The sequence below is a fragment of the Stegodyphus dumicola genome, chromosome 11 (genome assembly GCF_044657685.1).
Source record: "Stegodyphus dumicola isolate Sdum_Otavi_A_Nest chromosome 11, ASM4465768v1".
In the NCBI taxonomy this organism is placed as follows: Eukaryota; Metazoa; Arthropoda; class Arachnida; order Araneae; family Eresidae; genus Stegodyphus; species Stegodyphus dumicola.
In genome coordinates this window covers 87,618,209-87,762,387 of record NC_140778.1, presented here as the reverse complement: position 1 = coordinate 87,762,387, position 144,179 = coordinate 87,618,209, and the positions used below count along the sequence as shown (strand labels likewise).

Here is a 144,179-nt window from a genome sequence, read left to right as displayed (position 1 = left end):
TTGATATCTTCAAAATTTCCTCTGAGATTTTTTTTTTCCTGAAATGAACGACTGTTGATTTTTCAGTATTGATTTTTATTTTCCATTTTGTAAACCAGCTTTTGACTTCTTGAACAATAGAACCTTTCAAACGGAAATTAATGATCATCTTTCTACCATCAGAAACATCAGTGCTGGCACACCGCAGGGAGCAATTCTTTCACCTTCGCTTTTTAATTACTTTATCAACAATCTACCAATTATGGACTGTGCACTCACTGCATATTATGCAGACAACACAGCCGTTCTATGCAAATCTATGAATTCCCACATGGCCTTAATTAAATTACAAGAATCCACCGACAAATTAATAAGCTGGTTTACAAAATGGAAAATAAAAATCAATACTGAAAAATCAACAGTCGTTCTTTTCAGCAAAAAAAAAAAAAAAAAAACTCTCAGAGGAAATTTCAAGGATATCAAAATCAGTAACAACATCATTAGAAGAGAACCTCATGTTAAATATCTAGGAGTTTTCCTCGATAAGAAATTAACCTTCCGTCAACATACAGACTACGTGAAAGAAAAAGCTCAAAAAGCATTTATGGTGCTTTATCCACTATTAGGGAGAAAATCGCAACTCCAATATGCTACCAAAAGAATCATTTTTTTTGCAATCCATTCGTCTATATGCAGTTCAGGCTTGGGTGGCTACCACCAATACCCACAGATCCAAATTACAAAGCCAACAAAATATTCACTTACGAATTATGTCAGACTCTCAATGGTTCGTCAGGATCACCGTCATAAGAAAAAGTTTCTATCAACGAAGAAATTCTCAAATTATCTAAAACTTTTCACTCCAAATGTGATAATCGCCAGCACAATGTCATTAGATATCTAGTAAATTACGATTACCGCATCATCCAGCTCTTCTGTTTTGAAGCTCTCGCTACAGCTCCTGATCCAGTGGCTATGGACTGTGCTGATAATTCCTAGAAAGCTGATAAAAGATCTTATGTTCGTTTCTAACGCTAAGACTGAGCATAAAAGTGAACGACTTCCTCCGATTTTCTGCCCAAGACCGGATGTGAAGTGGAGCGAATTGAGAGGACAGTTTAACAAATTTGGTGTCAAGGATTACGTTGGTGTTTTGACTAACGCTAAAATCACTCTGATTTTTAATACAGCCGATCAAAGAGCACTAGCTGTACTAATGAAGGATGGAGTGCAGTTTAGCCCTAAGAAAGATACACCGCTTAAAGTGGTTATTCGTGGATTGCCTGACGACTCGTCTGTGGAGGAAATCAAGGCTGAGTTGGTTAAAGATGGATTCCCTGTATTAAACGTAACGTAGTTTACCAAGAAAATTGATAGAAAAGAAATAAAGTTACCAGATTTCTTTGCATCATTTAAGAGGAATGATGCGAGTAGAAACATCTACAGAAAGAAAACTCTGCTGGATCTTAGAGTCAAGTTTAGAAGATACAGATGCAATCTAAGCAACATGATTTGCTTCAGATGTCAACGATATGGACGCGGTCAGATGTTTTGTAACAATTCACCAAGATGTCTCAAGTGTGGGCAGGGACACCTGACCTTCACATGCAAATTAGCCAAAGAACTGAAACCTACTTGCGCGAGCTGTAAAAACGATCATATTGCTACTTCGAAGTTATGCGAATTTAAGCCAAAAATTCGTGTTGTCTCTGACAGGATGAAAAGGATTTCAGCGCGGAAGTCGCAGTCTATGAATTTGTCTCCTTTGACTGAAAAACCATTGCAGAAAAAAAATAGTATGCCATCAGACTCCCACTCAGATGCTAGTACTCCAGCTAAAGTGGATTTCGCGATGGATAAAAACCTTCAGAAGATTGCAGTCAAAATCCTAGAATTTGCTGAAAAATATAATAAAATTGATTCGCCGCAGGACAAAGTATTACTTGCCCTGGGAATGGTTGAACAGATGATAGAAATGGACTTGTAATTTTTCTCCTATTTTTATTGCATGATGAATTTGAGGTTAACTATGCTTAATTTCTAGTGTACTCGGGCTTCAAAGGATAGCACCGCCCTCCGGACTCTGCGTTCCTGCTCTGGTTAGTAGACACGCCTACTTCTCATGACTGACACCCCCCTCTATGCCTGCCATGCTTTGGGCTTTCTTTTTTCATCACCTCAATGCCTCAGCTTCAACTTCAGAATTTTTTAAAATTCATGTGCTTATATGCAAATCTTCATGAGCTGAAAACAGCGCGCAGTAGAAGCGCAGAATAGGCTGCATCAACAAAGTTCACTAGGACGAGCTGCGTGACGTCATTAAATGGGTGGGACTAAGCTTATGACGTCACATTGTAGTCTCGCATTTACACAAGGTGTACTTTCTATTTTCTCTTAAAAATAAGAATAATAAATTGTTTATTATCGTAAATTAATATAAAATTCTTTACTTTTAATTTACATTTATAACATTTAAGCTTAGGCGTTACTGATAATAAGTATAATAAATTGTTTATATTTAAAATTACCATGATACAGTGAGCGAATTCTACCAATTATTTAAACGATAAACAACGTCGCAGTCTCTAACAGTTGTAGAGCTTCAATGTTTTCAAAGATTTTTATTAAATTATTATTTTTTTTTATTAATTTTTTTTATTTATACAAATAAACTATTTTTTAAAATTTAAATTCATATTGTGGAACATTTCAATTTTATCATTTTTACAAATTACCTTCTTGCTACGTAACGACATAATTCCTTACATACCAATAATTAGACAATTTTCATTATTTCTAAAAATTTTAAACTTTACATTAATAAAAAAAAGAATATTTTTTATTGCATATGAACATCATTACACAGCTTTCATATCAGTTTCTAAAATTCCTAAATCACGCCATATTCTGTGTAGGCATGCTAGAATTCTACGCATTAATAAATAAAAAAATCTAATTTCTCAGAATGAAAGAAAATAATATAATAAAATAAATACTACAAACTTGGAACACTAAGCAATGCTTCACATACGCACACACACACATATTATCAATGAACTCATATTATCAAGTGCAATTACGATACCAAACACTACGTATTAAAATATGAGGTAAACGTTACTTCAAAGGTTAAAGTTTACAGTTTTGCTACTGTTGAGTCGATAGTCGGACTATCCATATATATCGTAAGTCGGAAAGCGTTATAAACATATCAAAAAACAAAAAATTAAAAATACAATTTAAATGAAAAATTATGTCTTCAATATAATTCACAAATAAAACAACAATACAAATTTAAAATACACAAACAATATGTTAAACATTGCACATAAATAAAGTTATATTACTCCTCGACATCACGCACAACCTCGTTTTCCCTTTTACACAACAATCAGTATTCGCTCGAAAAACATCAAAGAATTCCACAAACTCGGTGTCCATGTTCTCATTTATCTATTTTCACTTAAAGAAAAATCAGAGAATTGCTCAAACTCGGCATTGCGCACCACATTGGCTTTGCCCATATGCATATCGACCTATTTTCACTTAAAAAAACATCCCAGAATTGCACAAACTCGGCATTGCGCACCACATTGGCTTTGCCTATGTGCACATCGATCTATTTTCACATAAAAAAAATTCCTGAATTGCACAAACTCGGCATTGCGCACCACATTGGCTTTGCCCATGTGCACATCGACCTATTTTCATTTAAAAAAACATGCCTGAGTTGCACAAACTCGGCATTGCGCACCACATTGGCTTTGCCCATTTGCACATCGACCTATTTTCACTTAAAAAAACATCCCAAAATAGCACAAACTCGGCATTGCGCACCACACTAGCTTTGCCCATGTGCACATCGATCTATTTTCACTTAAAAAAAATCCCAGATTTGCACAAACTCGGCATTGCGCACCACACTGGCTTTGCCCATGTGCACATCGATCTATTTTCACTTAAAAACATCCCAGAATTGCATAAACTCGGCATTGCGCACCACATTTGGTTTGCCCATGTGCACATCGATCTATTTTCACGTAAAAAAAATCCCAGAATTGCACAAACTCGACATCGCGCACAAACTCGGCACTGCGCACCACACTGGCTTTGCCCATGTGCACATCGATCTATTTTCACTTAAAAAAACATCCCAGAATTGCACAAACTCGGCATCGCGCACAACCTCGGCACTGCGCACGACATTGGCTTTGCCCATGTGAACATCGATCTATTTTACTTAAAAAAATCAGACATTAAATAAATTCTCCATTGCTTATATACTCGAAATTTGCTCAGAAATTTGCTTTCACTTAAAGAAATCAGAGAATTGCAGAAACTCGCGCGGAACCAACTCCATTGATTCGAGTTGCAAAAAATGTGTCCAGAAAAATTATACAAGACAAAAATAAAGCTGCCAGAATAAAGCAACTACCAAACATCCAAACTGCCGTATTAGAAAAGCACCCAATATTTTACTTAAGTCAATGATAATAAATGAAACTTACCTTCAGTCCTCTCCTTTTGCAGAATATATGGCTGTGATCTCACTGAGAAATGTACGCATCAGTTGGCTGGCGTCGGATTTCTTGTGTTTCCTTCTCCAAATATATTCCGCAAGATAAGAATCAAACTGTCCTTTTGCCTTACTAGAGTCACGGAAACTTCTTTTGATTGCCGCTCAAGTTCCTTCAATACGCACCTGTTTATATGCGCACTTGTTTCTGGATCTTTAAAACTCAAGCTATGATTGACTTTCAAGTGCGCATACCCTTCGAACTCGAGACAGTCGTACGCTTTCCAACAATCGGATATAATAATCGGTCCTGGTAGAACATTCTCTTTAATGATTTCTAGCAATGTTTCGGCACCTCTGTTTTCAACAACTCTAAAGACGCATTTATCTGTTCCTCTCTCAACCAAATCAAAACCCCATTTTCCTTCGACTCTTTTCCCTCTATGATACTTTTGCTTGCCAAACTTGCTTTCGTCGATTTCGACAATGACACCTTCCCCACCCAACTTAACATTCTCCTTCAGACATAACTCCATGCATACTTCTCTACAAAAACTTTTCCAATCTGTCACCGTATTTTTAGCAATACGTAATTCCGTTCGTATAAAATCATTCCCGCACTTGCCCAACCACATCTAGGAAACTCACAAAACATCATACATGCTCCATTTACTCTTCGCAAACCAGTAGTTCTTTCGAACTGACCTTGAAATTCGATGCCTACATTCGCCTCCAGTAACTCTGCACATCCACTCAAAACCGTCTATCCGTTTTTTTCGCTCTACTAGTTTCATATTTGTTCCACAAATCCGGCACTTACACGATATTGCAATCAAACCTTTCTCCATACACCACTCGCCCACCAGCGGCCGAGCGGTAATGTCGCTGAACACTGGTAGTTCGGTCCGAGGTTCGAATCCCGCGAACTGGCTGGCTGCATGGGTGTTTTCGTGTTTTTCCACATGTGTAACGTGTATACGAGCCAGTTTCCCTTAGAAAGTCCTCCACAAAAGGCATCCCTCCCCTTAGGCAGATAGCCCTAGTGTGCTTTGCCATAATTAAATACACCAACACCATACACCACTCAATAACGCATTTTTTATCTCTTCGCTCCAACTGATAAAAGAAATCCAGATTCAGATACTCATCCATTCTGCAGTAAGCACTGAAGTAGACTCACTCATGAATAATCAAAACATTCTTTAAGCAAAAGAATTCTTTTCTGTATTTTCAGAATTTACGGTTATAATTTTTAATTCATGTAGTCAATATTTTCAATCGTTTGCTAATGATCGTTTTCAATCGTTTGGTATCTTAATAATACATTTGTGAGAGATAATTCGTTGCGTTAAATGCTAACAATACCACACAACACACAAAAGTAGATTTATAATTTAAAAAATCTCGCACAGAACATTATAAACCTACCATTTCGACTCAGTTAAAATATAATTTAAGTTTTCTTTAAATAGGAAGCTATAGCATACTTATAACTTGTTTTGAAGAAGAGGTGTAACCAATATTACGTCATAAAAAGGCGTATCCAAGCATAAGAGAAGTAAACACAGCATCGACTGATGCAGCCTATTCTGCGATTTAGCCCAGCGCGCTTCGCGCACTATCCCAGCAATAATTTTTCTGATTGATTGATTGATTCCAGCCCTTCAAACGTCCTAGGCAAGGAGATTGGCTTCACTCCTTGCCTAGGACATTTGGCTTCACTTGAACTGCGTTGAGAAAAGGGGGAAAGCATGCCTTTAGTAGTCGTGTCTTAGAAAGATTGACGTTCTCTAACCACACCCAATTTTCTTCCTGCTAGTCGCAGATTCTTCATGTCCTTTTTCCTTTACTTTTCTCGCCATTTCATTTTATTTTTACATTATGTAATTGCTATAAATTCTACTTTATGTAATTGCATTCTGTAATTAATGAATGCTAGCATTAAAAGTATTTTCAACACAGAACAGTAACTATGTACTCAAACTATAATTTGATTATAATTTACTTATTCTAAGTATATATAATTCTCAAATTTTTCCTGTTATAAATATTACTTATGTTTAAAAAAAAACTTAATTTGAATAAACAATGATTGAAATATGTAAATTTTTAGTTGTCATTTTAAAACTCGCACAACAAATGTGACTAAAAATCAAATCCAATTTTTATATATTTACTTGAGCACTAAATAAAAAGTAAGACCTGTAATGTAATTATGATCAGACATTAAAGTAAACTGTTTTTCTTTTCCATGGAGTGCTAGCCACTCCCCCTCCCCTTGTTTACTTATCATTTTGCCATCACATATAAGTTAATTACGAAAATCACTTTTATTATTATTATGAAAAGGTAAATATGAGAAATGTATATGAATACTCAAACTCTTTCTTGAAGGCCATTGAAACACACATTTCGATTATTCTACTTGTTTAGGCACGTTCTAAAACATTCTCTTACATGGACATGAAGCCGGAAATGTAGACATTATTTCGCTGTAACAATTCAGTGCCGTTTAGGCCTTTCACATCTACGCATACAAAATCAGAAAACACACTGAGAACTTGAAACCGGCTAGCATTTTACCTCACTTCACTTAGTAAGGTAATCGTTTTCTTGCCCTCATGTGGCGTGGCTTATTTCCTTCCCCTGGCTTCACGTTCTTTACTGCAATAGCAGAGACGCCATCTCCATGTATTCTAACCTCCTTGGTCCTAGGATAATTTTCTATAATAATAATTGGAAGTAGTCAAACATCTATGTACGCATATGTATATATTTACTCAAGAAATTTCGTTATTTATACTCTTATCTACCCCCAGAAGATCAAGTTTAATTAGAACTCGTAACGTGTTGTAAATAATCTTTGCTAAATCTTTTTAGCTCAAATTGCTAATATTTATCCCAAAAGTTCAAGTTTTATTGAAATCGTATCGTATTGTAAATAATTTGCTGTAAATAATCTTTGCTCAAGTTACTCAGAATGTGTTTTCGCCAGATGACTATTGGACATCATAGCATTGATCAAGGCTAAGTCCCGCCCACAAATTTATTTATTAGTCCAAAGGGATTTGAGTCCCGAAGGACTATTAGTTTCGTTTTGGCATTTTGCGTCGGACTCATAAATGTCGGTTCACTTTTCAAACTGTTGCCATAAAATGTTAGAGTCCTGCATTATATTTGAAGAAATTAAATAATGAAAAATCTGCATAAATGTATGTGTATTTCTCGTATTGTGATAAAACAACGGTACATAGAGTCATCGAATTTTGAATAACGTAATCCTCCAACGAATATGAGCATGTGGAAGACCAAATTTGAAATTTGAAATTTGTTTTATGATCGATTTCCTATTTTTTAAAACTTTGACGAATTTTTGATTAACAAACTCAAGGATTTCAAAGCGAGCAATGGCAACGTTGTGCAGAAAAAACATTTTTATCTCCAGCGCGTGAGTCTCTGTATCGGAAATTCTAAAGATATGCTCGTTTTAAAACTATTTTGCGATATTGCTGTTGCACTGGATCTTATGGTTTAAGTGCGAGGAACATGATATTTAATAAAGAAAGGTAACACACAAAATGTTAAAAAACGCCCCTTTGGACGTAATTTAAAATCTGAAACATTTCAGATTTTTTTATTTATTTATTTTTCCCTCCTATCTTTTTTAAAATTTTAGTATTTTTCCATGAACTTTGAACATTTAGCTTACGAAAAACACAAAAACTTTATTACTCGGACAACTTTTAATGATATTGGAAGGTCATTATTCTTCACTCGACTACTCTGCATGTTCAATCAAACAGAATGCACTACGTGTTGTATTTAATCTCGTTAAGTCTTGCCGTCATCTATTGCTTCGCCAAGGAAAACGTACAACTTGTACTGTTTAAGAATTTCACTAAGACTGCCCAGTAGGGATACTAATTTTTCGAGTAAAGGCCGATAGGCCGAATACTTCAGACTACCGTAATTCACTCTAATTCACGTTAGAAATTGTTTACAATTGAGACGTTACTGCTTTCAGTTAGCGTTAAAATCCCATCCATTACAGTTAAAAATCGGAAATCATAGGACACACTGAACGCAATCTGAATTTTCAAATAGTAGGAGGGCGTTTCACTCCGCCCATTTGATCTCCCTATAATTTTACTTAGGATCAAGGAAGTGCAATTTACGGAGTTCATAGGCAATTACGCCTTTACCTCCACATCTTCAAAGGAAATTTAATCGTCCGAAAGAGGGTATTGTCAAATAAGGTAAAAATTTTGATAAGCCGAATGACTTGGAGTAAGTGCCTTCACACTGAGTCAAAAAAGGCAAAAAACTCAGAAGGTCTTAATTTTGCGCCGAAAAAGGGCCAGAATAATTTAGATAGGGGCAGCCAGAAAATTTTGACTAGAAAAAAAAAAGGTGAAGTTTCCTTGAACCTTGATAATCATTTTCTTTGCATACGTCAGATGAAGGACACGCAGGGGAATTCCGATGCGCGCTCTTCGAGGTAGGGGGGAGGGGGGAACCTGTTTACAGGTCGAAAAAGTGGTTCTGTCAGTGATCAGCTGGGAGAGAGAAGTTTCATTTTTTGACCGCTATTCATTGCGGTTTTTAAGAGCCAAAAAGGACGCTGTTTAGCGCCTAAGAAAGTTCCTTCTTAAAGGAAGAGAGAAGTTAAAGTTAAAAGAATCTTTTTCAGTTTTTAAGAGATCTTTTCCAGTTTTATTGTAGTTGAAAGATTAGAGTGTGTTAAATCAGTCCTATTTGACTGTGATGTTTCTTGTTAAAGAAACGTTAAGGAGGTTCCTCGAGTTAATGCCGTGTGCATTAAAGAACTTTAGAGGCCGGGGGGGTTAAGGAATGAGAGGTAGTTATTCACGTGGTTATCAGTGTGCTCATATCTAGCCCGTTTAAATGGCAGAGCCGAATATTCCCTATTAAGTACCGCTCTGGGTCTTTTTCGGGAAGATGCAACTGCAGGATCGTATACGGGTAGCATATGAAGCACAGGATTAGCGACACGTTGAATATTTTTGAAAAATTTTTCTGAAAGTCGCTGTATATAGCGATTAATGGGCATAATTTTGAGGTCGTTATGAATCTCTTCGTTCCGTACAAACCACGGAGCTTTTAGAATTTGCCGAAGCATTTTAGATTGAAAAAGTTGGACATGTTTTCTGTTAGTCAGTGCGCATGGGCCCCATACGGGACACGCATACGTAAGAACCGGCCTAATCATTGATTTGTAGAGCAAGATTTTGTTATCAGTTGACAGGTCGCTATGACTAGCTAAGAGTGGGCGTAGGGCGGTTTTGACAGCTGTCGCACCCGCTATGATTTTGCGGATGTGAGGCTGCCAAGTTAATTTTGAGTCTAGTAAAACACCTAGATATTTGTAAGAAGAGACCCAGGGAATGGGTTCACCGAAGAGCATTAAGTTGGGTAAATTTGGGATATTTCTTCGGATGAACATGGTGGCAGCACATTTTGCGACATTAATTTTGATTTTATACAGACCGAGCCAGAGTTCTAAGGTCAAAAGGTAACTCTGCAATTGTGAGATTACCTGGAGGCTGTTGGAGTGTTGAGAAATGATGGCTGTATCGTCTGCGTATAATGCAAGATTGATATTTGGGGCCTTAGGAATATCATTTACATAAAGGTTAAAGATTGCGGGGGCGAGGAGACTTCCTTGAGCCACCCCAGCATAGATTGGGCGGGGAGAGGAGAATTCGTGGTTAACTCGCACGCGGAAACTGCGTCCGGTCAAGTACGAGTTAATAATTTTAATGAGATGAGCCGAAAAACCAAGCCGCATGAGCTTGTAAATAATCCCGTCATGCCAAGTCCTGTCAAAGGCTTTGGCAACGTCTAGATAGACAATTCCAGTTCTCTCTCGCTTACGAAAGCCTTCATGAATGAATTCCACTACACGGAGTAACTGGTGTACCGTGGAGTGTTTAGGTCGGAAGCCGAAATGTTCCGGGATTAGTAAATTTTGATCCCGACAGAATTCATTCAGGCGATTAAGTAAGACAAATTCATAGATCTTAGAGAGAGAAGATAACAGACTGATGGGTCTGTAATTGACGGGCAGGTTTAAATTTTGTCCCGGTTTTGTAATGGGGACGACTGCTGCAATTTTCCAGCAGTCGGGGAAATAGCTTCTCCTGAGCATTAAATTTATGAGTGCCGTGATCCATACGATAAACATAGGGGGGAAGTTTTTGATCATGCGATTCGAAATAGAATCTATGCCAGGTGCCTTGTCAGGTTTCAGTTTGTCAATAAAAACCATGACTTCAGAAGTGTCCGTCGGCCTGAGTTCAGATGTGATAGGTTGTGTTAAAAAATCTTTAACCCGTGCTTGTATGCGCCCCTGTGTAACCGGGCGGTTACAATAGGAGTCGTGGTTTGTTGTGAATTGGGTTGCAAGGCTGTCAGCTATGACATTTGCCTTTTCTGAGTCAGTGTAGGCCATCTGCGCGCCATCGGCCGTTTGAAGGGGCGGAATGTTTGTTTTATGTTTGCGTAATCGGGCGGCTGCGCGCCAAATCGATTTGTCTTCAGTCGTTAGGGACTCAATGAATGTTTTCCACTCCGCTTGTTTTAATAAGCGGGTTTCGGTCCTTATCTCGTTCTGTATCTTGCGAAATTGGGCACGGATATTGGGATCTCGTGACCTTTGCCAAATTCTTCGCAAGTAATTTCGCTGCTTAATTTTGAATTTAGTCTCAGGTGGGAGCCTAGCACCTGGATGTTTACGTGGTTTTGAAGCCGCAGCTCTCGCTTCTTTCAGTAAAGACTCCAAGCTTTTGATATGCCTGTCAAAGTCCGAATTGCTGGAAATTTTGATGGGAGGGAGTGAAGTTTTTTCCAAAATAAATCTAAAGTCGTCCCAATTCGTTGAGACTTGCTCCTCTAATTTTGAGTATCGATTTTGAATATCTAGGGATATCAAAACGGGGTAGTGATCAGAGTCCAATTCCTGGATCACTTTTATCTCATGCCGAAAGAATATGTTATAAAAGGCAGCCAGATCAAGAACTGCAGGGGACCCTCTATGAGGGTAAAAAGTCGGGAGGGTAGGAGCTATGATCTGTGCATGGTTACTCTGGCACCATGAATTTAGACTAATACCATACCTGTTCCTGTTAGAACAAAACCATGCGGTATGGCGTGAATTTAGATCTCCAGCAATTATTAGGTGATTTGAAATATTCAAAATTTTATCAAAATCACTGACAGGAAAAGCTGGCCTTCCACGTGCTGTAGACAGTGGAGGTAAATAAGCTGAGACTATTGTCAGCGGGGAGGAATTTTGAAGGAAAATTTTGATAACTGTCGCTTCCAGAAAATTTAAATCAGGGGGCGGTATCATGTGGTGCTTTAACGAACGCTTCACATAGATACAAGTGCCGCTACAGGGATTTCTGCCCTGTGACACCCTGTCAGTACAATAAATGTCATAATTCCCAATTTTGGGAGTATTTCCTGGGGTAAGGTGAGTCTCTTGGACTAAAAACACGTCAATATCGTGCTGTACTACAAAATCACGAACTTCGTGAATTTTTGGAGTTAAACCATTGGCGTTCCATGTGCAAATGGTCAGTTCTCTGATAGTATTTGAACTGTTATTTATACAATTGAATTTTATGCCGTTATTAAAGGTTCGTCACTGAAAAACAGAAGACATGGGTCTAAAAAAGCCGAATTAGGTTGAAAGCTCAACATAGCTTTCATAAATATAAAATGCCCTCATTAAAGCATCTGCTTGCCTGAGTTTAGGCATTGCTTTTTTGAAGGCAAGGAGCAGAATATGCTTGTCTACTGCTGGGTCGCGGGAGATTTCAATTAAGCATTTTAGTGTAGATGAGAAGACATCGTCTGAATCATTGCTACACTCTGCTGTGGCTGACACTGCTGGGGCTGCAGGGGCTTCTGCAACCGGCAGTCTTGGATTCGTGGATTTGAATCCGTGCTCAGTGGTGTTCTTCACCATCTGTGCATAAGATGGTGAGCTGACGTTGCTCGGGGGAGCAGGCATGGGACGTCTTGTCTCAGCATTTGCTGGGGGCTTAGAAGAACCCTGCGGGGGGGGCTGTTTGAGCAGCTGCCCTAGTCCTAGGCGCGGAATTTTTACCACGAGCCCGTTTGTTGCCTGGGTATCGGGGACAAGATTTGTACGAAGCTGGGTGATCTCCACCGCAGTTGCAGCAAGTGGCTGGTACATCTAATCCTTTGGTACACTCACGTGCCCAATGGGGTCCAGAGCATCTGACACAACGGATTGGAAGGGTGCAGAGTTCCGAAGAATGGAAAAAGCCCTGGCACCGAAAGCACTGAGTAGGGCCCTTGCGGCCGCGGAAACGCTCAATGCTGATCTCTGTGCCCCACATGTCAGTGACGGCAAACAGATGATCGAGGAAGGGGTGAGGGATAACTTGTAAATATACAAGTGGCATTGGATGTCTGGACGCAGGCTGAGTAAGCCGAACGATGCGATGCACTTTAAATCCCATCGCCTCAACTTCCTCTTTGATATCCCCGATTTCAGTTTCAACAGGGAGGCCTCTGATAACAATTTTGACTGGCCGGTCCTGTTTTAAGTCGAAAGTTTTGAACTGGATGCCGGCTTGCTTCATCCAGCGGGTAACCTCCCTGAACTCCAGCTCTGTCTGAACAAAAATTTTGAGATAAGGTCCAGTCAGGATGCTCCGTAAGTTTGGGGCAATTTCTCTCATGAAAGACACTTGCGTCTTCCAGTTTTTGCTGCTTTTGAGATGTATTGCCGGAATCTCAGACTGCGGTGGGGGGGGGTACGTTCCGTGCCTGCTCGGAATTAACTCCCTCACTTTTACTTGCAGTAACAATTTCTGCTTCATTTGATTGCTCATTGATTAATGAGTTTTTGATTTTCTCATACTTGTTAGTATTCCTCTCCTTTTTAGGAGTAGCATTTTTTTCAGTGGCTGTCAATTTAGAATTTGGAATAGCACTATTTGTATCTTTAGCGTTCAAAGCCAAATCATCTATTGTGAGATCCACAATAGGCGTCTTCCCTTGCTTTCGAGCCGCGGGGGTGATAAACCCGTCTAAGTCAATTGTCTGTGTCTTTCGCTTCCGCGATGACGTCGACTGGACTGGTTTCCCCCGCACCTCGTGCGTGGGAATAGATGCCTCGTGCTTACAAGGATCTTCTGCGGATTGAGCGGCGGCCATCTTGGCTAAGCGCTCGCTCTCCAATATATTTAAAAATTCCTCTCTGGTTGAGGGAAGATGAAAAATTGGTACATCTAGAGCGTTAGCAATGTCATTAATCTTGTGAAAAAGTGACTTACCCGCCCGGTCGAGCTGGTCGTATCCATTTTGATCCAGTGGCGTTGGTGTCTTCTTCATGAAATTCTTCTGACGCTGTATGGCCTCAAATTGCTGTTTCAGGTCATAAAACTTGATAACCAGGTCCATGCGTTCGTCATCTGGCGACGCTGATTGCACAGAGGGAGCTTGATCCCTGATTTCACTCATATCTTGGTCAATAATATCATTATTATTGCAAAAATTCGGAGAATTGCCCTGCGTTGGCGGGAGCTCGTTATACGAGCGACCGTCACCCTCGCCGTCCATCCTCGGAATCCCCTAATTTTACTTAATTCTGTTATTCTCCACTAGCCAATAGAAAGTCTCTCTAATCATACATTGATGGGATAACTGTTCGTTAGCTATTTCACTAATGTTTTTCACCTCCACCAGCGCCGTTTGAGACTCATTATGGAATTGGTAAGAGCAGGCTAAGCAATCCCCTACTGTGGAGCAGTATGACACAAAAGTGCAAGTATCAAACTTTATCTTTGTACTGAATGGCTGCAACCATAATTAATATGGGTACTTACGTATTATCGCAACCAGGTTGGCGCGATTTGTAAGTTTGAGTAAAAAAGTATGAATAGAAAGAAAATGTACATTTATTAATTACAGATAATTTTTAATACAGTTTTTTATATTATTTTGTTTTAAAATATAAAATAGCAATTAAACCCTTCCGGTTTCGAATTTGAATAAGTTGCAGAATTATTTTTTCGGCGGAAATCTTTTGGCTATTGCTTTTAGCACTGATTGAAAACCGTATTCGCCATAACCATGTACACGTCGACTTATTTTTACTTAAAAAACATCCCAGAATTGCACAAGAATGGCATTGCGCACACTCTTGACTTTATCCATCTACACTGCTATTTTCTCATAAATTACAAAAATTTGCACGAAAATGCAGGAAAATTTTGTGAATCTCCACATGCTCTTTTTACAAAACTACGTATAACACGTAGGGTTGCCGTAAGTAGGGTCGCCAAATTTGGCAATTTATGCGAATTTTGGCCTGGTTGCGTTAATACGTAAGTACCTTAATATATTATGAGTACTAATGAATACTGTGATGTATCAGAATATATTGTTCAAATAGAAACAAAATGAAAAAAAATCTCAAAGCTTTCAGATTTTTATATTACGCCCAAAGGGGCGTTCTTTTTAACGCTACCTTTATTTATTAAATATCTTATTCTTCGCACTTAAATCATAAAATTCAAGGCTCTAGTGTAGAATTGGGTGCCCCTTTGATTAGCGACAATTTTTTTTAAAAATTTTGGCGATGAAACTTCACTTCTGGATACCATGAAAGTTTTAACTTTGTTTTAGCTTCCTGATTTTATTTAAATGAAAATAGATTGATGTGTACATGGACAAATTTAAGGCAGTGCGCAATGTCTAGTTTGTGCAAGTCTAGGATGTGTTTTTTTAAAGTGAAAGCAGATCGATGTGTACATAGACACAGAGTTTGTGCAATTCTTTGACTTCTTATTTTGGTTTTGTGTAGCGGCCATCTTCAAATTGTGCCACTTTGGCGCCAATCTTGGCGTCAAAAAAGAATCGCCAAGGACAAGGGGCACCCAATCGTAAACTTTAAATTCAACAACACTATCACAAAATAATTTTAAAATAGCATTTCCGATTAAATTTTCCGATACCAAGTCTCGCGGGCTGGAGATAATTTTTTTTTCGCACAATTTTAATATTGCTCGCTTTGGAATCGTTAATCAAATGTTCGTTAAAATTTCACAAAATATGAAATAGATAATAAAATTACTCAAAATTTGATGGCTATAGGTACCATTCTTTTAAACACAATAGGAGAACTCACACATACATTTATACATATTCTTCATTATTTAATTTCTTTAAATACAATGCAGGTCAATAATATTTGATGGCAAAAATTTGAAAAGCGATTTAGATTTTAAGTTTTCGGCGCAAAATGCCAAAAGGAAAGTAATAATCAATCTGCAATAACGCCTTTTGAGCTAAAAATGTACATAGTAGTTCAATGTAACCACCGTTTTTTTCTGTAAAATAAACTTTACCATATTATAATTTAAACTTTCTCTAATCGTGCCTTAAACTAATGAGTAAGGAAAATAACGTGCCTTGGTGACGCTTGGCACTACCAAGCATCTCTTGGTATTAATTTTTGGCGGGGTACAGGTCGTCCCTGTGTGGCTTGCCTACTTTCGCTGGCTACTGGGTTGTTGTGATCTGCCCCTAATTTGTGAAGAGAAGGTTTATACAGAGTTCTTACACATGTACTCCTTACCTATGATAGCACAAGGCCAATACGAGTGTGTATATAAAGTATTTTAGTGGGGCTCGAATTCTGCTACACTTTTGCTATACGTTCTCTCTAGTTGTAACGTTGTTCGTTATTAACAAAAAGTGTATTTTATTAAAATGTGTCGCTGAAACTAATAGTAACACAGGATGGTATATTGTTGAGTTCTCTACTGCAAAGTTATCTTTCTTTAAAAAAATTTTACGATTCTATTCGCAACATATAACTGTTGCAGGGATAGCATTTCCATCAGTTTAATGTAATACAGATTTAATCCAAATACATAATACAAAATTTCTTAAACAAAAGCCACCATCACATAAAATTTTAAACCTTTAAAATTCTTTTGCTATGTTTCTTTCGCTCAGCTTTTGTATATAAATAAGCTTCTTAATATGTGCGTTCAGCTTCATGTCATAATTTGAATGCTTATGTGTTTTATACAGGCATTCTACTGCAATATACAGTACTTTCCTGTTCTATCAATTTTGTCCACAATGGGCCTTGTGATGAAAATTCCTTAGCAAAGCGCTCGAAACGCGAACGTGTATCAGAGAAATTTGAGACACTTTGTCTCAGTAAGATTTTGAGCCCACCAGCGGCCGAGCGGTAAATTCGCTGAACACCGGTAGTTCGGTCCGAGGTTCGAATCCCACAAACGGGCTGGCTGTATGGGCGTTTTCGTAGTTTTCCCCATGTATAACGTGTATACGAGCCAGTTTCCCTTAGAAAGTCCTCCACGAAGGCTTCTTATTTTTCTCCACGAAGGCATCCCTCCCCTTAAGTAGCCCTAGTATGCTTTGCCATAATTAAATAAACTAAACTAAAAGAGTTCAATGTTCAGAGAAATCATAAAGTGCCGCTTGCCCACACCGGTGAAGCATAGGTAAGGAAGGATAGGTCTTACTATATAGATTCTGTTCTTTCTTGCCAGATCTAGACCTGAGTAATCCGAGACAAGAAAGTAAAGATTTCGTATAAGTCCATATGTTTTGCCCCGGGTGATTCTGATATGAGTGCTCCAGGTAAATGACCTATTGAATGTTACCCCGAGATGACGATCGGTACTTGCTCTTCGAAAAGGGTTACTGAGCTGGTGATAGAGTCTTTAAGTTTGTACTTTCTGATCAGCAGAATCTGCGGTTTAATAGGATTAATGCTGGTTTTCCATCTAGCACACCACTTTTCGATGTCTGGGATTTTACTTTGAAGTTTCTGTAGGGTGTGGTTAGGTCTCCGGGATCCTTCAATGAGCGTCGTATCATTAGCGTAACATGTAAGTATAAAGTTATCCTGTGAGAAATTTCGAAAATCATGAACATACGAGGGCCATCCAGGAAGTAGATTACGTTTCCGTCTGTGTCCGCTAGGGGCGGGGCTAGCGCGGCCATCTTGGGGTCAGAGCGTTGCGCAGCTCAGTCTGCATCTAGCCGTGCTAGTGAGAGGTTCGTGCTGTGCTCCGTTCAGATACTGTGACGGTTTGAAATGTCTGCGTTAATTGAAAATCCCGCGAGCTGCGAGGTTTCTGACTGCAAAAAACTGTAAACCGATAGAAATCTATCGGCAGCTTCGTGAAGTGTATGGGGACAACATTATCACTGAAGGTGGAGTGCGTCAGTGGGTCATAAGATTTCAAAATGGCCTAACCAATGTTCACGACGAAGATCGAAGTGGGAAGTGGGAGACCCAGCATAGTGACCGCCGAACTTCTCGAAAAAGTCGATGCTAAAGTCCGTGAAAATCGAAATTTCACAATAACGGAACTTTCTTTGAGTTTTCCACAAATTTCGCGAAGTTTGTTGCACGAAATCATCAGCGAAAAGCTTGGTTACCACAAGTTTTGTGCAAGATGGAAGGCAAGAAGAGGTAACGAAGTGGTTGAAGGCGCAGGCGGCCGAATTTTTCGACGAAGGAATTTCCAAGCTCGTACATCGCTACGATAAATGCCTTAATTTGTATGGTGACTATGTAGAAAAGTAGTATTTGAGTGTGGCTTTCATCTGTATATAATAAAATTTGTTTCCTATACTTTGTTTATTTTTTTATTCCAAAACGTAATCTACTTTCTGGATAGCCCTCGTATATATGAAGTACAAAATTGGGCCTAAGATAAGAGTCCTGAGCTACACCACCTTGGATAGAACACGGGGAGGAGCAGTAGTAGCCCTGCTTCACTGAGAAAGTGCGCTTTTCAGGAAAGGACTTTAGGATCAGAATTAACTCTCTGGGCAGGCTAAGTTGAATCAATTTGTAAAGAAGTCCTGTATGCCAGGCGCGGTCAAATGATTTAGCCAAGTCTAGCATAATCATTTTCTTATCTTCATGAAATACAAATAACATATTTTTTTTTAAATCATACTGGAGACAATGTCTGTTTTCTGTATAAATGATATTTTAATGTATCATATATATACATATGAATTTAATGCAATTAAAATTTAAGAATGCATCCACGTATATATTTTATAAGAAATGCTAATTGCGTTAGCTTTTTTTTACGAAATTTATTACTTTTTAGGATTTATCTTTGATCCAGAAACATTTGAATACTGTCTGTACTAGCTTTAAAAATTTTAAAGCACATATCTAATTTTAATTAGTGTGATGTATCAATATGTTGTGCATGAATTTGTGTCTACCTGGTTGAGTGTTTTGTGGTTGCACTTGAAGTAATAGAGATTCATGTCGAATCCATATAGTATATATATATATGTAATTAACAGAGGTATTACTTTTTGTTTTAGGGAATATGACTTTATTTTTTAAAATATGCTGTCAATGATATTGAAATACTTGGTATTCAACACTAGCAGTCTCAAAAATTTTATATCCTCTCCGACTCAAACTAGTTTCTGCACTTAGGTCGAAAGTTTTGTCGCAAATTAGTTGCTACACTTCAAGTAGGTGGGGTCATAAGTGACTTTCGACGCAGTTTCGTAGATCGACGTCAGTAAAATTATACAGTGTGCTACAGGGAATGTAACGCTGCATACTAGATTTTCTTCTCAGATTTTACTTTAGACAAATGTAGCACTTATTTTGGGACAATTTATCAACGCAAATTTAGAGGGTTCGCCCCATTTTGTAAGGAATATCCCCCCCCATATATTTCAGAAAGATGGTGTTTATGTGATTAAGGCAAAACCTCGAGGTCTGTCTGCCTAAGGTGAGGGAGGCCTTCGTGGAAGAATTTCTAAGGAAACTGGCTCGTATAGACAAGACAGATAACTGAATTTACATTTAATTAGCTTAAAGATTTTAAGCGATTACTGATGGAAGAGTCCTTATAAAATGGGGCGTGGCTTAAGAGTGAGCGAAAGCCGGATTTTTGAAACTAATTTAGTACTGACTTAAGAGGGGGGAAGTTAAGTAAAGTTGTTGTCGATTCATAACGCTCCCTGAAATTTCTGGAAAATGTGCAAAAAAAATCATAAAAATCTTCAGTATCAATAATCAGTACTCAAATGTAGCAACTAATTTGGGTCAGAGGGAGTATATTGACAAATGTGATAATACATTGTGATTAATGTCATACATGTTATTATTATATGCTTAGATGGTATTGAAATACTTGGTATTATTTTGAATATGTGTAGTATTGCGTTTACTCTTCAGGTCTCTAAATCTGTATTATTTAAAATTATATTTTAATATTTCCTAAAAAAGTATTTTATATTAATTAAAAAAGAGAAAAAATCTTCAGTACCTAAAAAAAATCTCTTTTAGAAATACTTTTTCCCTTATGTATTAACAAATTTTAGATCATCATTTATTAATTTCATAATTACATGCTTAGGAGTGGTTCCAAATTATTTTGTTGCACAGGACAACTGATATTAATACTATGAAAATTTTGCGCTGAAACAGTTTATGTTCTGAAGCTACTTGCTAACTTCGTACTATATAAATAATTTAAAAGTAAAACATGTGCTCTAACTTACCCTTAAATTACAGTAAGTAACTCAAATAAGTACAATTAAAAATAGTGCAAGCAGGAATTAGGATACTTGGATCATCATTTATTAATTTCATAATTTATCAGAATCAAGTAGCTGAGGTTATAAACGAAAAAAAAAAAAAAAAACGGGGGGGGGCTGGCGCAACTTGAAATTTCATACTTTCTTTCTAAATAAAAATATTTTTATTAAAAAGAAATGTATAATTTCTGACTACTACAGATTAATCGTTTCTAAATTTTGCATATAACAAGACAAATATTTGTCTGGGGTACCATTTTGCTCATTGTTAACGTCGCAAAGCGTAGCGGAATGGTAGCGCCCTCTTGCGGTCAGTAGAAATTTCATGAAGGCCACTGAAAACACAAAAGAATATTTTCACACTGGTAGGCTCACACTTGCGTATAAGTTGGCCTTGCTACCACTAACATTACAAACAGCAGTGTAATGCGTAATGATATTTTTGTAATTTGTTATAGCAATTGGTGAAAAAAAAGAACAAGTGTACCGTAGTCGAGCGGTAAAACCCACTACCACTGCGCTTCTCATAGCATCATCGGTTCGACCCTCAGGGGAACCAAAAATCGCAAAGGACCTGTAAAAATTTTTTAAAATCAATTATTTAGTCAATTTTTTAGCAAATAATCAAGAAAGCCTGCTACATATATCTAGAATCAAACACAATTATGTACATAGAATTATTGAAATTACTAGTAACATGAATATAGAGAAGAAAAATGTATATTATACTCAGGAAAATGCATTCAAGAATCATATAAAGGACAAAAAATGTTTAATATGTACTCTTTCAACGTACCGTGTCGTAAAAAATATATTACTAAGTACCGCAAAAATGTTTTGTATAGGAATTAAATGTACAGTATTTACCCAAGAAATAGAAAAATAAGAATTACTCATGAAAAGAAAATTAAATATTCTATCTCAAACATGTATTTCACACCAAAAATTTCCTTCCAAACAGCTTCTTAGTACAGTCATAACAAAAATTTCTCCAGAAAGCCCCTGATTATTCAGGTTCACTATTCCAGATGATCTTTCCGAAAAGGAAACAATAATAGATTGGTAAAGGCCCTCACGGGTCGTACACCTCTTATAAACGTGACGGTCTATGGTCTATAATATTAGCTTGATTTTCTCTTCAGAAGAGCTTGATTTTCTCAAGTTCGCTACCGCAAACTTGAAGTACTGCAGTGGTGTATGATAAAAAAATCTGATGTGTACGCCACATGACTTTCGTGCACGGAATGTTGAATCATGCGCGTTTTTTCTGGCATATCATTTAAACTTATTAGTTTGAATTAAATCTACTTGGTCAATAGCGCATAAACCCCAATCGAATAAATACACTCTCTAAAATGCAATATATTTGTTTAGCATAGCGACACTCTGGCGTTAGGTTCACTTAACAGCGTTATATTTCGTTCATATTATAACTTAGAATGCATATAAATTTATATCATTTGAAGAATTATCTAATCCACACGTTCTATTCAAATATTATAATAAATCTAAAACGATGTATAAAAGAAATTAAACAAAAAAGAAACAGTTTTTCACCGACGATTCAGTATTTCTCATTCAATTAATTCAGTTTTCACTTCCCGACAAGGCAAAAATACGTAAAAATACTCAAAATATCTATATTAAAAAGCTAGGAAGTAAATCTTAATCATTTCCTCGAATCAATTCCAGAATGGATTAAACATGATTTAATTCGCAATAATAAAAGAAGACATTATCTTTGTTGTTGCGAAGTTTAGTTTCTCTAGATTGGCAACAAATCCGCTATTTTGCCAAATTTAAAATACACACATGTCCGCCATCGCAAACTCACTTAGGCTTAGCTGCACTTAAACAACTTTTAAATTGTTGATAACTCCACAAATATTGCATGCAGATTTACCAAAAGCATAAAAACCTTAACCGGAAGATAAGAACAAGATAATTCAATAATTTTCAAAGCGGAAAATGCACAATTTACAAACAAATAAGAAAGAAACCGAGATTAAAGAGCCGATTCAACATAGTGGATATATGTATACATATATTTGTATACTTTTGGTGTGGCCGATTGCCCCCAAAATACGAGGTGCACATCTACATGTTATAGCAATCCTATATATAAAATTTTAACGTTCTGAGGGTACTCGTTTTTGAGTTATGCGAGATACGTACGCACGTACCTACAGACGCCATGAAAAATTCTCTTTAGAATTCAATTTAAAACAGCTTAAATTTTTTGGGGGGCAAAAGAGTCTTTTATTCTATCCTTACGTGCAGATGTCACGCAAAAACATCATTAAATTGCATTCGATAGCAGTAAAAATGGATATTTTCGTTGAAATATGATGCCTGAAAATTTTTGCGATTACAATACTTCCTTTTTACTTCGTACAAGAGCTTGGTACAAGAAGGGCCAACTTATACTCAAGGCCTACCAGTGTGAAAATATTCTTTTGTGTTTTCGGTGGCCTTCATGAAATTTCTACTGACCACAAGAGGGCGCTACTATTCCGCTACGCTTTGCGACGTTAACAATGAGCAAAATGGTACCACAGACAAATAATTGTCTTGTTATATGCAAAATTTAGAAACGATGAATCTGTAGTAGTCAGAAATTTAACATTTCTTTCTAATAAAAATATTTTATTTAGAAAGAAAGCATGAAGTTTCAATTTACCCCCCCCCCCCCCGTTTTTTTCGTTTATAACCTCAGCTACTTGATTCTGATAAGTATCCAAGTATCCTAATTCCTGCTTGCATCTAGATATACACTATTTTTAATTGTACTTATCTGAGTTACTTATTCTAATTTAAGGGTAAGTTAGAGCACATGTTTTACTTTTAAATTATTTATATAGTACGAAGCTAGCAAGTAGCTTCAGAACATAAACTGTTTCAGCGCAAAATTTTCATAGTATTAATATCAGTTGTCCTGTGCAACAAAATAATTTGGAACCACTCCTAAGCATGTAATTATGAAATTAATAAATGATGATCTAAAATTTGTTAATACATAAGGGAAAAAGTATTTCTAAAAGAGATTTTTTTTAGGTGCTGAAGATTTTTTCTCTTTTTTAATTAATATAAAATACTTTTTTAGGAAATATTGAAAAAGTAAAATTTTAAATAATGCAGATTTAGAGCTGTGAAGAGTAAACACAGCACTACAGATATTCAAAATAATGCCAAGTATTTAAATATGAGCAAGTGTTTCAATATCACCTACAGCATACAATAATGACATACATGACATTAATTACAATGAATATTATATAAAATTTTAAGCCTGTTATTGATGAATACCAAGTATTTCAATATTACCTACAGCATATAATAATAGCATGTATGACAGTAATCACAATGAACGATATACTCCCTCCGTCCCAAATTACATTTGAGTACTGATTATTGATACTGAAGATTTTATGATTCTGTTTGTACATTTTCCTGAATTTTCAGGGTGCTACGCGGTGGCGTAGCAAGTATAACTGGCGCCCGGGGCAAAATACAATTTTGGCGCTCCCCCACAAAAAAACTTTTAGTAATATAATTTATAGAATATATTCGTAAAAAGAAAATAATGCAAATAATAATAAAATGTTGAATCTGCCGTAAAATACTCAAAAATACATTAAGAATAGTCACTACCTAACTGCACTAGCCTTGGATTCAGTAATGCATCTGTGTCGGCGGAAAAATCAGACATACGATGATGTAGAATTAGTTAAAACGGTGTTATTTGTTTTACATATAAGTGTTTGTTAAAAGTACAGTTTTTAAACAATTAAAAGTTTAACATACATTATAGATAAATAGATATGTGGCAACTTGCCTACTACAACTCAACTCTGCCAGTCTGGTAACCCATAGCAACCAAAAACAAAAAACGATCTGTCTCAAAGAACTGCAGTACCATAATTGGTGACTCGTATTTATTACGAATAGCAACCTTCAATGTTGCACGAATATGGAGTTTATGTGTCAAAATTCTGAGCAGCAGTAAGTTATCCAGTGTGATGAGATGCAAGTAAGATATTTCACCTGTCATTTCAAGCGTTGTGACACATTCCGGTGAGTCAACATATTTCTGTCATAATTTCAACTGGTACATGTATCATCTGCTGCATTTGAGCCGCCAATTTTTCTGATTTCAAGCGCCAAGAAACTGTGTCACTATATAAATATTGATTATTTTTCTATACAAATTGTTATTGTGCATATTTGATTGATCTAAAGTGGTTGACAACGATGCTGCTTCACAATTGGCGCGAGTGGCAGTCAAGCCACCGCCTTTTTGTCGCCGAGACCCATCGTTATGGTTCATTCAATTGGATGCGCAGTTGTGGCCCATTACTCCAACTCCAACTTGCTTTATTTGCCGCGATTAACCTGCGAAATCGCAGGTTGTGTTCCGGCTATCGAACTTTGGTGCTTCTAGGAGCGCTGCAGGTAAGGAAATGCCGAACGTAGTTCTCGTGGAGACAGGATAGCAGATGCAGGGGGTGTGACCAATGTCACGTGATGAGCGATAAGACATCTGGTTGGCGATGAGGTATCCAGGCATCGTAGCGCTGTAAATCTGAAGTTTTACAATAGTTATACATAAAATAGTACTAAATCAGTTCATAAAAGGTGTGTGTTGCAATCATAAATGCAGAAATCCCATTACTGCCAACGAAACTCAATTTTATACAGCGATCGTCGCGTTAAGAGGTTATCACATATGGATACAGTTCCTGCCAGACGGGACTTTTCTGAGAAACAAGATTCTGGTAGCACTGGTTTACATGGAATAAAGAGCTCCGCCGGAAGCGAAGTCCCGCCTAGCTTCGGATAAATGTTGCAGCTACGCGGGATTTTTTTTAAAACCTCACCGAAAATGTCTCGGGCCCCGGTTAGAGACAGCCAATCAGACGAAAGTTCTGCTTCTGAAGGATCACGTGATCCTAATTTGAGCGATAATCGATTACAGTTTGGCGTTCAAGTCTTTGTAGTAAGTGAGAATAGTAATCTAGCTACGTGTATTTCCTGGAATTGTGCGGGTTCTGAGAATTGTCCCTTTCGACGTCAAGTCCAGCGTAGCCGAAACATAATGTGATTGGGACCTTAGAATCAGAGGTACTGCAATCAGCTCGTGAAATAATTTTGAATCCACCGGAGACGGACAAATACAAATCTTTCGAAAAAATTAATTTATGTTTATTAAGAATCCGAGACAGTTAAAATCAAGCAACTGTTGCACGATTTACGGTTGGGTGATGTGAGACCTTCTCAATTGCTGTTTAAAATGTCAGACTTACCCGTCGGTAACCTAACGGATAATATTCTTAAAACATTATGGGTGAATAGACTCCCATCTGACATGCAAGCCATTTTAGCGGCCAGTAGGAGCCACTTAAAAATCTACTCAAAATTGCTGATAAAATTCACGAGCTGGCCATTCCAGCGCAAATACACGCAGTGCAGACTCCTGGTCCAGGTATTGTGGCGTTACAGGCTCAAATTGATGATTTGTCCAAATAGGTTGCTCAGTTTGTAGCCATCCAAGCTGAACCTTTTCAGCGCAACTGCTCCACATCACGTGGTCGAAATACACGTCGTAGCCCACAAAGGAAACGTTATGAAAGCCCTCCTCCAGGTATTTGTTTTTACTACCACAAATTTGGAAACAAGGCGAACAAATGCCGCCCACCGCATCGTTATAACGACCAGGGAAACGAGAAGGGATGTTGCTCGAAGTTGTGAACGACAGCGGCCGGAATTTTGCACGCCTTTTCGTAATCGAAAAAAATTCGGGCTTAAGGTTTCATGTATACACCGGGGCTGATGTTTCTGCCGTTCCACCACGTTTTCACGAACAAAAGCGTCTTACCAAGTTACAACTTTATGGAGCAAATGGAACTCCTAATTCAAACTTTTCGTGAACATCTGATATCTGTTGATTTAAGATTGCGCCGCAACTTCCAATTGCTACTGTTCCAAGTCCTATTATTGGCGCTGACTTTTTTCAAAAATTTTCTTTCCCTGTCGATCTTAAGAATCGCCGTTTGAAGAATCGCCACAACCAGCTTAACTTATCCGGGAGTAAATCGCAATAATCAAGATTTGAGCATTAAACTGATTTCGGTTAACATGGCATAAACTTCTCAGAAAATTCCCTACAAACACGCGCCCAGTTATGGGTATTTCCGAAACCAAGCACGATGTACTACATTATACTGAAACTACCGGACCTCCAATTTGCGCTAAACCAAGACGCTTATCTCCAGACAAGCTTAAAGCCGCCAAAGAGGAATTTCGATATAGTATAATGGAACAGAGAATTTGCCGTCCTTCAAAAAGTTCATGGGCGGTAGTTCGGAAACGGAATGGTAAGTGGCGATTATCGCTGGTTAAATGCAGCTACAATTCCTGATCGTTACCCAGTCTCGCACATTCAACACTGTAAGCAAGTTTTAGAGGGAAAAGCTACTCGTATTTTTACAACCCTTGATCTTGAACGGGCGTATCACCAAGTGCCCGTTAACCCAGCTGATATTCCAAAAACTGCGGTTATTACGCCTTTCGGACTATTTGAGATTCCGGTCATGACTTTCGCCTAATGCAATGTTGCTCAAACGTTCCAACGCTTCATGAATCAGGTGTTAAACAGCCTCGACTTTTGTGTACCTTACTTTGATGATGTCTTAATTGCCTCCTCTTCAGAGCACGAACACCTATCACATTTGAGAACAGTTTTTGAACGTTTTCAAAGGTACGGTGTCAGTATTAATCCTTCCAAATACGTTTTTGGCCAACCAAGAGTATCCTTTCTTGGTCATGAAATTTCCGCTGATGGAGTTCGATCCCTTCCAGATAGAGTAACCGCTATTCACGATATGCCCGAACCATCTACAGTCGAGGACTTGAGAAGATTTCTTGCTATGCTCAATTTTTGTCAACGTTTCTTACGTCATGCAGCAATCATACAAGCACCTCTAAATTCTTTTTTGGTTGGAAGCAAGAAAAACGATAAACGTGGACCACAGAATCCCGCGAAGTGTTCCAAAAATGCAAAAATGATTTAATTTCGGGAACAAAGTTACAGTATTCTTCCGCATCGAAACCATTATCCATGCTACGTTTATAAGGTATTTCTCCCGCTTTCCTAGCGTGCTTTCGTGGTGTAGTGGTTCTGCATGCTGCGCCGGTACTCCAGAGATGCGCGGTTCGATTCCCGGCGAAGGCGTTGCATATTTTTTCATCTCTTCTGCTTCCAAAAAATTAACCTAATGTCTCTACACGTTGACGCATCAACAACAGGTATAGGAGCAGTTTTACAAGAGAAAGATCAAGAATTATGGAGACGACTTTCATATTTTTCTAAAAAAAAACTCTCACCAGCGCAAACCAGATACAGCACTTAGGATCGCGAATTATTAAGAATTTATGAAGCTGTCAAATATTTTCGACATATGCTAGAGGGACGCGTTTTCATGATCTTCACAGATCACAAACCCTTAACCTATGCTTTTCAAAAGCGTTCAGATAAAGCTTCTCCTCGTCAAATGAGACACCTAGACTTCATAGGGCAATTTTCAACAGCTATCCGTTATATTGAAGGTTCGCAGAATATACTTGCAGACACCTTAAATCTCGTATTGAAGAACTAGCCGTTCCTTCGCGAATAAAGTTGGCTGCCCTTGCGGATGAACAACACCAGGATTTAGAACTACAAATCTTCTTGAAAAGCAAATCTTCCACCAATCTCAACTTGGAGCCTATGCAGCTGTCACCTGGAAAATCATTTTATTGTGATGTTCAGGATTCAAGATTTCGACCTTATGTTTCCTCCGGGATGCGCCGTGTCATTTTTAGTCAGTTACATCGTCTGTCACATCCTGGCATCAAGGCTGCGAGGAAAGTGGTACGGCAACGTTTCGTATGGCCTAGCATGCAAAAGGACATAGCCAACTGGACACGTTCGTGCTTGGAGTGCCAAAGATCTAAAATTGTCAGACACACTACCAGCCAACTTAAAAATTTTAATTTGCCCTCATCTCGCTTCAATCACATGCACCTCGACTTGGTCGAGCACTTATATTTATTAATAATAATATAATACATGAATACAATTAATTACTATGTATACATTTTTCTTACCTTGGATGAAGCAAATTTATCATTTACCTCATCAAAGTCGATCCTTTCAAATTTTTCTCTTTCCACACTTAACAATGCTTGATGACTTATGGCATCTTGTCCCATCGATGATTGTAAGTATGTGAAAATTTATTTTAATTTGTTGAACGAACGTTCATAGTTAGCATTTGATAATGAAATAGTAAGTAGTATTTGAAGTGCGACTCTTATGTTTGGAAAAACATTTTCTCTATAGATATGTAGTGGAGTTTTAGGTTCCGTTTCTTTTCTACTGCGGAGTAACGTCATGCAGTCACATTCACTGCTCAAAACAATTAGGGGATATTGTGGGTTCGGTATGAAATAACCATATAATCGATAACCTTTTTGAACAAAAGGAAATAGAAGAGATTATAAAAGAAAATTAAAACTTTTTCAAAGTTGGGAATATGCAAATTTAGTCTGTGACGTCGAAAACTATGTGTTTTAGATACGGAGTAAGGAACGACTTGCAATATTCCGTTTGCAATAGGAGATTAAAAACAATTGACATGCGTTGAATGCTTCGTAGAAGTGAATATACGATGTCTCAGCAAGATGACTTAGTTGAATCGGTAGCCCGGATAGCCATCAGTCGCTTACAAGAGAGAAAAATGTGAAAAATTTGAGACACTTTGTCCCAATAAGAATTCATTGTCCAGAGAAATCATGAAGTAAACCGCAGGTGTGGCGCCATCTACCGGGCAGGGTTTCTTGCAGTATTTTCAGAAAGAAATCACTTCGAGGCGGAGCCAGAAGCGAGCGGGAGCCAATAGGGAGTAGGAGGGCGGAGTTAGAATAATTTGCTATATTAAATCTCTTTTATATTATTATTATTAAGGTAGCTGATTATAAATATTCAATAAGTGGGCCACGTACGGCCTTCTAAAATAATCATCTTCTATTTTCTCATAATTCAGGAAATCCGCGAAGTCTGCAGTTAAGTTTTGCTCGGCTCTTCTGTAAAAGATTTCATTTAACTTATTGAGATGATCTTGAATGTATTCTATTTTCAGATCATTGTGGAAGTTCTTATTTCTGAGAAAGTAAAGTGCTCCAGTTATTATCCTTAGAAATTTATTTTGTAAGACTTGGAGTTTCTTGACATCGTTCTTGGTAGCGTTTGCCCACACGGGTGAAGCATAGGTAAGGACAGGTCTTATAATCGCAATATAGATTCTTTTCTTTCTTGCCAGATCTACGCCTGAGTAGTCCGAGAGAAGAAAGTAAAGGTTTCGTATAAGTCCATATGTTTTGCCTCTGGTGATTCTGATATGAGTGCTCCAGGTAAATGACCTATTGAATGTTACGCTGAGATACTTTGCTGAGTTGACGATCAGTACTTGCTCTCCGAAAAGGGTTACTGAGGTGGTGATGGGGGTCTTTAAGCTCGTATTTTCTAATGAGAAGAATCTGCGATTTAGTGGGATTAATGCTGGTTTTCCATGTAGCACACCACTTTTCGATGTCTGGAATTTTATTTTGCAGTTTCTATAGGGTGCGGTTAGGTCTATGGGATCTTTCAATGAGCGCCGTATCATCAGCGTAACATGCAAGCATAAAGTTATGATCCTGTGAGAAATTTGGAAAATCATTAACATATATCAAGTACAAAATTGGGCCTAAGCCCTGAGCTAGACCACCTTGGAGAGAACACGGGGAGGAGCAGTAGTTTCTGAAAATTCTGAAATGCCACAAAAATGCGAATATAATGAGATTCTTTTTAATGCGACCAAAAAGGGTTTCAAGCAATTTGGGCCATTTATATGGATGGTTGCTTTCAAGAGGCAATGTATAAGCCTGTTCATTTATGCTGTAGGAAACACTTTCAGAGTTCTTTCTCATGAGATTCTCTGTACTTGATATGTAAAACAGTTTCACATATTATGTCTAACTAAAACGATCACACATATTTAGGGTTCTACAATCATATCAAACATTTTAAAACGGAAAAAAAAAAAAAAAAATCTTAAAAAAAAAAAAGTTGCTGAAATGGTTAATTTAAAGCAGTTAGCACAGTTTATGATAAACTAAAATAGTCAAAGCATCACAGGACTCAGAATGAAAGCAAATTAGCATGATCGTCAAATCAGGTTATTTAGCTTATGACAAAGTACCCTAAGCTTATCCCCGTAAGGGGATATGTATGCCTTCATGGAGGACTGTTTACAATGTGGATTTGATACAAAAATTATTTCCCACGTCTAATAGAAACTGACCTCGTAATCATGTTATACATGGAGTGATCTAAATGTTTGGATGACAAGTCATGTTTCCTTTATCTATATTTTTTCGTTTATTCCATTGAATTTAAATAAATTTTTTATCTCTACCTGAGCTTTAAATAAAAAAGTATCTTTATTTTTATGCACATTTTCTGCAGTGATTAAGGTGAAAAATTACAATTTGGGGATATTTCAAAGAAATTAACTGTATTTTGTTTATAAATAATTTAATAAACTTTGTTGGAATGCTTGTCTTCGAAGCACACGGGTATTCCATTGTTATCGCAACCAGATTCAGAATTGTAATGTGTTTATGTAGGTATGTGTGTATATGTGTGGGTGTATATTCACACATGTAAACGTACATACAGATATACGCCGCATAAATGAACACATACTTCATACATACATTTCTGAAACGGTCTTCAAAACAGAAGAGTACTCGCTTGTATTCAGAAATGTATTTATGAAATTATGTAACGAGTAAAACAAAGCGAAAACATTTTAAATTGTTAACATCAATTAAACAAAGTCTGTTTAGTCATCAGATAGATTTATAATAATAAAAATAGGTATTTATCATATGAGGTCTGCTAATCTAAATTACGGCATAAGGAACCGCCAAAAAGAAGTGGCAGCACAAATTTTGGAAAATCCGGATAAATTCTCAAAAATCGCAGCTCGTACTTATTAGAAGAATAAACCGACATGTCAAAAAAGAAAAATTTATATCTTTTAATAAGTCTGTACGAGCGGGATATCTAGGTCCCTAGGATATCCCAAGCGGGATATCTAGGTGTTATACAGTCAAAAGTCGTTAATCCGGACTCGTCGGGACTTCGGCGATTCCGGATTATCGATTTTTCCGGATTATAGATCATCAGTTTAAATCTCGTAAGATGGCATGCAGAAATTCTAAAATTAAAAATATGAAACCGTAATTTATGAAATGAAGAACAATTATGATCTAAAGGGTATCAAAATTTACAAAATAAAAAAGCTTAATGTTTATTTGGTTACTTTATTAAACATTTCTTTCAATGTAAGTTGTTTAAGTTGCTTCGTTTTATGTGATAATACTTTCTCTTTAATTCTATAAACAGACATAATTTCTTGTTCAGTTACAAAGTTCCGCTGTTCAAGTCCCGTAATTGCTGTGCCGAGAATACCGACTAACTTGTCAATCGAAATTTTTTCGTTTTCACTAACCTCTCTGTCACATTCTTCATGTCTTTATCCATTTTTTGCAGCAATTCCACTTTTTGTTTGTTGAACATCGGAACATACTTTCGTTTTGTAGATTCTTTGGAAGTTCCAGCATCGGAAATTTTATTTGACATAATCGAAAGTTCAAGTTTACTTTTATAAAATTGCTCTTACAGTCTGCAAAAAATAATAAGCGGGATCCAATTCGAAGATTAAGGAATAACGCAATCATGAACATTAACTGAAATAGATAATTAGATAATTTTAGCTTACACCGTCCGTTATACATTAAACGCGCAGGCGAAAACGTATTCTGCACTTGCGCACACGCATATGCGCAGCAGTCAAGATCTTACACGCACGCGTAAAACGCTTGTGCGCATGTCCCAACGCGGCGCATGCGCAGAAAGTTTTCAGCTTTGAGGTCCGGATTATAGATTATTCCGGATTATGGGTGTCCGAATTAACGACTTTTGACTGTATTAAATGTCAGACTTACTTGGAGGCATCACATCGAACACCTCAGAAATAAGCCTGTAGAGCCATTAGGATTGTTTGGGAGCAGGCAAGATGAAAAATGAGCAATCGCCTTCTCCAGGAATCGAACCACGGACATCTGAAATACCGGCTCAGCGTGCAGACCACCACACAACGAAGGCTTGCCAAGAAGGTGGGAGAAATACCTTATAAGCCTATGAAATGCCTTTTATCTATCTCGGTAATTTTTCTAAACTAAACGTAAAAAAGAAGAGACTCATCTCCATCATTCGCCCAATCATGATGTATGCTTCTCCTGCCTGGGCTGCAGCTACTGCAAAGGATATCGACAATTAAGTGGTGCAAAATCGCTTTTGCAGAATCATCACGAATTTTTGAAGAACAGTCTGCTTCATAGAGATTCATCATCATAGATATTGATCCAACCAATCGATCAGTGCTGGTATTGCCGGGATGTCGGTAATTTTGTGCTATGTTTCCGGCTCGATGACAAACTTTTCATCGCATGTCCGGATGACATATCTTAGAACAATGGATGGAACATGGTGATGCTTTGACACTTTAGTTGCGTATTCTGGTGTTCAGCAGAAATTTATCTGCTCTTACCAGAGCTTATCGCGGAATCCCACTAGGGGCCTCACACATAACGGCTCTTCATAATTGTTTCACCATAAAGATGTGAACACTTGAGATTAATAAAATAAGACACCTTGTCTCTGCAGACTCACTGGCGAGAGAAAGTGTGATGAGCTGAAGTCCAATCAAGAGCAAGAAAATAGTCATGTGACTCCTACTACGCAATCGTTAGAAGTCAAGTCCTGAGTATGCTTTTCAATACAGTTAATTTGAGTGAAATACTCCTAGTATGCGGGCTGGGCGGAACGCTGTCTGCTCCTTATGTCTTGGCTCTGCATTTTCTGACTTTCTTGAAAAATGCAGCGTAGGGCCTGATATTCCTGTCCACGTCGAGTATTTCATAAACAAAAATGTTCGAAAGGCAGGCTGACGTATTTCTGCTGGCCTTGTCATAAAATTTTGAGTTTAGTCCTTGCAGAAACTCAGAGATGAGCTCAACTTTGAGGTCATCGTGATGATTTTTATTTCGTACATAGTACGGGGCTCCTGAGAAAGTGATAATCCTGAGAATTTTATTCTGAATTATCTGCAGAGACTGGATATCCTTTTCGTTGGCATTTGTCCATGTTGAAGAGGCATATGTAAGTATGAGCAGTATAATGGAAAGGTAGATATGCCGTCTAGCGTCAGAAGTTGATCTTTAAGGAAGGAGTATAGTCTCATGGCAATTCCCCAGGCCTTGTTACGAGTTCATGTGATGTGCTTTGACTGGGTGAATGAGCGGTTTAATATAACAGGGCTCCGAAAGACAGAATTAGGGAGAGGGAGGACATCTTTCGAGGAAGGACAGAACTTAGAAGGAGGTTAATACAATGAAGATGCCCTCAGCCCAATCCAAGTGAAGCCAAAAAGAGGGTAAAGCATGCCCTTGAAAGATTGACGCACTCTTCAGCCAGTGAGGCAGAATTTAGACACACCCAGTTTCGTTCCTGTCAGATGTAAATTAACAAGCTTGGAAGATAAAAATCAACATGGATAAATCGGAGGCAATACCATTCACAAGAAAGAGAAACATAGACTACAGCATCCATGTTAATTATGTATAACGCCCTCATACCATGGACCAAGAAGCCCGTCACATTGGCGTTACTCTTGATCAATGTCTCACATAGTCCCCACACATCACACAGCTTCCTAGCCAAGTTCCAAGTGCGTAAACGTACACTCGCCCTCCTTAATTGCTCGGAACAGCGTTCTCACTATCGACAATAAATTACTCATTTACAAAGCCATGTTACGTTCCATCCTCACATACGCCTGTTCTGCCAGGGGATATGTTTGTAAAACTTCTATAAACAAACTGCAAATTTTGCAAAATATTATACTTAGGCAAGCGGTAAACTGTTCTTGGCTTATAAGAAATTCGGCAATCAATCGTGAATTCAATATTCCTGTCTTACAAAGTTATATGGCTACTTTGCCATAGGTTCTTTAACAAGACCCCACAAGTTCAGAATCCTACCACCCCCGTATTAATTTATAACTATAATGTAAGGGCATATAGAAAAAGGCTGCTTGTGGTCCTAAGACATCTCAATTAAGTATCTGTTTATGTATATGTACAACTAAATAATTAACTCTAAAAAATAATACCTTTGATATATATATCCTAGCCCTGCACATTTGTATACAGTACCTTACGTTATGATTCATGTATATATTCTACACCAATTTGTGCACCTTTTCATTTGTCATTCATTATAGTGGTTAATTATTTTTGCTGGGTATTTGTCTTTTTTTTTCTGTAATTATGTAATATTATTGTAACATTCTAAGTTAGTCTCTCTTGCATATTGGTATTTCTTTTTAATTCCACACTGCCTCGTGTTTTGTATTTGTACTTTTTCTTCATCGGACTTGGCAGATCGGCTACAATCGTAGCAAACTAATGCCTTTTAGACTCAACACTCATTCGCCCGTGGACTTACCTTTCGATATGCATATAATTGCTTATAAATGTTTATCCTTCTGCTACGTCTATACCATTTGCTCAAGAATTCAGAACTCTACAAATTCGAAAAATCGGCATTATGATATCCCAAGGTAGCGCCAAAAGCGCGGGTACCTACTTGCGAACACAAAGTTTACCTGAGCCGACTTAAATTAAAGACCGCCGATTCTTCGCGCCGTTTTTTTCCTTTAATTTTTGCACCATTCCATTTTATTTCTAAGTTATGCAATCGCAATAATTTCTACATTATGCAATTGCATGCTATTATTAAAAGTAGTGCGAACAGGGAAAAAAAAAAAAACAGTAACTAATTACTTAAATCGTAAATTGATTATAACTTAGTTGTTTTAAATATATATAATTCCCTAAATTGTGCATTGTTATTTTTAAAACTCGCACAACAACTTTGACTAAGAATTAAATCCTGTTATTAAATATTTAGTTGATCAGAAAATAAAATAAATACATAAAATATAATAAAATAAATACATCAGACACAATATGATCACACATTAAAGTAAACTGTTTTCTTTTGTATGGAGAGCTAGCTAATAGCTAACCCCTGAAATAAAATGAAATCATTAAATATATACAGCTAGTTTTCGGGTTATAAGTGAATAGCCTTAATTTAAATTTTATTTATGATTAATAATACGGAAAGGAATTTACACTTTAATAATTTTTTACATATTTCGCAGGAAGGTCGTTCATTGGTCTATGTGAATACTATTCACGCGTATATTATTTCACTTATATTTGCGTCTATAATAATTTTATGCTGCGCGAAAATAAAAAGCGAACTGTAGATTTTATTTTGCTGCAAGAATTTTCAACTCTTAGACCTGTTGCATCTACCTTAAAATTGCAGAAAGAACTGTAAATTGGAAGAGTACATTTGTGTTAGCCCCATTTGATTTCTAAAGGCAACGCCTTCTTGCCGTCACTTGCAAGGGCTTATTCGCTTCCACCGGGCTTCACTTTCCTTGTAAAGCGATAGCCCATCCTGCCCCCTTGCTAATTGCATTTGGAAAGGCCATAATTACAAATTTTATAAGCAAATTGAAGTGGGGTGTGAGCAGCTTCGTTACAAAACGAAAGCTGCTCACTTTTTAGCATTAATAGTTTCAAAATAGATGAAATGCAGATTAACCAAATGATTTGATTTCAATAGTACAATATCTGTTTCATTAACCCCAACATTTTAGCAAAAATTCCTACACCCCCATTTTTATAAACACTTCAAAAGTATACTTATGTTAGATACGACAGTAAATGTATACCATTTTGTCCATTCATCAACTTATTGCTACCTAAATAATCTCTCAAAAATTTAAACACAAACAGGTTTATTCTACCAAAATAATGTTTTTACAGCTGTTGCCACTCAGAGCAAAACTAAAAGGAAATTAATATTACACTGGTTGAATGTAGATGAACAATACTTTACAGTCAAAAGTCTTTAATCCAGAACGATCCGGACCTCAAAGCTACAAACTTTCTGCACATGCGCCAACGCATAATACTTTCACGCATGCGCATAATACGCTTACGCATGCGCGTTTAATGTATGCGTGACAGTATAAGCTAAGCTAAAATTATCTAATTCAGTTAATGTTGCAGATTGCGTTGTTCCTTAATCTTCTAATTGGATCTGGCATATTATTTTTTGCAGACTGTTAGAGCAATTTTATAAAAGTAAGCTTGAACTTTCGATTATGTCAAAAAGAATTTCCGATTCTGGAGCTACCAAAGGATCTACAAAGCAAAAGCATGTGTCGATGTCCATCAAACAAAAAGTGGAATTGCTGCAAAAAATGGATAAAGGCATATCCTTTGATTCTCTAATCATTCCGAAATATGTTTATCAATTTCACGCTGCTCTTCGGGGGGGGGGACGACAGGGCGCACAATGAACTGGAAGTTGATTTGTCAGCACTATCCTTATCTTCAGGGCAGATGCTATATTTGTAGCAAGTGAAGTCATGTACTTCACTTGTTACAAATATAGCACAACTTGCTGCAAATGTGGCATAAAATATAAATAAAAATTTACCGTAATTTCCGGAAGAAACGCCGCAGCGTTTACGTGTTTAAAACTTAAATTTTCAGCGAGTGCGGCGTTTCTACCCATGCGGCGTTTAGGTGCACTAAAAATAAAATATTTCCTATGATGGTCATTGTACATAGTTTGGATGGCCTTGTCATTGTGCATAGATTGGTGCTGTTCCCACACAAAAGACCACTCAGTTGCTTTTTTGCGAACGTTATTTTGTTTACGTTCTTTCCCTTGAACGGACCTACATGCCTTATTCACCCTAAACGAGATCTCAGAACAATAACATTCTTCCCCCTTTCAAATCAACATTCTCATCAGTTTGAATAGTCTCTCTCCTCTGCCATTCGATGAATCTTCCAGGACCCATCCTCTCCCCACCCCTGCCTTTTCTGCAATTTTTTTCAAAGGCGGACACGACTCCACCTGCCTCACAATAACGAACTCTGACGTATTTCCCCTTCAGCATGAATGGATTTTTCTTGGCATTCTGCCAAATACAGATCCCATCAGTTAGAGTATAAGTACTTGTTGGATAGTTTTTAATTAGGGAGCGGAAAATTTTTGAAAATGTCTCTAAACGGCACAGAAGCTATACATTTCTTACCTTTATTTTTTTTTGAGTTATGGTTTCATTTCATGCATTTTTCTTAACTGGTATGTCATATATCAGGACTTAAGTTGAGTTTTTGCATCTATACGGCCCACGACGATGTCACGCGCAATTTAATCTATTGCGGCGTTTACGCTGATGCGGCGTTTCTGTGTAATTTTAATTTTTTTCCCGCCATTTTTCTCGAGTGCGGCGTTTACGCTGATGCGGCCTTTCTTCCGGAAATTACGGTAATAATAATAATAATACACAATAAAATACTATTTTTAGCCATTCAGTCTTTTTTATCCACATCATGAGAATGGAGTTTTAAGAATTAAAAACATGTGAATTACATCTCTTTAACAAGAAAACATTTTAAAAATATTATTTAAAAATCATGTAATTAATATTTAAAAAAAACACTAAAATAAATTACAATATTTTCATTCAAAATTTTATTAAAAAAACTAATAATACCTCTGGCCCCTTTTAAAAAAACATTAAAACAGATTTTTTGATACATCAATATAAAATACTAGAAATTCCTTTTTAATATTTATGCAAAATATTTCATATTAAACATAATTCACAGCAATGATTAGAATGAACAATGTTCAGCAATTCAAATACATCCAACCACATAGAAATAAAAAGAAGAATGCTCAGTCATTCTGAGTTATGATACTTTCTCTTTTTATTTTTCAAACTCTTCTTTTCATGGTCATTTTTATACTGACTAACTGGTGTATGTAGAGCTGAAGCTACATCTATCCACTGCAAAGCTTTAATCAGTTTGTCACTGGGTGATGGAATTTTATCCCAATTCCATGCAGTGAATTTCTCAAATGTTCCTTTTATCTTAAATTCTCTTTTATCCTCAGAGGAAGAAAATTTTGGGTTTTCTTCTAAGACAACTCCTTTATATCTATCTGGCACTTGAACTATTTGTCCTTGTAAAGGATGTCCTCTATAAAAAAAATCAACTTATCAATAAATGAATAACGTATATGTATTTGATAAAATATATATACGAAATTCAGTTTAATACACAAGATGAGTCAGAAATATGACTACATATATGAAATATTACTTACTAAAGTAATATTGATTATATTATCTCCTAATACAAATTTAGTAGAATGTATCTAAATGAAGCAACCCAAAAATATGAAATTTAATCCCGAAAATAATATTTTCAAAGGAACTTGAATTTAAATCATGAAAAATAAAAATGCAAACTTTTAATATGAAAATTAATAAATGAATTAGTTACAGAAATCAGTGTATATAATATAAAAAAATCATTGTTTTCTGGCTTTTTTCTTATTCTTTTTGTTGTTACTAAAAAAATTAGCCTATTTTATACTCTGAGTCTGCTAAATAGTTCATTAGCAGTAAAAATTCCTTTTTTTTTTTCTTTTCTTCCTTGCTATGCCATGACAATTTGCCAGAAATTAATTAATTTCCATTCACTAGTCAATATAATATCAAAATTTTAACAGACACATTTACACTCGCAAAAGAGCTCTGCAACCATTTCCCTTCCACATACCAAAAATAGCTTTTCAAAGGTTCACCAAAGGTAATAATTCAAAAGATCCCCACTGCAGCTCCCTGCATATCCAATAGCATAGCCTACCACACTCCTTCTGAGTTAGAAAACAGACATGCACACATCATCGTCATCCCACTAGAAAGTACGTAAGTTAATTAATTCATATTCTGGCCTTTTCGTATATTATGCTCATTTTACCTTGTGCATTTATTTGTACCTTTTTCAGTCAGTCAGACAGTCAAAAGTCATTAATTCGGACACTCATAATCCGAAATGATCTATAATCTGGACCTCAAAGCTACAAACTTTCTGCGCATGCGTCAACCTTTACGGCTGCGAATACGTGTGTGCGCATACGCAAAATTTGTTTATGAATGCACGTTTAATGTATAACGGACGGTATAAGCTAAGCTAAAATTACCTAATTCAGTTAATGTTGCAGATTGCGTTGTTCCTTAATCTTCGAGTTGGATCCGGCTTATTATTTTTTGCAGACTGTTAGAGCAATTTTATAACAGTAAGCTTGAACTTTCGATTATGTCAAATAGAATTTCTGATATGTATTTACTAATATGTAAAGGATCTACAAAGCGAAAGTATGTTTCGAAATCCACTAAACAAAAAGTGGGATTGCTGCAAAAAATGGATAAAGGATAATGGATTTGTTTATCTAACCATTCCGAAATCTGTTTATCAATTTCACGCTGCTCTGCGTGTGTGTGTGGGGTGGAGGGGGAACGTCGCGGCACGCAATGAACTGGAAGTTGATCTGTCAGCACTATCCTTATCTTCAGGGCAGATGTTTTTATTTTATTTGGCTTATAATTCCTTACTAAATGTAGTATTTCATCTCGATGTACTCCGTCTTTGATATTATTTAAATCAAATTCCTCGTCATTATAATGCGCTTCCGATAGCGAAGAAAGTGACACAGAGGTTAATGAAAACGAAAAAATTTCGATTGACAAATTAGTCGGTATTCTCGACACAGCAATTATAGGACTTAAACAGCGGAACTTTGTAACTGAACAAGAAATTATGTCTGTTTATAGAATTAAAGAGAAAGTATTATCACATAAAAAACATAGCAACTTAAACAATTTACATTGAAAGAAATGTTTAATAAAGTAAACAAATAAATATTAAGCTTTTTTTTTTTTTTTTTTTTTTTTTGTAAATTTTGATACCCTTTAGATCATAATTGTTCTTTATTTCATAAATTACGTGCTCACATTTTTAATTTTATAATTTCTGCATGCCATCTTACCAGACTTAAACTGATGATCTATAATCTGGAAAAATCGATAATCCGGAATCGCCAAAGTCCTGACAAGTCCGGATTAACGACTTTTGACTGTATTTCAGTTTTTCGACTTGTACATCATTAATTTTGGAAACATTGCACTGTTTATTATGTTTCTCATGTTTATTATGATTACTTCGAGTTCTATTTCATAAATATAGCAAAGGTTAACTGCTGTTTATTATATTTATAAAAATAATTTGAATTAACTTGCATGAAAGAGAGGGTGTAGGGGGACATTTTACTCAAGTATATAACAAAATATTTTTACTACTTAATTTGGGTGTACAGTACAAAGTCCGAAATCCGGACTCGTCAGGACTTCTGCGATTCTGGATTTGGGATTTTTATGGATCATCAGTTTAAATCTACTAAGATGGCATGTAGAAATTATAAAATTAAAAATATGAAATCGTGATTTATGAAATAATGAAGTATTTATGATCTAAAGGATATCAAAATTTACAAAAAAAAAAAAAAAAAAAAGCTTAATATTTTGTTTTATTTTATTAAACATTTCTTTCAATGCAAGTTGTTTAAGTTGCTTTTTTTTTTTGTGATAATACTTTCTTTTTAATTCTGTAGACAAACATAATCTCTTGTTCAGTTACATTGTTGAAGCCTTGTAACTCAACTCTTGTTTCGAGAATTCCGACTAACTTGTCAATCGAAATTTTCTCGGGAACAGCTTTAGTATAGCCCACCCAGAATTTTAATCAAAAAATATTGACAAAAATGGTGACAAATGATATGATGTGGCAACCCACACTGGTTTGCGAGCTCATCGGTAACCGGTACTATTTGGCAAACACATTGTAAACAACCGTAAATTTCTTATTTCTAAAGAGAATGGAATTACGATCACAGCTAATATAGTGGTCAATTACACTTATTGAATTTCAATACAAATTCCCGAGATATCCATTTACTTAAAAGTTAAATGTGCGTGCTCTTGTATTCTTATTTTTCCGGCACAGCTTTCTCTTAAAATTTGGTAGCATTGCATTGCACAGGGAAATCCAACATTTTTTATTAGATTTCTACTAAAATTAACTCTTTAAACACAAAATTCGTAACACTATTTTCAGCAATTGTTTAACACTCAGATACTGTGGAGAATACTGTTTTAGAGATAAGATTTTTGCATTTAGCTATGGATTGCTCTAAACCTGCTGTTAGTGATGTTGTAATTAAGTATCAGGAGATTTTAAAGGAAAATTTAAGATGGGAGTTGGCAGTATAGTAGTACAGGAGAGTATGAACATTTTAGAGGATTTTTGATGGATTGTGGATTATTGAAGGATAAAGTTTGTTGTGAATAATGTAAGATACCATGTAAGATCACTTATATTTGGTATATTTCCCAAATATAAGATGCCTTTACAATATATATAATTATATTGTAAAGGTATCTTATATTTTGGAAAGCCAAGCAATAGTGAGATTTTCCAGCATTGTTTTTAAAATTACAGCCTTTTTAACCTTAATGATTTTCATTAATCATTCCTTAATATTTTTCTTTTAAAATCGTGTATAATAGCTATACTGAAGCTGTTCCTTTTCTCATTTTCAATAACTTCTTTGTCACTTCACTAAAGGTAGAGGTATTTTATGGATCTAGAACCATACTACAAATTTCGCCATTCATGAATCGATTGATGATTGAGAAGCATTATCATCACAATGAAAAACTTTGGTACTTTTCCATTTATGGTACAATCGATGCCAAATGGAATTTCCTCGCTGGTAAACTTTTCACACCTCATTTTCAAAACAAGTCGCAGTCATTTCTTATCACATTGATTCTTTCAATACTGGCATACAATTACATAGAATTTTTACCAGATAGTTCAATTTTATGCCCGAAGGTCATTCGCGGTAATTAGGATGCAATCATACCACTCACCCGAAGGCGAAAATATTAAAAAGGCAAAGTCAAGGGTTAAATTCATCAATTCTAATGAGAAATTTCTTAGAACTAACATTTGTTAACATTTTGTATGTGTATACTGTGTGTTGTGTCACCAATAAAATCTGCTTGGTGAGATCTGTGCCGGCAAAACGGAAAAGTACCAAAACTTCTTTTATATCATTCATTTCATCATCTTTATTTATTACCACTTCTCCACATTTCTTTACAAAATCCATTAATTGGAAAATTTCACCTTTGTTTTGCGATATCTGAAAACTTTTAAAATTTGCGGCTATCATCATCAAATTTAGCTATCCTTCACTATACATATTTGGCTATGCATCATGAGCTTGGCGACTAACGACAAGTTGTTCCGTTAAATTTTATCTTACTTCTATCGCACAGAGACAATTAAGCCTGAATTGTATTAGTTTAGTTATTTATTATATTTGTGTCTATTTCTTGCACATGCTTAAGGCTTATCAGAGTTCTGAATAAATAAATTCCCACATATACTTAAGCCTTATTGAGGGCCGGCACAAGTTGCCATATTTTTATAAACATGCGGTGATGAAAGTGTGTGTGTGTGTGTGATTATGGCAAAGCCTCGAGGATATTATCTGCCTAAGGGGAGGGATGCCTTCGTGGAGGACTTTCTAAGGGAAACTGGCTCGTATACATGTTACACATGGGGAAAACCATGAAAACGCCCATGCATCCAGCCCGTTCGCAGGATTCGAACCTCGGACCAAACTACCAGTGTTTAGCGACTTTACCGCTCGGCCGCTGGTGGGCCCTGCAGTGATGAAAGAAAAGTATAATAAATAATAATTCGCCAGAATGGCATCAGATCAACAATTTATGTATGTGAAATGTTTCAGTTTGTGATACGTGTCAAGCAGATACGCAGCAATGAAGCCAACTTACTGATAGTACAAATTTATGCTAAAATGATTGTTTCTTCAATAACAAGGTATTTTATTTAGTGTTGAAGTGAAATTAATAATTGGGACTCTCCAGATGTTTTATTATGCACGGAGGAGAAATCAAATGTGCATGCATAAAGCCTACGAGAAAAAACGTTGTTGGTGATTTTGAGGTCCGGATTTTAGATCATTCCGGGTAACGAACGTCCAGATTTCGGACTTTATACTGTATTAACTCAAGATTTCTAAAAATCCATTAACTTTATGGAAATGCTACATTCAAAATGAATTCTTTATAGTACTCTACTTAATTTGGCTATAATATCTCGAGATTTCTAACATATCCATTACTTATCCTACTTCGTCTTAATTCATCTTTTTAATCTCACTAATTGAATTAAAACTCGACTACAATTTTGGTCTTAACTAAAATTGCTAGTTTGGCATCATTAATCTTAATTGAGTAAAAGACGAAACACCTTCGCATTTATCAATTATTGTTTATTGAACAGGGGTTGGTTTGTTCCTCTTGAAAAGTCAACCAATTTCCGATCAATGACGATAATTACCTGGTTTATTAATTTTCATATTAAAAGTTTGCATTTCTATTTTTCATGATTTAAATTCAAGTTCCTTTAAAAATAATATTTTCAGGATTATATTTCATACTTCTGAATTGCTTCATTTAGATACATTCTTCTAAATTTATATTAGGAGATAATATAATCAATATTACTTTAGTAAATAAATTATTATTATCTTACTTTGCAGCTATTGCACAAGTATGTATTAGGTAATTTATTTCGATTTCAATGAATTTCAGTTCATTAGTTCAATATATGAAACATTACTGGATTAGAAGAAAATAGTTTTATATCCTGAACTTGAAATTAATTTTTTTTTTTTTTTTTTTTCCCATTTCATACAAGTTGGCCCACTCTTATAGTATTAGTCAAGACAGTTCTGAAGATGCAGGAGCAGATTACAGTTGCAACATGAGCATTAATTGTATCCCAAAATGTCTGTAAGGCCACAAAACTGAATGGAAGTGATTTTCGAGCAATATTTTTACAAATGACTGTGGGAAAGTGATACTGGTATCAACTGCTTATTGATGCAGCAACATCAGGTAAGGATTGTGAAAGCAAGGAGGAGTTTAAAGCAATAAAGTGACTCTGGATAGTATTGTGATTTATTCTTCAGTTTGAAGACAACTTTCTAATGACTCTATTTTACTTTTCCTAGCCATAACATTGTCGCTACATGATGTGGTCAAATGTGAGCCACATTTATGACTCATACATATGAATTTTTAAAATTCAAATTAACTGGAATTATTATGCAAAAAATCAAATTAAAATTACCAACATCTGAATAATTTACTCTATTTTTTAAATTCTCACATACAGAACATGCTTAATATTAATTCATATTAAAATCTTTCATTTCTTTAAATCAATATAAGCATTAAAGAACTTTTTTTTAAATTTGGAAACTTATCCACACAAAAGTTAATTTGTTTCAAATCTAAATGCAGATAATAGCAGACACTAAATAAAATAGAATATTCATGTAACATATAATGAATAAAATAATAAATATTAAAAACTAAATAAAGTAATAAATAAAAATGTTAATAAATTAATGATAAACAGAGATTAAAAAATTAAAATAACACAGGAATTAAATAAATAAAAAGATGTGAAATGGAGCATAAAAGACAGATTAGAATTTTAAAACTATATTTTTACAGTCAGATGAAACTGTGTCTGTACTTCAGCTTAGTCTTCTTGACCAAAGCTTGTAGAGACATTAGTTTATTTGGAAAAACCGGAGAGATGAAAAATAAGCAATCGTCTTTGTTGGGAATCGAACCACAGACCTCTGGAATACTGGCCCAGTTTGTAGAGCACCAAACCATGAAGGCACGCTAGGAAAGCGGAAGAAATACCCTATACACACCTCGACAAATGCTTAAATAACGGATGTAATTGCATTGAAAAGTAGATTTTGAATAGAACTTTAAGATATAAATAAAGTTATTGTGAAAGTTTGCTCGTGTTTTGTTTTCTTGGACAGTGCAACTAACTTTTTGACTGACCCTCGTACATTCAGCCATTCTACCGTCTAAACAACAAAACAAGCAATGTACTTCCTAACTAAAACACATCACAAGCCCTTACAAAACATTACATAATTCAAATTTTACCACAATCATGCAACCGATTACATCATAATAGAGTTTCCATAACATTCAACTACTCAGGTTATCATAAATGAAACAACAACTTGGCGATAAACGAAACAACAACTCGACGATAAATGAAACAACTTCACAATAATACATGGGGTACCCTTCAGTCTACTCTAACCAAAAAAAAAAATTATGACAACCCCTAACCCTCTATGAGGAGTTCTAAAGGTATGTTGTTTCTTAATATTTTGTGATTTTGCTCTTAAATTTTATATGCTGTAACTGTGAAGAAAATAATGCTTAATGTTGAAGCTAAAATGGCAGAAAAAATTATGTTAGCTGAGCGAGTTCAGTAGTTGATTGGTATATCCTGCAATACTCGGTGAAAGCATAGAAAACCTTAACAAATCCTCTGGTACCACATTAAAATTCGATATTACTAGTATCAGCAAATATCTGTTTTTTTGCAATCTAAATACCAGTCACCACAGAATAAACTGGAACAGTTTGTTACAATTCTTCAATAAAATTCACAATTCTCAGGCTTCTGTTTTAACTCTTTGATAAGAAACAGTTCATTTTATTATTTCATTATAAACAATAGAATAGTCAAAAACTGTTGCCTTATCTTACCTCTTCACCCTCTAATCTTAAAGGAAATGAAACTAAAGTGTCGAATCTTTTAATCCATCTGCTAAAACAGATTAAGAGGAAGACATTTAGATAAATTTTAACTACTGATTTAGAAGTCAAACAACAAAAATCAATGTTATATTTGCAAATTTTCACAGGACTAGTTTCTATGGATGTACCAAACCCTCATCTTCAGCAGCCAAAGTACAAATGAATGAGATAAGATATAGAGAAAAGATAAGATAAAAATGGCTGGACAGAAATTAAGGTACTGATGACATCTATTGATGAAACAAGAAAACTAAAACATAATTTTCTTAAACGCTGAAGGTAAAGATGGATTGGAATTAAGGTTGTTAACTAGAACAGAAAGATTTTTTTTTTAATGTGAAATTCCTCTAGAAAATCTAATTCCCCAATGGAAGATTTTTTTTTGAATAATTTTGGGTGGAGAAAAATGGAAAGTGTGATTTTCGGACCAACAATGCTGGGCAACAAAGGAATTCTGTGTTTTCTTTTTCCTAACATACGACTCATATTCTTTAACAGGAAATTTTAAGGCTTTCTTAGTTTGACCAATGCAAATTAAATCACACTGGCAAGGCTTGTCTTTTCACTATATCTTATCTCGTTTATTTGCACCATGGCAGTTGATGGTTCGGTAAAAACATCAAAACTAATCCTGTGAAAATTTGAAAATATAACACTTATTTTTGTTGTTTGACTTCTAAATTAATATTTGTTCACTGTTTGAAAATATAGCGCTGATTTTTGTTGTTTGACTTCTAAATTAATATTTATTCAGTGTGTTCTTTTAGCGTAAGTTTTAGCTATGTTTGGATGCAGGAAGACAGAAGAGAATTACTGATATCCATAATGTGGTTTTCTTAGGCAATACAGTCAAAAGTCATTAATTCGGACACCCATAATCCGGACCTCAAAGCTAAAAACTTTCTGCGCATGTGCCGCGTTGACACATGCGCATAGGCGTTTACGCGTGCACATAAGACCTCTTACGACTGCGCATTTGCATGTGCGCAAGCACAGAATACGTTTTCGCGTGCGTGTTTTATGTATAATGGACGGTATAAGCTAAATGATGATTGTGTTGTTCCTTAATTTTCGAATTGGATCTGGCTTATTATTTTTTGCAGACTGTAAGAGCAATACTATAAAAGTAAACTTGAACTTTCGATTATGTCAAATAGAATTTCCGATTCTGGAGCTCCCAAAGGATCGTACAAAACGAAAGTATGTTTTGATGTCCATCAGACAAAAAGTGGAATTGCTGCAAAAAAATGGATAAAGACATGAAGAATGTGACAGAGAGGTTAGTGAAAACGAAAAAATTTTGATTGACAAATTAGTCGGTATTCTTGGCACAGCAATTAACAGGACTTGAACAGCGGAACTTTGTAACTGAACAAAAAATTATGTCTGTTTATAGAATTAAAGAGAAAGTATTATCACATAAAATGAAGCAACTTAAACAACTTACATTGAAAGAAATGTTTAATAAAGTAAACAAATAAACATTAAGCTTTTTTTGTAAATTTTGATACCCTTTAGATCATAATTGTTCTTTATTTCATAAATTACGGTTTCATATTTTTAATTTTAGAATTTCTGCATGCCATCTTACGCGATGTAAACTGATGATCTATAATCTAGAAAAATCAATAATCTGGAATCGCCGAAGTCCCGACGAGTCCGGATTAATGACTTTTGACTGTATAGTGTTTCCTTAAAAGATGCATTAAGAATGCAACATTTTTAAATTATCATAATAGTGCTGGTAAAAATTTTGCTTTTTAAAATAGTGCTTCTTGATATTTTTCAATGTTGAAAATTAACAAATGTATTTTTTTTAATGAACTTCTAAATTTCTGGAGTTAATTTGGCATTCTTTCTAGATTTTCACCTGAAGCAAGTACCTCATTTGCCTCACCCTTGTCCTAACTCTGCTCAGCAGCTATATGAAAGTAAATATAAATATTATACATTTTTAATTTCCACATAATATTTCTTCCTTTTAAATTATTTCTTTTATTATTAATTTATGAAAATAAAATAGCACCTGACCTGTGAGCCTCAAAATTAACCAACTGAGCATTTTTGTCACCAGTTACTTTACAAAATTTCATGGGAATATGAATAATCAAAAAAGTATCTTTCAATTTCATAGTTATTTTTAAAAGCTGTAATTAAATTCATTTTAATAAATTATAGAGTTGGATTATTGTTACAGCTTTACCATGGATATGAAGAACTGGCATGTTATGCATGGGAAAAAAATTGTAAATCTCAGGCAGCCAGCCAATTCTGTCATTGAGAATTGAATCTGGCATTAAACTACCATTATTCAATGGTCTTATCCACTTGCACAAATAAAGTATAGCACATTATATGAGTATAACAAACTAATTTATTAAGGAATCAATACAGGTCCTAGCATGTCCAATTACCTGATAAGATATATTTTTAAATGTATTATATTACTATTTTATTAATAAATATTATTTTATGATACCAAATGAATAACAGGTTAACTCATATTTTTCAAAGGACATCTGGTATTAAAATTTGGTAATAAAATATGGAATTTTTAAAAATTTGCAATTAATACTACTTAAAGCATTTCAAAGATTAGGCAAAAAAATTTTTTATACTCAAACTTAGCTATTTTCATAAAAATCTTAGCAAGTTAGTTTCATAAATTATAGAACCTGTTAGTATAGAATTTATACTACTAGAATACTTGGTTAATCTTCAGATTATGGTAACTTGGCGATTTTTTGGCGAAAAGTTGGCGACCAACCCTGCTACAGCAACTTGCTAGTTTTTTTTTTTTTTTTTTTGCTCAACATTTATTTTCAACAATCTGCTAGCCGAATTACACTTATGCTAGAACTTTTATGGAACAAAAGCGCTTAATCATGACGAAGATTAGGTGCGAAATTGGGATAAAGTGCAGAATCGCCCACTGCTTGCCACGTTTTTAAGAGTTGCACATACACGGCATCCATGTAAACGTCGACCTATTTTCACTTAAAAAAACATCCCGGAATTGCCCGAAAATGGCATTGCGCACACTCTTGACTTTATCCATGTACACTGCTAAAGTCCTAGCTAGTAACCTTTATCTCCTTACTAAAAAGTCGCCAAACTACCTGTTACCATATTCCAAAGATTAGCCGAATACTTTTTTAGAATAGCATTCTACTCTTGTAAGAAAGAATTACTAGAATTCTGCTTTACAGAATATTTTTCATAAGTACAGAAAATTCTTCTGGAGAAGATAGAAATAATAACATTAGTGTGGTGTGCAAGTCAACCCCAGAGAAAGAAGTTTTTAAATATAGCAGAGCTATGATTAAGCTCTTTTGGAATAAAATGTGCTCTACGAAACCAAAAGACATTCTATTTAAGTTACATCTTGTTTGCTTTAAAATTAGCCTTGCAAATATATCATCATTAACCCTCTGAGCGGCCAGGATTTTCTTTAAAAAAGCACAAATTTTGCAAAACTATTATCAGAAATTTTTTTTTTAAATTTTAATGTAAAAACTCTCCTCGTATTTCATACCTGAATTTGTGTACTTTTGATATATTTCCTTAATTTCTTTGACATATTTTAATATGCACGCATATATATGTTCTTGCAGATATCACAAAAAATATTCTAAGCTGTATATATACGGCCTTGCCGCTTAGAGGGTTAATTAGTTTTACAAAATAAAGCATATTTTTAAGCAGATATTATTCTACTAAAAGTTTTTAATTCTCCATTATTATAGTTATACAAGCACCTAAAATAGAATAGCCATATGAAAAGGAAAAAAAAAACAATTAATATGAATAGAAATATTATTGACATAATGATTAAGTTTTGATGACTGTTTCACATATTTTTATAGGCATTTAATCATTAATAAATATACACATAAGAATTTATAATATGCAGTTTTAAATTTTAAATTATAAGTTTTCAGCATAATAAAATGCTCTTTGTATTAATTTTAAACATTTGTTAAATGTATAAAATATTATACTATTATTATTACAGTCAAAAGTCGTTAATCCGGACTCGTCGGGACTTCGGCAATTCCGGATTATAGATTATCAGTTTAAATCTCGTAAGATGGCATGCAGAAATTTTAAAATTAAAAATATGAAACTGTAATTTATAAAATAAAGAACAATTATGATCTAAAGGGTATCAAAATTTACAAAAAAAAAAAAAAAAAAAGAAAAAAAAAGCTTGTTTAAAGTAGTAAAGTTGTTTAAGTTGCTTTGTTTTATGTGATAATACTTTCTCTTTAATTCTATAAACAGACATAATTTCTTGTTCAGTTACAAAGTCCCGTAATTGCTGTGCCGAGAATACCGACTAACTTGTCAATCGAAATTTTTTCGTTTTCACTAACCTCTCTGTCACCTTCTTCATGTCTTTATCCATTTTTTGCAGCAATTCCACTTTTTGTTTGATGGACATCGAAACATACTTTCATTTTGTAGATCCTTTGGGAGCTTCAGCATCGGAAAACATTTGACATAATCGAAAGTTCAAGTTTACTTTTATAAAATTGCTCTTACAGTCTGCAAAAAATAATAAGCCGGATCCAACTCGAAGATTAAGGAACAACGCAATCAGTAACATTAACTGAAATAGATAATTAGATAATTTTAGCTTATACCGTCCGTTATACATAAAACGCGAATGCGAAAACGTATTCTGCGCTTGCGCACATGCATATGCGCAGTCATAAAGGTCTTACGCGCACGCGTAAATGCCTATGCGCATGCGCAGAAAGTTTTTAGCTTTGAGGTCCGAATTAACGACTTTTGACTATATAAACATTACGCTATTGTATTATTATTTTAAAATTTAACAGATTGTGCAATCAAGAGTAAAAATTCATTTAAAAATTCTTACGAAGATATTAGTCAGGCGTGAATAAGTAGTAAGTTTGTGCTATAACACATAATCATACATTATTAAAACGCTATTTAAAATTATGCTACATCATTTTGAACTTAACAGAAACATTAAAGCTAATTTTTAGAACTGTACTTCCAAAATGCGGCTGATGTTTGGAATAAGGTTTGTAAATTTCTGGCATAAGTGTTATTCGGCTAGTAGATTGTTGGAAAAAGTGTTGAGTAAATAAAAAGAAAAGAAACGTCTTTACTTCGTGAAGACAAAATGGCAGCGAAAAAAAAGTAGAGGGTTGCTGTAGCAGAGTTGGTTGCCAAATTTTTGCCAAAAAATCGCCAAGTTACCATAATTCAAAGATCAACCCAAAATGCTAGCAAACAAAATATAAGTTTCTTACAAATATATTAGTCAAGTGTGAATCAGACAAAAGTTACGCACCTTATAACACATAATATTATAAAAATACCATTTAAAATTATGCTGTAACATTTTGAGCTTAAGAGAAACATTAAAGCTAATTTTTACAAGGGTACTTCCAAAATACTAGCAAACAAAACATTTTAAGTTTCCCCTCATTTTTTTTTCAAAAGCACTTTTATGATTTCTGCAACACAGTTATAGTAACAAAAAGAAAGAAACTTTTATGTTAAAGCAATCACAATGCTGCTACCAAAATTACCAAGCTCAATCATCTAATTCGCAGCATGCAAATCTGACATATTAGCAAAAGTTTATGCAGTGATTACTTTAACTAGGAACTACAGGTCTACTCCATATATCAAGGAAATTTGTTTATAATGAATAAATTTTAGTCTCTGCATAATACATTTTAGTGGAAAATGTTTGAGCTAATACAGATATTTCCAACTTTACAAATGTTTGCTTGTGTTGCATCATATAGGTTGAAGGCTGGTGAGAAATTTTGATTGCCTGAAAGGTTATATAGTACAGTGTGAATAGTGTTATTGAGAGTAACAAAATATAACTTCATTTCAAGGCCTGTCTCATTCATTTAGAGCAGAATTTCTTAAACTTTTTTCAGTAGCTACCCCTTTTTATCATTGAGAGTTTTTCGCGAAATCCCAGGATTCCATAATATTTACACAAATTTTACGGGACCCCATAATTATTGTGCAAATCCGGCACACACGCGAGTGAAACTGTCAATTTTTTTTCACTTGTACTGTAATATACTATTGGAGTTTTAAGTCATTAACTTTAATTTCTAATTTTAAGATATAGAACAATGTGAAAATTTTAAATAAGTAGCAGATGAAATGACAGCAAAAGGTGCAAAGCAAAGAAAATGAACTTTTATACTATAAAAAAAATGCGTTGAAACATTTTTTTTCTTTTTCTTTGTCTGTATTGTCTCATCTTTATCTATTTTCAGATATATTGTGGTAAAATATTTGGTAATTGTAAAATTTAAAGAAATATCAAAACTGTTAAAATTTTTGGCGACCCCCTGCTGCAAGTCCCGCGACCCCTTTGGGAGTTGCAACCCACAATTTAAGAAACCCTGATTTAGAGCAAAAACAAACTTCGACTTTCGGTATTTCAAAATTATTGCATGCAGGAAAAAAAAAAAAAAAAAAACTTAAGACGCAATAACTTAATTTATATAAATGACAATATAATGATAGATGACCATTGTTTTCTTGGTTGATCTTTACAATATGGTAACTGGTAGTTTGGGGACATTTTGGAGGCGATAAAGGTTACTACCTGGGACTTTGGTAATAATGTGAGCAGTACTCAGTTCCGATTACGCATTATTTTGCGTGAGGGAAATGAGAGATCATGGGATATGTCATGTGATATTAATGGACGGTTCTTTAATCGGAAAAGGGGGGAAATCGGGGAAAAAATCTGGAAATTTTGTATTTGGCTTTATTCTGTATTGTGTGAAACAGTGTTCGTGAATTTTTGGATCCCATGGCCGTAACTAAAGTGAATTTGAAATGGGTATTTATGTATGTGCTCATTTATATTTTAAGTAGTGTTTTTGAATTTAATTATATTTGAATTAAATGATAGTTATTTTGTGAAATTTATGTTTGTAGGAATTTGGTATACGTTTTAGTTGAAGTAAATGTGCATGGAAATAATTTAAATATCTGACACTAAGTATTTGTAATGGTTGCGGTATGAATTCGTTGGTGACGTGTATAATGTAATAGATGAAGTAGAGGTAAAAGTTTTTGGATATTTTATTTATTTTATATGTGGAAATGTTCATATTTGGAAAGGGTAAATACTTTTTCGCGATCAGGTAATTTCATATATGTTCTTTTTACCGGGTTTAAAGATTGAGAAAATTGTCATGTATTTTCGTGAAATTTTTCTAATTTATGAGAAAAAAGCAGTGTACATGCATATAGTGAAGAGTGTGCACAATGCCATTTTTGTGAAATTCTGGGATGTTTTTTTAAGTAAAAATAAGTTGGCGTGTACATGGTTTATGTGTATGTGTTATTTTGAAAAACGCATAAGGAGTATGGTATTGTGCACTTTTTCCCAATTTTGCAGTGAATATTTGTCATGATTAAGCAGTTTTGTTAGATAAAATTTCTAGCATAAGTGTAATTCGGCTAGTAGATTGTTGGAAGAAGTGTTCAGTAGATAAAAAGAAAAGAAACATGTCTTTACTTCGTGAAGACAAAATGGCGGCGGGAAAAAAAATGGAGGGTTGCTGTAGGAGAGTTGGTCGCCAAATTTTCGCCAAAAAAACGCCAAGTTACCATAATGTAAAGATCAACCGTTTTCTTTTCCCCTAAAGAGAAAGTCATGCATCTCTATTCAATCTTCAATTACTATATGTATGATCTTCAGGTCCCTTTTATGATTTCACCGTGTTTACAGCCTTTTCAGTTGAGAAGATGGATAAAGAAACTAAATTGTGTATATGTTATTTCTATTTAAATGATCTAGGCATTCATCATGGCATTATTTTAACTGTTATTCAAGGTTGTAAGGCATATACGATTTGATAGGTTTACCTCCCCCTATGAGGTTGCAACGCCTTTAACTAGGTTTTCTTTTCTGTACAAATTAAACTGATGATAACTACTATTTTGCTTTAAAAAAGTTCGAAGAGTAAGCTCTATTTTTACATAGTGGAGAAATCGTTTATTTAAAAACAGAAAACTAAACGAGTACCTGAAAGAGTTTTTTAAAACACCGTTTTCCTCACGAATATTCGAAGTATAAAAATTTGTTACATTGGCATTTCCATCATACTCTATTTTGCAAGGCATTAAATGGCATGAAACACTTTTTAAACTACTTCCTTCCGATTCCAGATTTAATAGTAGCGACATTTTTATTTACACCGCCAAACACGGAGGCGGTAGATGCTTTATTTTGTATGTCTTAAGTCTTTCTGCCCTTATGATGAAAAATCAAGCAAAAGAAAGTTTTCATGGTAAAAGTGAAATAATATTTGTTATTTGTTCTAATGCTATAAACCTTAATAACATTATTAAGAAACTCAAATACTATTTTTAAAATTGCCCAATTTGCTTCAAGCTATGTACTATTGTGTCTTGAAAACAATTACAGTTTTTACAGGTAAATTACAGTGCTTATAGTTTTTAATGACTGACTGTATGAATAATTGGGATATTAATTATTTGGATATATGCAAAGGAATCTTAGAAAAAGAGCATTAATTTAAATAAGTATATGGAAATACATATGGTTTACAGCGCAAAAGATAGGTAGGACAAACTGATAATGATGAGATAATAAGAAAAAGAAGCAATTTTGTTCTAGGTTCTCCAGACTTTTGCTAAAATGTAATAGCTAATAGGCTAATAGGAATAGCAGGCTAATAGGCTAATAGAAATGTAGCTGGCTAGACTTTCTTGAGGCTCACCAGGTTTTTGAATAAGGAAGATAAGTGCAAATTTCCAACGTAGGGAAATTAAGATTTGTTGTAGGCAGGCGTGTTTTTTGTTAGAGTCTAACTTTGCGGCGATAAAAAACATCCGAGACTCATCTGTATTAGTTGGTTTGGTTTATTTAATTACGGCAAAGCACACGAGGGCTATCTGGCTAAGGGGAGGGATGCGTTCGTGGAGGACTTTCTAGGGAAAACTGGCTCGTATACACGTTACACATGGGGAAAACCACGATAACGCCCATGCAGCCAGCCCGTTCGCGGGATTCGAACCTCGGACCGAACTACCAGTGTTCAGCGACTTTACCGCTCGGCCGCTGGTGGGCCCTCATCTGTATTAACATACTGTTGTGCTCCACGGGTTCTTGGATTTGGAGCAAAAGATGACAACACTTGATGAAGAATCAAAACACCATTTATTTACAAGTATGCAGTAGGCAATTTATTCGCCAGTATACAGGACAGTTCTAGAGGCGTTTTCGCTCATCGAAAAACTACGAGAAACACTCTGAACAATTAGCAACACAGCCTTCAGGCTATAACAGTGAGGACAGCTTTACGACAAAGCATTAAAGTACAGTTCCCGACTCGGTCGATCGCTCACATGCTAATCTCTGAAATCAAGATACTGCACTTTCCCAGGACAGGCAGAGTAGATATAGCTTTAACCTACCTTCCAGAATATTCTCGAGAAAACCGTTAAAAACGTCTTCTAGAATGTTCTCGTTTCGTCTATGGTTAGTTAATACCTATCTCGGTACTTTTGGAAACAATACTATGATTTACAAAGAACTGCATGAAATCCTCATAACTGAGACTTTAAACTGTCCGAAATAATTAAAAAACCGGCAAAATAGTTTCCTTAAAAATGTTTAAGACATACTTTCAATCGCTCCGTAACTATACGGAAAACTCCTTGCTCGATACGTTTTCAATGCTTCGAAACACCCAATTTTGCCATCCACACGCTTTCCATGACTGTACTTCTTCTCATAAAAATTTAGTATCATCCATTTCAACCTCAATTATTTCTCCAATTATGTTATTTTCTCATACGCACATCTCCCCACAGATAAAAGATCTACCAGTCTACCTAACTGTGGCGCTCACACATAATGAACTGAATCTGAAAACATTTTATTTGAAGGATCAGACTCATATATACATCTTATGAAAATTAAAAGCCCTTTCTTACTTCATTTGACATCGTGCTCGGGAAAACAAGACACACGAGAGTAGAGCCCCCCGCTAGACATTTTGCCAGACGGTACAAACTCTGCGGTTCCTGAATTCTGTTGCCAGGTGCCTCCCTAAATTCTAAAAATTTTGCGATTCCTTAAGTTGTAAGGTACTTCTCCCGCCTTCCTAGCATGGCCTCGTGATGTAGTGGTCAGCACGCTCGACGCGTATTCGAGAGTCCCGTGGTTCGAGTTCCGACGAAGGCATTGTTCATTTTTTTATCTATCCTGCTTCGAAATAACCTAATGTTTCTATAGTGGGGCCAGTGGCGAAACTGGAACTCTAGGGCCCCTATGCAAAAAAATTCTTGGCCCCCTAAAATAAATTTACTGTACTAACGCCCCCCCTCGAAAATCGAGGTTTCCAGGAGCCAACATTTTGATAAAAGATTAGGATTAATAGTTAAAAATCTGATATGGACACATATGAATTCCTTGTATCACCTATTAAATTATACACACTTTTTCCTGCATTTCATTTAAAGTTATTTGCTCGAATAATTTTAATTTAATTATTCGATCCCTTAAGGCAAGTTGAAAATGACATGAAAAATTTCAAATTTTGAATTAAATATCTCGCTCAGTTTTTGTCGCACGGGAGTCAAATTTCTAATTTATTTTTCCATAACGAGTCCAAAACTTTCCCAAGTATAGGAACTGGAAGACCGAATGAAAAGTTAAATTTCGTTATTTGTAGATTTTTTTTTTTTTTTAAATTTGACATAGCCAAAGCATTTTTCATCATTTAAAACACTTCTGTAATGGGCAGATATGACTACGACCAACGATTGCGAAAATAAAGGCCCGCGTAAGGGGGTGGTATATATGCACATGTACACTGCCAATTGCAATAAAAAAGAGAAGTTCACAAATCGATATTATAGCAGGCCCATGTGCAAAATTTTAACGCCCTACGGCTAATCGTTTTTGAGTTAGGCGATGTATATGTATACATATATGTGCATACATACTTACGTACATGCGAACATACAAGTGTCGAGGAAAAATCCCTTTTGAATCCATTTTGGAAAAAAGGATTATTTTGTCTGTACGTACAGACGTAACCCCCCTCCACAAAATGGATTCGGTTTGGTTTATGCGATTACGACAAAGCCTCGAGGGCCACCTTCCTAGAGAAAGGGATGCCTTCATGGAGGTCTTTCTAAGGGGAACTGGTTCCTAAACACGTTACACATGGGGAAAACTACGAAGGCTCATGCAGCTAGGCCATTCGGGGGATTCGAACCTCGGACTGAACTACCAGTGTTTAGCGGCTTTACTGCTCAGCCGCTGGTGGGTCCCCAGATGGATTAGGGAACGATCAAAATGGATATTTCCATTGAAATATGATAACCGGAGTTTTTCGTGATTACGATTACTTTGTACACCATATTCGTAGAAAGAAATAAAAAAGAGAATTTTTAATTTCATCCAAAAGCTTTGTTTTCAAACAAATACTACTTAAACAATCAGTTAACTCATTTTATGTAACAGAATTCAAATATTTAACAGTGCTTGAGAGCATTTTTATAACGTAGTAAGGTATTTCTCGCCGCCTTCTTGGCATGCCTTTGTGATGTAGTGGTCTGCACATTCGGCACGTATCGAGAGGTCCGTGTTTCAAGTCCCGGCGAGGGCATTGCCCATTTTTCATCTCTTCTGCTTTCAAACAAACAAACAAAAACTAATGTCTCTATAGTGGCGCCCGAACTAAAATGGTGGTGATGATGATTCTCCACCACTAGAACTTGGTGATTATGTTCCTTAACCGCCAGTCGCCCCCTAAAAGGGGGGTATGTAAGGTATTTCTCCCGCCTTCTTGGGATGCATATTCGAGAGGTCCGTGGTTCGAATCTCGGCGAGGGCTTTTCTCATTTGTCATCTCTCCTGCTTTCAAAAAACACTTAATGTCTCTACAACGTCATATTCTTCCACATCAGGTAAAAAATTAGCTACATATGTAACCATTGTTACTTTTTACTAAAGTTATCTGGATTTAATTTCTCTTAACTGAAATTGATTTCATATTTTACAGATTTTACGTTTACGGGTAATGTTTGCGAGTGCTGTATTCCTGTCGACCACGTCTGTCCTTATTTGAAATTAACCAACATAGTTCGCAGTAATCTTAAGTTCAAGTGAATAACAAAGCAAAATCTGTCTCTAAAACGGAGTTATTAATCATTGTATAATGGACAGAAGAAAATAATCTGCTGTCTTTATTTTGGGGAAAAACGGTATTTTTTGGCGTACAAAGGCCAAGATTTAAATAAAATCCTTTCTTATCGTTTGTAAGAATTTCTGGATAATGACCAAAATTGGATGAATATTTTTCATTTTATACATCTCTAAGAGCGGTTGGAATATTGTCTGACCTTTCATCGCCTATTTTCTGATACTTCGCCTTCTTTAGTAATTTCATGCCGAAATATTTTCTGGTACATTTTTAATTCTTATGTTCCGAAGGTCTTCCTTTCTGCCAAACCACACGAAAGGACTTTCGGCTCGCCGCATATTTAGACTGCCGCCATGCTGCACCGACACTTTAAACATCCATGCCTTCCCATCTCCAGTATTCGAAACCGGACCCTTCGGCACGGCAGCCAGCGACGCTAAACGGTTGGGTGGCGAAAGCTCTCCTCTAGAAGGGAATCAAAATAAAAACATATAGCTTTTCTGCTTTGTATTCAGTTGAAGTTTTGGTGCATGTAACACTGAATTGAGTTTTGTTTTTTGTCTGCTTCCAAGAGCCCCCTAAGTGTGTCATATGACGCAGAGGGACCCTGAAAATATAAAAGAAGGCAGATTCTATTATATATATAATATTTATGAAAGAATCCATCGTCTTTTAGGTTTAAACGTATCAATGTAGTTCAGCAGGACATTCAAGGGCCCTTTAAGTCTTCGGGCCTTTATGTGACGGCATTCTTTGCATATTCTTATTTACGCCACTGAGTGGGGCCCCAATTAAAAAAGGTGGTGGGTGATGATTCTCCACCACCAGGATTTGGTGACTGGGTCCCTTAATCCCCAGTCGCCCCTTTAAAAATGGAAGTATATAAGCTATTTCTCCCGCCTTCTTAGCAAGCCTTCGCGGTGTAGTGGTCAGCACGCTCGACGCGTATTCCAGAGGCCCGTGGTTCAAGTCCCGCCGAGTGAATTGCTCATTTTTCCTTTCTAATGCTTTCAAAAAATATCTAACGTCTCTACAATGTTTATTGCTATCAAATAATTTCACACTATATTCACCCTTTGAACACATTCGAATCAACTTCATACAGAAACCTTTCATACCTCACAATCTAATGAAATATGTAAAATCCACACATTTAACACTTTCAACACCAGGGTTGTTATAAACATAACTATCAGCGAGGGATGTGGAGACAATTTTCGGCGGCATAGAGTAAAAGGAAACCTAAATCTTCAGGAGCAAGAATTGGGAAGAAGTCACCAGATTTGCCAAATTTTCAAAACTTAACGATATTGGGCCAACATTTATTTCAAATTAAAAGAATATCTTATTTGACATAAAATGGATGTCTAACACTGAAGAAGGCTTCACTGATGAAGTGCCAATTTCAAACGAAGCATTATTTCTTGCAGTAATATTTGTTAATACTTAGTCAGGAAAAAAAATTGTTTTCTGTTTCTTCCAAGTGCATAATGAAAAAACAAAATTGCTCATAATTTTTAATTCAGATAAGAATTACTACAAAATCAATAAATATTGACATTATATGCATACAGCACCGTAATGTAAAAATGAATTTTTAAATTGGGGATTAAATGAATAAAAGTACCCGCTAAGTGTGCTATTAGCGGCTAAAAATAGCAGTGTTAAAATTTTGGGTTGCAAGCGAAGCAGTAAATTTTTAGATGTATGGAATACATGAACAGTATATGCACTTTTCATGTATTCCATACACCTAAAATTTATGTACAGTTGAAAATAACCCATATCATAAAATTTTACTTTGAGAATGTTCGTTCCAGATAAAATCTTTTTACATATCATTAACCAGATTCAAGCATTATCAGAAGTAATAGCACCTATACTATAATTTTGATTTAAAAATATGCATTCATCTTTTGCAATTTCTCATATTATTTCAAAAGCTTTTATGTGGAGATACAATTACATTATTTACATATTTAGTTTTCAGTATTAATAGTAAGTTCTTAACAGAAAACTGCTATATGTTGCTTAACATGTTGACATACAAGTGTAGTTACGAATATAAGCAAAGACAAAATAATCCTTTTTCGGTGTGAAATTTTCATATTAAAAAGAAAAAAACAATCATTACTTTTTCACACGTTACACTTAAGTTCTTGTTATCACAAATCAGATTTTTATTGCTTGTTCACCAATGTGAAAATAGGTCTGATAATATACAATAAAGAAAAACCTGTAAGAGCCTTGTTAAATTCAAAATTAAAATTACAAAAGAAATTATGGCAATATTGATGTTCCAATGTCCTAATTTATGAAACTGTAATTCATGCAAAATAAATGAAAGCTATATTTATGTGCAAATATATTATGCTAAAATGTTGTTTAAGCTAATGAAATAAGTTGTTTAATATAAAAAAAATAAGATCAAAGTTTAAGGGTACACGTTATAAGCTGGATATAAGAATGATAAATTTAAAAATCAGGAAAAGATTAGTATACAAAAATCAAGAGTTCGGCATGCAATTAAATGCTGTTTATTTTAAAGAAATGACATACCTTAGGAATTTGCAAAGTTTCATTATTGGATAACATGAAAAGTTTGCCATATTCGTCTTCTGGTATATGTTTAGGCACATCACTGAATTCTGTTTCATCTTCACCAACACTGTTACTCTGATCCACAAATAAAAAATCATCTGACATTCCGTCTAGATTATTAGATACATTACATTTTTTAAATGACTTTTGAATTATGTCGGATTTAATTTCCTTCCATGCCTTTAATATCCAATCGCACACTATTTTTAGACCGGCATGACGTCTTTGGCATCTTTTTGTAAATGTTTTTCTTCTTCTAATAACCACGTATTCCACTGTCCTTTTAAAGTTTCTTTGAATGTTTTAATCATACACACAGCTAAAGGTTGAACTAATGACATTAAAAGACCTAGAATAATGGCCATATATATATTACACTTTTTCAACAATTTCTTCATTTCATCCATTTGACAGGTACTGAACATGTACCAAACTAAAGGCTTTTTCCACATTTTCATCCTCTTTAAAAAATATAAAAAGTGGGTCCCATTGGTTGAAGATTCTATAAATATTTCTCTAAAAATAACTAGTGAATATATACACATTTTATACTTTAGTATCATGTAGCTGTTGGAACTCTTCAGTTTTTCTTTCCTTTTAGAACTCTTTATAAGACAATAGCAAATACAGTACGAAGTCTTTAATCCAGAATGATCCATAATCCGAACCTCAAAGATAAACTTTCTGCGCATGCGTAGCGTTTACCTTTAAGTATGTGCATATGCATTTAATCTATAACGGATGGTATAAGCTAGGCTAAAATTATCTATTTCAGTTAATGTTGCAGATTGCACTGTTCCTTAATCTTCTAATTGGATCTGGCTTATTATTTTTTGCAGACTGTTACAGCAATTTTATAAAAAGTAAGCTTGAACTTTCGATTATGTCAAAAAGAGTTTCCAATTCTGGAGCTGCCAAAGGATCTACAAAGCGAAAGCATGTTTCGATGTCCATCAAACAAAAAGTGAAATTGCTGCAAAAAAATGGATAAAGGCATATCCTTTGTTTCTCTAACCATTCCGAAATCCGTTTTTCAATTTCACACTGCTTGGGGCGGGGGACGTCGTGGCGCGCAATGAACTGGAAGTTGATCTGTCAGCACTATCCTCATCTTCAGGACAGATGTTTTTATTTTATTTGGCTTATAATTCTTTACTAAATGTAGTATTTCATGTTGATGTACTCTGATATGATTTAAATCAAATTCCTCATCATTATAAATATCACAAATACACATCAAATAGTTTTCTGGTTGCAATTTTCTAATTTTGACTATGCACACATTGAAAGAAATGCTTAATAAAGTAAACAAATAAATATTAAGCTTTCTTTTTTGTAAATTTTGATACCTTTTAGATCATAAATTATGGTTTCATATTTTTAATTTTATAATTTCTACATGCCATCTTACCAGATTTAAATTGATGATCTATAATCCGGAAAAACTTCTCATCCGGAATCGCCGAAGTCTTGAAGAGTCTGGATTAAAGACTTTGTACTGTATCAATACAATCATCTACATATACTGGTGAAGAAGCCACAGCTAAATTTAAAAGGTGCCGGTTACATTTTATGTGCAACTCTGAGTTTACTTTTTTCAAGACGCCATTGCTTTTCAAACCTACCATAAATGATCTACATCAAAAGCTAAACATCTACATCAAAAGTCTACATCATAAGCTAAACAGTTATTCAGCTAATAGTTTCCTCCAAAGTTTAAATAATTAGCCATGGCCTGTTGAATTTCCTTTCAATGTGCAAACAAAACATAAAATATACTTAATTTCTGAGGTTAAAAAGTTAAAAAAAAGCATAACAACACTACAGTTTTGCATCAGTATTACTGATATCCATCTTCAAAAAGAGTTATTTTAATGCAATAAATTGCTGAAAGTTTATTTTTTATAGCCATATTGTTAACAACTACAGTCTAGTTTGTCCTTGCACATGAGTATTCCACTACCAGTAAATATCTTTTCGGAAAAAAAAAAAATGCTGCATGAATAGTAGCAGGTTGTGCTAAATAATAATAAAAGGCATAAAATAGTTATTCTGTATTAATAAGTTTTTGGTAATTTGTTTTCAAAGAACAATTCTTGATTTTCTTCAGCTCAACTCAGGTTGTCCTTTCTTTTTTGTGAATGCACATGTTTTAGTAAATCGGCTCTTTCACTATGCAAAATCAAAAAATTAGAATGACAAATGCTACATACTGTGAACATATTACACTTTCTTGATTACATGATGCAAAAAAATAGCATATGTGTACTCTGTACACACTTTTTTGAAAAGAACATGAGCATTTTACATTTTTAAAATTAGAACTACTACAAAATATTGCAATCCTTAAATTACTATATATATATATATATATATATATATATATATAAAGGCACTAATTTACTGATGCTAAAAATGAAAACTGCTTTGTATTCCCTGTAACTGTACTTCATTCCTCTGGAGAACTAGATCATGATGTTTTCAAACATCTACTCTCACAAGCATAGCAGTAGCAGCTGATGACTTTTTTTAAAACGGATTTCTTTTGATTAAAAGAAAAAATCAGACTGTTTCAAACACTTAAAATCATGTTTTTCGATGCAAAATAATCCAATATTAAGTCAAACTAATAAAATTTGTGAGAAATTTTAGAAATATGTGGAAGGTAGGAGATATACATTTTAAATGAGGTTGCTGGGAAGGGCATTCATAAATCGAGAAAGGTAACAAGTATACACCAGGTGTGTTGCTCATAAAATTATCTTTATTTGCATTAATTTATGATTTCTTACCTGTTTGACTTTTTAGTTTCTCGTTCCTTTCCTAAGTATACTTTTATATTATATTATGTATCTATCAAAAGTTTTTATATTGCGCTACATATTCACCAATTCATCTACTCCATTAACTTTACTAAGCAATGCATATACATAATATGATCCAAAGTCAAAGAAAAAATTAGTATGATGTGGTTTTCACAGAAATAAGCAGAAAGATATGGGATTTTTGGTACTTTTCCGTTTCGCCGGCGCAAATCTCGCCAAGCAGACTTTATTGGCGACAACATACATTATACACACAAAAAATATTAAAAAAATGTTAGTCCTAGGAATTTTTTTTTGAAGACATAAACATTTTAATATCGCTTTAAAATTTTATAAAAAGCCAATAAATAAAGACAATAAATTTATAAAAAGACATTAATTTAAGAATTTACTATGCTTTCATGGTTCAACATCCTGTTTCGCCGGTTCATATCACGTGACCCCAAGCGATCTCATCTCACGTATACTACTCTACAAAAATATAATGCTCTCAGTAATTATCTACATTAATTTCAAGTTAAATCTTAATTTGGAACACAAGTTTAAATGCAAGAAATACTTCAATTCGTACGAATAACTTACTCAGAAATTATGTAAAACTGCACTGCTTTACTTCGCTAATGCATTCTCATTAGAATTGATGAATTTAACCCTTGACTTTACCTTTTCTATATTTTCGGCTTCGGGTAAGCGCTGTGATTGCATCCTAATTGATTTAATTGCCAAAAATGGCCTTAGACATAAAACTGAACTATCTGAATGAGGCGTAAAAGGTTACCAGCGAGAATATTCCGTTTGGCATCGGTTGTACCATTATTGGCGACTTTATCGCTTGCGCCGGCAAAACGGAAAAGTACCGGATTTTTTAATAATGAAATATTTTATTGTCAGATTAGCTACATTTTTTACCAACAGGTTTTACTTTAGTTGTGCCAAGAATTTGTTCAGTGGTGCAGCACACTTCAAAATTATGATTACAGATATTCAGTCTGGCATCCATCATCCATAAAGGTGACCATTAGACACAGCATAACATCCAGCACAGATTATTACAGGATTCAGTTATAATTTCTATCACATGACAGTAATTTATTTCTTTCAAATGGCCAAGAATGTTGGCAGAGCTCTATACACTTGTGACTTCAAGTACAATTGTAACCATTTTAGCAATAAAATATTTTGTTAATAAAAAAAATCCCATGTATTTTTGTGCATTTCCCTGAAAGCTCCAATATATTACTGTTTATACTTTTCAATTTATTGAATGCTTACTTTTACTGTACCTTTGGATAACTCTGTATACAGAAATACTTTCTGTGTACACAGTTAATAGTGATCAGTATACAGACCTTAATTTTCATAATGATTTGTCATAGATATACACTTCGTTTAGAGAAATGTTTTAAATGATGCAAATATTCATATTTTGGCATTTTTAAATTTAAAGAAATCAATTTTGTGAAAATTCTGAAAACTAACTTTTTATACTTTCTTCCGATGTCAAAACTTATATTTAGGAAGATTTTATACTTTCGCATACAATAGAAATTCACTGAGATATTTAATTTAAAAATTTGTGATTTTTGATGTGATATTTGATTTGCATTGAGAGTCATTTAATAAAAAAATTAGAATAATTCAAGGTTGATTTTTCCTTTTTAAATGTCATTCAACAATACTGCTTTGTGGTTTATTATTATATTTAATTTGTAATTAAGTTTCTTACATTTGATATGAATTTTCACACAAATAGTTTGTAAGTTTTCAGAGCGTAAAAATATGTTATTAATATTCTCATGAAGTTTTATTATTTTATTTTACTTTCATTACAAAATCTCAGAAATTGTACATAAAATTGAACAAAGTTTCTGAAAAAAATTCTGATGTAATAAAGCAGTACAAAAATTTATACAAAATCGGATTTTTTTCTGTATTAATTTATAACAAACTTCTTCTTCAGCGCATCAACAACTTCTTCATTCTCAAGCTTGAAACTCTCCCTCACGGTCTTCAACTGAAAAATACAAAGTTACTCACTGGAACTATATATATATATTCTTTCATTTATTTCAGATGAAAACTGAAACATGCATTAATATATTTTTATATATTAAGCTTTCAAATCATAAGCAAAAAATCTGCGGGAGGGGAAGAGGCAGTCAGAATACTGATTATTCTACCTGCACTTTTTAGATATTTAAGAACAAAAAATGCTTTAAGTATCAGTTTTCAAACTTCAGAATAGATTTTAGGGTAAATTATATTGTATTCTACACAAACATAGTAGTGTTCCTGTACCTGTACATTTTAAGACACATTGGATATGGGAAACCATGGATGACATGTAAATGCAGTTTCTTTTAAATCATAAATGACATATTAATCTAATTCTTAAATGCTGACAGACCAATGAAAAAAATACAGTACCCATACTTCTCTGTATAAAGCACCATATTAAGAGATTTTTATCCTGATTAACTGAGATTTCTTTTCTAATTGTCTGTGATATTACTGAATCACCTTGCATGCAGTTTCCCCTTTAACAATCGCTCATGAAAGACACTTTCATTTTTGGCCTTTGTGTGATTATGTGTAGGTACCAGACAGGAATTCTTGATGTATAGTAGAGCACCATTTTTACGATTCTTGCTTATATGCATTTCAACTTGGTCCTGCTTCAGTCCTATTTTTATTTTACTAACAAAATATTTCTTTTACATGTCACACAACTTCGGTTATACGTTGCTTTTGTTTGACATACTGCATTGGTTTTACATTTTGCTATCCCACCTTTAAAGTATTTTCCTCAGAAATGGAGATAGAACAAATTAAATAAATGCGCGAGATTTAACAATCTGGTACAGGAATTGAGAAACCAGTTCATGAATAGAGGGGAGACTTGGAAGGAAAACTTGATTCCTTCTGGACAGAACACTGAGTTAAATATACTAGATGGAATAAAATTAACTGATACAAAACATCATGAAAATGAAAGGCACTATCATAAAAAGATAAAGTTAAGATCTTGTGACAATACTAAAAACGGTTGTTTATAACAGAAAAAAAGTTGAAGAAAGATCAGAAATTTGTGGACAGTTCACTTCAAAGATATTGCATGTACAAGATCAAAAATTTCCAGAGATCAAAGCCTTTTGCTAAAATTTTTCATTCAGTGTTGGTGCATCCAATATTCCAGTAAATGGCTCCAAGTTAATAGAGAAGGTAAAAGAAATAACACTTCAAGTGAATGTGAAGAAAAGCCTGCTTTGCAACTGGAAGGCTGCATAAATTTAAATTGTGCCATGGCATCTCATGCTATATAAGAAATAGGGAATAAAAAAGCATTCCTTCTTAATAGGTTGAAGAGTGATTTGAAAATTTATCCACCAAAATAGATGGATTAAGGATAATTTAATGAATTAAAAGGCATTTTTCATCGTTGATGAAACTGCTCTTTTCTTTAAATTTATGCCTGCAAGAACCCTAACTTTCAATGGTGACCATTGTTGTGTTGTTATGGTTACCTTTAGAAGGGGTACAAATGCTGATGGTACAGATAAGATGAATCCTTTAATTATAGGAAAGTCACAAAAAGTAAGGTGCTTCAAAAATATTCCAGCTCTGCCACTAGAATATAAAGCTAATAAAAAAGTATGAACGACTACAGAAATTTTTACAGAATTGCTCAAGAAAATAGATGACACTATGAGGAGACAAAACCATAAACATTCTCGCAAAATGTGAAAGTTGTTTTCTTCCCAGCAAATTGCACTAGTATAGTACAACCTTTAGATCTGGCTATTATTAAAAATTCAGAAATGTTCTACAGGCAAAGTTTGACTCAAATAGCCCTTCAAAACATACGTACAGGAACTATGGGGAACTGTCAAGATGGCCAACATAATTCCAGACAGTTCACTATAGCTTAAAATTCCATCAGTATCTTTCAGTTTTCCAATTAAACTCCACTGGGTGTCAATCCTAGCTGATTTTATAACTTCATCCAAGTTTTCTAACTGTAAACTGCTGTTACGCAGCTGTTGAAACTGTTTCAATATTTCTTTCATTTTAGAACTCCTTTCAAGATAATAATAAATATCAACAATGTATTCATCCACATTTATTGGTAAAGAAGCTGCCCCTTTTTCAGCTGTTAAATTTAAGAAGTGACAGGTGCACCTCATAATCTGCAAATCTGAATTTTCCTTTCTTAAGATGCCTGCAACACCAGTCTTCATGATCCGATGTATTCAGTGGCAGGTTGTGCTTTAGTAAAAAGGCAGAGAACAGACATTCTGCATTAATAACTTTTTGGTCCTCTGTTTCCAAAGAAAAATTTGATTTTTCGTTTTTTTTCAAAACAACTCATGTTGTCCTTGTGTTTTTGTGTACGCACATGTTTGAGAACATCCGACCTTCCACCATGCGAAATCGAAAAATCGCAATGACAGGTGATACACATCGCAAATTCATTACATTTCCCTGAGGAAATAATGGAAGGAAAGTCAACTGTGTACGATTTTTGAAACATAGACGAGTATTTCACCTTTCTCGCAGACATAACAAAAGATGATAATTTCTAAAACTATTTCCCGAAGGCATGTGTACTTACACAATTCAGAACAAAATGACCAAATAACTAAAGAACATCCAAATAACAGCTTGCTTTGTCCTCATTGGCTAATATATGCCAGATGACACACAGTAGAGCACGATGCCCATTGGAGAACTGGAGAACGACGTTTCTGGATACGTATATGTTCTCACTCACAAAGCAGAAGTTATCTAATTCGCAAGGTTTTGTTTTAGATACAATCTAGAGAAAATTCAATTGCTTTCAGACGTCCAAAATCACCTTTTTCTGTTCATATAACAAAGTATTAAGCCAAGTTCCATAAAAATCTTAAAATCCATGAGAAATTTTAAGAATAAGAAAAGGTTGGGAGAAATATACTGTAAATCAGGTTGGTGGGAGAGCGGTCGGAAATCGGGAGTCTCCCGCCTAAATCGGGAGAGTTGGCAACTCTGCACAAGTAAAAAGTGAAAGTTTTTAATTAATGAAATATGAAAGAAGATGATATAACTGAAGTCTTCCATTGTGATGACAATGTTCTAACTTTCAATCAGTTATCAAACAAAAAAATCTATGAAGTTAAAATGGCAGAAAATATCTCTATTTCAGCATCTAGTCACATTCTAACTTTATGAGGTGATAATAATTAATATTGTTTCAGCAGTACACCTTTTTCTTGAAGAAATAGGATAATCACTTGTTTATCTCGTGGCAAATTCCAAATCATAAAAATCCATTTGAATTATTAAGAAATAAAAAATGGAAACATCAATGCATCAGGAAAGAAGTTAAACCAAATGGTGATGCCTGGTACCAAGAAAATACACCAAATGTCCCCCCCTCCCCATAAAAAACCTAACACCACCAAATCCCTTCAGCAGGGGGAACAGCAACATTTTATGAGTAACGAAATATGTTAAGAAATGGAAATTAATACTAAATGAAGATGGTTTAACTAAAGTCTTCATTGTGATGAGAATGGCCCATTCATCAATGAATTAATGAACGGTAAAATCTGAAGTATGGTTTCTGAATCAGGAAAAACTCTACACCAATTTATGAAGAAAGTAATAAAGCCATTGATAAAGAAAAGATTTCAATCAATTACTTAATGAAAATTATAGGATTTGAGCAATGAAACTTTGTAGAGGAACAAACAACCATATCTAAAAAATTACAGAGAAAGTAGCAACATGTAAAACGAAATTGCTTACTCAACTTCTGTTGAAAGATATGTTTATAAAAAAAATAATAATAAAAAAATAAAGCCCACTGAGGTTTTTTTTAAAAAAATAAACTGTGGTTCTTTTGATGCCATAAATGCTCTATCATCCCCCCCTCCACAAACTGTACTCAGTGGCCATTCTAATTTGAGAACAAAGTTCCACATGGAACTTTTTCATTTTTGATTTTGTTATATGGGTCTGAAATACAGAACACAGGTAATTCTTGTTGAATTTCATTTCAAATGATAAGGGTGGTTGCATGGTCATTTCAATTTGAGAAGACACAAAAAAGTTCCGTATGGTGTATTTTCATTTCCTGTTTCATTATATGGGTCTGAAATGCAGGCCTATCACAGTTTTTGAACGAATAAAATCAGTTCATCTAGAATTTGGATTTGATTTACAAATGAAAAGACCAATTGCATGCATTTTCTGTGGTTTCCCAAGATGTAATATTAATAAGAACCAACTTCCCTCTGAAAGCCCTTCTTGGAGGCACACCTTCCTGTAAGTGCATAATCTTTTAATATTTTGCCAACCAGTTTTGCTACGTTTAATTTTTTTCGAAACTTTTTCACCCGCTGTAAATTGCAGATACTGAGTCAGCAGACGTGATAAAGCAGAGGTCAGATTATGGCAAAGCATACTATGACTATCTGCCAATGGGGAGTGATGTCCTTGTGGATATCTTTCTAAGGGAAACTGGCTGGTATACATGGGAAAAACCATGAATACATCCATGCAGCCCATTCACCAAGATTTGGACAACATTAAATTACCAGTGTTCAGTAGCATTTGGCAACTAGTCAGTTAGGAAAAGTAATTCACTTAAAGTTCTCTTTGACAATTTTGACCTGAAATTTGTCACTGTTACTATACCACGATTTTATTTTTAGTTAAATGCAACTAAGAATACAATACCTTTTTTTCGTAAAATAGATATATATTTTAAAGACTTTTGAATGCATTTGTTTCAAATTATGTAATTCAAAATTTTTTATTTTGCACTGGATTTTTACAGCAAATTATTTTTCGTTTTTTTAATACTCACTGAATTTTCTTTTATACTATATTTTTAGCAAATTTATCTAACAGATAAAACTAGAATTGGTATTTATTACTTTGTTTTTTCAAAAGGTCATGCAAAAATGGTAAACAAAAACTAAAATGCATTTTTTACCAACACATGAAATAAAAAATTTCATAACAATATGGATATTTCAATATAATATAGATGTTAAAGCATGTACCAAGTTACAAAATTCAGCTTCTTTCTCTTCAAGCTCCTTTTTGGCTTTTTTGTACACTTCAGCAAATTCCATAAGGATATCAGCTTCATCATCTATCTTTTGCTTTAATGAAGCGTGGTAAACCTTAAGTGAATCCAGAGACTGTTTTGCTTGAGCTATATCACTGGAAGAAAAACTCTGCATTATAAACCATACATTTTTTAAAACAGAAAATATGAAAATAAAATAAGCAGGTATGTGTGATGAAATTTTTAAAGTATTAGCAAGTAATATGATTAGATGTATGCACATCATTTATAATTACAAATTAATAAGACTAAAAAATTTACACATAATTAACATTTTAAAACTACAGTGGAACTTCAGACATTCAGATGAAATTGGACTAAAGTTCATCTGGGTAATTGTCCTATGCCATAAACCTATTTACTGCAAAGCTAATGACAGAAACTTACTTATTTAATATACAATATTTTCTGGAAGAAATGCCCCATCGGTGTAAATGTTGTACTCGAGGATAATGACGAAAAAGAGCTAAAGTTACGCAGAAAATGCCACACTTTGCACACGACATTGCCGTGAACATCACAGTAGCAAAATCTTGATTTATGTCAAGATATATGGTATATCAATTAAGGAAAATGCATGAACTAAAATCATAGGTAAGAACTGTTGAAAATATACTTATGTTCACAAATGTATACTGTGTGAAAAAAAATGGTACAGTTCTGTATCTTCCTTTCTACTGGGCCGATTGACGAAATTCAACTTGCGTTTTTCATGTCTCAAAAGCGTGACTTAGGATATGTATTAGATGTATATGTAGCATTGTTCTAACATAGGTATTTTCACACAAAATCAGACTTTTTCTGAAATAACATGCTGGTTTTTTTTCCATATTTCGATTATATGACTCAAATTATGCCAAACTGCCAAGTTTTGTAAAAATTGCATAAGCAGTTTTTAAAAAATTAGCCCTCAAAATTTTAGCTCCTCAAAGTTAATTGAATTTGGTATATATTTATTAATCTCTCTTTTTTATTAAACTTATTTGATTCTTTTCACACTTCAAAACTTAGGTTCATTCCAGATTAAATTCATCTATTTTTTATGATTTATTTTAAAAATTTGTATTTTTAAATAATTCTTATAAATTTTTCAAAAAAATTTTTGAATTATAACCTATAACATTTTTATCATCACCTTAAAGTAGATATATTTCTAAGCATATCTCCAAAAAATTAGAGTTTTTATTTAAAATTTCCGAAGATAAAATGCGAATTTATATATTAATGCGTTCTGAAATTTGGCATATTTGTTGAAAGCGATAACAATATTAAATGTGGTTTAGGCACTTTGTTAAAATTATTTGAAAGCAAGAAAGATTTGACTTTTTCCACTCATGCATAATGTAAAAAGGGTAAGGAAAATAGGTTGCCATATATTATTAAGAAGTTCGCCAAGTGAATTATTCTTGGCGCAAACTGAAAAATTTGCGCTTAGATAAATTTTTGAATTTCTCCGTATATTTCACAAAAATTTGATAAAATTTAATATTTAGGAATAATTTGAGTCATAGAATTGAGATATGGAAAAAAATTGGCATGTCATTTAAGAAAAAGTCCGATTTTGTGTCAAAATACCTACGTTAGAACAATGCTATATAGAAATCTAATACAGTCAAAAGTCTTTAATCCGGACTCATCGGGACTTCAGCGATTCCGGATTATCGGTTTTTCCAGATTATAGATCATCAATTTAAATCTGGTAGGATGGCATGCAGAAATTATAAAATTAAAAATATGAAACAGTAATTTATGAAATAAAGAGCAATTAGATCTAAAGGGTATCAAAATTTACAAAAAAAAAAAAAAAAAAAAAAGCGCTTAATATTTATTTGTTTACTTTATTAAACATTTCTTTCAACGCACGCATGCGTAAAGCATACATTACGCATAATCGAAATTAGAAAATTGTAACCAGAAAATTATTTGATGTGTATTCGATATTTATAATGCCGAGGAATTTGATTTAAATCATATCAAAGACGAAGTACATCGAGATGAAATACTACATTTAGTGTAAGGAATTTTAAGCCGAATAAAATAAAAACATCTGCCCTGATGATAAGGATAGTGCTGACAGATCAACTTCCAGTTCATTGTGCGCAGCGATGTCCCCCCCCTGCAGAGCAGTGTGAAATTGATAAACAGATTTCAGAATGGGTAGAGAAACAAAGGATATGCCTTTATCCATTTTTTGCAGCAATTCCACTTTTTGTTTGATGGACATTGAAACATGCTTTTGCTTTGTAGATCCTTTGGCAGCTCCGGAATCGGAAATTGTTTTTGACATAATCGAAAGTTCAAGCTCACTTTTATAAAATTGCTCTAACAGTCTGCAAAAAATAATAAGCCGGATCCAATTTGATGATTAAGGAACAATGCAATCTGCAACATTAACTGAAATAGATAATTAGAGCTTAGCTTATACCATCTGTTATACATTAAACGTGCATGTGGAAACGTATTATGCGCATGCGTAAACGCATTATGCATTTACAGATGCGCAGAAAGTTTGTAGCTTTGAGATCAGGATTATAGATCATTCCGGATTATGGACTTTTGACTGTATATATCTAAGTTGCACTTTTGAAACATGAAAAATGCAGTTTAAATTTTGTCAATCAGCCCAGTACAATGAGAGGTATAGAACTGTCTCCCCTTTTTCTTTTGCGCAGTGTACTTATGCAATACTTTAACACACTAAAGAAGTTCATACATGTAATACTCAAATTATGTTATAAAAAAAATCGAAAAAATGAAATTAAATGACAGAAGACAAGAAAATTTTTAATTTTACTTTTGTTAACAAAAAGAATTACAACAAATTGTACATCATATAAAGGCATCAAAATCTGATTCTTCACTATCTGAATTAAAAAGGTTCAGCAAATCCTGATCTAAATACTCCAAGACTGCCAGACTGCCGCATTCATTCTCTTGATTTATGGTCTCTTTATCTGGGGATATAATTTCAGCTACTTTCAATCCTGATATTATTGATGATATTTTCATAAATTTCCATGCACCCTCTACCATCTTGCAACTTCTTCATAAGATCCTATATGCAAGTTGCGTTTTTGATATAAGTGTGTAATATTTCACTCATCCAATACTCCCACCACTTTCAGACTTCAGCTCTGAAGGCTATTAAATGACAATTCTAATGGTTGTAAATTTTTTACCAAGCCACCAGGAATTAATGCTAAGGTTGTATACAATTTTTGACATCTGCTTTACCTGAATCAAGTAAATAAGAATACATGGAATCCATTATCAATAAAACTTTTGGTTGGATAAAAGATGCCTTACGACACTGCCAAATGTTTTGTAGCCACTTATGCATGATCGTTTTGCATGTTCAACCGTTCTCATTTGCACAAATAATTACATCATTAGGTAAATCTCCCTTTGGAATAATTTTCCTTTTAAAAATGATCAGCAGCTTTAGCTTGTCACCATTTGCTGCACAAGCAAATGGTGACAAGCTAAAGCACATGTAAATAAAGTTATTTTGTGCCTGTCACAAGTTTTTGCACCAGTTTCATCAAAAGTTCTGTTTGCAGGAGAATCAAAAGCTAATGATGTTTCCTCCATATTTATTATCTGTGACAGAAGAATTTTTTTGTTATTAATAATATCTATCGCATATTTTAGGAAAGATGTTTTATTATTCCAGGGGTGTTTGTGGGACGCCCAAAAATCCCCTGAAACTTTTATGGACTTACTACCGACATTTTGGAGTTTCGAGAAGGGGGGGGGAGAGAAATGAAAAATTACAATTATGAAGTATTGAATGACCTAATTATAAAAGTTCAATGAATTACTTTTTTTGCAAAATTAATAACCATAAATTTTCAAACATATAAACTACTACATTTTATGTAAATATTTTAAATTACCTGAATTAATCCTTTAAAAAAAATTATCTAATTTCTGCTGTTTTTTTTTTATTTTCTGTGATTTGTGAAAGCCCTTGAATCCTTCCCCACCATACTTCAGCAGTGAGTTACAAAAAACACAATATGCTTGTCCAGCAACATTTATTTTCTTGCACCATGTGCCGATGGTATCCCCATTACCATCTCTCCGTTCAATCCAATTCCACCTAAATGCCTTCCGGACACCTTCTTCTAATTGTATAATATCACTATTTATATCGAGAAATTTCATAGTGAAATTCTCTTGTGTACATAAATAAAAAAAAAATATTTCAATAAACGAAACGAAAAATTTACACGTGCATCAATAAATGAAACGAAAATTTTACACAGCGGAGAAAAAAAAGTTGAGAAGCGATCAATGACAAATAGCTAATACGGCGAAAACTCCCCCTTCTCTACTTATTGGCGCCACGCCAGGAGAGATTAGACCTTTGAACCCAGAGTCATGTGATCGAACATCTGGTCGAACGAAGTCTCTCCCTTTTTTTTCTGCCGCGCCTACTTGCCGAAAGAATCCAGAAGAGAATGTCCGAGAACCGGGGGAATGAGTCATAACTCGCAATAAGGAAAGAACAAAAAAGAAGTTTTTTCCCCCTTTTCATGCATTATCACTGCCTTTGGAGAAAGAAAGGAAAAGTTTTCACCACACTGACCTTGCGTTTTCTGCTTTCAAAGCAAACAAAATTACCCAGATAAAAATAAATAATTCATTATTATTCTTACTTCCTTTTGAACGACGATCCCCGGAATTTCCGGGAATCGAAGTTCAAAATCCCTGGAGCACAAACACCCCTGTTATTCTGTGAGTCCAAAAGGAATTATCACCTGACTTTTTGCCACACCAACAGGGCGCATGTTTCTTTGTTGTGCATAAATTTTTCTTGTAAGTGAAATTTTGCAGTTGAAATTGCCATTCCCTTTCCTCATTACTCCTTTACCTACTCTGCAAAGCTGTCCTCTAGATTTAGCCGTCTTAGAATACTTCTTTTGTCTGGTTTCTATAGGAGCATATTTTCAAGTTTTTCTTTTTCAGTTCTCCAAGGTTCAATGCATTGCTCGTCCACTTCCAATTCTCGACCTGCTGCTCTTTTTCCAAATTGTTCAGCACGAGAAATTACACTAAGCTTAAAACAAGCAGTTTATCTTCTATACCATTTAAAACAAAAACTCTGCTTCCTTCTTCCTTAAAAATTATCCAATGATTTTTTTTTTTTTTTTTTTTTACTGAAGCCGACAGGATCTGTAGCTGGCAAAATGCCAAGAGCATACTTGTCAACCTATGACACTCAAAAATCAGGAGATTCTTTTAAGAAATCATGAGATTTTTCACAATGTTAAAAAAACTTTTTAAATGATAAAAATATAGTTTTTAATAATGAATTAACTTTAAGTAATAACTAATTCTTAAATGCAAGCAACACAAAAATACCTTACACATAAAAAAGTTTTTATTACACGCATCGTTTAAGAAAAAAAAAAAGAAAAAAAAAAAAAAAAAAAAAGACACTTTAATCAGTTTTCGTACAAATGTTATAAACAGTGGCAGATTTTGCTTTCTTTAAGAAAGAAACTTCATCATTGTGTTTGTTCACAGCAATTGCCACGTAGGCCGGCTTTCGCTAATAAAAGTTTTTCTAATGAGCCATCTCTAATATTAGATCTAAATTTAGTCCTCGTTTTCGCAACAACACTGAGAATCCTCTCACACTCTGCATTACTATAGGGAACTGTCAAGATGGCCAACAGAATTCTAGGCAGTTCACTATATTTTAAAATTCCATCAGCACCTTTCAGTTTTGCAATTAAACTCCACTGGGTGTCAATCGTAGCTGATTTCATAACTTCATCCAAGTTTTCTAATTGTAAACTGCTGTTATGCAGCTGTTGGAACTGTTTCAATTTTTCCTTCCTTTTAGAACTCCTTTCAAGATAATAATAAATATCAACAATGTGTTCATCCACATTCATTGGTAAAGAAGTTGCCCCTTTTTCAGCTGCTAAATTTAAGAGGTGACAGGTGCACCTCATAATCTGAATTTTCCTTTCTTAAGATGCCTGCAACACCAGCCTTCCGAGCCTACAAATACTGGTGCATTATCGGCACCAAGTGCTAAGCAATTATCCAGAGTGCCTGCAGTTTTCTTTTAAAGTTTTAATAATTAGCTGTGCTATATTAAAGCCTGTCAAATGTCCTTCTAAAGTGGGAACATAAAGTAAACTGCACTCAATTTCTGAAGACTCTGGATCAAAAAAGAAACAACAATTGGATACAGTTTTGAATCGGTATTATTGCTTCCATCAGTAGAGAGGCAGACCGAAGCTGTTTTAATGCAATCAATAACTGAAGATTTATTTTCAAACCCATTTCTTTAACAATTGCACCTGTTTTGATTCTTGCACCTTGAGTATTTCTTAGCGATTTCACTATCGGGAAACATTTTTGTAAATAAAGCTGCAGTGTGATCCGATGCATTCAGTGGCAGGTTGTGCTCCAGTAAAAAGGCAGAAAACAGACATTCTGCATTAATAACTTTTTGGTCCTTTGTTTCCGAAGAAAAATTTAATTTTTCATTTTTTTTCAAAACAACTCATGTTATCCTTGTGTTTTTGTGTACGCACATGTTTGAGAACATCCGCCCTTCCAACATACGGAATCGAAAAATCGCAACGACAGGCGGTACACATCGCAAATTTATTACATTTCCTTGAGGAAATAATGGAAGGAAAGTCAACTGTGTACGATTTTTGAAACGTACACGAGTATTTCACCTTTCTTGCAGACGTAACAAAAGATGATAATTTCTAAAACTATTTTCCTAAGGCACGTGTACTCACACAACTCAGGACAAAATGAACGAAATAACTAAAAAGAACGTCCAAATAACAACTTGCTTTGTCTTTATTGGCTAATATATGCCAGCTGACACGCAGTGGAGCTCGAAGCCCATTGGAGAACTGGAGAATGACGTTTCTGGATACGTATAATGCTCTCACTCACAAAGCAGAAGCTATCTGATTCGCAAGGTTTTGTTTTAGATATAATGTAGAGAAAATTCAATTGCTTTCAGACATCCCAAAGCACTTTTTTTATTCCTATAACAAAGTATTAAGCCAAGTTGCATAAAAATCGTGAGAAATATTAAGAATAAGAAAAAGTCGGGAGAAATATGTTGTAAATCGGGTTGGCGGGAGAGCGGTCGAAAATCGGGAGTCTCCAGCCTAAATCGAGAGAGTTGGCAACTCTGCAAGAGGAATCATTTCATGCTATGGAGAAAGATGAAATATGTTGGAGTTAGTTATTGCGACACAGGTGGAGTCATGTCCACATTTGAAAAGGAACCATAGCAGATTTACAATAGAAAGGGAGATGATAGGTCCAGGAACTTGCATCAAAAAAACAAAGGCTGTTCAAACTGATGTGAATACCAATTTAAAAGAGGGAAGAATGTAACTGTTCTGAGATCTAGTTTAAGATACAAAGAAACATAGGTTCACTCACGGGAAATTAAAACTTGCAGAAAGCAACTCAGTTTTCAGTGCGGAAGCAGCACCAAGGTAATCCAAGCTATTTACAATGACATCTTAGGAAGGAAATATTTTTTTAAGTGCATGTAAGCACTGATCAGTAGAAACGATGCACAACTGAAAATAAGTTTTAAACAAGTAAATGTCACTGCCTTTCTTATGGTACTTTATTTTAATAATGAATTTTATACAAATGAAATTTGAAGAAAACAGACTGGAACAGCATGGATCCACATAAGCATAGATTATATTTTTTTTTTCGTCTAAAGTAGAAGAATATACATTTTTTAGAAGCATATAGAAAGCAAAAGCAACAGATGCAGTATGAAAGTGTACATTAGCTATAAATAATGTCAGATATGCTGTGAAAATATAAAATTTATGTAGATATTAACCTATTTCCCAAAATAAAATAGGTTAATACACTAAAAACTATGCTTAAACATCACTAAGCTTGGAGCTTTTGCAGGAACCTTCTGCTCTTTCAGCTATAATTCAAACAAATGGCTCAAACAAGTTCCCTGCATTTTATTGTCATTTTATGCAGTCTTACTTCATGTTGGGTTGTATTTTCGAGAACAATGTCCAGATCTATGGCAGATTGAAAGGAACATACACACGGGGGCAAAATTAAAGTCATGAACAAACCTCGGTATAAAAGCAGCCATAAAATTATAGAAGACATAGAACTTGCCACATGGATCACTTTGAGAAACCTTTTTTTAAAATCTGCCATACATCTGAATGTTGATCCTAAAAAATACAGCAAAAGCTTAAATATCTGGCATTCAGTTCACCGGAAATCTCAAGTTATAAGAATATTTTAGAATTTTAGAAAGGAGTTCTCCTACTTTGAAAAGTAAATGAGTAAGTAAGTGAGAGTAAATGAGAGATGCGTAGTGCCATTTTACAGTTATACTGTTAGCTCGTACACATTGTCACTAAGCAGTGCGATTTAGTACCAATAATGGATAATTATGATGTCACAATATAATCATGAGAACTTCATCTTGGTTTTGTGGAAAACCAACTAATTCTTGATAAGTTGATTTAATTTTTCCATAGAAAGATATAAGCTCTGTTTTCCTCTTACAATTCAAAAAAGGAATTAATATCTGAGATTTGTCTATTACAGGACAGCCTCAAAACAAGGCAGAGATAGAGTTTTACTTAAATTTACAGATTACAAATATAGGATAATTAAATGATGATGCAGAATGAAAAATTCTTGCAAGTGATTTAAGTTTTTCATCGCCTATACCCGTAATATGTTTTTGTTATATAAATAAAAATCTATTTCATTAAACTTTTGCTGGAATCATTAGCACACGTTTGGCAACACCTCAACGAACTTTCATGCTTGGTGGGATTTCCTAACCTGACAAAATGATTTACTTTCATGTTTAAGGCCTATAAAATAGGTTAGCTTTTATATCTGAAATGCAATTTTTTTTCAAAATGTTATATAACTTTAAATGTACGCTTTTGATATTCAGGTTAGTAACAAATAAGATGAATGATTTTTTTAAATTTTAGATCAGAAATTTCTTCCATTCATTTGGCCTTCTTAATGTGAATTTTTTTTGGTACTTTTCCATTTCGCCGGCGCAAATCTCGCCAAGCAGACTTTATTGGCGACAACATACAGTATACACATAAAAAATATTTGTTCTAAGAATTCTTTTTTTGAAGGCGTAAACATTTTAATATCGCTTAAAATTTTATAAAAAGCCAATAAATAAAGACAATAAATTTGTAAAAAGACATTAAGAATTTACTACGCTTTCATGGTTCAACATCCTGATTCGCTGGTTTATATCACGTGACCCCAAGCGATCTCATCTCACGTAAACTACTCTACAAAAATCTAATGCTCTCAGCAATTATCTACATTAATTTCAAGTTAAATCTTAATTTAGAACACAAGTTTAAATGCAAGAAATATTTCAATTCGTACGAATAGCTTACTCAGAAATTATTTAAAACTGCAGTGCTTTACTTCGCTAATTCATTCTCGTTAGAATTGATGAATTTAAACCTTGACTTTACCTTTTCTATATTTTCGGCTTCGGGTAAGCGCTGTGATTGCATCCTAATTGACTTAATTACCGAAAATGGCCTTAGACATAAAACTGAACTATCTGATAAAAATTCTATGTAATTATATGCCAGTATTGAAAGAAACAATCAATCTGATAAGAAAAAGCTGCGACTTGTTTTGAAAATGAGGCTTAAAAGGTTACCAGCGAGAATATTCCGTTTGGCATCGGTTGTACCATTATTGGCGACTTTATCGCTTGCGCCGGCAAAACGGAAAAGTACCTTTTTTTTTTTTAGACACTTAACTATCCAGAATTTTTATGTATCTGGCATTTGGCATCCATTGAGCTTTCTGGATAGCCAAGTTTTCACCGTACAGTACTCTACTCTTTAATTAATGGCAAAGTCAATTTTTTCTTCTTTAGGTTATGCTAGTTTTACTTTGATGCATCATTTGTTAACAAAATTATCAATGTTACAGCATTATTCAGATTGAATAATATGCACAATAGAAAAGAAAATAATTATTTCATTAACAGAAATTAACACAAAATATTGATTCTTTTATTAGCATACTGTAACAGCATTTGTATTATGTGCCCAAAATTTACAAATTCATATTCACATATGCTTAAATATGTAGCCAAACTTTCCTCCAATTCCTTCTCACCTTATATCAGGCTTTTATTCTCACCCCCCCCCCAAGATTTTTCAACAGTATTCCAGACATTGAAAATATAAACAGTATGAAATATTGAAAATGAAAGAAAATATTTTAGTATACTATAGACTTCAGTTTTATTTTGATTAAAAATTATACATCATTTTTATTAATAAACATATCAATTATTATTATATTGAGTAAATGAAAATGAAGTAATGCCTTTATAGACTTTGAGATGATGTTTAAATTTAACTACCTCAGCTTTTCTTGCCATGAGCCTTCTGTTGCAAGTTAGGTTAGGCTGTCTCAATATAGCAAAGCACATGGATGCTATCTGATCAAGGGAAGGATTTTCTTGGAGAAATTGGCTTACACTGGCATTAAACATGGGGAAAATCACAAAAAACACATAACTAGCCCATTCACCTTGGTGAAACCATTGGTATTCAGCAATTTTTAACGACTTAATTCACTATTAGGGCACCCTTTTGTTGCCATTTGAAGTCAAATACCCTTTTCTCTAGAAAATGAAATACCCTCCCCTTGAATGAGGACGTCATCAGATTATATAAAATATTTTTCAAAATTATACATAAATAAAGGCTGAAATTTTTTTTTTTTTAATTAACATATATAAGATTCCTTACCTTTGCTTTCTTTTTATAAGTTCACTCAGGGCTTCTTTCTCTTTTTTAAATAATAACTGATGCTTTGCTAAATTTTGGCCTTGAATGGTTCTCAGTTCTTCTTTACTTTTAAGTTGTGCTTCTAACTTTTTAACTTCACCTTCTTCTACTTCCAACTTCTGTTCATTTAGTTCAATCATTTTCGTATGCTCACTATATGTGAAAAAATAAAGCTTGTTAGTTTAAATAGTAGATTACTATCATTAAAGAAATGGCTGCCTAAAATGCGATTCTCAAAGTGTTAAGGGCAATTTACAGCTGTATTGAGCGACTGGCAACTACAATTTAGTTATTCTACTGAGTTTTTCCATTGCTCATATTTTATTTGTATTGTTTATAAAAATATTAAAAACAGATTAACTCCCATTTCTGGTCAGACTACTGATAGTAATCATTATAAAAAGAAATTTAATTTAATTTTCATCAGGTATAGAAAGAATAATCCAATTAAACTCAAAAATCACATCAACCAAACTAAATGGAAAATTTTTACTGTAAAGGGGGTAGTAAATTTTATTGTTTGGATTCAAGATTTTCCAAATGGAAAATCAAAATACTGTAAATTGAGGGAAGATGAAAATTAAGGCAAAAAACATGTCTACATATTATTATTAAGACGACTGGAGAAAGTTTTTTTAAAAAAAAATTATGTTATTTCAATTTTACTTAATTTTTAGTACTTTGAACTATTAAAAAAATAAGTAAAAAAATTTTTCTAAATTTCTAAAATAAAAGAATTTAAAATATGCAGGTTTTTATTATATGCATTAATTTTATATATATATGTAATAACAAAATCACAAAGGAAAGGACGGAACACTGTAGATGCGAGATTAAACCCATATTGAAGAAAATTTTGATTGCGTAGTATGTTGATAATGTGTTGACTTCGTAAATAAAACTTGGCAGTAGAAGCGATTTTAATTCCATTTTTATTTCCAATTGACATGTGTGGCCACAGATCACTTGGCACTCTAGTCGTGCCTTTCCACAGAAGATTTACATTTTAGATATTGTTGAGATAGAAAGCAAGCCAGCGAAATTACATGTTAGCAGTGCAGAGAGCAAAAGCTGAAGTGCGTAGTTATGAAGGATGGAAGCACGCGAAGAGGAAAGTTTTTGTTTGCAATTCGGTGATTGGTCGTCAAGAGGCATCTGGTATTAACAGTTACGTAAGATCGCATGATTAATTTGAATGACGCAATGCAGATAAGTTATTACGATTTTAGAATAGAGAGAAAGAATTAATGTTTATAGTTATATTATAATTCTGATTCATACATTTTTATCTTACATATATATATATTAGGAGCTGCATGTCTCTATCACTTTAGAAATAACCATTTTACATTAAAACATTCAACAAAAAAGAATGACAAAGCTCATGCAAAATTTCCAAGGCTGGAAAGTGAAAGAAGAAGTATGAATAAGACACTATCCTTTTTCATTATAAATCTAATGAACCTTTCTTAAAAAGGCCATTTGAAAAGCCACCTTCAGTATGTAATGTATTGCAATTACAGCAATGAAATCAAATATTTCTTAAATGATAAATTCGAAGTTGGGAGTCTTAATATATTAAAGTTCAGCTGATATATGAATAGAAAAATATTACAGCTGAAATGAATACTAAAATTTCTTCTATCTAAATCCAAATTCTAAGAGATTATTGTTTTTATTAAAGCCTGCAAATAAAAAGAAAACCCTTTATTAAATTCTAAATATTTGTAACGTGCAGTTAATAAAAAAACAAATTTAATTATATAATTTTGTATTTCAAAGCCTTGAAATATGAAAAACCAGGAGTTTTTAGAACACCTTTTTAATGTGCAGCTGAGCCATTTTGAAAGAACTCAAAATTGACTTAAATTCATTCTACAGTCAAAAGTCGTAAATCCGGACTCGTCGGGATTTCGGCGATTCCGGATTATAGATCATCAGTTTAAATCTGGTAAGATGGCATGTAGAAATCATAAAATTAAAAATATGAAACCGTAATTTATGAAATAAAGAACTATTATGATCTAAAGGGTATCAAAATTTACAAAGAAAAAAAAAAAAAAAAAGCTTAATATTTATTTGTTTATTTTATTAAACATTTCTTTCCATGTAAGTTGTTTAAGTTGCTTCGTTTTATGTGATCATACTTTCTCTTTAATTCAACACACAGACATAATTTCTTCTTCAGTTACAAAGTTCCGCTGTTCAAGTCCTATAATTGCTGTGTCGAGAATACCGACTAATTTGTCAATCGAAATTTTTTCATTTTCAATAACTTCTGTGTCACTTTCTTCACTACAGGAAGCGAATTATAATGACGAGGATTTTGATTTAAATCATATCAAAGACAGAATACATCGAGAAGAAATACTACATTTAGTAAGGAATTATAAGCCAAATAAAATAAAAACATCTGCCCTGAAGATAAGGATAGTGCAGACAGATCAACTTCCAATTCATTGCGCGCCACGGTGTCCCCCCCCCCGATGCAGAGCTGCGTGAAATTGATAAACAGATTTCGGAATGGTTACAGAAACAAAGGATATACCTTTATCCATTTTTTGCAACAATTCCACTTTTTGTTTAATGGACTTCGAAACATACTTTTGCTTTGTAGATCCTTTACATATTAGTAAATATATATCAGAAATTCTATTTGACATAATCGAAAGTTCAAGTTTACTTTTTATAAAATTGCTCTAACAGTCTGCAAAAAATAATAAGCCGGATCCAATTCGAAGATTAAGTAAGAACGCAATCTGCAACATTAACTGAATTAGATAATTTTAGCTTAGCTTACACCGTCCGTTATACATTAAACGCGCATGCGTAAACGTACTATGCGCTTGCACACAGGCATATTGACAGCCGTAACAAACTTTCTTCGCATGCGTCAATGCGACGCATGCGCAGAAAGTTTGTAGCTTTGAGGTCCGGATTATAGATCATTCCGGATTATGGGTGTCCGAATTAACGACTTTTGACTGTATAACACATTATCCAGATTACTTAAGTATTTATAATATGATCTGATGTAAAATGCATTTACATTTAATTACATATTTTAAATCTTGTTAGGGAAAGAAAGCTTTTATTTATCAAATAACTTTAAAATATGATAAAAATAAAATGATTAATTAATATAGCATTTCAGGGATAAATTTGGTAATGTACCATATACTGATGTAAAGCAAAATTAAACACAAATCTTAATATTGAATAAACATTGGTTAAATCTTTGTAAAACGCTCTACAGATGTCTGCAGTAGATTAAAACAATTCAAATAAAATAAAATTTAATGAGCAAAATTATGCTGAAATTCAGTGGGGATGTGAGAATAGAATTTCTACAATTTTAGTTTAATTTATTGCTGGGAAACATTTTTCTCAGTAAGGGCTAAAATTTAAAATTATGAGTTTCAGTGATCTGAGATGTGATGAATATTCCACAGATAGCAGCTATGTGGTTTTTGAAAGCACATTCATATTTGTCTTAGAAGTTACAAAAGTATTTTAGTTAAAAAGGGTACTCTCTGATTATCCTTTATACATGACAAAAATCACTAGGATAAGTGCTATGTGGCTAAGTAGGCAACTCAAAATTAAAAAAAATATATTTATCTGTAAACTCCGTAATGGTTGTGTTTACATTGTGCCAGTGTGTAATGGAAGCTGTTTTGGAATTTGAGGGTCACGTTTGTGGTATCTACTTGATGTGATCAGAGTATAGTCTCCCCCCTCCCAAATGTAAAGAATTGTAATGCCATTGTGGAGTTTTCATGCTAAAAAAAGAAAATGTTACATTTTTTTCAGAAATATGCCCCTTTGCCAAATAGAAGAGAGCATAGGAGTGCACATTCCATGAAGCTGCATTTTATAAATGATCAAATTGTATTGAAACGTGCTGTTAAAAATTGCCAGTAATGTGTTTGAATGATCTGAGGATAGCTGAATATCACTTACTACATCTGTTTGCTTCATTTACTGATGGTCCAAAGAATATAAATCTGGAAAACTATGTGAAGAACTTGATATGTCTCCAAATAAACTACTGATTGATGTAGTTCCCGGCAAAATGTATGCATACAAAGTATTGGAAAAGAAATAGTAGAAAAATTAGCAGCAGTGGATGCATTGTTGAAATAATACCTGAAAGTTTATTTACAAGATAAATGAATAATGCAGGTCATGTTCTTTCACAGTAGTGGATATTTGGAGAGCTTTAAACATTTCTACTTAAGTTTCCTGATCATAGAACAGTAGTGTTACTGAGTGAAATTGAAAAATATATTGCTGAAGGAACTACTATCTTTTCAGATTAAAAGATCTTTTCATTTCAGATTAAAAGATCTTTCTTAATTATATCTTTTCAGATTAGATTTTCAGTTGGAGAGACCATAGTACAGAAAAACTTAAGTCAACTGGTTATGATCTTAGGGAAGTAAATCATAAGTACAAATTTTTGGCGTGCACACAGAAATTGTAGAGATGTTTTGGGGAGTCATAAAGTGGAGAAATAAAAGGCAGGGAGAGGGGAGAGCCACACACCATCTTCCATGTTATCTTGGGAAATTCATTTGGAAAAAATCGTCAGGAAGAAAAGCAAACTGACTGCTTTGAAGAGATTTTAAAACAGGTAACTGAACAGTTCCAACCAGTTGTAAAAATAAAAATATTGTTGGGACTAATTATCATTACTTTTGTTTAGGTAATAAAATGACATATTTAGCTAGTTTTTATTTATCTCTGTTATATCATTATAGAAATCTTGCAGCTTAAATGGGGTTCATGAACTTTTCTTAGATGATTATGACAATGGCTTTCTGAATAAGTGCAATTTTCTGATTTTTTTTAAAAGTTAAAACAGATGAATATGTACATGGAGAGTAATGCGATGTTGCTCTGCAATGCTGAGAATTTTACAATTATCTGATGTTTTGTAAGTTAAAACAAGTCAATGTATACACTGAGAAATGTGGCAAATGGCTCACTGACATTGAGTCTTCTGTAATTCTCTGACCTTTGTTAAAGTTAAAACAGTCCACTGCGCACAAGGGCAGAAGACCAGCAAAGAAAGTCAAGAAGATAGTTAAGAGTTTAATTGTGGATGGTGTGATTTTAATTTAGTTAATTTGTTGCTGTTTTATGTAATTTTAAGTGTTTCATTTGTAAAACCCTGTATAGGGAAATGTAAAAACAAATGAATCCTGAATATCTTTAGAAAGCTGAAGCAAAGAAAATTTCTCCATTGTAGAAATATATACACAGGCTAAGAATATTCACACATTCTTAGTCTATGCATATATTTAATAACATGAGAGCTTATGCCTTATGTCCAGACTATTAACTACCTTCAAAATACAATACTTACCACATCAAAAGAGCTCATCATAGCCAGCCATGTCTTAAAATCAACTTACCACATATATTTAAACTCTTCTTTCATGCTTTCTAAGACAGCAATTGAATTTTCAATGCTTTCTTGATATTCTTTGACAGACTGAAGACTGTTTTCCTTATCCTTTACTTCTATTTCCTTTTCTTTAATTTTATTATCTTCTGCTTTAATTTTTTCTTTCATTTTTTGAATGTCTGCTTGCAGTCGTTCAGGCGACTTAAGTATGAGCTGTTGAAACTCACTTAGTTTTTCTTTCGCAGTTACTATTTGAATATTTACATCATTCTGTAATACAAATATGTATAAATTTTTCTTTTAAAAAAAGTATCTACTAAACAAATTAATTAGCTACGGCTTCGCATATGATTTTAAAACATTTTTACATTGGCTAAAAGTAATAATATTTTGCCCATACTCGAATTGTGCAGCGCTACTCTGCTATAGAATATGTTTAATAAAACATGTAACTCACTAGGGTTCCAAATTAGCTAATTTGCATTAAAAAAAATTATCTTTTACTTTTTAATGCACTTAACTGAAACTGGATACTTTAAAATGGTATTTATAGACATACCATTTTATATTTTTTTACACTGTAAATATAAAATATAGTAAAGTTATAAAGAAAATCATTGCCTCTGAATGCATGGAAATTATTACTGCTTCCCAATGCATGAATGAAATACATATAGCACAATTTTTCCCTAGGTTTTTCTATTCTATCTAGTGATATAAATTTATATTCATTTAAAATTTTTGTTTGAAAACTTGTAAATCATTTAGAAATCCCCAAAACCCTTCATTTGAAAGATTATTTTTTCATCTCTCTAATGAAGCAAAGGTAACATATTAAAAATTATTAGTTTGACTGTTAAGCAAATGTATGTGAAATATTTATTGTCATCACAAATATAAATGAGTGAAAATAAATAAATGAATAAATTTAAAAAAGGGGGAGATCTAGAGAAAGGGGGCTAAAAAGTTATGTTAATATTTGACTGAAATGTACACATATGTGTGTATGTAAATCAACAAATTCCTTCCACACAGTTCTTGAATAACATTATACATTAAAAATAAAAGAGAGACCAATTTTACCCACATAGTTATCCTTTAGACAAACAGTCTTCAAATGATTTTTAATAGCAGCACAGGCATTTAAAATGGTTTTAATGTGAATTAATATACAGTCGAATCCGGTTAATTGGCCCACCGGATAATCGGACCAGCCGCTTTTTTGGACCGAATCCTAAAAAACCGAAACAAATCCTATGTACATAAGCCTAATATTATTCACTTATTTGGACCAAAAAAACATGAGAGCGAATAAGAAACAGAAGCCATAAGTCGGCTGCGTACAACGGATGAACAGGTGGTCCGCGACATATAGAAGGATCTGTAGCTGCGCTCCCCAGGAGCTTTATCAACGGTCGGGAATTCTTTAAAGTGCATTACAAGAGCAAAACCAGCGAGAGGTGAACATGTGCACTATTTTCTTTGACCTTTCTTAAAACAGAGCCACCAGTAGCCATTAGCAAGTTATTGGTCCCACTGCCTCTCCGATTTCTGATGAAGTGAACAATAGAGTGTCCGGCTTCACCTGAAAGGAGTTTCCGCCTGTTAATCATGATTAAAGTTTACATGAGAAAGCTATCATTTCCCCACTCTTTTGGGATGATTTTACTGCCGAAGCTTTGAATGGTGAGCATTTTATCTCCCTCTTGACCCCGAAACACCAAGGTTTCTTCAGACCACTTTAGTCAGTGAACTGTGCTTGTGTCTTATCTCCCCTGCCAAAATGCTACGACGGGACTTGACGTTAGCTGAAAAAAATTGGTTTCCTGGATAAGATCAAGCAACAACCACGAAACACTAGTCAGCGCTGGTTGGTGGAAATTACCGGAAGGGCGAAATCTATCACTTTTATCAAGCGCGAAATTGGCAAAGACTACAATTTCCCGTTTGATAAAACAAGAGAATGAGCTGTGAGAAGAATGGGAACAATGTGAAAGACGAGGAGGAACTTTCAAAAAATGAAAGCATGAAATCAAGGATCCAGACGTCGATGAGACCCTTGATGAATAGTTTGCCATTGTTACTGGAAGAGCTGTGCGAGTAAGCGGCCCAGTGTTAAAATGCAAAGCAGAAGAACTCGCTAAAAAGCTGGGCCATGATGACTTTAAAGCTACAGACGGTTGGTTGTCTCAATAGAAATCTAGACATGACATAAAATTCAAGAAAGCACATGGAGAGAAAGAAAGTGTTGATAGTGCAGATGCTGAAGAATGGAAATCAACAAAACTGCCCAAGTTTCTTGAAAATTTTTCAGCAGATGACATCTACAATGCTGATGAAACTGGGCTGTATTATCGTGCTATACTGGACAGCTCGTTAAGTTACAAACATGTTGCACTCTCTGGCTCCAAAAAAGTGATGGATCACGTAACTGTCTTGTGTTGCTCTAACATGTCATGAGCGGACAAGAGGAAGGTGTTGGTTATAGGAAAAAGCACAAAGCCTTGCTGATTTAAAGAACAGTTTACCAGTTGTGTATCGTGCGAACAGAAATGCGTGAATGACCTCTGAACTTTTTAAAGAATGGTTGAAGGACTGGGACAGAGAGCTACAATGCCAGTCAAGAAAAGTGTTGCTTCTTCTTGACAATTGTGGAGCACATCCTCATTTAGATTACTTGAAGAACAACCAACTGGAATTTCTACCTCACAAGACCAAAGCTTTGGTCCAGCCAATGGACATGAGCATTACAAAAAAATTTGAAGACCTTTTACCATGCAAGGTTGGTTAATTACATCCTTGAAGCAATTGAAGAAAGTTTGCTGACCTCATCATCAAAAGCCAGCGAAGTCAGTGCAAAGGCAGCAAGCAGTTACATTTGTGGCCGACAGCTGACGAAAAGTGAACAGTGAGACAATTCAGAACTGTTTTTCTCACTGTGGCTTTAAGCACTTGGTTTTGGAGATGGATGTGGACATGCTCATTGAAAGTGAAAATGATGATGGACATGTGGAACTTCCACAGGTAAAAAATTTCAAACAATATTATGATGAAAATGAAGATTACGAAGCTGTGTTACGTAGAAAAAAAAATTTTTACTTTAAAAAACTGACTTTTTTTTGGTACCGTGACATAAAAAAAAAAAAAAAAAAAAAAAAACCACTAAACTTTGCACTTACATAATCAAAACTTTTAAAATCTAAGAGACATCAAAGAAAGATATCTTTCCCCGGTGTTTTGAAGAGTTCTGTGTGGTATTGGAAATGTTAAAGGTTTAAGGCTATCTCTAGATTTGTATTGAAATTTCTGTGTTTTCAGGTGGGAGATATAAATTAGTTTTCATTTAATGAGAGATAGCGAGTTAAAAGATTTTGTTGTGGAGGTGCATTTTCGAATTTTGTTTTTGTCAATTAATCTTAGTTTTTACCAAAACACCAGGGAGGATATCTTTCCTTGATGTCTCTTAGATTTAAAGGTTTTGATTATGTAAGTACAAAGTTTAGTAGTTTTTTTTTTTTTTTTTGGGGGGGGGGGTCGCGGCACCAAGCAGTCAGTTTAAAGTGTTAACAGTTAAAAGAAAATTTTAATAATATTTTTTTTTCTACTGTGGGAATTGTTATGGAAAATTCTTATGTATTTTTTGTTGTATATAATTATTGCATGTTATTTTACTGTGCATAATGTATTCTTAGTTATTATATTATTTTACTGTGTTTAATGAATTTGTATTGAGCTTATTTTAAATTAATGTATAATATTTAATATTGTTAAACCTGACGGCAAAGCTCCCCTAAGTTTGGCAGAATTTGTGTTACAGTTAAAAGGGCGCGGGTGTATTTCCATTTCTCATGAGTCGGCTTCTTTGGAGGTTAGAGGTCACTGTCCAGCTGCATTTTCCTCTTTTCGCGGGGGTTGAAAACACGTGTTTTTCTCGTTCTGAAGCGAATAGTTCTAAGGGCTGGTGATATTTTGACAGAGTTATAGGTTGGAAACATTCTTCTGTTGCATGGGAAAGAAAGGGTCTGTCATCTTGTAGAAAGTTCTGTATTTCTGAGAATTTTACATGCGATTTATTACTTTTTTTAATTGGCAAAAGGGAGTCCAAGTTTCCTTAAGATTGGCTAAATTTTTAATTTTAGCGTTTTTTGAGCCAATAGTAATTTTGAGGCGTTTCTTGGTGTGTGTAAACCGAGGTTACTTAAGCCGTTGCAAGGGGAAAGAAGGGAGATTTTTGTGAGTTTTGGTCCAGTTTGATAGTCTTTGAGAGGAGCGTTACCCGGCGACCGCGGTTACGGTTAATATTGCTGATCTCCATGGCATTGACAGCGGTGACCGGTCCCAGCTCGTCGCGGGCTTCTTGCGGTTAAATTTCGGCATAATTGGCAAAGGATCTGGAGCTAGGTTCAGTGTTTGAATCATGTCTCTGACGTTTTCAAGGGGTGGAAAGAAACTGCAGTTTTTTTGCTCGCGCTGAAGTTCCAGTTTGCTTTCGGAAAATAAGAAAAAAAGAGGGAAGTCGTCATCTCCTTCCGTTATCTTCAGAGGGTCTTCGAAATTGGGAAGTTGATTGAGTTAAAATGCTGCTTGACGGAGGTCACTGCTGGAACTGTGAAAAGGTCCGGTTCCTGAAAAGGATGAAGATTTGGCAGTTATTGTTTCGGCGATTTGTGAATGGTTCCGGGCAGCTTCCTGTGTCCTCGGATTTCGTGAGTGACTTTATATTTTCATTGGTGCTTTATTTTGATAATTAATCTTTTTAAATTTGGAAATGTTTAATACTAAAGCAAGAGCTGTCATGTTAAGTAGATAAAAAAATTGAATATTTTTACTATATTTTTAGCTGAGAAGGTTTTTTTTATTTAATGTTTAATAGTCAGAAGTTAATTGAAGTAATTGGAGGAAGTGAATCTTTGTTTTAATGTTTAAGTGCTATGTTCAATATGTTTTATTCTAAATTAGTTTTTTTTAAATGAGTTTAATCTTCTTGAGTTCCTGTTTAAAATGATTAAGAACTGTGACGTGTTTCACTATGATTTTTTGTATTAATGGATTAATGTTAAATATGAGATTGATATGAAAAAAAAAACTATGAGCAACTTTAAAAGATTTTGTAGGGATAGTCTGGCCAGCTAGCTTAAATTATGATGTGTGGGAATTTTCAATAAATGTGTTTATTATCTTTAATATTGTATGTTTCTTTTGTGTATTAATTGTGCTCTACTCTAGGTCACCCATGTGATCCTTACGGAAACATGGTTATTTAACCGAACCTGGGTATTCATATTGTGGTAGTAGAAAAATCAGTTTTAGTGTTGGTGACTATACGATCGGTTTACTGAATTTATTTTGATTTGAAGAGTAGACTTCTTAATTGGGAGATTGTATCTTTCCCCGGGGTTTTGAAGAGTTCTGTGTGGTATTTGAAATGTTAAAGGTTTAAGGCTATCTCTAGATTTAGTATTGAAATTCATGTGTTTTCAGGTTGGATATATAAATTAGTTTTCATTTAGTGAGAGATAGCGTGTTAGAGATTTTGTTGTGGAAGTGCTTTTCGAATTTTGTTTTTGTCAATTAATCATGATTCTACCAAAACACCAGGGAGGATATCTTTCTTTGATGTCTCTTAGATTTTAAAAGTTTTGATTATGTAAGTGCAAAGTTTAGTCGACAGCATCGGAATACCAAGAGAGTGATGATGATGATGTCACTAATAAGTTGGTGCAAGTGACAACACAAGATGTGAGGAAATGCATTGAAACTTTGCGTCGGTATTTCATGCAGGAGGGAAATGAAGGAAGTCCCATTGCTGCGTTAGCTGTTTGCGGCGATTTCATTAACGTGCAATCGGTGAACAGAACGCGTCAGATCACATAAGTTCTTCAAATGTTGACTGGAACTTGGTAAGAACTTGTTTTTATTGTGCTTCGCATTCTGAGTATTGTGGAGATCGTTTCTTAGAATTTGTTTTTAAATTAATTTTCTCAATGAAAAAATTTTGACTGTAGTTCTTGTTTGTACGTGTATGTTCACCATACGTGTGCACAATAAAGGTCATAATTACATTTTAGTACATGATTTACATGTACATTTACTCTTTGCTACATATAGCATGCCCCGTCTTACAACATAGGACATGTTCGTGTAATCAGACACACGATTAATTTTCACACATTAATTTTCTCAATGTAAATTAATTTTCTCAAAAAATTTTGACTGTAGTTCTTGTTTGTACGTGTATGTTCACCATACGTGTGTACTGCACAATAAAGGTCATAATTACATTTTAGTACATGATTTACATGTACATTTACTCTTTGCTACATATAGCATGCCCCGTCTTACAACATAGGACATGTTCGTGTAATCAGACCAGCCGGTTATTAGGACCAAAAGGATCGCTTCCCGATGTGGTCCGATTAACCGAAATCGACTGTATTCAGTTCTCATTACAGACCTTATTTTATTAATTACTGTCACTATAAGAAGTTTAAGAAGTAACAAATTTTTGACATACACAGGTTCCCCCACTTTAAAAAACAGAGCATTCCAGGGAAATCTTTCATATGCAGACATGACAGAATGCAAAGAAGCAATAATTATTAATTTACAAAAAAGTTTTAGAGCACTTCTAGGTTTTTCAATCATATATTTCTTTTCATCTTTCTTTGTAAAAATGAGAAAGTTTTAATTTCTTTTGCAAGTTATAAAGGTATTAATTCAGGTCTTTCAGGAGACACTTATATATACAGGGTGATCTTTTTTAAAGTAACAGTGTTTGGAGCGCCCTGTAGCGCGATCTAATAGCCGAAATGGCACCAAACTTGCTATTTAGACTAATCAAGACATACAATCGTACAGTTAAATTATTAATGTTTATTTACTACATTAACTTCTCCGGTGAGGAATTAGACCACATTCAATGTGAGCACCGTTCTCAGATCTCAGAAATAACACTGTGCACAACGTTCTCCATATCCGTATGTAACATATCACGAGGAATATTCGGCACTGTCTTTGTTATGTTGTCCTTTGGAATACATAAATTTGATACTCCACCAACATAAACTTGAGATTTCAAATAACCCCAGAGCCAAAAATCGCATGACGTGAGGTCAGGGGAATGAGGCGGCCATACAACTGGAAAACTTACTTATGACTCTATCATCAGTGAAATTTTGGCGCAACAGCTGCTTTACCTTATTACTAATGTGTGGCGGAGCACCATCCTGCATAAAGATTGTCTGTTGGAGATGGTTTCTTTGCTGAAGTTGTGGAATAACAAACGTGCATTTATGGTGCACGTTTGAGGTCCTGTCGGAGTGATGGTCTCAAAAATGAATGGCCCAATTACGAATTCGGCTGTGAAACCACATCAAACAGTGACTTTTGGAGAATTTAATGGGATTTTGTGCACGGTGTGGGGCTGCTCAGAAGCTCAAATTCGGCTATTTTGTGTGTTTACAGACCCATTGAGATAAAAATGGCACTCATCTCCCCACATAATGTGCCATGGGAAAGCATTATCAATTTCTACCCTGGCAAGAAACGATAGAGCGAATGTCACTCACAAAATCCAATAACGTGCCGCAAAACTCTCCATATCGTGGAATAATTCATGTCCAATTGTCAAGCTACACCCCGGGCGCTGCTAGTACCAGCAATGGTTCTCTGCGATCCTTCGACAATTGCAGTTGCCACATCAGGTATTACATCTTCTGATACTGGTTTACGTCCTCTCCCAGCGCGAATGGTCAGTGACCCCATTTCCTCAAACTTTTTAATCATTTTCTTAAGACCATTCAGCGATAAAGGCCTCTTTCGTAAATTTTTTCTGGTTCGAAATTCCCGAAGAGCTGCGGATGCATTACATTGATTCATGTAATACAGCTTCACCAGTAACGCACGTTCCGGTAATGTAAGAGGCATGTCTACTGGAGCTCGTTTACTTCAGCTGAGATTATTTGTCGGAGCTGTCTACTACTTTCTTTTATAGCCCCTATTACTGCCGCTGTCAACGCGCAACACTTGCATTTTTCTTTGATACCTGTGTTTTATGCTAATTTTCGTTATTGTAAGCTACAGCAGCGCCACAAAACGCCCTAGCGGCGATTTTTGGAACTATTTTTTTTTTTTTCACAGAATCCTTTTCCCCATGTCTTGATTAGTCTAAACACCAAGTTTGGTGCCATTTCGACTATTAGATTGTGCCACAGGGCCCTCCAAACTCTGTCACTTTAAAAAAGATCACCCTGTACTTTCAAACATATTATATTTTGTAACCCCAAAATATTTTAAAAGTTGTCTTAAAATTTTAACAACCTTTAAGCAAAAAGAGAAAAATGCACAATTTTCCCTCAAATCACAGGAAAAAGATCATCATTATACACATAAAACGTGGTAACATTTTGCATATTGACAAAAAAAAAAAAAAAAAAAAGATAACCATATATCAGCCATTTAATGACAAATCACTAAATTGGCATGATTTTTGGCATCTTCATGAAAAATAGATTTTATGTGTAGCATGGTAAAATAACATAAATGTTCATTAAAAATATGAAATTTTTTATAAAAGGCAGTAAAAATGATATGGACATCATTGTAATTAATAAAAAGATAATGTAAAACAGAGGCAGGTCTTAGAAATTCGTTCAGTTTTGAATAAAAAAAGAATAAAATTTTAGACTAAAAAAATATACTCACAATCTGCTTCCGAAGAGTGGCTTCCTTTTCTTTTAAAGATTGATATTCTGTTTGCTGTTCTATCTAAAAATAGCAAAAAGATAACATTTAAAAACCAGAATATATATTTTTTATACAGTTAGACTAAGAAGTCTTTTTGACCCAATTTGCTCTCTGTATTAGGAAGACAAATTTTATGATTATGAATTACTATTTTGGATTTTGAATTCATGCAATGAGCTTTCAGGGAACATAGCAATTTACAGAAATAAGCTCTATGCATACAGAATAGTTGGGAAAGTAGAGTTTAAAAACTACTGCAGTTAGGAACCTGTTTGTAAACTGCAAACCTGAACTGTAAATGTTAGCTCTTTTAATGCATGAACAGTGATCCCTTATTATTAGTGTCGAGAAAAACTGAAATAGTGCACTAAAATATTTCCCAATTTTTTCCCTTGAGGATAAAATTTTGCATAGTTTACAGTTTATTATTATTTTTGATAGAACATGCATTTGTTTATTGTTTCATATTTGTCTATACCTTTCATCTTAAGTTCCTGGCAGAACCCTATTGCTTTGTTTTCATAATTTTACTATTGTATGAATTTGTTTATTGTCTGACATCTGATCTTTGCTTGCTTCTTTACTTTAAGTCTTGTGGCAGAGCACTGGGATTTATCCATATTTGGGTAAAGAAAGCTGCAAGGTGAGTACGGATTTGCTCAATTTTGTGAATTCTATAACATATAATAGAGCCTGACAAAATAAATAGTGTTGCTGGTGTAGAATTATGGCCACAAGTCGTAACTGATGATAGATAGATATGAGCACTATGGTAGCTTATGTAGTAGTCATATCATGAAACACAGAAGGTTTTTGAAGTAGTAAATGAAATGAATACATGGATAAATGAATGGATGCCCAACGGAAAGTTACACAAAGACTTGGGGTGGGGAAGGGGAGAGGAAACAGCTCAATTAAATGTTTTTTCCTTCAACATGACCAATATATTACTATTTTTTATTGAATGTATATTTTAAACATTAAATTCAATTTGTACTCTCTAATAAATTATTTGTATCTATTTGAATTGCTATCATTTCAACTGAAATGATTCAAATTTTTCATGAATGGTTAATATTTTGTCATTCTGTATGACTTCTTAGCCTCATTATCCATAAAACGTTAGAAGAATCAACACCCATGCATAACATGAATTAGTGCATAAAGTGATGAAGATGATCAAGATAGGTTCCAAAATATTCTCCTCTTCTGTAGAAATGGACACCTCAGAGAATATGGCTATTTATAACATTTAATACTCTTGAAGGGCTAAGAAGCACTTCTGAAATTTATTCTTATAAAATGTTCGCCAGTTCAATAGAAGTTACATTTTTCAACTAATTCAGTCTTCAGAATTTTTCAACTAATTCAGGCCATGAATCTGAAATATGATTTTAAGAAACACAAGTCAAATGATTCCAAATCATTTCAGATAAATACAGTTGATGGGAAAGGGCAAGAGTTCATATTTTGGCAAAGAATTCAGAAACCAGAAGCATTACTAAAACACTCTGATGATTCAAAATTAACAATATATCTGATGAGATGATTGCAGAATCAGATTAAATAAGTCATCATCCGATATCTGGAAGCTGAGTTGGTGTTCAAGACTTCATTGAAAGAAAATCATTGGATGCTGGTAGGGTGAGAAAAACTGGTCACCAGACATCAGACCAAGTGCCTGATCAGTGATGAAACTATGAGGACTTGGTTTTGCCTCTTCTAGTACTTCTACCATACAAAGTGTGATTTCCAGCTTTTTAAAGGCAATTTAGTTCTTCTGCATTTGTTTGCCAGATTGATAAAATGTCTTTAATAAGGTTTTAAAGCTCAAAGTCTGTGAAGAATTCCTTGACAGCATCTAATGGTGACTAGTGGATCCAAATCTATTTGGGGGATCCCTTTACAGTACAAAGTCCGAGATCCAGACTCATCGGGACTTCTACAATTCCGGATTTTTCCAGATATTACATCATCTCTTTAAATCTAGTAAGATGGCATGTAGAAATTATAAAATTAAAATTAGCATTTATGATCATTTATGATCTAAAGGATATCAAAGTGTATACAAAAGGTTAATATTTATTTGTTTACTTTATTAAACATTTCTTTCAATGTAAGTTGTATAAGTTGCTTTTTTTACATCCTTGTACGAAGTAAAAAGGAAGTATTGTAATCGCGAAAAGTTTCAGGCAGCATATTTCAACGAAAATATCCATTTTGACCGCTATCGAATGCAATTTAACGATGTTTTTGCGTGATATCTGCACGTAAGGACAGAATAAAATACTCTTTTGCTTCAAAAAAATTATGAAACTGCTTTAAAATTAATTCTGAAGAGAATTTTTCGTGGTGTCTGTACGAACGAATGTACGTACGTATCTCACATAACTCAAAAATGAGTAGCCTCAGAAAGTTGAAATTTTGTATATAGGACTGGTATAACATGTGGATGTGCACCTCGTATTTTGGTTGCAATCGGCCGCACCAAACGTATATAAATATATTTATATATGTATCCACTCTGTTACCCGGCTCAGTGATATCAGTTTCTTTACTCTTATATGTTTGTAAATTGTACATTTTTTGCTTTAAAAATGATTGTATTATGATGTTTTTAATTTTCTGGTTAAGGTTTTTATGCCTTTAGTAAAACTGTATGCAATATTTTTGGAATTATCAACAATTTTAAAGTTGTCTAAGTGCCGCTAAGCCTTTTTTAATGGCGGCCATTGATGTTTACATTTGAAACAGGAAACTAGTGGATTTGTTGCCAATCTAGAGAAACTTAGCTTTGCAACAACAAAGATAACGCATTCATTTATTATTGCCAATTAAATCATGCTTAATTCTTTCTGGAATTTTTTCGAGGAAATAACTGTTTAAGATTTACTTCGTAATTTTTAATATAGATATTTTGAGTTTTTATGTATTTTTGCCTTCTCGCGAAGTGAGAACTGAATTAATTAAATGAGAAATACTCAATCGTCTGTGAAAAACTGTTTCTTTTTTTGTTTTGTTTGCTTAATTTCTTTTATACAACATTCTAGCTTTATTATAGTATTTGAATAGAACATGTAGCAACGATTAGATAATTCTATTCTTTAAATGATATAAATTTTGTGCATTAGGAGTTATGATATGAACAAAATATATAAGTTAACTGTTATATAATTATTGGATTATACAACAGTTAACTTAGTTTCCGTTATATAATTATTAATACTGTTAAGTGAATCTAGCGCCAGTGTCGCTATGGTAAACAAATACTAGAGGGAATTTTAAAGAATGCATTTATTCTATTGTGGTTTATGCGCTGTTCACGAAGTAGATTTAATTCAATCCAATAAGTTTAAATGAAATGAAAAAAAAAAAAAAAAAAAGCGTATAATTTAATATTCCAATACAAGGAAGTCATGTGGTGTACACATCAGATTTTTTTTTTTTTTTTTTTTTTTTTTTTTTGCTAATACTTTGTCTTTAATTCGGTAGACATACATAATTTCTTGTTGAGTTACAACAAACTTCCATTGTTTAAGTCCTGTAATTGCTGTGTCGAGAATTCTAACTTGTCAATTGAAATTTTTTTCATTTTCAGTAACCTCTCTGTCACTTTCTTTACTACCGGTAGCAGTATTTTCTGTATCTAGAACCATACTACAGATTTTGCCATTCGTTAATTGACTGATGATTGAGAAGCATTGTCATCACAATGAAAATTTTTTTTATATCATCTTCATTTATTACCACTTGTCCACATTTCTTTACAGAATCCGTTAATTGGAAAATTTCACCTTTGGTTTACGATATCCAAAAATTTTCAAATTTGCGGCTATCAACATAAAATTTAGCTATCATTCACTATACACATTTGGCTATGTATCATGAGATTGGCGACTAAAGACAAGTTGTTCGGCTAAATTTTATCTTGCTTCTATCGTGCACTGAGACAATTAACCCTGAGTTGTATTAGTTATTTATTATACTTATGTCTGTTCCTTGCACATGCTAAAGGCTGTGTCCTGAATAAATCTGTCACATCTGTCATCTGAGTCACATCCGAGTCCTGAATAAATAAATTCGCACATATACTTAAAGGCTTATTGATGGCCAACACTAAATATCTTACCGCCTGATACAGCCTCTGTGGGTTGTAAATTCTGCTACCAAGCACCTTCCTTTGTCTTCCTTTAATTCAACCGTCCGGAGCGGCTGCAGGAGCCCTTGCGCTTGTTCTGGCTTTATGTGAATTAAAAATCAGTTATTCTTAATTCAAACAGCACTATGAGTATCATCAAGAAAATTTATTTTTAGCATATAGAAAGAAGTGTTTGTTAAATATTTCCTCGTCAACATTTTTTAGTGTATTTAACTTAAAACATCACCAAGCATAATGTCAACATAAAAGGCTACCATACTGTTTGTTATTCAATTACTAATATAAGAAAAATTATTTAGGCATTGCTACATGAGCTTAATACTGCATTATGATACTTAGTAAATTGCCATGTGTTGATAAATATGTGGTGATGAAAGCAAAATATAATAAATAATGATCTGCCAGGCTGGCATCAGGGGTATAAAATATTAGAAGGTGTAAAATCAAACATAGAATATTTCTGTTTGAGAGGTATGCCAAGCAGGTACGCAGCTATGGAGACAAATTATTAATCTCACAGATTTATGCTTACATGATTGTTTTTTCAATAACAAGGTATTTTATTTAGTGCCAAAGTGAAATTATGAATCGGGTCTTTCTGAATGTTTTATTATGCACGAGGGGGGATTAAATGCACAAGCATACAAAAAAAAAAAAAAAGTTGCTGATGGCTTTTGAGGTCCGGATTTTAGGCCATTGCGAGCTTTCTACTGTATATGATTAGCAACACCTACAATTTTGCTATAGTGAAATTCAAGTCCTTTCCAGAAGGCTGTTCTCTAAGCTTTGAATACAATGAGTAGGCTTTTGAAAAAACCAAGTGGTCAGATTAACATCTGACACAAGCTTGCTTTTCCTTTTCAGGTAGCTTGCAATTATATGTCAGGTATCTTTGACCATATTTATAACCTTGTGGCTTGTTATTGCATCCTAACTCTCTGCGGCTGAATCCTTCAAACCACAAGCACATCAAAGAAGTTTTTTCAGATCTGTACTTCTTGATATTAATATTAGGCAAGGCTGATCACATTGACGTGAATCGGACAATTTTCTCTTCCATCTGTTACTGCAGATGTAAGTGCCATCAACTATTCAATAGCTTAGTATCTTCCCATTCATAATTTACAAACAGCATTTAGAATTACATTTGCTCTTGGAAAGTAAAAAGCGATTGTTTGCTCATACTGATATACTGCACTCATGCACATGACATTTTTACAAGTTTCTCATTTGTCTTATTTAGTCACTTTAGAAAATTTAATTTGCATAGTCATAAAAATTAAAGTTAAAAAAGTGTTGCTTTATTCTTGAAAAAAATTCAGTTTGTTACACCACAACCATATGTAGTATCATGAAAATCTTTTCATGTTTTTGGGTGCTTATGCATTGATCATGGAGAGTAAAAATAAAAAATATTTTGACCTACAAAAGCCTAAAGGTGACAAAGAAATTTGTAGAATACTATGTGGTGATGATGATGAAGATTGAGAAAAGAATTCTGAAGAATAATATGTGTCAGGAAGATTTTTTAACATGCCCGTAATACTTAGATTGAATGGTTAGTTTTATTACATAATAAGTACCAAATATCAGAGAAAACTGGGTTACAAACTGAGATGCTAAAAGTATAATAGAAACCAAAGCTGTGGAGTCGGAGTCATGGAGTCGGGCAGATTTTGGGGTAAAAGGAGGAGCTGGAGTCGCTAAAAACAGGTCGATTCTGACTCCAGTTTTTGTTGGACAGTTTGAATTTGAAATGAAATTAAAATGAATTGAAAAAAAGTAATGACAAGCTGAGTTATTATTTTTTATTTACGAACTGTATACATTAATAAATAGTTATTTTCTATTTTATTGACATATTAATAAATATAAGGATGGATGTGATATTTTCCGTTAGCAATTAAACTGGTTCATTTAGTTACAAATCTCACCAGTAAATTTAAGTAAGCAGCAAGAACTCCTAAAATTGATGCCATTCTTAGGAAGCCAGCAGGTAAAGGAGCAAATATTGATAAAGGAAGTACATATTTGATGATAAAGAGTTTTTAGAATTACGAACTTTTTAAGAAGAAGTAGATAATCCCAATGTTTCCTAACAGAAAGACTATGGAATGATCTTGCAGAATTGGAAACTCTTCTTTCTACACTGTATATAGCAAAAAAAAAAAAAAAAAAAAAAAAAAAAAAAAAAACTGCAATCTGAAGATTTGACAGAAGGCGAGAATGGAAGAATGGGATGTTTATTCTTTCTGAAATGGAAGGTTTATTGCAGAAGAATCATTTCTTCAATAAAGAAAAGAGAAACTAGTTTGCAAAATCTTGCTGGGTTCAATATATGCAGATCCGAAACACTGAATTTTCTTGGATGACGAACAAATTAAAAAGGCAAAGAAAGTCATCTATGAACTTTAAGTAAGAATGAAATTATTCTCAGAACAATTGCAGAATTCGAATCAGGACAGTAAAACTTCAGACATTGCAATTGAGTCTCTAGGAAAAGGAGATGAATGTCAAAACGAAATTAATAGCCCTTCTAGGCTAACACCCTTTGGACTAAAATAAATAAAGAAAGAAATAATAAAACTGCTTAAAATGTAGATCAGAGATATAGCTTCTTTAACTGAAAAAAAATTCATGTTTCGGCATATTTCTAGTGAAACTTTTACTGCTAAATGCCCACTATTTGAATAAAAGACACCTGATTCCTTTAAATCATTGCAAGTTTTAATGACAGATTAAAAAGAGCTATATCACTAATTAGCACAGACTTAAACTAAAAATTTTTAAAAAGAAGTTGACTTAAAAACAAACTTCAAATTTAAAAAAAAATTAAATAAATAAATGACAAAAATTAAGAAAAATACAATTTTTTATATAGCTTATTTAAAAGCATGCAAGAAACACAATTTAAATTTTATCTCCCGCTTTAAAAATCACATCTCTGCATTTATGCATTGTAAAACCTTTTAATTTTACATCTGCCTTAAGCAAATATGATACATTTCAAGAACAAAGTTAAAATTAAGATGGCATGACTTTCAAAGAATGCATTAGCTCTGTAATATGGTCACAGATGTAATTTAGAAAATAAATAATCAATAAAGGCATGAAATAATGCACACAATACCAGATATTGAATGTAATACACATTTCCTTAACAAACCAAAGTTGTATCAGAATGCACAGACATAAACCTGCACACGAAAAATGCAATACAGTCAAAAGTCGTTAATCCGGACTCATCGGGACATCGGCGATTCCGGATTATCGATTTTTCCGGATTATAGATCATCAGTTTAAATCTGGTAAGATGGCATGCAGAAATTATAAAATTAAAAATATGAAACCGTAATTTATGAAACAAAGAACAATTATGATCTAAAGGGTATCAAAATTTACAAAAAAAAAAAAAAAAAAAAAAAAAGCTTAATATTTATTTGTTTACTTTATTAAACCTTTCTTTCAATGTAAGTTGTTTAAGTTGCTTAGTTTTTTATGTGATAATACATTCTCTTTAATTCTTTAAACAGACATAATTTCTTGTTTAGTTACAAAGTTCCGCTGTTCAAGTCCTATAACTGCTGTGTCGAGAATACCGACTAATTTGTCAATTGAAATTTTTTCGTTTTCAATAACCTCTGTCACTTTCTTCGCTATCGGAAGCGAATTATAATGACGAGGAATTTGATTTAAATCATATCAAAGATGGAGTACATCGAGATGAAATACTACATTTAATAAGGAATTATAAGCCAAATAAAATAAAAACATCTGCCCTGAAGATAAGGATAGTGCTGACAAATCAACTTCCAATTCATTGCGCAGCGCCAACGATAAACAAATGATATGCCTTTATCCATTTTTTGTAGCAATTCCACTTTTTGTTTAATGAACTTCAAAACATACTTTCGCTTTGTAGATCATTTACGTATTAATAAATATATATCAGAAATTCTATTTGACATAATCGAAAGTTCAAGCTTACTTTTAATAAATTGCTTTAACAGTGCGCAAAAAATAATAAGCCGGATCCAATTCGAAGATTAAGGAACAACGCAATCTGCAACATTAACTGAAATAGATAATTAAATAATTTTAGCTTAGCTTACACCGTCCGTTATACATTAAACGGCACAAGCATATTCTCAGCCGTTAAAGGCCTTACGCGCATGTGTCAACGCGACGCATGGGCAGAAAGTTTGAAGCTTTGAGGTCCGGATTATAGATCATTCCGGATTATGGGTGTCCGAATTAACGACTTTTGACTGTATAAGATTACACTGCAATACATCAAATTAAGCAATTTAATAAGAAGTATACTTACACCCTGTTTTCTCATTTCTTCCACTTTTTCACTTTTTGAGGCTAAAATGTCCATAAGCTATTTCAAATTAGAAAAACTTTTTAAATAACAGCATTTATGTTATATAGCAAATGCATGTTACACAACTTAAATTGAAAATACTATCTTTGCAAAAAATTATAACTACAGTGGAATCACATTTTTATAAACTTTCAATTTATGAGTTGCTTCTTTTCATGAATTATTGCTTTAGTCCCCAAAAGTATAATTAGAACAGTTGTCTGAAACTGATGTCTAACCCCCCCCCACACACACACAAAGCAATTTTACACAGCCCTCAAATACATTTCAATTAACATTTGGTGTTTATACGTTTAGAGCAATGATTCTCAACCAATGTGCTGCAAGATTCTTGTAGTGTGCCCTCAAATTTTACAAATGCATACAATAAAGATTAATTTGGATTAATCTTAAATACGATTATCTGGGAATGACATAAAAAGCTTTTGAGCTTGTTATTATATTGTTTACATATTTCTTTTATATATATATATAATGGCCGGGTGCTTTATTTAATAACCATTAGCCTTGCGCCACTACAAGTGCCAGAAGTGGTGGCCATTTCATTATGGAAGCACTTAACAGGTGGCCACTGTTGCCTTCTATAAAGGGACGGACAGTTACAACTATGTCTTCTCTGGGATTCGAGCCTGGGCCCCTCGCTACAAGAGTCAGTGTCACTAATACCTATACCGGCTGGGTGGCATATATTCCACATCTTATTTGTGCTGAATTGAGATTTTCGGCTCTGGCTGCTATTAAAAAACTATACCGTTAAATCTGAATCCCGAAATGGGAGCAGCACTATCATTTTTATGCCCAAATATAAATGTAGTTATGAAAGAAACACTAATCTCGAATTTCACATTAACACTAACCGATCGATCGCCTTTCCATTGGCAATGCCTACCAACCGATCACCTATTAATTGGCTTTTTTTGCCAGCGCCTATCAACTGGTAGCCTAATAATCTTTTTTTTTTTTTTTTTTTTTTTTGTTAACGCCTACCAACCGATAGCCTATTAATCCCCTTTTTCTCGGGGCTACCTAAAAATTGCCTATCAATCAGTAACCATGGCAATAAATAATTGCCATTTGCTACATCATCTGCATTTTATTATTAGTATTGAGGTACATTGCTTCATAAACTCCCACATCTTCCAAACCGCTTTTTAAAAATTTGCCGTTCACCATGAGCACACGCACACACACACACACACACAAAAAAAAAAAAAAAAAAAAAAGGTGCTGGAGAGTTTTTAGACGATTTATCAGATTATCCTGACAGTTATTTAGGAAGTGATAGTGGTGACGAAAGTGATAGCAGCAAGAAGCTGCGGCTGAGCGGCCGTGCGTTTGCTGTTGAACCGCTAGTGATCGATAAAGTGTTAAATGTAATCTGTAATTTATCATCAAATGGAGGTTTGTAATATATCATCAAATGAACATTTTATTTACTTTGTAATGCAATTTTATGTCATACTTCATTTTAAAATTATTATCACATGCTGTGTTTGCAAAATACATTATAGGTGTACATCAATCAAACAAGCACAATTCTTTTAAATTTATGTTGTTCATGTGTCACCGAATTTTTAAACTATTAAAAGTATACCGGAACAAAAAAGAGGTTGAAAGTCACTGGCTTAAAGATATGGACAAAGCTTATGTACACAACTGCTGCTGAAGTTAAAAAAGAATGAATTAGCTGAGTTTTTGTCACTGTCTGTTTGTATGATGGGCTACATGACTAGGATAAGGTAAGAGAACTCATCATGATAATCAGTCAGTTAATTAGCCAACTGGCAGCTGATGCCACTTCAATATTCTCTCCTCCGATTCAGTTGGAATTTCTGAAATATACTTTCCTTGAGCAAGTCACTAACTGGTCAGCCGGATGGATAACTACACAGCTCACACTGCTATACAGATGAAAATAAACTAACACATGTCTTATCCCATTTATTTGGGTTTATTGTTAGATATACATCATATAAATACTTATTATAATTGCTCATAACTTTTGAATATTGCTCGTGTACTGATTAAATGGTGAAATATCTATATATGTATGAGTATAATATCTATATATATAGTACACATGTCTAATATAAAATATATGAACTTCAAAATTACCAACTTTAATTTGGCTAAATTCCCCTACCATCTTAAAAATGCTAATATATATGAAAATAAAGTGTCTCATCTAAAAATTAATCCATTTTGTGTTTACTAATTATGCTGCAATGCAGCAAACTCTCAGCCAATCACATTACAGAATTTTTGTCTATAAATACAAATGCTACAGTTGCAAAGGCCCCCTTTTCTCCCCTTCGTTTGTTGCCGGCAACACGTGCTTCTCACTATGCTTTATTTACTGTTTCAAGATACGTAAGACACGAAATTATCGAATGCAACTTGCATCCAAAATGAAGTGTGATATAGAATGTATAAAGAAAAATTAAGTGTCAAGAAATAAATCATGTGTTATAAATTTCCGCCACGACTCCTGGTTTCCCTTTGTTATGCACTTCACGTAACTATGTAGTAAAGACTCTCAGATTTGTTAGGATGCAAAGAACTATCGCCAATCTATTGCAGCTATTCTCCAAATCATAATGTTACATATATACAAAGATCTGGACTTGTCGGGACATTGGAGATTCTGGATTTGGGATTTTTCTAGATATTAGATCGTTAGTTTAAATCTAATATGATGATGTGTAGAAACTACAAAATTCAAATACGGAATAGTGGTTTATGAATAATAAAACATTTATGACCTTAAGGGAATTAGAATTCAGAAAAATACCTCAATATTTATTTGTTTGCTTTCTTAACCCTTTCTTCAATGTAAACAGTAAAGTTCTTTTGCTTTTCATGCTAATACTTTAATTACATACATAGACATAATTTCTTGTTCAGCTCCATTGTCCAAATCCTGCAATGGCCATGCCAAAAATTTCCATTAATATGTCAATTGAAACTTTTCGTTCTCAGCAACCATCTCTGTCACTTTCTTTACTATCGATAATAATATTTTCTAGATTTAGAACCATACTACAGCTATTGCAGTCTGTAATTGATTAATAATTGGGGCATTGCCATCACAGATTAAAAACACCTGTTATATCATCTTCATTTATTATCATTTCTCCACTTTTCTTAACAAATTCTATTAATTGGAAAATTTCACTTTTTGTGCGATATCTGAAAACCTTCAAATTTGTGGCTGTCCTCATGAAGCTTAGCTAACATCTGCTATACACTATGTCAATGTGTATAGCAGATGTTATGTAGTTTCTACACATCATCATATTAGATTTAAACTAACGATCTAATATCTAGAAAAATCCCAAATCCAGAATCTCCAATGTCCCGACAAGTCCAGATCTTTGTATATATGTAACATTATGATTTGGAGAATAGCTGCAATAGATTGGCGATAGTTCTTTGCATCCTAACAAATCTGAGAGTCTTTACTACATAGTTACGTGAAGTGCATAACAAAGGGAAACCAGGAGTCGTGGCGGAAATTTATAACACATGATTTATTTCTTGACACTTAATTTTTCTTTATACATTCTATATCACACTTCATTTTGGATGCAAGTTGCATTCGATAATTTCGTGTCTTACGTATCTTGAAACAGTAAATAAAGCAAAGTGAGAAGCACGTGTTGCCGGCAACAAACATGGTGTATAGCAGATGTCAATGTAACATGGGATTAGTTTAGCTATTTATTATACTTACATTTACTTCCCACACATGCTTAAGGCTTATCCATTAGACAATTTGCAGACCAGTGCAATCTCTGCAGGTCCTAAATCCTGCTGCTAAGTGCCTCCCTAAATTCTAGAAGTTATGCTGCCTCTAAATTTTGCATCACAGTGCCTTCCTTAAACCCTAAAAATTTTGTTGCTTGGTGCTTCTCTAAATTCTAAAAATTCTGCCTTACCTAAATTCTATCGCTCAGTGTGGCCACACACGAGCTCTGGCACTGATCCTCGGCTTATCTGAATAACAAATCAGTTAGTCTGAATTCTAATAGCACACATATTTTTGGGCTTGAGTATCATTTACAAAATCTATCTTTTGCATATGGAAAGAAATCTGTTAAATTTTTTCTCATCAGCATATTTACCACTTCACAATGTGGTTAGCTGAAGAATGTAATAACTGCTAAGCATAATGTCAACATAAAAAGTTTCCATGTATTTTGATATTCAGTTACTCATGTTTTTAAAAAATTTAGAAATTGCTGTGCAAGTCATTTCTCAAGCTGCCATGTGCTGACAGTTATTTGGTGATGAAAGCAAAAAATAATGATTTTGTAAGGCATTTATGTTAACTAACCAGTTATTTTATGTTACGAATCTTTAATCTCCGTTTCCGTTCTCCTACCAGAATGCAAGTTTTAGCTTTCATGCATTTAAGTGAGGATTTTAGACTCCTGTAGCCCGAGCATGTTCTGCCAGCTGAAGGTCACATTACTATTTGATATTCTATGACAGCATTCCTGTCTACTGCATTGTTTTATACTTGTAGATAGTGCTATCATGTTACTGTAGGATAGAGCCAACTTGTTTGCTTAAATTTCTCTCTATAGCCTTCATTAGCCTGGAATGCTTCAATTTGAGGTGCATGTTAAGCTGAAAGGCGGCTACAGAGCCAAATTACTGATCAATACAGTTTTATGCTAATAGATGACTGTTTATGGAGAATCAGGACTCACTATATGTTGTATTAAAAAAAAATCCAATGCGCATAAGTAAAGCATAAAAAAAAAAAAAAAAAAAAAAAAAAAAAAAAAAAAAAAAAAAAAAAAAAAAAAGGTTGCTGGTTATCAAGAGGTCGGAATTTTAGATAATTCCAGATATTGGACGTGGCAAATTTTTTAATAAGTCTGAAATTTTCTTCTATTTATTTTCATAATAAAATTCTAAATTTGTGTTTTTGATTTATTCAGCTAAATAAAATGACATTTTCAGAACTGTATATCTTTCTTATTTCATCCTAGTAAACCTTTTTTTTATATGCACATTGTCTCCAAATTTAAATTTTGAGTAATATGATAATTCCATACTCAATACTTCTTCAAGCATATAATTATTCAAATGCCAGAGTACAATAAATATTATTCAATGATCATGAATTTTGGAAAAACTTCCTAATGCACTTATAAAGTTTTGAAACAGTGACAGGTTTTGAAACAGTGATATTTAAAATGTATATATAGACATTTTAAAGATATTTATCTTCCCTAAGAAACTCAAAAACTATTTTCTGAACTTGTAATGCTAAGTGTTAATCAAAAGATTCAGATCACTGTATTTCATTTCCTGCTTAATAAAAGAGATCAGTATCTTTTATGAAATTCATACTCATAAATTTATATGTGTGCAAGCCAATTTTGTTATCAATTATGCATTTCTCTTAACAGCCAAACTAATGTACTAATGTAAGTTTCAGATATTGTAAAAGTTAAATGCATGGAAGATATGTTAAACAACTTAGAAAATTTAAACTTCAATAGGATTTTGTAGGTTGCATTATTTTTTAAGCCAAATAAGAATTGATTTTTTTGAAATTAAAAAAAAAAGTCTTAATAATTACATTTTTGAATTTTTTCATTTAATTCTAGACACTGGCTGGCTTGTAAGACAGCCTCACATTTATGATGACATTAAACCAGTTTTATAAAAGAACTTGCTTACGAAACATCATCATATAAATGAACTTGATACGTTCAAGGTTCACAAGAAAGAAACTTAAATTTCCTAAATATAATATTTTGGTAGTAAATTAAATAACTAAATTAATTACATAAACAAAATATGTTTTCTTTTAAAGCCAAATTTGAAACATATGACACTTTACCTTAACACATTTTTTACACATCAAGCATTACATACAAATTAAATACAATTTTCAGCAAACATTTTTAGAACAAAAAATAGTTGTACAAATATGGCACCTTTTTCCCATTAATACCAAATATTTAATAAAATTATACAACTTTATCATACATTCCAGGACTTACAACTGGGAATTTCCACAGTAAACTATGAACTGCATAAGTTATATACAGTGGTTTCAAATTAAAACTGAATATGGGCAGCATACACAAAATGAGAAGAGATTATAGGCCAATTTTTTTAAAATGAAACATTGTAACAAAACAAAAAGTATTTTGAATAAATTTTAAATTTTGCTTCCTAATTATTTATGAAAAGATAATATAAATAACAATAATATCATTAAGGGAAAAAATTGAAATTTCTATTTATTTTGTACCTGAAATCTAAAGTTTGGACTGCAAGAGATTTTCGTTGGCCATACTTTGTAATTCAAGTATACTGACAGCTAAATTTTTAATCCTTAGATGGGCATTTCTTTCATATAATTCTAACAGGTTTAATTAATCATTAAGTACTCATAATTTACTTTTATTTAAACTAAAAATAAACATTGTGAAAACTTTTTGAAGTGAAACAAAACTTGAGAATAAATAATGACAACTTGTTTTTTCCTTCCTTGTATGAAGTAAAAAGGAAGTATTGTAATCGCGAAAAGTTTCAGGCAGCATATTTCAATGAAAATATCCATTTTGACCGCTATCGAATGCAATTTAACGATGTTTTTGCGTGATATCTCTACGTAAGAAAAGAATAACAGACTCATTTCCTAAAAAAAAAAAAAAAAAAAAAAAAAATTATAAAACTACTTTAAAATTAATTCTGAAGAGAATTTTTCGTGGCATCTGTACGAATGTGTGTATGTACATGCGTATGTATGTATCTTGCATAACTCAAAAATGAGTAGCCTCAGAACGTTGAAATTTTATATATAGGACTGCTATAACATGTAGATGGGCACCTCGTATTGTGGTTGCAATCGGCCACACCAGACATATATAAATATATTTATATATATATCCACTCTGTTACCCGGCTCAGTATATATCAGTTTCTTTACTCTTATATGTTTGTAAATTGTACATTTTTTGCTTTAAAAATGATTGAATTATCTTGTTTTTATCTTTGGGTTAAGGTTTTTAAGCCTTTAGTAAATCTGTATGCAATATTTTTAGAATTATCAACAATTTTAAAGTTGTTTAAGTGCCGCTAAGCCTTTTTTTTATGTTGGCCATTGATTGTTTACATTTGAAATAGGAGACTAGTGGATTTGTTGCCAATTTAGAGAAACTTAGCTTCGCAACAACAACGATAACGCCTTCATTTATTATTGCGAATTAAATCATGCTTAATCCTTTCTGGAATTTTTTCAAGGAAATAAGCGTTTAAGATTTACTTCGTAATTTTTAATATAGATATTTTGAGTTCTTAAATATTTTTTCTTTCTCGCGAAGTGAGAACTGAATTAATTAAACGAGAAATACTCAATCATCTGTGAAAAATTGTTTCTTTTTTGTTTTGTTTGCTTAATTTCTTTTATACATGATTCTAGCTTTATTATAGTATTTGAATAGAACATGTGGCAACGACGAGATAATTCTATTCTTTAAATGATATAAATTTTGTGCATTATGAGTTATAATATGAACGAAATATAATACTGTTAAGTGAATCTAGCGCCAGAGTGTCGCTATGGTAAACAAATACTAGAGTAAATTTTAAAGAATGCATTTATTCCATTGTGGTTTATGCGCCGGCGAAGTAGATTTAATTCAATCCAATAAGTTTAAATGAAATGCAAGATAAAATGTGTATAATTTAATATTCTGTACAAGGAAGTCATGTGGTGTACACATCAGATTTTTTTCTTATTTATTAAATTCTTCTTTGACGCATAAATAGAAATATATATATTTGTACATAAAAAATTATAAACATCTTTATTTCTTACTATAGCTTGACACATGATGGCATTTAAATTCTACAAAGTTTGTAACCTTGGAGAAAAATTGCAGAAAATTATCTTCATCGTGGATCGTGGATCATCTGTCAATCGGGTTCTCCTCTTATGAATTTTGAATTGTGAAAAAAGCTCTTCCCATATAAATATATTCCCAAACAAAATGATTAGTCTTAGCATAAAATTTTGTAACTCATTTATTTTTTGACAAGTATGAATAACAGTTAATGAAATCTTTATCTTCAACTATATCGCACTGTAAATTAACACCATTTATAGATTTTCTAGCTCGCTATCCATGTTCGCTTTTAATGGAAATTAAATAATATAAACTCGGACCTTCTCTGAAATCTTTGGAACAAACATGTTTGAAATACAAAATTAATTTGTGGACTGCAGGCAGCCTGCTTGTTTGAGACCATTCTGTTATAATATTGTGTATTAATCAATACCGGCAAGCAATATAAAATTTCTTATACTTAGAAATATAGTTAATATCTTAAATTTAAAAATCAAACCTTTTACACATACTCATAAGTTTAAATAATATATCAAAATTTCATTAAGAAAAAAGATAAATACCTCTTTTTTGTCAGGCTCTTCAGCTTTCAATTGCTCAAGTAGCTCATTATATTGTTCATCGAGCAGCTTATTTTCTGAAATTAAATTATTCACTTTTTGTTGCTCAGTTTGCTGGAAGAAAGATAAATATCAAAATATAGCCTTATTTACATGATAATTAAAATTGACTACAAGAAAGCCTACCTGTACTTTCTGTAATGCATTATTTCACAAATAACTATATAACATGAAAAATTAACTTTCCAGTCTGCTATGAACTTTCACAAATGTTCAGTGTAGCCATATTTGACACACCAGGAGTCTGCATGATTTTAGTTTTTGCCACATCTGCATTAGCAGAGCCTAATCAATTAAATTTTATTTTTCAAATATTTTCAAAAAGAAAAATTACAAGGAGTAAGTTTGATCTGAAGGGGGTAAGAACATTAATGAGATATGATTTGAACCAGCATGGCTGATACAAAAGATGCTGGTTTGGGTAATTCTTTACACATCTATGCCAGTGTGTGTGTAAGACGGAGTCATCTTACTGCAGAATGAAGTCAAGTAACTCTTCTCTTAACTGGGATAGCATGTCAAGGTAGGTGACCTCTGGGGTTCTGAAAAAACAAAAGGCTTAAATATCAGGTTTTAAAGAAAGTTTCCCGCCACCGCAAATATCATCTATGCAAATGCCCACGTTGCTGTGTTTAATCATATTTTGTCAAATGATTTTTTTTTTTTTTTTCACTAGAAACAAAGAGACTTGTTTTAGAAAACTGTGTTGCGAAATTTGTAAAAAAAAAAAAAAAAAAAAAAAAAAAAAAAAAAAAAAAAAATCGCTATCATTAAGTACAAGATGTCTGAAATGGAACTATTATACTACCAGATTAGAACCATCATTTACATCCAGTTCTGTTGCAAAAAGTCAACAACAGAATGTCACCAAATCATGTGTACACCTTTTATGTACTAATATGGTATCATATAACATTGTGAAGGTTTGGTACCAAAAGTTCAAAAACAAGGATTATGACATTCAAGAAGCAGCATGCTCTAGCCGGCCTACTAATGTTGATGAGGTCTGCCTGCAAGAACTTGTTTAAGAAGATCAGCATGTTAACCACTCGAAACATTGCTAAGCAGTTAGACATCAATTCCATGCCCATTAGTTGCACCAGGCATCGCATAAACTTGAATGCAAGTTCAATCGCTGGGTGCCGCATGAGCTGATAAAGCAGATTAGGACAGACGTGTCCGGGCCTGCACTTGAATGTCAACGCAAGGACATGATTCTGGATTGGATTGTCACTTGTGATGAAAAGTTGGTTTACTTCAACAATACAGGCCGAAAAGGGGGTTAGTCTGTGATCGGTGATCCCGTCGGCAGCATCACAAAGTTCAATTTGACTAACATAAAAGATCATGCTTTGTATCTGGTGTGACTGCAGTGGTATTATCCACGAAGAGTATCTAGAAAAGGTAAAATCCTCGACAGTAAGGTGTACAAGTGAGATGCTAGCCCATGTTGACACTACTATCAAAGAAAAAATTCGAACTGAGTTTCTGCACAAAAAGGCAATGTTCCTTCAGGATAATGCATTCACAGTTTGGGCTCTTTACAGACATAAACAGCATTGTTTGCCGCACTCACTATATAGCCCCTACATGACGTCTTCAGACTTCTACCTTTTTCTCACACCTGTTGCTACATCTTGGGTGCCATCTTCCATTCTGCACAGGACATTTGAAATGAGGTTGATTTGTTTTTGAACTCAGGTCCACCAGGTTTCTGGACTGAAGGCTTTGAAAAACTACCAAAACAGTGGCAGAAAATCATAGATTTGGGGGGTGATTACTACCCGCACTAAAGATACTGCTTTCATGTTTTTTCCTAATTTTACTAAGAACTTTTTTTGGCGGAAAATTTTCACTACAACCAGATACATTAGGCCTGATTATAAACAACAGAAGTATTATCTTTTCCAACAAGTTCTGTTGTAACATGTGGATCTCCCATACTCCAAAATCTCAAAATATGTCTCCTTATTTTGCCACATAAGTAACATACGACTTCATTAGTGAGCATGAATCTGTCCAAGAAACTATTCCCCATCACCAATTGAAGCAGAATTCTCTCTACTTTGGTTTGTTGGCAGTTTTTAGTGTCTGAACCATTTGGAATTCAACACAGTCTGAAAAATATCAGATTCAGACAAATATGGTACCTTTTTCCCATTAATGCTAAGTATTAAGGAAAATTATATAACTTCATTATACATTCCATGACTTAAAAGAGGATTTCTGCACCAAAGTATTAACTGCATAAGTTAAAACATTGTATATTTACCAGTACTCAAAAGCAATATGTAACACATGCATGTTGCTTGCAACACATTAATTTGTCTGTTGTTCATGAGATATGCTAATTTTCTAAGACTTCAAAAAGCTACAGATGGCTACCTGAAACTTTTGCAGTAGCATAAACAACCCATATCTTCAAACTGCTTCACTCGTTTATTGATGAGGAAATGCTTTTTTTTTTAGTAAATTTGGCCTGAAAATGTCTTTTAACTGTTATTGATCTTAAGAGAACAAAGAGATATTTCCAAAAGTATTTGCATATTTTAGCATACAAATTCTTTTGGTGATGCTGTTGTTTTGAACTTCATCAATATTCATTATTTTTTAACATGGTAAAGCATGTGAAAACTGTCTGCCTGAGGGAAGGGATGCTTTGTGAATAACTTTCTAACTGAAACCGGCTCATATTCATTTTACATATGGGAAAAAAACCGATTTGCAAAATAAATTCACATTAGCAGTCACATGTATATTTGCTTTTTCACCCCTCATAATGAACAAAAATATGAAAAAGCAGGAAACAGTATAACTGCAAGAAACAAATTTTTAAATGTAGCAAAAAATTCATAAAAAGAGACAATATCATCAGAACTGCATGAAACTGCGGCTTTCAGATAGGTAGCAGATGCACTTGAATGATGCTATGAGCAAAGTTAATCAAAAATATTCAATAAAACAATGATAAAGAATTAACAAAATTTATTAAGTAAATCAGAATCATTCAGAAGCTTTTCTAAAGAATAATAATAAAAAACTTACCATACGTTCTTCCAATTCGTGAAAACGGGCACATTTCTTAAGATAGTAATTCCAGAAGACAATCAGATAATTTAGAATCTTTTTGGTGCGTTTTGGTTCTACAAAAAAAATTGGACATAATTACATAAAAAATCATGAAATTTGTAATTAAACTAATTCATAATTATGAAAAATCTGCATTGAAGCTTGATATGTCTTAATTGAAGCTTGACAGGTACCAAGAATAACAATATCATGCTAATATAATAACAATATCATACTACAATGCATACAATACGACTAACAGCACAATATGAATAACAATATCATACTACAATCTTTTGCAACAGGCTTTTTTTTTTTTTTTTTTAATTATCTTTGATGCATATCCACTTTTATTTTCCTTGATGGGTTTCTGGCATTTAATGAACAGCAAAATGAAAACTTTCAGTAATCTGCAAAATCCAATTTTTTAACAAAGGAACTATTCTAGGGGTGTATAAAAGGTTTTTGGACGAACTCTGTAGCATGCTAACAAATGGCAGCAGAGGATTGCACTCCTTTAACCCTTAGCTCTCCGTTGGCTCTGCTACGGGGCCATCTGACATTTGTTCCGTGGCTCTGTAGGCTCCACTGCAGAGCCAAATGTTTTTAGCTCCATTGGCTCAGCTATGGGATCATCCAGCATTTGTTCGTTCCATAGCTTCGTAGGCTCTGCAGCGGAGCCAAATGTTTTTAGCATGATTACGCTTAAGATGCCACGGTATCATCATTGTTAGCAATTGTTATCTGTAGTTAAAACGTGCTCAGTCTTTATACTGTTATGATTAAACCATTTTTTAAACTTTCTTATGAAACACGTAGAAAATAATTATTATGATGAGAATTTAGAGTTGAGTGGTTGTGAAGACATGTTTGATTTTCAAGTGTTAAAAGATATTGATCGTTAAAAGACAATGTTGATTATAATTCTGACACTTCAAGTAGTGGTTCCGAAATCATACTACCAAAGACATGATGAATGAGAATTATTGAAAGTGAAGATGAAGATTCGCAGGAAGACTTTGATGTGATACTTGCCCAAGTAAACCCAGGATGCACATGGGAAATTGTTTCCGAAGATATCACACCATGGTGAATTACAAAATTTAAAATTTATCTTTTATTTCCAAGAAGAAAGTGCATATGTATGTATAAAATAAATAAAATAAAAAAAATTCACAAGAACATATAATTCTTCTCATTTAAAATAAGACTCTGTTTCACTCATTCCGCTGCGAAAATGTGCTGGAGTTGCTGGCAGGCAGTGGTATAAAAATGTGCGGAGCGCTAAGGGTTAATAACACTGAATCTTGATAAAGCAGTATGCCAGGAGACATCACTTGTTAATATTAGGCGTTGTTAAAGTGGTACTTTTATGATCATAAGTGTGTGGTACTTTGCAATAACATCATAGACAGAAAGGTGGGACAATAAGCCAAAGTAAAATTTTGGATCAAACTCAGTAAATTGGCTGTAAAAACAGTGAACATTTATCAGCAAGCTAATACCAGTTGGGTAAAGAGTTGCAAGCAATGTTTTAAGTAAAACAGGCACTTCCAAAGTGAAAGAATATCCCTTGAACAGTATAAATGATATACAAAACCTTCAAATTCATATGATTGCCAAATTTATACTAACTGGTGAATGAATTCCACATTATTCCTATTGTTTCGTGCATTCAGTTGATGCAGTTTTGTCTATCACTACCTGATGAATTTAATTAATCATATTCAACAGAGTTTTGCTTAAAGATGAAATAGGTACATTTGATAGTGCATATTATATTGATTATTATCCAGATTAGATTTAAAAAGGAATAGACATTTTCATTTTATAAAAGGTATAATTAAAAAAAACATGAAGCTAAAGGTTTTTATGTTTTAATAAAAAAGATATTAATGAAATAATTTTTCTATTTTGTTCCTTTGAAATTTTAATAGCATGCCCGCAATATTTAAATTTACATCTTACTTTTTTAAAGGAAAAAAAAATTGTAATTTATTGGACTGTTTGAATTTTTTCAAGCGTGTAGGTTGGCTGACAACCTTCAAGTCATGTATAAATCTTTGTTCAGCATATTTAATTTTAATATGAAAAAGTCAAAATTGCATTAAAAGAAAACATTCTTACTTGGTTCTGTGATATCTTTGATGGTTATACTCAGTCCAAGTGGTTCAGTAATGTAATTTCTAAAAAAGAAAAGGAAAAAAAAAAAAAAAATACAGCCAGTTCCATCACAATTAAAACAATTTAATGAAATATAAAAACTAAACAGGAACCCTTAGAATTTCAAAATCATCAAATCAAGCTTTGGTGAAATATAATCTAGTCGGAAATCATTGAAGTACTTTACTAAATACTTGCTATGATCTATAATAAACTAGCATTATGTGGAGACATTTGTACTTATTTAATATAAAGAAAAATCTTTATTCGCGATGCACCTATGCACTTTCCTGCTGGATCCCTTTTGAATGAGGTTTGTAACAAATATTTGCTACAAGGAAAGTGAAAACAATTTTAATTTCACCCGGGATATAAAATTAGTGCAGACACTTCTGTAATGTTAATGAATTAAATAATAAGTAGTATAGCTGTTTTCTAAATCTGAATATAAAAAGGACACTACTTGTATCTCTGCTTTAAAAATAAAGTACTTAGCTAAATTTAAAGAATGCTTGTCGATAAAGATCTATGACCAAACAACTTGCCAACATACCTATCAAAACTTTTTTTTTTGTTGTTGTTGTTTTTTGGAAGCCTTATAGAGAGCATACCTGCTCAGTTTGGACACTTTATTTTATCTATCCAGGTAGTTTCTGCACAATTTATTAAGCTTTATCTAACCACTTATGCAATTTTATTATATCTGCAGTATGTAATATACATTTTTATTTAATTTTTACAATATTTTTTTTAAAATTATAGGTCTGTGCGATTTACCCAGCTATCAATCTGGAACATCTAGATCAGGGGTTGGCAATCCGGTACCTACAATTCAAAGATCTACATTCTTAATTTTAGATATTTGGACAACAAACACTTATAACTGCAGTGAATAATTTTAAGAAAAATTCTCACCTATCCTCACAATTTTAAATTATAAGAAATGTAGAATTAAACTTTTATTAAAAACTGAATCTCAGAGAAATCTAAATAACACTACATAAGTAGATGAATCAATTTTCAACTGATAGAAATATGTTATTCCGCATATAGTGAACCATTTTCTGTGCTTAAAGATGTACTACAGTACAAAGTCTTTAATCCGGACGTCCATAATCCAGAATGATCCATAATCCGGGCCTCAAAGCTACAAACTTTCTGCCGTTATACATTGAACGCGCATGCGCAACGTTTACCCATGCGCATTTAATGTATAACGGATGGTATAAGCTAGGCTAAAATTATCTAATGATCTATTTCAGTTAATGTTGCAGATTGCATTGTTCTTTAATCTTCTAACTGGATCCGACTTATTATTATTTGCAGACTGTTAGAGCAATTTTATAAAAAGTAAGCTTGAACTTTCGATTATGTCGAAAAGAGTTTCCGATTCCGATTCTGGAGCTGCAAAAGGATCTACAAAGCGAAAGCACGTTTCAATGCCCATCAAACAAAAAGTGGAATTCCAGCAAAAAATGCATAAAGACATGAAGAAAGTGACAGAGAGGTTAGTGAAAATGAAAAAATTTCGATTCACAAGTTAGTCGGTATTCTTGGCACAACAATTACTGGACTTGAACAGCTGAACTTTGTAACTGAACAAGAAATTATGTCTGTTTATAGAATTAAAGAGAAAGTATTCGCACATAAAACAAAGCAACTTAAACAACTTACATTGAAAGAAATGTTTAATAAAGTAAACAAATAAATATTAAGCCTTTTTTTTTGTAAATTTTGATCATAATTGCACTTTATTTCATAAATTATGGTTTCATATTTTTAATTTTATAATTTCTACATGCCATCTTACCAGATTTAAATTGATGATCTATAATCCGGAAAAAAACCCTAATTCGGAATCGCTGAAGTCCCGACAAGTCAGGATTAAAGACTTTGTACTGTACTACTCAGCTTGCCAAACTCCTGCATTTCTGAAAAAAGTTTGTTGACCCTGATTTAAATGATAATGTTATCCCGTTGAACATTCATGAAACACTTAATATTATACGAAATTCAGCTTTAAAAAATTCAGCATTTTATGGAAGTACAATATACATTGATTTACAAAAATTGTGTGTGTTGTTATCAATAAATGTAAACAAACTGTGAGTATGGAAATTGGTTGGTTCACATCATTGCACAATGTACGTATACGTATATATATATTCTAAATAAAAGTAAATTAAAAAGGCTATGACCTGTGCTAAAGCTGCAAGGTACTAAACCAATAATTTGTAATCAGAAAACTTTTTATATACCATCTCCAAGGAACAGAAATTCAACTAAAACCATGAATATAAATTGTTTATTTAGTATTTTAATTATTAATTAGTATTAACTAGACCTTTATATACAGTCAAAAGTCTTTAATCCGGACTCGTCGGGACTTCGGCGATTCCGGATTATAGATCATCAGTTTAAATCTGGTAAGATGGCAGGCAGAAATTATAAAATTAAAAATATGAAACCGTAATTTATGAAATAAAGAACAATTATGATCTAAAGAGTATCAAAATTTACAAAAAAAAAAAAAAAAAAAAAAAAAAAAAAAAAAAAAAAAAAAAAAGGCAGCTTAATATTTATTTGCTTACTTTATTAAACATTTCTTTCAATGTAAGTTGTTTAAGTTGCTTTGTTTTATGTGATAATAGTTTCTCTTTAATTCTATAAACAGACATAATTTCTTGCTCAGTTACAAAGTTCCGCTGTTCAAGTCCTATAATTGCTGTGTCGAGAATACCGATTGATTTGTCAATCGAAATTTTTTCGTTTTCAATAGCCTCTGTGTCACTTTCTTCACTATCGGAAGCGAATTATAATGACGAGGAATTTGATTTAAATCATATCAAAGACGGAGTACATCGAGATGAAATACTACATTTAGTAAGGAATTATAAGCCAAATAAAATAAAAACATCTACCCTGAAGATAAGGATAGTGCTGACAGATCAACTTTCAATTCATTGCATGCCACGGCGTCTTAAATTCTAAAAAAATTAATAACATTGCCTCAATTAATTATAACAAGCCTTGATGAACTAAACTTGGGTAACTGGAAATGAATGACAAAATGTACAATTTCAAAGCTTTCTTAATGAATTTTTTACTGCTCAAAACCTTTCCTGCTTCCTTCACTTCCTCTTTTTAATTGTTCATTATATTATCAAGTAATAATGATTATGTGAAATTAAACAGCTGTTTTAACAACTAGAATTTAAAATTAAATTTTAGAAATTATTAAGATCAGAGATTATTTTAAAGATCAGAAAGTGCTGAGTTTTTTATTTAGCACTTTTTGATTATCTGCACCTTGGGTTTCAACATTCAATAGAATTGCTATATTTCTGGCATGTATATTCATGTCTAGTGAATTAAGTACGCATGGATTACATATTTTCTGTTTAAATTTTTTTTAAATTTTATGTTAGGGAAGAGTCCAAGACCATAATATCCACTAATTGTAAAAAATAAATATCAAGCTTTACAGACTTTTCTCTTTGCTCAGTAGAATTTTTTTTAATGTTTCTTTTTGTTATTTTATCAACAGAACAGTATCTATGTATCGTTAAGTCAGAGCCCCAAGACAACAGTGAAGCAAGTGGGGTACTTGTCTTAGGTGAGCAACTAGAAAGGGAGCAAATTAATTGCAAACATTTAGAAATTCACTTTAAAAAATAAATTATGATTGTAAACTTTCAGCATTGGAACACATCAAGAATGATCAAAAGAATTTTGCACTATAAATAACCCATCTACTTAAAAGAAAAATTGACAAGATTCATATACTCAAAATCGCAGAGATTTCATAGTACTATACGTACTGTTTTCTAACATATTAAAATTGCTGTAAATGAGCTGCATAGACAAAACTTGATTAGAAAGCACCATGCTCTCAACATTAATAATTCTCTAATAGTAATTCTCTTTAATTTGAAAATTAGCTTTAACCTTGTCATAAAAAGCTTTGAAAAGTCCATTAATTGAGTATGGATGGCAATGTAATTGCATTACAAGCAACATAATTATTGTAGCAGACCTAATTCATAAAAGCCCGATTGGAATAGTACTGGAAGACTAAACAAGGATGTCGGAAAATGAAATGTACAACATTATTAGCCTTTTGCTTCATTTTGTTTTGTGTGTCAGGCAATGTTAGACATGACATACAAATAAAACATATGTTTCGAGGTTTTGTCTTATTATATCCATATTTCATTGGAACTGTACATTCGTTTTTTTATTTAGATCTATTTTACAGAACAGTTATACATATTGTTAAGTAGATTAAATGAATCAATACATTTTTTGTTAAGCATGCCATATAAACTTAATAAGGTAAGACATGATTTTTATTCCAAGTTGTACCTAAAATTTTGATTTTTTTTTTGGGGGGGGGAGGATTTAAGACAAACAGTTTTAGCTAATTGAAAGATAGTAACTGATACTGATATAAAGGAAGTTTTCTTAAAATATTTAGTTTTGCTCCATTGATTAAAAGATAAATTTAACACATTGCAGCCTCCTGAGCTAACTAGTGAGAGGAGATAAAAGTAAAAATAAAACACAAAGCACCATACATTTATTAACTTTAAAATTGTGCTTATAATGTAGGAATAAGATGAGAATGACAGTCTATAAAAATACTACCTGCAAATGATCTAATGTATTTTAAAATTAGAATTAGCTGGTAAATAAAATTTTGCTTAAGATCATATAAGCCCTTCATTGGCCTTAAACAAAATTTTATTTTACTACTGAAATGGGTGCAAATATGAAAGACTAATTCATTGATTACAGTAAAGCACATAGGATTATTCTGTGTTAGGAGTTATGATTTCTTGAAGGAGATTTGGTAATGATGCAGTATGTGAGTTACTGTGTTTATCTTTGATGGTCCCACTAAATTGTCTTTTTGAAATAAAAAAAGATTAGGAATACATAAATGAAAATGATTCAATTCATAAATTTAACAATCTATTAAATTTCTAATTCCATTAAATTTTACAAAACAAAAGCAGGAATGGCCTAGAGGCATTTTATTTTTTAGTCAGGCCACGGTCAACAAAGCACAATTCCATTGTTAGTATATTAGTAACACCTATAGGATTGTCAAGAATTCAATCAATCCTGCAGATGACGGCAAAATAAATGACTAAAATAGCAACCAATTTCAGTAGTGCCATTTAGAAAATAAATAAATAAAGAGGTAGATTGGATACTACATCATTATCCAATATTCTGAGGGAACTCTAATGTACTTAAATTATACAATCTAAAAATCTTACAACTATATGTTATCAACTAGTATTGAGATAACTATCACTGTTACCTACTCAGTCACTTGTGCACACGAACAGCAATGAGAAAAACCCAGGAACATACAACTTATTATTTAGTAATTGCTAAGAAGAGTTTTTACAGTAATGATGTAGTATGCAAACTACTGCTTTTATTTAGTTATTTCTTAGATGGCACCATTAAAATACTATTTTTAAAATTGGACGTGCAATAAAATAACATGCAACAGAAATGATTAAATCAACCACCCATTTTAGTGCTTCCATCTAAAAAATAGCTAACCAAAAGCAGATCACAGACAACATGATTACCATTTCCACAATCGGAGATATTTCTTTAAGATATATGTTAAAGTGAAAAAAAGGAAAACAAATAAGCTATACAAATTAATTGTACTTAACAGAATCTGAAGCAGCAATGAAAATGTGTTTGTATAATTGTAAGAAAGCCAAATGGTTTGAACTTGAAAAACATATTCATTTTGCATCAGCATTACAATCTACATAGGATTATCAGAGTAAACTAAGAGTTATTATGAATTTTGAATCTTTTAAAGGTAATTATAGCAGAAAAGTATTGCAAACTTTATATAATAAAACTACAGCTCTTATTAAAATCTGGGATACTTTCAGTTGTAGAAAAACTTGCAGCAAACTATTTTCTATTGAACGATATATTGCGTGCCAGTATTTATTACCAGCAATTGTTAAATTTAATTTGCGATTCGTATCTCTTGTAATAGTATTCTTGTTTCCAAAGCTAGTATTGTCAATAAAAAGTCTTTTTTGAAAGTACGTCATTCTATTTAATTCCTTATTAATCGAGAGATTCTTAAATTTTTTTTACAAAGTTTAAAGAATCAATGATGTTCGAATTTGAAATTCTTTCTAAAATCAAAGAAAAAATCCTCCAAAAAGGCATCTCTCTTCATAGGGCAGATCGCTGTCATATTTTTGCCATATTCAAATAACCTAGAATCAAAATGTGAAATATTTTTCTTTCATCTTTAACAGGGTTTATAGCCACATTTTAGTTAAAAAAACAAGTACCTATAAGCACTTTTCAAGCACATTTTAAGAAAAAAATAAGGACCTGTCTAATTACATTATACATAACTGCATAACTTCAAAAATTAGACTTGTAATTCAAAATATGAGAAATGCAGTATTTATTAAGAAAGAATAAGCATTACCTCAACCTTGGAAAATAATTACTTTTTTTAAAATTTTAAATAACAGTTCAATTTGCAGAACTAGTTTACAATGAGGGGAAAAAAAACTATGCAGAACTAAACTATATTATAAGATTTAATGATGAAATTTCAGTTCAAAATAGAAGAAATAAATAATAATAAGGCATATTTATTCTATTCGCTTGGAACTTAATAATAAATACAATTTATTTTTCCATTCATATTGATATTTAACTAATTTAAATCTAAATTCTGAACATTTTCTAAATTTTCATCGTATATCACTTTTTCCTTAACAGATATTGCAAGTAAAGTAATTTGAGTAAAAAAGGAGAAACATTTCTGAAATCAGAAGACAGAAATTTGCTTCATGCAGTCATCCTTTAACAGTAAAAGCTTAACTACCCGCATACTTGAAAATTGACGAATATTCGGACAGTCGAGCGTAACTTGAAAAAGAGGAGCGGAGGGGGGGGATAGACTGTAGCCGTTCTTTAGATTTTTTCGCTAAATAAATGCTTTTGACATTTTGATATGTGCATCATATAAAAACAAACTAACGGAACAGAAAAATATTCTGCTTAGCAAGGACAGTAAAACTCTTTTAAGTGTTCATAAACAAATCTGGGACCGAACATCAAAATTAATTATATTTGCAAAATATCGCAAACATTATTGCGTAATACGTGCGCCGTAATTCTTCCCTACATGATATTATGCAATCGGATTCAACAGCTGCTGGTATTGGGAGAATAAAGAACTAAATAAAGGAAAAGAAAGAGACTTACCAATCTGGAGTGTTTTTCATTCTAATTTTCAACAGACTGCATTAAATTTCCGGAATAGAATCATTCTTCGCTTGGGTTGGTAGACCGCAGAAATTTTAGTCCTATTCAATCCAGATTGGAAAGTGACAAAAAAAAAAAAAAAAAAAAAAATCCTTTGCTTGTTTTGTAGCGAACTGTAACAGTTTCAATATTCGAGATTTTGCGGAGAGAGGGGAGAACCTCCCAACCTTCGTACTGTATAAAAATGAAATTATTTTGACTATTCAATTACTTTCCCTTTATTTAAGCCATTCCGAATATTATTAATTAGAAAGCTAATCTGTGTTAAAACACAACCATTTTTGGAAGTTTACTACACTTCAGCAGTTACTACAACTATGTTATTATAAACATTCATACATATGCTCATAATATAAGCATAATGATCATAAGAAACATGAATATGAACTGACCAAGCAGAACGAGAATGCAAATTATCAAGATCTTGATAGAAATTCAAACATGTGTAGTATTTGGGTGGGAGATGCCAAGATGACCGAAAAGAATGCCGAATGTACCGGAATTTTCTACTGCTTTCGCAATTCTTTGACCAACAGAACGACGGGCACCTGTCTGTACTCTCCGCGCACACCAAAGGTTATGCTAATGCAGAGAAAGGGGGGGAAAGCTATTTCCGGGAGTATGATTCACCATCTGACATTCCATATTAGGAAGAAAAGTTGTTTATTTAGTTTCGGCTTTGGTACGGGGGAAAAACTGCGCGTTCATTTAAAAAAAAAGCACTAAAAGCCAAAAATAAGCACTAAAAACAAAAAAATAAGGGCTTTAAAGAAAAAGTAAGCACCTATAAGGGCCTTTATATTTTATTTTCAAATATAAGGACTTATAAGCACTTATAAGGACCGCTACGAACCCTGTTTAACTCCACGTTGTGAAAAACCATATCAAATTATTAGACACACACAAATAAAAAACGAATCCATTATAACTGAAGAAAGTTTTACAGATTTTATGGAAAAAAAAAAAAGATATAAAACTGGTTGTGATTTAGCAAACAAAACTGTTTATAAGATGGAAAAAAATGCTCTCGATATTCAAAATGTTCAAGATCAGTATATGATAAAAAGACCAAAATTTGTTAAATTTTTCCTTGTCAAGACTTTTTAGCGCATTTAACTTAAATCTGTAATCATTGCCAAGCATAATGTCAACATAAAAAGTTACCATACTCTTTTATTATTTAATTTCTAACATAAAAATTGTGTAGGGTACGAACTGCGCGAAATTTGATCGAAGATCTCTCCTCCCTCTTATCTAATCCACGAATTGCGCAACGTTTTATTGTCCCCTCTTTCTAAGAACTTGAATTCCCAAGAAGATGGGCGCTACAAAAAGTCATTTATTGCCATTAATGGGACATTTTATTGAGACTGCAAGCTTCTATTTTCGTTTATCAATATTGTAGAAATTGTGCATACAAAACAAATACTAATTTAAAATCTGGCGTGTGCTAAGTAAAAATGTAATTAAAAAGTAAAAATGAATTTCTTTTAGACTTATTTTAAAGTTTTATGATGCTTAAAAGAATAATGAGCCAAATCTTTTTTATTCTCTGTAAGAATTAAAAACTTTCCAAGTTGTAGATTTTAGCTACTGATATATATATATATATATATATATATATCAGTTTTGAATAATAAAATTGATAGATTAATGACATACATAAAACGGATACATAATCAATCTATCAAATATTGGATTTGTACTGCAACTTTTATTTATTGAGAAGCCTGATTGCCTCTCAATATTAATTTGCAGTACTGTTTATCTAATTCTTTTCTTCTAGATAAATTTTAGAAAAAACTTCTTAGCATAATAATTTAAATTTATTTACAATTTATACGTCAGTGTTCCAAACGCATAGTAATGTGGTTATAATAGATTTCAAGCTAAGCTTTTTTTAAACTTGACTATTAATTTCTGCAAACATAACAAAAAATATTTTTAGCACACTTTAACATGGAATAATCTTTTGCACGCCAGTGAACTCTATTAAATTTCCCAGTCTAGTTCAGACATCTTGACTATTATTGATGTAATTTTTAAAAAATATAATTGGTATGTTTTATAATTATTATAATAAACGCAAGATGTTTGTAATGCTAATATGTATGTTTACCAATACTTTTTATTTTCTTTGTTAGCTGTTGCATTTATTACAGTTATTCAAGTAATTAGCCTGCTTGTTAAATATTTTTTACTTGTTCTTGTGATATGTAATTCTAGTTCTTTATTTTTATTTTCCTCTTGGCTACAATTGGCTTCAAAAAGTTGAATTGTAACCCTGTAGGCAACAGGGGGAAGAAATTTTGATTCGCACAGTTGCACTATAGCAGGGCCGGGGGGGGGGGGGATTTTCATTCGCGCATTTGGAATACACCCAAAAATTGTTTAGGCATCGCTACATAAGTCATTTACTCAAGTTGCCATGTCTTGATAAACATGCAGCAATGAAAGAAAATCATAATAAAAATATGGATTTGCCAGGTTGGCGTCATATCAACATTGTACTTATGTGGAATGTTTCGGTTTGAGATGTGTTCCAAAGCAGATACGCAGCAATGGAGCCAAATTACTGATTGTATAAATTTATGCTAAAATGATTGATTCTTCAATAGCAAGGTATTTTATTTAGTGTCAAAGTGAAATTAAGAATCAGGACATTCCAGATGTTTTATTATGAGCGAAAGGGGGAATCAAATGGGCATGCGTAAAGCCTACGAGAAAATGTAGTTGGTGGTTTTGAGGTAGGGATTTTAGATTATTCTGGATAATGGACGTCCAGATTTTGAACTTTGTACTGTACTCCTTTTTGCGTTAGGGTTGCTGCAATTATTTTTGGCAGCACTGGCATGAACAATAATTTGGCAATTTTTTTACAGTCCTCAAAACGGAATAGTACCAAAAATTGTAGCTACATGTTTAATAAAGAGATTACATCTTTATTCGTGGCAGATGAAGAAAATATGATTATGAATATATACTTGAAAAGTACAGAAATTTGGCTTTAGAGATAAACAGATCAACAGAATTTGAACAGACATGGAAAAGAAATGTTTATAAATCACATTCTCAAGAATCAGTAAAAACTAACTTTTTAGAAAAATATTTTTTCATGGTCAAAATTAAAGAAGTGTTATGTGTTTCAATCACAGAATTGAAATGGTAAATAAACATGGGCGTAAAAAAATGTATCTACATAAAAGATAATGATACATAACTCTGAAAAATAAAACAAGATATTTTGTAATTTTCATTTTCTAACCAGTGAAATAGTAACGTGATTAGGATTCAGGCAATTTAAGGAAGAAGCAGTATTTTCTAATTATTTGTATCCCCACTGGAAAGTTGCAAAGTCATTGTCGACTTTCTAGAAAAATATTTGTTTGGGTATTTTTATGTCTATTTTAATGATGCATCCAGTGCTACCTGTTCTTTTCCATATAAGACATGCATACTTTTCTTTGTGCTGTTTTTTTCCCTGTGTACATACTGATATGTTTTTGTTAAAAAGATATCAGAGAATTCTACAAACTCAGCATTGTACAAAATCTTGGCACTTAGATCCTAAAGGCAAAAAAGAGGCATATGATACCTTTGAGCAAGAGAATTAATGTGTGCAAAAAAATTCAGTTTCAGATTTTCACAAAGACAATGAAACCTGGACTATGTAGTCCACTGCTATGCTAAAATATTAAAATTCCCCTAGGAAAGATCATAATCTGGAGTCACACTGGCCAAAAATTTTCAGAAAAGTGAAAAGTCATCTGGGGGCATGATATGTGCATACAGGATACTTAAATTACTACATAAATGTTTTTTGCCAACATCATGGGTTGCCACACAAATACTTTTTGGCAACATGATGTGTTGCTTCATCAGTACCTTTCCATAGCTTTTTGATGGGGCTGTGGACAGTCAAAAACTACTGAAAGAGCTTATGATTTAGCTTTTAAATATCTATATGATAGGACTACAGCAGACTCAATCAGAAACACCTAATCTTAAAAATCAATTATTCTAGGACACACAAGCTGCTTCAAGATTAATTTTTTTAAAGTAAAATCACAAACACAATTTAAGTCAATCATATTGGAATTTGGAAGATGCATTAAAAGTATTTTTATGCTGCCAGTTGTGGCAAGAAAAACTTCAAATGATAGAAAATTATTAAGATCTCTACTTGGTCAAGACAAATGGTAAAACAGTACTTGATGATTATCTGCACCCCAGCCATGAAATCATGAAAAATATTCACGAGCAAAGCAAAATGTTGCCAAAATAATTAATGTGGCACTTTTTTATATAGAGATTTTATATAGATTTTTTATATAGAGACAATTTTGGCAAAATGCATTTATAATTTTTATTTATTTTTTATTATTTATTTATTATAATTTTTTCAATTATTTGTATTACCTTTATGTAAATAGCACATGTCTGTTTTGGCCAGTGTGTAATGCCATGTTTGCATGGAAACCAAATTTGCACAATTTCCCGATTTTTTTTAAGCAACAACAGATCACTATTTACATGAGAAAAATAAAAGTGCAGAAAAGATTGATCTCTATATAAAAAAGTTTGTGTTTTATTACCAACATTGCCTGCTCTTTAAATTTTGCTTATTGATTGCTCTTGTATGGACTTCTTAATGTGTCACCATTTTGAAAATGGCTGTTACTTTTTATGGAATAGCTTGGAGGAAACGTAGTCAACAACAAATTTGCGACTTTTTGGTTGAGCGTGCGGATAGTCAGAAAGAAGCAGAAAAATTTTCAAATATGATCATTCTCTCTATAGAACATTGGTTAAGTAGATTAAAAAAAAAGTTAAAAAGAAAGAATATTTTGCTTCATTAAAAGCAAGAAAAATTAAAATTTGAAAAATTAATGCAATACTTTTCACATTAGTTACAATATTTCATTACCATTTGCCATTTATGAAAATGGTATCCTTTAAGAGGAAAAAATATTTCAATCCCGTCAGTTTCATGTTAAATGATTTTCACAGTAATTTGAAGTTTCTGTACAATATGGAATGAAAAGGAAAAAAAAGCATAAATTGACTGGTGTGTAAATGAAGGTTTACTTAGTAGCCATTATAAGTGTCCTGTTTGTATGAAGGAAATGCGTATTGTCGAACACAAACATTGTTCAGATGGCTTTGAATGGATTTGTCACAAGAAAGGTTCAAATGCACACCATATAAAGTGCTTCATTAGAAAGGGAACATGGTTTGAGGAACGTTTTTGAATGTTGTTAAGGAATTTTGTGTGCAACAGACTGAAGACACAGACATTTCTAAATAAGGTAAGTTGATATTGCCTTTGCATAGTGCGTAGATGCAATAAGATGCGTTTTCTCTTTTATGTTATTTCATTGTTTGATTTAAAATGCAGTTTATTGAGATTATATATTTTTTGTTTAGCTCTAGTGTAGAATTGGGCACTCCTTCGATTTTTAAGTAAAAATATATTGATGTGTACATGGACAAAGCCAAGTCAGTGCATAATGCTGAGTTTTACATGTGTACATGGACACAGAGTTTGTGCAATTCTTCGACTTGTTATTTTGGTTTTATGTAGTGGCCATCTCGAAACTGTGCCTTGCTGCCACCAATTTTGTCGTCAAAAAAGAATCGCTGAAAAAACAAGGGGCACCCAATTGTAAACTTTTACCTTTTATTTTAATTATGTTTTACTGCATTATATTTTGGACGCCATTTTAGTGGGGAGGGTGTTGGATGTACACAGGAATGGCACCAAAAAATCACCAATTTTCGCCAAGGAGCACTCTGAAATTTTATTTTAACTTTTATTTTTTAATACTATTTAAGCCATTATTTGCTTTCATTTTAACATTTATTTTAATACTATTAAAGCATTTACTTTTACATTTTATATAACTCTTAATTGAAAAAAAAAAAAAAGGAGAGAAAGAGAAATATATAAGAAGAAAAATTTATGCACAAAACTAATAATATAGTTTAAATTTAAAAAAAAAATCATACATGCTTATAAAAAGTAATCCAAGCATTTGAGCTTCTTCATACAGATCCCCTTCTTCTATGTGTTTCACAGCTTCCCATGACCGCTTTAAGGGAGAAAAAACATATCAATTTCATTGCAAAATAAAACCTTAAATTATAAGTACATAAGAATTTTCTTTAATATTATGCATAGCGGTACCTTGCACAGTGAACGTCTTGCCTAATGAATTTGGCCCTGCATTATGAGCTGCACAGACATTTTGTCATGCATTAAACATAGAGCTAAACTGATTTTACTTTCTGCTTTAAGGGCACATAAACACAAAATACAGCCTGCGCACACAGATAACAATGAGCTTAGAAGATAAAAAATTAACATTTCTTAAAATTCTAACTCTACTGAAGAACTAGACAGCCTTCTTAACCAAGAATATTAGGAAAAGAAAGTTTTTTGGTACTATTCGGTTTCGAGGGCCGTAAAAAATCGCCAAACTATTGCTGATGCCAAAAATAATTGCGGCAACCCTAATGCAAGAAAGGAAGTATAATAGTAAATAACTATCTAAGATTGATGTTTTAATTTAGATGAAAAGTTAATTTTATATAATACTTTTTTATTATTATAATTTATATAAAAAGGGCTAAACATGACTGAATGGAAGCATAAGAGTAAATAACTATTTCAGATCATTATTATAATTTATATAAAAATTGCTAAACATAACTGAATGGATGTCTGTATCGCAATTTCGCTACCGAGTTATCGCTAAAGCATAATTTCATCTCGTTGGTTGTTCAAACATAATTTTCTATAATGAATGATGCTTTTTCTTTGAAAAAATTCTCGGTAAAGTGCAGAATCGCCCACTTATTTGTTTGCCGCTTTTTACAAGGGTAACAACAAATGGATTTTTGTAAATTTTCTTTTACTTTTTAAGTGAAAATAGGTCGACGTGTGCATAGATAAAGTCAAGGGTGTGCACAGTGCCATTTTTGTGCAATTCTGGGATTTTTTTTTAAGTGAAAATAGGTGGCTATTTACATGGATACCAAGTATGTGCAATTCTTAAAAACGTGTCAAACAGTGGGTGATTCTGCATTTTACCCAAAATTCTATTGCACACGTTTCGTCATGGGCAATTCCCAAACTTTTAAAACCATAGGATATCAAAAAGGATTTAAAATCAAAAAAGGATTTAAAAATTAAAATAGTATTTCAATGGCGTTTTAAGAAATATAGAACTACATAAACTTACGCAGTCTGAAATCAGCTCATATGCTAGATTTGGCGCGGTGTTAAATGGGCAAATGGCCACGTTTGCTAGATTTGGCGATTTTGAAAATACATTTTCATTGCAATTTTTTTACTGTCCTCAAAACGGAATAGTAACAGTTTTTTTTTTCTTTCAGAAGGAAGTTCTTTTATGATGAGGAGGAAAGAAACGTAAAGGGCCAATGTTTACAACTATAAGAAATCAACTAAAAAAGAGGAAATTAAACAAATTCTACAACCCTTAAAACAAAAATTTCTTTGAAAGTAGAAACACATTCGGTTCACAGATAAGCTTATGCTAAGGACAAAGTGGCTGTCAATTGATGACAATGCTGCATGCTACTAGAAAGGAGAGGAAAAACCTCCTTAGACAACATTTTTACACCTGGACCTGTGCAAAATTAAAGGCAGATGTACAAGTAAGATGGATAAGTCTTCTATTTACAGTTAAAGACTCATTTTAAACTGAATTAAAAAAAATTATTGTCTACATAGTGTACATAAATAATTCTGTAATTAATAAATTTGCAAATTCCTAGTATTTTCAATATTGGTGGTGCTTTTAATAGTTTCTGAAATTTTTACAATATTTAATGATGCTGTATCGAGTTCAGGAATGGAATAAAATTATTTCTATAATTACTTTTGAGAAATAGCATCTCACATAATGAACACCATTATGACATGAATCATACGAAGCACAACTGCACACAGACACATATTGCTAGTACTTAGGTAGTACACATATTGCAATCACCATAGTAGAAGTCAACCAATTTTCAAAAGTGTTCTTACATACAGCTAGAATTGCATCATTGGCACTTCATACACATTCCCTTTGTTGTATTAGGCCAATTTTAGAAAAATTAAGTTTTTTACGCTTGAACTCATTTTTCAAATATGTACCTGTGAGATCTGCCTGCAATAGGAATAACTGTGGTAAAATTTCTACAGGTAAACAGTATTTTGGTCCAAAACCGCTAAAGGGAATAATTGCTTTTAATCTTTAAAGTGATGCCTACAAACTTTTCATAACAATAAATGAAATACAAATTTTCTCACAAATCTGTTTATAGTGCTTTTTTAATATCAAAATTCTATTGAAAAAATGCAAAAAGTATACATGAGGCAAAGAAATATGTTGCCAAAATAGATATGTAGCAAACCATGATGTCATCAAAATATATTTATGCGGCAAGCCAGGTAAGAATTGGAGGATCCCTTCAGTCCACCTGGACACGAGTGTCCCTATAGTTTAAAAGAAGGGCAGCCAGTGACCCCACCCCCAAAATAATAATAATAATAATAATAAATAAGTAAGCACACCTAACACAAAATTACGAGCAAAAAATCACAACATAGAACAGCACAGATATCTAAAACCCATATAAATACAGAATACAATTTTAACAGAAGATTCCTATAAGCACACTATTTTCATTAATAAACTTCATTAGAGCAATGGTATATGATTTAAAAAAATTTAAATTAATGGAACTTGCATTAAAATCAGTAATGATTTTTAACATTACTGATTTTAATGCAAGTTAAAAATCCGTCTAGCAGCGGCTGTTAAACCATGATCAACCACAAAATGCCTATCATCACCTTCAACCTGACAACTATTACATAGTTTATTTTCCTGCAGATTAAATTGGTTGAAATAGAATGGAAACCTACCATGTTCAGTTAAATGCTGATTAATGCCAATATTATTCATACATTTCATCTTATTTCATCTTGTTAGTTCCGTAAATCGTTTGTTTTTAGATGAAGAGAACCACTGTGTTTTCTATTTGTTAATGTAAAACTCTTTCATTCTTTTAATAGTAATTTTCTTCAAGCCTGTTACTTCAATATCAATTGCACTGACATTTGAAACCGCCTGCTTCGCAAGGCTGTCTGCCCTCTCATTACCAATAAAGCCTATATGGGCTTTATAAGAACTCAAAATTTCTAAGCAACTTTTAATTTCAACAACTAATGGAAGGAAATTATGTGGGCAGGAGAGCACATGGAGAAGTGACAGGCAGGTCAGTGTAAATATTTACAGATGTGGATATACACTAGGTATTTTTAATCTATAATAAAGCTTGTTTGAAAGCTTTGCTTTCTACTTGGAAACTGAATTATATGTATTCAACTTAAACATTCTACAGTCTACCTCAATTCCATAGTAAAAAACAACAAAGGCAACTCCTACGCTCCCCCGATCCCAGAACCATATGTATATACGAGGCAAAAATTCGGAAACTAAGTACCGTTTTGAAAAAAAAAAAAAAATAGGAAAACAATTTTTTCGAATCCAATTTTATTTTTACATGAAAATACATGTCTTAAAACTATTTTTCAACATAATTTCCGCCAATGATCAAACACTTGACATAGCAGGTGACCAGTTTTTGTATACCATCATCAAAGAAACTTCCCGCCAGTTTCGATAATCACGACTCCACAGCATTTTTCATGTCATCGTCAGATCCAAAGCGCTTGCCACCAAGCTCGCGCTTCATGTGCAGGAACAAGTGATAGTCGGACGGCGCCAAGTCCGGGCTGTATGGCGGGTGATCGAACTGCTCCCAACGAAACTGTCGAATTAACGATTGAGTGACACCAGCAGTATGGGGCCGAGCATTGTCATGGAGCAACACAATTCCTTTACTGAACATTCCTCTTTGTTTGTTTTGAATGGCACGCCTTAGTTTTGTTAAAGCGCCTTAGTTTTGTTAAAGTCTCACAATATCGTGTCGCATTAATGGTTTCACCTCTGGGAAGAAATTCAGTAAGCAAAACGCCTTTCCTATCCCAGAAGACAGTGCACATGATTTTTTGTGATGACATTGTCACTTTGAACTTTTGTTTTTTCGAAGAATGAGTGTGTCTCCACTCCACCGATTGTTGTTTCGATTCTGGTGTGAAATGACACACCCAAGTTTCATCACCTGTCACAATTTGGTTTAAAAAGTTTTCTCCCTCATCACTGTACCACGTGAGAAATGTCAGGGCACTACCAAGTCGCATTGTTTTGTGAACATGAGTGAGCATTTTTGGAACCCATCGGGAACACAGTTTGCGATAATTCAAGCGGTCAGACACAATTTCGAACAAAACAGTACGTGAAATTTGTGGAAATGCCTCTGAAAGAGTTGTCATTGTGAAACGTCTGTTCTCATGAATTGCTTCATCAACTTTCCTTACCAAATCATCGGTGACAACAGAAGGCGAACCACTCTGAGCCTCGGCGTGGACATTTGTTCGACCTGCATTAAACATTCTTACCCACTTTCTCACCATTCCATCACTTATCGCGTATTCACCGTAAACTTCTGTCACTTGACGATAAATTTCAGCCGGTTTAACATTCCTCGCGTTTAAAAATTTAATCACGGCTTGAATCTCACAGTCAGCGGGAGAACCAATTGTCTTAAACATTTTGAATGTGCACAGCAAACTGAAAACACAACATAGAGCAACCAAAATGGCGACAATTGAAAGTCAGTGAACAAGAAAGACTAGTGCGCATGCGCGGGACGCCTACCACAGAGCTGCGACGGCGCTAGAATGGAACGGTACTTAGTTTCCGAATACGCTACGTTTATCAGATAGATCAACAGTTGGAAAACTTTTATCAAAATCAAAACCAAATCTATTGGAAGGATGTATTAAATGAATATTAAATTTTTCAAAAACATTTTTTGTGACCAAAAAATCTTCATACTTTTCAATTCCATTTGTCCAGTTCTAAGTAAAAATTTATCATAATAAAATTCGTATAAAATTGAGCAGCCAACAAAAAGATGGTCTCGGTAGCCATTGTTTTAAAACAGTGGGTTGTTACTGTATGCTTATTTTCCTAGTGCTCCAGCTCTGAGCTTAATGCAACTGCAATATATTAATTGCCATCACTTGCTTTTCTATACAAAGGAATTTTGCCAGGACAGAGTTACCCCAAAATCTGCTCATTTGCAGCAAGTGTGTAATACACAGCTTAAAGCTATACAGTCAAGAAAACAATACTGTTAACATAATATGGTACAAAGGTTTAAAATATATAATATAAATTTACTTACGAAAACAGGACTTGTAATATCAATTTGGAGATCTTTTAAACAGCATTCAAACACTCTAATCATGAAATCTGCCTGAAAACAAAAAGATATATTTACCTAAAAAAAAAAAACCTTTCACTGAATAAGAAAATTCTGTATAAAACATTATAAACTCTGTATTAACCCTCTGGCTGCTCATCCCGCGATTTCCACGGGCAACTCAAATGTAGCAAATTCTGCTCATCCCGCGGGCATGTGTTTTTCTTCCTTTATTGAGGAGTGCATCCCGTTTTTTCCACGTTTAAACACTGAAATAACTTATATACAGTATTAGATGTTTAATTTACATTTTGGCTAAGAGGTATCGTTAGTTGTCCACTAAATTGCGCCGTTTGAAGGCACGTGGTATTACCACTCAAACTCCACATTTTACAGCTTTTTTCTTTCAGAAATGGCTGCTAGAAAACATTCAGCAATTTTCTTGATTATTTAATTAAATTATTGAATTATTAATTAGATTTATTGAATCTGGTGTAAAGACTGTGAAGTTGGACTTTGCCTTGAACCCTGTTTTGAATTCTATCGTGCTAAACTGCATTTCTAAGGTATTTTTTCCTCAGTGCTTTATATTTTCTTAAATTTTATACATTTTACCTTTTTATATTATGCAATAAATAGAAATTAACTGTAATTCGACTCAAAACTATTTAAAAAAAAATTTTTTTTTGGTGAACACATCTGAAACTGGTTTTTCTGGCAACTTAGTTTTTCATGATAAAAATCTATATAAAAAAATATTTTCTTAGATAGGAAAACTGCATTTTTCAATTCTCCAATATATATGGATTTAAAATATGAAAAAAAAATTACACAATTTTTGAAGCGATTTTGATCTAAAAATTGAGCAGTCAGAGGGTTAATGTACAATAATTATTGTATACAATGTCTCACAAAAATGATCGGCCATTATAATTTGTTTTTTTACTTTTTTAAACAATAGGAGAAAAGCTTTCAAATAAAACATTAAAGAATATTTTCCCTCAGCATACGTATTTTCTTAGCTCTCTCTTTGTACTAAATACATTTGAAAAAATTAAATAGTAAATTTTAAAAATAATATTTTAAGCCGAAATAGAAAGATATAAAATTAATCGGACATTTTCATAATTTTTCATTAAAATCATCTACAATAAATAATAAATGAAATTTTATGGAATTAATTTGAATAAAGAAGCTAGGCAAAAAATCATTTGCTTTTATAATTCAAACGTTTTCTTTAGAAAATATTCGTTATTTTAATGTTTTCTTGCAATGGCTCGGTCACGAAAGGAAACATCGTTAGAAACCTGCAGATTAGTCATTTATCTACATCAAAAGGGAAATCTATTAGAAAAATTGCCTGTTTACTTAATTTAAGTAATTCTACAGTTTTTGATATTATTAAGCATTATAAGATATAGAAAAAGATAGATAGATAGATATTCAAAACAAAAGAAGCCCTGGAGGAATATCAAAAAGGATCCAGATTGAGTGCTCCCAAACTTGTGGAACTTCATGAATTATATGGAATATGTGCAAATCCAGAAACTGTAAGAAGAGTAATGCAATTTGCAGGATATCATGAGCGAGTAGCAAGAAAATGTTATGTCAGTAAAAAAACGTAAAACTTTGACTTGCTTTTGCAAAATTAGTTAAACAACAGACACACGACTAGAATTTCGGAAACAAAACTTAGTACTAAGTATTAAACATGGCAGAGGAAGAATTATTGTATGGGAATCTATGGTACATATTTTGGTGTTGGTAATATAGAGTTTGTAGATGGTATTATGGTTCAGTATAAATACCTTGTTATTTAGAAGCAAAATTTGACATCATCAACACAAAAACCGGTACTTTTCTGTTTCGCCGGCACAAATCTCGCTGAGCAGACTTTACTGGCGACAACACACGGTATACACATAAAACATGTTAACAAATGTTAGTTCAAAGGATTTTTTATTTTGAAGGCATAAACATTTTAATATAGTTTAAAATTTTGTAAGAAGGCAATAAATAAAGACAATAAATTTGTAAAACGAAATTAATTTAGGAATTTACTATGCTTTTATGGTACAGCATCCTGATTCGCTGGTTCATATCACGTGACTCCAAGTGATCTCATCTCACATAAACCTACAAAAATCTAATTCTCTCAGTAATTTCAAGTTATCCAGTTATTAGTTCATTCTACATTAATTTCAAGTTAAATCTTAATATGGAATAGAAGTTTAAATGCAAGAATCATTTTTATTCGTACAAATAGCTTACTCAGAAATTATGTAAAACTGCAGTGCTTTACTTCACTATTGCATTCGCATTAGAAACTGATGAATTTAACCCTTACTTTGCCTTTTCTGTATTTTCGCCTTCGGATGAACGGTGTGATTGCATCCTGATTGACTTCTTGCAAAAATGCAATTTTATGCCAGTATTAAAAGAAAAAATCTGATAAGAAATGATTGCGACTTGTTTCAAAAATGAGGCGTAAAAGGTTACCAGCGAGGATATTCCGTTTGGCATCGGTTGTACCATTTTCGATGACTTTATCGCTTGCGCCGGCAAAATGGAAAAGTACTCAAAAACCATATACAAAATAGTTTTAAATTCTACCAGGACAATGATCCAAAACATACTGCACACACTGCTAGGCTCTGGCTGTTATATCAGCAGAAGTAAGTAAGGCTCTACCTCAATCGCCAGATCTTAATCCTAATGAACATATTTGGCAGGAACTGGAATCAAAAATTTGAAAAGAGAGCATATCAGCATAAAAACTTCATATACAAAATAGTTTTAAATTCTACCAGGACAATGATCCAAAGCATACTGCACACAGTATTAGGCTCTGGCTGTTATATCAACAGAAGAATCAAGTAAGGCTCTACCCCAATCACCAGATCTTAATTATACTGAACATATTTGGCAGGAACTAGAATAAAAAATTTGATAACAGAGCATATCTTCGCAGGGTAAAAGTATAGTTTAGGGTACCCCTTGGCGAAACTAGGCGATTTTTAGTGGTACATGGATACCGATTTTGTGCAATTCTTTGACTCGTTATTTTGGCTTGCGAAGTGGCGATTTTTGCGCCAAAAATCTCCGCTACACAAAGCCAAAATAACAAGACAAACAATTGCACAAACTCAGTATCCATGTACACATCGACTTATTTTCACTTAAACCCCTCTCCCCCCCGAATCGCACAAAAAATGGCATTGCGCACTCCTTTGACTTTATCCATGTACACATCGGCCTATTTTCACTTAAAAAAAATCACAGAATTGCACATAAATGGCATTGCACACTCTTTTAACTTTATCCATGTACACGACGACCTATTTTCACTTAAAAAAAATCCCAGAAGGTTGATCTTTACAATATGGTAACTGGTAGTTTGGCGACATTTTGGAGGCGATAAAGGTTACTACCTGGCACTTTGGTAATAATGTGAGCAGTACTCAGTTCCGATTATGCATTATTTTGTGTGAGGGAAATGAGAGATCATGGGATATGTCATGTGATATTAATGGACGAATTACGGTTCTTTAATCGGAAAAGGGGGGAAATCCGGAAAAAATCTGGAAATTTTGTATTTGGCTTTATTCTGTGTTGTGTGAAACAGTGTTCGTGAATTTTTGGATCCCATGGCCATAACTAAAGTGAATTCGAAATGGATAGTTATGTATATATTAATTTAATGTATGTGCTCATTTATATTTTAAGTAGTGTTTTTGAATTTAATTATATTTTAATTAAATGATAGTTATTTTGTGAATTTTATGTCTGTAGGAATTTGGTATACGTTTTAGTTAAAGTAAACGTGCATGGAAATAATTTAAATATCTGACAATAAGTATTTGTAATCGTTGCGGTATGAATTCGTTGGTGACATGTATAATGTAATAGATGATTTAGAGGTAAATGTTTTGGGATATTTTTTTTATTTTATATGTGGAAATGTTCATTACTTTTTCGCGATCCGGTAATTTCATATATGTTCTTTTTACCGGGTTTAAAGATTGAGAAAATTGTCATGTATTTTCGTGAAATTTTTCTAATTTATGAGAAAAAAGCAGTGTACATGGATATAGTGAAGAGTGTGCGCAATGCCATTTTTGTGCAATTCTGGGATGTTTTTTTAAGTAAAAATAAGTTGGCATGTACATGGTTTAGTGATATTTTAATTAAATGACAGTTATTTTGTGAATTCTATGTTTGTAGGAATTTGGTATACGTTTAAGTTGAAGTAAACGTGCATGGAAATAATTTAAATATTTGATACTAAGTATTTGTAATGCTTGCGGTATGAATTCGGTGGTGACGTGTATAATGTAATAGATGATTTAGAGGTAAAAGTTTTTGGATATTTTATTTATTTTATATGTGGAAATGTTCATATTTGGAAAGGGTAAATACTTTTTCGCGATCAGGTAATTTCATATATGTTCTTTTTACTGGGTTTAAAGATTGAGAAAATTGTCATGTATTTTCGTGAAATTTTTCTAATTTATGAGAAAAAAGCAGTGTACATGGATATAGTGAAGAGTGTGCGCAATGCCATTTTTGTGAAATTCTGGGATGTTTTTTTAAGTAAAAATAAGTCGGCGTGTACATGGTTTATGTGTATGTGTTATTTTGAAAAACGCGTACGGAGTATGGTATTGTGCACTTTTTCCCAATTTTGCAGTGAATATTTATCATGATTAAGCAGTTTTGTTAGATAAAATTTCTAGCATAAGTGTAATTCGGCTAGTAGATTGTTGGAAGAAGTGTTCAGTAGATAAAAAGAAAAGAAACATGTCTTTACTTCGTGAAGACAAAATGGCGGCGGGGAAAAAAATAGAGGGTTGCTGTAGGAGAGTTGGTCGCCAAATTTTTGCCAAAAAAACGCCAAGTTACCATAATGTAAAGATCAATCTCCCAGAATTGCACAAACTTGCATTGTGCACTCCCTTTACTTTGTCCATGTACACATCGATATATTTTCACTTAAAAAGTCAAAGGAGCATCAAATTCTACAATATAGGCAAACAAAAAATACATAATCTCAATAAAATACATTTTAAACTAAACAATAAAATAACATAAAAAAGGAAAAAACATGTTATACATTTAAGCACTACCAAAAGCAAATATTCACTTACCATGATTTTTGAGTTTGCTTCGTACACCCAGAGCCACGTAAAAATCAAAATATCAATCATACTCAAATGACTTTTTTCAAACCAGGTACTCTTTCTGATCGAACGCTTCACATAGTGACCATCTGAACCTTTCTTCCCACAAACCCATTCACATCCATCTAAACGGCCTTTTACGTTCGACTAGACGCATATCCTTCCTACATACAGGACACTTATAATGGCTACTAAGTAAACCTTGATTTACACACCAGTCAATTAATCTTACTACATTCGGCCATTCTACCACCTAAAGAATCAAACAAACACACATCACAAAAACGCTTACAAAATATCCCATGATTCAAAATTTCCCAGAATCACGCACCAATTACGTCGCAATAGGGTTTCCATAACATTCAACTACTCAGGCTACCATAAATGAAACAACAACTTCGCCATAATACAAGGGGTATCTTAAAGTCTACTCTACCCATTCGCAGCAGCAACTGAAAGCAGTGGTTTAAGAGAAGTGGCATAAAATAAGTCCAGACATAACAAAAAACACTGTGGAGTCACTGCCAAAATATTAAATTAAGTGATCAATTAGGTAATCCCACAAGATATTAAGAAGCAAAAACAATATGTTTTTGCCATTTTTGGCTGTTACTAAAAGCGTCTGATTATTTCTGTGAGAATATTTTTCCACATTAAACAAAGGATACTGATTTTTGAATTTAATTTTTATCTTTTCAAAAATGTATTTACTACTAAAAAATTTTGAATTTATATATAAAAAAAATAAAAACCTTTCTTTTTGTTTTAATTTATTTTAGTTTTCATCTCCATTGGAAGATACAAAAACTCAAAGTGTCCAATCATTTTTGTAAGCCACTGTAAATACTGAATACATAAACAATAAAAGTACTGCATAAATAAATAATTACAAATCAATCTTGCATCTATAATAAAGTTTATTTGTTACAATACTACTATTTAAAAACATAATTCAAACAAATACCAGAAACAAAGTTTTGACTAAAATATTATATTGTGAGAGATACAAATCTTCATACCGTTGGAGTTTTTATATCCGACAAACGAACAGGAACGTTTAACGTTTTGAGACATTCATATATCTCTTCTTCAGATAACTTTTTCCCTTCTTCCATTATTTTGGCCAGAAATCTCTCACTTACACAAGATAAAACAGAGAAGAATTACAATGAAATTACATACTTCGTTCGTCCATGAAGCGATGTTGTTAAACTAAGCGCGCTGCTTGTTATGTTGCCAAACATAAGCCCTAAATATAAAAAGCTTAGACAAAATAGCAAGAAACATAAGACTTAGCACTAAAGAAGTAGAAATAAAGACTTAGCACTAAATATAAAGAGCCTCCCCCCCCTCCAAAAAAAAATAATTTTTAATCTGAAAGGTTCAGATTTTAAATTACGTCCAAAGCGGCGTTTTTTTAACGTTTTGCGTGTTACTTTTATTAAACACCATGTTCTTTGCCCTTAAACCATAAAATTCAGTTCAATAGCAATGTCGCAAAATAGTTTTAAAATGAGCATATCTTTAGAATTTCCGATACACAGTTCCGCGCGCTGGAGATAAAAAGGTTTTTTTCAACCCCTGTAGAATGTTGCCAATGCTCGCTTTTAAATCATTGAGTTTGTTAAACAAAAATTCGTTAAAGTTTTATAAAATATGAAATCGGTAATAAAACAAATTCCAAATTTCGAATTTAGTCTTCCACATGCCCATATTCGTAGGAGGATGACGTCATTCAAAATTCGATGGTTCTATGTACCGGTGTTTTTATCACAATGCGAGAAATAAACATACACTTATGCAGATTTTTCATTATTATTTAATTTCTCAAATATAATGCAGGTCTCTAACATTTGGTGGCAACAATTTGAAAAGTGAAACCGACATTTATAGTGATTCAACGTGAAATCGCAAAACGAAAACAATAGACCTTCAGGGACAAAGATCTTTTGGACTAAAAATCACTTCCGAAGGGGCGTTTTTTTTTTAACGTTTTGTGTGTTACCTTTATTTATTAAATATCATGTTAATTATTTATATTATTAATATGTCATTTATAAATATTTATTAAATATTCAATCAAACCGTAAAATTCAGTTCAACAGCAATATCACAAAATAATTCTAAAATGAGCATATCTTTAGAATTTCCGATACAGAGTCTCGCGCGCTGGAAATAATTTTTTTTTTTTTTTTTTCCGTGCAGTGTTGTCGTTGCTCCCTTTGAAATTGTTTAGCTTTTTTTTTAATCA

General features: G+C 33.4%; 2 protein-coding genes and 1 non-coding gene across 5 annotated transcripts; 1 reads left to right on the top strand and 2 right to left on the bottom strand.

Moving 5' to 3' along the window:
- Positions 1 to 15,931: 15,931 nt before the first annotated feature.
- Positions 15,932 to 16,082, top strand: LOC118205948 (U12 minor spliceosomal RNA). Its single transcript, XR_004761095.1, has one exon. It is a non-coding gene; the product is annotated as a U12 minor spliceosomal RNA (small nuclear RNA).
- Positions 16,083 to 37,884: 21,802 nt separating this feature from the next.
- Positions 37,885 to 54,277, bottom strand: LOC146994182 (ribonuclease H2 subunit C). Its single transcript, XM_085826973.1, has 2 exons — positions 54,077 to 54,277; positions 37,885 to 38,419 (listed from the first exon to the last, which is right to left on the bottom strand). Exons 1-2 carry the CDS (start codon positions 54,235 to 54,237, stop codon positions 38,119 to 38,121), a joined length of 462 nt encoding a protein of 153 aa, XP_085683099.1. The 5' UTR covers positions 54,238 to 54,277; the 3' UTR covers positions 37,885 to 38,118.
- Positions 54,278 to 65,455: 11,178 nt separating this feature from the next.
- On the bottom strand, positions 65,456 to 143,433 carry LOC118200128 (uncharacterized). Of its 3 annotated transcripts, none has more exons than XM_085826970.1 (12): positions 142,948 to 143,433; positions 136,731 to 136,826; positions 131,409 to 131,491; positions 118,026 to 118,084; positions 115,875 to 115,972; positions 112,773 to 112,883; positions 104,273 to 104,329; positions 95,745 to 95,807; positions 87,049 to 87,311; positions 81,590 to 81,781; positions 70,708 to 70,870; positions 65,456 to 65,672 (listed from the first exon to the last, which is right to left on the bottom strand). In XM_085826970.1, the coding sequence occupies exons 1-12, from the start codon at positions 143,041 to 143,043 to the stop codon at positions 65,592 to 65,594; spliced, it is 1,362 nt and encodes a 453-aa protein (XP_085683096.1). In that variant the 5' UTR covers positions 143,044 to 143,433; the 3' UTR covers positions 65,456 to 65,591. The 3 variants fall into 3 exon arrangements, with proteins under 3 accessions (XP_085683096.1, XP_085683098.1, XP_085683097.1); XM_085826972.1 differs by having other exon boundaries at positions 136,731 to 136,798; positions 142,948 to 143,429; XM_085826971.1 differs by having other exon boundaries at positions 136,731 to 136,802; positions 142,948 to 143,427.
- Between the last annotated feature and the right edge of the window lie 746 nt (positions 143,434 to 144,179).

Excerpts from the sequence above, each read along its gene's own strand:
- LOC146994182 (XM_085826973.1), bottom strand. The coding sequence starts at position 54,237 with ATGTCGCTACTATTAAATCTGGAATCGGAAGGAAGTAGTTTAAAAAGT. Across the intron at positions 38,420-54,076 it reads GTTTTAAAAAACTCTTTCAG|AGGACATCCTTTACAAGGAC; the intron begins GTACTCGTTTAG and ends TTTTTTTTATAG.
- LOC118200128 (XM_085826970.1), bottom strand. The coding sequence starts at position 143,043 with ATGGAAGAAGGGAAAAAGTTATCTGAAGAAGAGATATATGAATGTCTC. Across the intron at positions 118,085-131,408 it reads GGATTACTTTTTATAAGCAT|AAATTACATTACTGAACCAC; the intron begins GTATGATTTTTT and ends TTTCTTTTTTAG. Across the intron at positions 115,973-118,025 it reads CAAAGATATCACAGAACCAA|AACCAAAACGCACCAAAAAG; the intron begins GTAAGAATGTTT and ends TTTTTTTTGTAG.